The 144,179-nt window shown below is 43.8% G+C and overlaps 1 protein-coding gene across 1 annotated transcript; it reads left to right on the forward strand.

Annotated features, from left to right (window-relative positions):
- The first annotated feature begins 25,134 nt into the window (after positions 1 to 25,134).
- Positions 25,135 to 100,097, forward strand: TRABD2A (TraB domain containing 2A). Its single transcript, XM_059834027.1, has 7 exons — positions 25,135 to 25,239; positions 29,889 to 30,449; positions 73,145 to 73,291; positions 75,437 to 75,611; positions 90,453 to 90,543; positions 96,467 to 96,727; positions 99,917 to 100,097. The coding sequence occupies exons 1-7, from the start codon at positions 25,135 to 25,137 to the stop codon at positions 100,095 to 100,097; spliced, it is 1,521 nt and encodes a 506-aa protein (XP_059690010.1).
- The last annotated feature ends 44,082 nt before the right edge of the window (positions 100,098 to 144,179 follow it).

A 144,179-nucleotide genomic window follows, 5' to 3' on the forward strand; every position in this document is an offset into this window, starting at 1 on the left:
TTAATTAAGGGGTAGAACCAGTAGGCTTAACTAACTTTGTTAATTGCTTTAAATACCTGTCATGATTTTAACCCGGTGTGCATGTTAGGAGGAGAAATCCCCCATGCACCCAGCACTGCAATAAACTAATGTCGGTTTTCTAAACTGCCATTTGGTTTGGAGAGTTTTCTTCGTTACATTTTTTGGTAACAGTACAAGAGGACAGACAGCTGCCCTTTTGTGCTGTTATCTTCTTTATGGCTAAGGTGTTTTAAAAGCTGATGCATGTTCATTCTTTCAAAGGTGCGGTATCACTGTGTTGATCCTGGTTTGCTGTGCTCTCACTCCAGCCTCCAGTAAAGACCAGAGCTGATGGCTTCTAGGACCACTAAGGTCTGTCTCTGCAGGCCCAGCTGTCTGTGAGCTGCTGTCTTGCTAACCACAAAAAAATCAGTGAAACAGGTGGTGCCATGTACTGGGAATCAAGATTTTTACTTCTGTTTGATTCACAGACAAGACCATAGAATCTAATCTAATGCCATCAGTCAGATTCCCTCTGGGCTTAATCTGGTATCTTTGCAGCAAGGTGTTCATTGGCAGGAGGCAAAACCCATTCCCACTGGCACCAGTACAAGTCAGGATCTGAATTCAGTCTGTCTGCGTAGAAATTTCTGTGGAGTTCTGTTGTGGCATCTCCCCACCACAAATTACTGATGCAAGAGCACATGAAAGGGCTTCTGGCTTTTTGACCTGGGGGAAGAAAATATTCATCCTGCTGTAGCAGAGTGGAGATGAAATGCCCTGCAGCTGTGACAGGCAGATGGATGGCTGATAACAGGGGAAAGCACGGAGTTTGCAAAAGAACTTTTGGAGAGATTCTCCGTTGTGTTTTTACGCAAGGTGTTTTCCAAAAAGCTTGCTAGAACACCCTTATAAAAGAGGGTATAATTTTGTCACTAACCTCTGCCTCAGGGCCTAAAGCATCTGAGGAGCAGGGAGCTCTGCAGCCTGGGGAGAGACCTTTTGGAGTCCCCCTACCCAAACACCTGGGATATTGGCTGTGGCCATAGTTTTGGTTATGAAACAGATTGGTTCAGACTGCTCAGCAGCCCCTGTGTCCTTCTGAGCCACAATTTCTCTTTGTTGTTCAATGAGATAGATGATTTCTGGTCCATAAAACACATAGCCAAACATTGAGTCAGGCTTTGCTGCAGCACACTGCCGTTTTGTCAGATCCCTAGGTAGATAGAAGCTTTAACAAACCATTTGCTGCTGGCCTAAGTCTGTCTCCATTTAATTCAGTGGGAGTTTCATCTCTGATTTCTGTAGGAGAATTATGATGAATGCCTTAGAAAAATCCCTTCTGAACCGCAACTTTCTCTCTTTGTAATGCTTGGAGCCTCCCTCCCTGCCTCCATGTATTGCTAGCAGCTTTTGTCTAACAAGCAAGAAAGGAATTAATTCCTAATACTTTAAATGCTGTCTCCAGAAGTTATTTTAGGGGAGCTATTTGCTGTATTAGAGCTGCAGCCCTCTGTTTTGCTCTCTATAAAAAGTCACAAATTAATCAGGTTGGCCTAGACACAGGAATTCATCAGGGTCATATAAATGCTTAAATGCCCTGCCAAATAGACCTGAAACATTTTCAGAATGACAGATTAATATATATGGTTTGGATCCTGACTGGATCTGCGTGGCAGATACAGCACAGAGGTAGGAAGGTGCACTTCAAACCCTAGTCTAGCAAACTTCTGTTTAAGTGAAATGAAGTCCTGTTAGTGGAGCAACTTGAGAACAGCTTTTTCCAAGATGCTTTTCTGTGAGCTGGGATGGGCGACTTTCTTGCCACGTTCAGTGTCCCTTCACCAGAACAGGACCTTGAAGCTGGATTTCCTCATTGATGGGCTCTTGTTTAAAGATGGACCACTCATCCTTCTGCTTGCAGGGTTTGTTAGGCTTTTTTTTTTTAATCCAGCTGTCTATCCTTGCTACTCTTACATGTGCCTGAAATAGGCCTCTGATGTCAAAGAGGCTGTTTTGTGTTTGGGTAGGAAAAAGAAAATTAAAAACCACATTAAATTTCTTTGACTCCAAGTGGATTTTTTTTATTCTCTCTGAGACAAGCATTACATATTCAACAGCCCAGATAAAAACTGAGCAGCCTCCTGGCCTGTAAATCTTTCAGTCTTGTGACTTTTGTATGTATACGTGAGAGAAAAGCCCTTTCAAAATTTCTTACCTCGAAATACCAGCCTGAAATACTACTGTTTCTGGAAGAAGCCAAAAGCATCTGTAGGAAAATTGCTTTTGGATCTCTTTGGCAACTGTTTGATGTGAATGGCTGCTTAATGAGAAGGCGGCAATATTGTCCTGATTCCCATGCTGCCAGGCTGTTCTGAGACCTTTAGGGATTTTTATACCTAAGACTGGTTTTCCTTAAAAATACTGAGTCTTGTAGCGCCCCTCTTAGGAATGCCCAAACACATACTCCAGTGTGCATAAACACCCTTAATGTTCTTCCCGTTCTTAATCCTTGACTTTGAGAGGGTTTAAGTACCCCCTTAAAAGGAAGGGCTGGGAAAAATTCTTGATTTGGAGAAAAAATGTAATGCTCCCAGCCTTAGGAAGCGGAAATATACTGCTCTTCCGAAAATCATGCGTAAGAGGGAGAGGGGATAGGAGCGAGAGGAAGTCAAGGGGGTGAGAAGGCTGGGGAGGCCAAGTGGGGACGTGACACTTACTTAAAATTATTTGCTGCTTAACCATGATGTCAGTCTATGTGTCACAAAGCCTCTTTAGGTAGAATTTTAAGTGAAAACATGTCTGAATAATTTGTTTGCTTTCTTTCAAAAGGACAAGTAGTCTCAGAAAAAAATTCTTTTTTTCTGCCAGAAATGGTTTATTTTCAAACTGTGGGACCTGGTGACATTCTTGTTTAAGTAGCTTTCACATTCATGGAAATAGTTTCACTGGCTCTAACAAAGTTGCTCCTGATTTGCACCAGTATCCATCATGCCACTCAAAAGAGAGGAAGAAGACTTAGAGGGGAGGAGCGGGAGGGAGCCCAGCACCAAACAAGAATGTCCCCACAGGCTTCAGAACTGGAGCTTAAAGCAACATAAAGCATCTGTCATATCCCTTGCCCTGTGAGCCAGTGACCTCAGAAACTCTGGTTTATACACCTTTACCCTTTGTTTGCTAAAAGGAAAGGGAAAAGATTGTCATGGTACATTAACATGAAGGCTGTGCATACAAGTGGCTCCAGGGAGATTTATAACCAATGAGCTTTCTTTACAAATAGCCCTTGAAATAGTGCTTTGAGAGGGGAGAAGTCAAACTCTCCTCTAGTACCAGATGGAATAAGCAGCTGAGATTTTTTTTTTTCTCCTCTTTTTGTGATCTAAGGAGAGTAGAGCTCGACTTGTCTGAGTTGCCTCACAGAGGCAGTGGTAATACTTACGTACCAACGTTGATTTGTTCCTAAGTATCCCTGGAAGGATTTCCTGGGGGTAGAGGGGGATATTGTCTCCTCCTTCCCCTCTGTGAGGAACAACTTTTACTAAATGTTGCTGGAGGGGAGTGGATCAGCTCTGAAAAACATTGTAGACGGCATTAGGAGCAGTGGGGAGACTTCTACTGGTTTCAAGTGTTTTAGGGCCGAGGACTTAATTCAGCCCAACACAGGCTGAATTTTGCATGTGTGCTGAAGTCCTGCCAGTGTGGCAGACAACAGCACTTTTCAGCGGCAGCCTGGTTATAAGCATGTGCTAACAAAGCCCTTGTGCCTTAACTCAAATGAATGATTAACTCTGTGTCTCCCCGGGCCATGTGGACCATATGCTTTTGCTGGCCGGTGCTGCCTGTTCTGGGAGCACAGTATTCACCTCCCTTCCCTCTCCTGATTCAGCCTGAGATGTGACTTATGATGCTGCTTTCATGAAGACTTTTGCTGAAGGTGGCCTCGTTGGAGAGTGAGCTCTGTTCTGCCATGCATGGAGTCACCAGGAACTGCTCCCACATGCACAGGCCAGTTTTTTTCCCACAGAAGCCTCCTCATCTGGTGACACAAGGGGTATCAAGCAGAGAGCTGAGTGAGGGCATGACCCTCTATTTCAACAACATGCTTTGTCATGGCAAATGACCGCACAGGTTGTATACACTCCCTGCTGCTGCTGACTTTGGGTGGCACCTATGCCCTCTCTGACAGGCAAGGCTTCTTTGGAACTGGCTCACTGCTGGCACCACTTTGGGGAAAACGTGATGAAAGTTCAGCAACAACATAAACACTATATTTGAGTCACACAGAAAAGGACATGCCGGACTTGCATGATCAGTACCTTGACAGTAATATGGTACATACCTTGGAAGTGTTCCCCCTTTGGATGGTGAGTAACTCTACATACTGGATATGGTACAGAGGGGAAAAGAGGCTGGTGACATCTATCTGCTGTCTTTCCCCAAGTACACTTTCCTGGAACCAGAAACACCAGCCTACGTGAAGCTGTGTCAGACTAGCAACATTTCCATACTGTACCTGTAAATTATGCTGTGCTTTCTGGTACCTCCGCACAGTAAGTATTTGCACAAGTGAAAGAGAAGTGGGGAGATCCCAGCCTAAAGCCTTCCCTGCCCCTTCTTCTCTGCATGACATCTTTTGGTGGAGTCCCACGCAGTCCTGCCTGTTCCCTAGTTGGCTGTGTTTGGAGCAGCCTGGAGAGCCTGGGATGTGATTTCTGGCAGGACTGGGTGAGCTGGAAATTGAAAATCGTGTTAGCAGCATCACAGGACCCATTTGTAAATATTGTGTTCAAGTGGTAAATAAGCCTTGTTTCAAATGCAGTGGCTTATGGTCTTCTTTGGCTGTGAAGATGTCTGGCTATGAAACTCCACCTTCATGTGAAGCCTCTCTTCTTCCACTGAGTGCTTGTCCTGTCTCCCTGTAGCTCTCCCCAGGCACCAATGCCTCCACCACCTCCCCCATCTTCAGGCCAGCTGGTGGTCCTGCATGTCCTCCAGCATCACTGGGGGCAAGGGGAGCCAGACACAGATGTAAAGATGCAGTAACTCCCTCTCATAACTGCAAAATGACTTCAAGGATCTTTCCCATCCTCCTTCTTCAGTAGTGACTGAAGTGTCACTGCACACCTGGCTGTTGCCAGTGTGCTGATGGCACTACAAAGGGCCCAGGCCCCTGACATGTCCCAGGCTTCCTTCCTGCAGCTGCTACTGCCTGCAGCACTTCCATCTGCTGGGAAGGAGTTTCCCTGTGAACAGTCTGTGTCTTAAACAGGGCAAAACAACTGCTTGCCCTTGTTCCTTTGCCCTCCCTATGTGGGGTTTAGCAGCCTCGGTTGCTTGTAGGAGTCCTGAGGAACCCAGTGATGGGACTGCAGTATCACTGGAGTCAGGCTCCCAGCTCTGCCTCAGCAAAGCATTGTAACCCATGTCTAACTTTTCAGCACATGAAAACCCTGTTGGCTACTCTGCATATTCAAGGATTGCAGCAAACAAGGGCCAAGGCAGGGTAAAGCCAGAGAGTTCTCTGTGCTTTTCAGATCTGACAGTTAAAGAGTGCCCATTTCCCTTCTGGGATGACAGCTCCATGCTTGCAGACTGATCGATGTCATCAACCTGTCTGCTAACAGGTGCAACAATTTGGAAGTGGATCTGTTTTAACTCTTACTCTGGAGGTGACAGCCCCTGAGACACTAAACCCTGCTACGTGGCTTCTGCAGAGGTCTGCAGAAGTGGCACAGGCTGGAAGGAGCTGGTGGGGATCATCCTGCAGGGCTGCATTGTCTTGAGGTTTGTCAAGCTGAGAGCACCACACAGTATGCACATGGCTTTGCTGTTTTCATCTCCTGTTCTGAGATCATAAGTGTGTGTGGAAACCAGGGGGACTAAGGAATCCCCTCATACTTCAAGTCCTTTCCTATTTCACTCTGGTCCCATGTGCCTTTGCTCCCTTATATACTTTTTGTGATCTTTATCTCTGTAGGTACATTGTCACAGGCCAGACTTGAAAAGGGGCCTCTAAATGGAAATCACTAAACAGCAACTGCATGTAAAGGATCAAGAGGTGGAGACATGGTTGCTCACCACCATGCATTGAGTATGTTCCATAAGAAAGGAGTTTGAGTGCTTTAGCTTGTCCTCTGGGACATCTCTGTAATGAACAGGTAAAGTCTGATGGTCAAAAAGTATTCAAATGCTATTGAGAAGTCCAGGAAAAAGAGATCAGATGACTTTGTCCCTGCCAAAAGGAGGTTATCCAACAGTTCTCTGAAATGGTTTAATTTCTGCATGGTAGCATGAATGCAGGTTGTGCAGCGCTGAAGATTAGCTTCACTTCAGTGAGCTGATGGTGGCCTTTTGGCTATGACCAGTTGTGTTAGGAAGGGCAAGTTTGTCTTTGAGAGGTGTCTGTCTGAAATGTATGTACTGCGTGTTTGAAGGAGAAAGGGCAAGATGGATCACTTCTCTGAATGACACACTGCCTATTTCAGTGAGGACCAACGCTGCCTGCTTTTGACCCTTGCAACCCAGGAAGGGCAAGAATTGAATTTACATCTTTCTCAGTATGCAATGTGAGTGTCATGGGTGCAGAAAAAGGCAGCAGCATCTCAGTCGGAGAGCGCAAATAGTGTAGGAAGCATGCAGTTCGAGGCTCCTGAGACAGTCACCATCCCCACAGCTAGTGAGTATCTCTGTTCCCTGCCACAGACAAATATTTTTGATGAGGTTTTCCTGTCTTCAGAAGCTTTTTGGTGCAGGGTTTGATAGCTCCCATGGGGGTAAATAGGACTTTGCATTCTTAGTCTACATATTGTCTTCCCAACCTTAAAGTCACATAGTCCTTGGTAGCAACCACAGTTTTCATAAAGCAGGCACTGATAACAGCTCTGATCACGAAGAAGAATGTGAAAAATAGGTTCATCAAGTACTCAAAAACATACAAAACAAATTCCACCTCTATTTATTTTTCTGATATTTTCAGGCCTGTTTCATGATTTTTCAGGAACTAGAACCGATGGTGCAGATATTGTCAATGCTAAGCTAAAGAGTTTAGTGCTTTTAGTACTGCTGCCAGTCTGGTGGTGTGTGTCACCCCAACTGCAGCCCTGAGTGTAGCTGCCCCTTGACTACACAGCCCCTGGGACATGCTCTCCAATGGGTTGGTTGAATCTCCCCAATGAATGAAGAAACCAGTTTAGCAGCTGTGACTTTGATTTCAAACACAGCCCTCAGTGCTGGTGATAGTCAAAGGTGCCTTTTGAACAGCTAAAACAAAGTTCCCTATGCTTCAGAACTGGTTTCAGGAATTTTTCTTTCAAAGGAACAACACCTACAATGCAGCCAACTGCAAAACCCCACTTTCCTAGCTTTCCCACTTTGCTTTCCATAGGATACTGCTGCTGTGGCAGACCAAGAGTAAAAGGTACAAATTTATTTGCAGTGGATGGAGCAATTTCTTTCTTTTTGCAACATCTGTGAATGATCAGCAACACGATTCTGTCTGATTACTGGATAGCTAGCAAAACCAAGTTGAAACATCTGTGCATCAGATATGCATCACTGCTGATCCATCTGCAAAACACATCAGATCTCAGTTGATTGACTTGCACTTTATTGGGCTGGGTAACCAACCAGTAGGAAAAGTGAAACTACACAGCACAGTGAGAGTTGTTCCTCCTCACCCCTCCTTCTTTTTAGCTCTACATTTTTGTTCCTCTGTTCATGTTTTTGCAGTTGTTTTTCTTACATGGTGCCGTTATGGTGTTGAATATGGATGCGAGAGTGAAAATCCATGTTTCAAAAGGATGGGAACACAGCTGCCCCTGGCAAAAATAGCTGTATCTGTGATTACCATCACCAAAAGCATAAATGAAACATGCCATGAAATCTTCCAGAAACTTCTTTGGGATCTCAGCAGGAATACTGGGGATGGTTTTGGCTGTGTTTCTGTAACAGAGATTTGAACATTTTGGGGTGTCTTCTCCTTTGGCTTTTAAATCACGTTGAATCAAACACAGTTACGATACTAGAGTTTGTTGTTTGAAGCTGAAGTCATGTTTTCTGTCTTGCTAATCCCCGATTGTATTTACGCTGGTCATACCCATTTCTCATTGCTTCCTACTGCCAGCTTTCCTGGGTCACGTGCACGTGCAGTTGCAGTCTTCATCAGAAATACTCTTGCTCTTCTGGCTGCTTCTTTAGTGACCTCTGGAAGTGCAGACATGCATGATGAAGATTAAGAAGACTCTCATTATTAGTTTTTTAATGTGATGTGCAAGGTGACGAGGCCTGGCCTATGACTTTGTATATCTGTCATAACAACCACTATACCGCTCAGTACTGCAAAGCCAGCCTGGACCTAGGGCTTATCTCTGCCTTTCCAGCAATTAGAGAAGGATTCAGCCATTTTCACTTCAGTAGCAGGTCTCCTAACTGCCTGAGAGGACAAAATAAAAATCCGTCTCACTCACTTACCTCTACGTTGTTTCTGCATCACTGTGGGAAGTGATAGCAGCGTATTGCTGTGAGGTCTTCCGGCAGATGTGATCACCAAGACATGGTACAGGCAGCAGGTAGTAAGTTACAAAGTGACAGATTTATACAGACATCTTTCTGACTCTAACTGCTGGTGATGTACCACCTCTGGAAAGCCAGCAACCAAATACTCTGCTGAGATCATATCATGCTCTAGTTCCTTATACTGTTCTGAGAGCAATGGGAACAGAGTCTTTCTGCACAGGCAGTATTGGTAAAACCCCAACATTTCTGAGAGAGAGAGAGATGAAGTCTTGCTTTAACAGCCTTGTGGGACTCTGCCGCTATTATAGCTGACAGAGGGGATCTGCCACACAGTTTAAAATCATAGCCATCACCCCTTTAATGATCTTTCTTCTCCAACTCAAGGATAACTTGTTAGCACAGTAGTTCTAACTGCCCAGTATGACTGTGATGTCTGGGTAAGTGCTTTGCAGACTGCCTTTTAATCCTGGTAGGAGCAGAACAGTCATTCAGCAGCTGGCAGGCCTAGCAGATGAATCCCCTCTTCTGTAGGCATCCCCTGCATGAGATCACAGATGTCTACATGGGAAAGGAAATATTCTCATCAAAGGCTGTGGCTCAGGTAAGTGTGCATGAGCCGTTTTATTTGTATCATGTCAGCTGGAGGAAGAAATCTCCTTTGGTGGAATGGTCTTTCCGCATCAAAAAAAAAACCAAGAGAGAAACACAAATGGGGAGTAAAGCGTGGATTTTGTCAATGTACATAAACACCTGAAGGGAGGGTACAAATAAGTCAGAGCTAGTCTCTTTTCAGAGGTGCTGAGTGACAGGACCAGAGGCAGTGGGCACAAACTAAAACACAGGTGGCTCCCTCTGAACATCAGGAAACACTTTTTCACTGTGAGGGTGACTGAGCACTGGCACAGGTTGCCCAGAGAGGTGGTGAATCTCCATCCTTGGAGATATTCAAAAGCCATCTGGACACAGTCCTGGGCAACTGGCTCTAAGTGGCTTTGCCAGACCAGGGGGGTTGGACCAGATGACCTCCAGAGGTCCCTCCAACCTCAGCCAGTCTGTAATTCTGTGACAGTGAGTGAGGGCATCTCTTCGGACCAGTCTGATGTGAGCATGCTTTCCACCCACGTACTGGGAACAGAGTCCACCAGCTCAGTGGCACATGGCAGTGAAATGCCTTAGCCACAATACTGTGTTAGTAGTGGTGCTTACTCTTGAGCAGCTCTTCTCTGTTAGAGACATGGAAGCACATTAACAACTACCCACATTTAACAAACATGGAAAAATGGGGCACTGGGAAGTTGATATGGGGTCATATAGGTCTAAGACAGCTTCACAGACCAATGCACTAGGCAATACACTTAGTGCATGAGGTGGTTTTGCAATGCTGTCCTTGGGAACAAAGCAGCGATTCATTCCAGCATTCGCTCCAAGGAAAACTCTGAGACATCTTCCTTTTGCTTCTGCCCTTTATGTCTGGGGACCATTTGGCTGATACCTGACAAAGGTGAGATTGCTGAAAGTGTGCCTAGCTCAGATCTAATAAATCACATAAAAGAAGAGGAACAGAACTGGAAATGTCCCTGAACAATCAGCAGTAGTAACAACCTGTTACAATCTATTAAACTTGAAACACAAGCAAAGATTTGGTCAGTTTTGTTTCAGAACTAAGTAATTCTGCAGTATAAAAATGAAAAGCCAGCAAGAACATTTCCCTTTCACTATGTGGGGGAAATGTGCTCCAGATGCTTGTAGTCTGTTGGTAACAAAGACCAGTGCGATGGACCGGATAGATTTTGAAATGATGCATCTAACTGATCTAAACAATAATTAATGATAAAGTGTCCAGCGGCTGGCTAGGTGGAAATAACAAATGGAAGATTGTAATCCAGGCCTCAGAGTTGTCTCTCACAGTGCTTCATTGGGGGGGAATTTTTGGAAGTCAGTCCCAAAACCAGCTCCTAATGTTGAATGATTCATTCTCTAGATGTACTGATAGACACAGGGGCAGTTTTCCAGTGCCTGTCTGGTCTAAATCCTACTCACCTTTTTGAGCATGCAGCACTGGAAATGAAGAGCAACATTACTGCTGACAGAGTTTGCTGCCTGCGGAAGTCAACCTTGGCTCTGCGAGAGCTTTTGGGATCTTCTCCAGCAACAATAATCTAGTCTTGAGGAATAACACAGGCACTGGGAAGAACAGTGCAAAGCATCTAAAGACATGGAGTTTCTGAAGCTGATCCGAAAGTGAATTTGGCCTCAGAGCACATGTTACATGAGATACCAATGAGATTTCAGAGGGATCTTCTCCCTTCTGCTGCCATGGCGGAGCTAGTTTGGGATTCTGGTGCCAGGGTCAATGTAGCCTGCCAGTTGCATAGCAAGGCCCTACCTGAAATCCTATGTTCTCACTGTTGGTATTTACAGACCACCTTTGAGATAATCATGCCCCAGAATTAGCAGAGGATTTATGGCTAGAAGACATGTAAATGTGCACATGGAGCAGTGTGGTGACTTCGGCTGAAGCAAAGTCTTCTTACCGCTGAGCTGAGCACTGCAGAATGGATGTCCCACGTCTCCAGTGGTTTCTGGGGAAATTGAGCTCTCCTGTTCTCACCTGTGTTATTCACGCTTGTGGAGGTGCAGCTATAGTTTTTACCAAGGTGGGAAAGTTTTTAGTAATGTAGTGATCACCTAGTAATTTTGATGTTAAAAAATGTCAGTTCCCCTGGGGGAATGCTGGGAAGACACTGGAATACTTAGCAACATAAGGCAGAGAGTTTGTCTTGCCTAGCTTTTACCAACTGAAAGTCAATCTTCTCATGTGAACTATTGTGAGCCTCTGGGCTTCTTTGTACACTGCACAGACAGAGATAGTGCCAGAAGATGATTCCTCTCAGCCAAAGACTTATTCCTGAAACCAGATGAATTTCTTCTCAGTCCTTGTCCTTGCTAAATGAAGGTGGGCATTACTAGCTCCAGTGAAAACTATGTGAGCTCCAGCAGGACTGCCATCTCCTCTTCCTAGCTAGGTTTCCTTGAAGAACTTCTTAGGTTAGGGCAAAGAGTTTTCTCATGTAGTTGGGAAGGAAATTTCAGGCTGTCTCTGGGGGGAAGAAAAATAATGGTCTAACTTCACTGTAAGTGTATGTTCTCTGAATTGGGACCAGGGATAGTAAAAGGCTCTCTGCTCCATAGTGAAATCCAGCTTCAGAGAAAGTGAGCATGCAAGCTGCAAGCAGCTCTGCACAATGTCTCACCTGAATGAAAAAGCAGCCAGAAATCCACAATCCTTGTTTTGAAGCAGTCATCGCAGAAAGGGAGGTGGTAGGCAGAGAGGAGCAGCCTTCTGTCCTTAAGGATTTTGAAAGCAGCAGTTTTTGTCAGTTCCTTTGGGAAAAGACTCAGGAAAACTGGAGACATGCAGGGATCCACCTGCCTTCCACTAGTCCGGCGCACAATGTGCCATGAACAGCTGAGAAAGTGCAATTGCCATTAGATTTCCAATAGCATTGGCCCATTTTCTGGCAGGGCAGAGGAGGGATGTGCCTTTAGAGGCAGGAACTAATTCACTTGGCAAACTAGGCATAACACAGCCAGAATACTGAATCTTGCAGTGGGAATTTCTGTATGAAGGAACAGAAGGGTGTTCAAGTCAGACTAAATGGATTTGCTTTCCTGGATTTACTCTTGTTTTATTTAAGCCAAGCAAAAACAGCTTTCTAAGACTGAGTTGCCCTCATATCTTTGTGTAATCAGTTTAAGAGGACATCTTAGTGTAAGCTGAAGCTAGTCTGTTTGTGAGAAAGAATTCAATATAGATTTGGATGAGGCAGTAATTCAGCAATGTTGACTTCAAGTGCAATATTTGCAGGGAGAGGTGAACTCTTCTATCACATCTGGTGATGCAGGTATGGTAAAAGGCAAAAGTTTAGGTGCATAGGATTTTGAGCTAGTTAGATGAGTAAACATGGCTTGTTTACTGGAACATATGAGGAAAGTAGTACAGACAGTTTCTGCATATTTCTTACTATCATCTGTAACCAGAACATTGTCTCTCTTGCTAATATTTTAGTGTGTTTACTATAGAAACAGTAAGTTATCATATAAACAGAGACAGGTCTTGTGTCCAATCCTAAAGCTCCAAGGAAATATTCTTATCCTTTCTGTCGGGTTCCCCAGTTTTGAGGGCAGCTTTTCTCTGTTAGGTCTGTAAGGCACCTACTGGCAGAAAGTCTTAGTCCTAAACTTTTGGTTCTGCTTTCACCAACACTGAATAACATTTGTGACAGAGGTGGCTGACATAGATGTATCAGCATGCTTGATTGCAATGCTTTACTTTGGGGGCACTTTTCATTCGCACAGAGCATGGCTCCATGACCCTGGCCACCAAAGCAGAGCATGGATCACAGAGACAGGTCCAGAAGTAGCATAGCTGCTTCAGCACGGTGCCACACGGACACACCACACAACCTGGTCCCTGCATATGCTGCAGTATTGAGCTTTGCAGCCTTACCAGCCTTTGAACTAACTTTGTTATCTCAGCACAGCGCTACAAGTAAATAGCACGTTCGTCCCACTGTATACCAAGGACCCTAAACCCCTGTAGCTTTCAAGAAAACTTGAACATCAACATGTTGAGCTGCATCCCTCAACTTGTCTGAAAACACAAACTGTAAAAATATGATCCGATTTCTTTCACAGCATGTGCTCTGTTGGTTAGAGCAAGGTGACCGATCCCAAAAGCAGGTTGGACTGTTGTGACACATCAGGCAGTTTGCAAATACTCATTGCCTCAGCTTTTCACTATCTGCAACAAGACCTGCCTTCAAAAGCCAGAACAGGTGTGTGAGGACAGACGGTTGGGATAAGTTATTGTGAAAATGCTTCTGGAGACCAGAACCTGCTCTGGGATGTGCAGGCATTGCCTTACTAGTAGCAGACAAGGGGCAAACCCACACTAAGTCTCAATCCCTACATTGCAAATTTTCTTGAAGAGGATCAGAGAGATCAGGCCCATGGAAATCTGCTGGAGTCCAGCAAGAAACTGACCTATGGGTAGGTGCTGGGGAGCAAGAAGGGGGCGTTGAAGCCAGGAGGACTTGACCCCCAGGCAGGAAGTGACAAGATATAATTGTGTCCCCAGGAACGATGGTGAGAATCCCAGGAAGCCGGGTGTAAATTATCCTGTTTCCTCTGCTGGGGTTTGGCCAAGGATTAACAACCCTGTTGGCTTAGGAGAAGTCCTGTGGTGCTTTTAATATCTGCAAGGGCCCATGCACTGCTGTTGTCTCATGCAAATGCACCGAAAAAGCACTTCATGAATCAACACCAGCCCAAGCTCCACAGGAAAAATAAATAGTCAGTCCTCTAGCCTTTACTGAGGGTCTCTCTGTAATTTATGGAGGCCCAGGAGCATGCTTCATGAGGAAGTGCGATCTCCTCCCTGCGTTTACGGTTACAGCCTGCAGGCCATTTTTAGAACCGTCCGGGAACTTGTCCTGTGCCAGCACAGGAAGAACATGTCCTGGCAAAACTGAGCCTCATCGTGGTCTCCACTAAAGGCATATTAGCTGCTCCTGATGAGCAAAGTGGAGGGAGTTTCCTTGCAGGATGATTTTCAGCACAGCCCTGGAATTGTTATCGCTGAGTTAGCCCTTGTGTTTCTGACACCTTGCAGATTAATTCATCATGGGGGATGCAGGGGGCACACAGTCAGTTTTTGCTATTCTGACACACCTAGCACTCACCATCAAAACCAGAGTGGTGGCATCTTCCCTGCTCCCCCCCCCCCCCCCCGCCCCAAGGCACTGGCCTCACCCTCTGTGCCCTACCTGCTACCCCCCATCAGAGGTCTATCCTTTAAGCGATGATGTTTTTTAAAAGTGATTATCTTAGATGGAAAGGTTGATTTGATGTAAGCATATGTTAAGGAAACCCCCTTCCATAAATAACTGATGCTCCAGTATCCACCGCGGTTTAGTAAGTCTGCAGCTAAACCCTACCAGTGAGTAGTGACTTCAGGGGATCCCACATGGTCAGCCAGGAACTAGAAGTGATTGTGCTGTGTGTGCAAGGCACTGAGCCCAAATTCACAAGCCCTGCCAGGCCTGAGTTGGTATTCTGGCAGTGTTGCCAGGCAGGATGAAGGAGCAAGAGGTTGGGAGAAAGAAGTCCTTATGACAGAGCATCTTGGGGCTGTGCTAAATGCAAACAGGCAGAAAGCTTCTCCTTTGCCAGCTAGGTCCAGGAAAGCAGTCATGGATGATGTGAAAGACAACAAGGCAATGCAAAGACTGGAGGTGCAGCAGGTGCAGCAAGGCTGCTGACCAGTGTGCACAGCAGTCAGGGAGTGAAAGAGGTGGTGAACAAAGCCACGTTCTGGCGCCACAGGTTTTGTAACATGCAGAAAAACTTTTGCAACCTAGTCCCAAAATGCAGGATGGGTATGTTGGGCTCTTTCCCCTCTCTTCATCAGGAACTGAAATTCTGCTAGGGTGCATTTGCCTGGATTCTCTACTGGAGTGGTTCCCTACTCCAGCCTGTACATGGCTTTTAGAATCCCAACTTTGCAGGATAGGTAATGAAAATGTTTTTCAGTTTTAATGAATTATTCACAGTCAAACATTTGGAGAAATGATGCAACCTCTTCCTGCCCTCACTTCCTCATCTATCTGGTATTCTGACTTGAGAATGACCAGGATATATCCTACAAGACTTGGTATTCAGCTGAAAATATTTTATTAAATTTTTAGACAGTTAGGAAATGCTGTTGTCTTTGATGCCATTTCTCCCAAAAATCTTGCTATCTTTAGAACACAGTCTCTGTATTTTTGAAATTAAAACATTTTCTGTCCACTTCAGTTGCACGAATGTCACTCCATCTCATTGCTGTATCTGTCCAGAGACAGCCTGACACATCTAGATACTGATCATTCTTGCTCCATTGTCATATTGCTTGACAATGGAAAGATCAACAATCAAGAAGAGAGGAGCAGAATGAAGCATTCTCTAACTGGATTTCAAATACTATCTGCAACTTTTCTTAATGCTCTATACCGAACTGTCTGGCATTGATAAATCAGTCATATAGGACCAGGAGAGTCAGAGTCCAGAAAAACCTAGTACCTCCCTTATTCCTTCTAGTAGATCTGGGCAAGATTGCTTCCTGTGCTGAACCGAGCTTGTTTTATTTGAGCATCTGGTCCTCCTGCCTTCTGTGCAGAGCTGTGAGAGCAGGCTCACCATGGCACCTAATGCTTGGTACCAGTCTGCATGCTTTGTGTGGAGTCTATACATAGCCCCGCTATTGGCCTCTGATATTGGCAGCTATTGAGCAAGAGGACCCAGGAGCAGACGGGTTATAATGTCTACCAGATATTGGGGCACCTGGTGAGGCCTGAAGCCCACTAAAGTGACTTGAATTCCATGATGATGGATAAGGGGGAAGAGACCAGCCTAGGAAAAGTACGGTCCTATCCTTTAAGATGCCCCCACAGAAATCATGATGCCATCTTCTGGTCAGAGTGTCTTTATGGATCAGAAAAGTAGTAGGGGCAAAGACCAATACATCCCAAATCCCTTTATCTGCAGAGAAAGACGACTGGAGTCAAGGTTGAGTGCTCTTTAAAATCTCCCTTGGTATCTTGTGCAGATCTTGCCTTTGCATGGGTACACACTTGGGCTGCAGTCCTGTGCAACCTGAGTCAGGAAAGTAGCTCTGACGTTTTGTGTGCAGTTTCAAGACAGCAGATGAGATAAACCTGTGGGTGGACTTCTGTCACTGATAAAAGCCAACCCCATGGCCTGGGGAGAATAAGGGAGTAGCACCTAGCTCAACTACTTCTCAGCTGTGGAGATAAAGAGGGCTAGGAGATTCATGGAAGTCCTGCTTTGGACCTTCTTGCTTTTTCCAGCTATGGGATAAGTGTCCCTGTCTGGCTGAAGGGAGGCTAGACGAGGTCCACAGGTCCTTCTGTGCCTGCTTCATATGTTAGAATTAGGCTTTTCCATCTAAATCTCACCATGAAGTGTGAAAGCTCATGACTCATCTTAGCAACTGCCTCTGAGGTTTAAAAAATGAGACTTTGGATTAAAACAGTTGCAGATAGATAGTCATGGAAACTACATAGGAGTCCTGTCCGCCATTGCAAGGCAAAGAAACAGGGTGGAGTGGCTTTAGTGCATGGGCCTGGGGTCCAGGGAAGAATGGGCTGGCTTGCTAGTGGTTTGGTACCAGGTCCTGGCTTGCTAATGGTGTGGTACAGATGTCTCGGTACTGGGTCTTTCACCTTCACATGATGGGGAGATATCCTTGAGGAAGAACTGTCTCCCCAGGAACTTCCCTCCTAAATGGTTTTACATGTATTCAGTATTAACCACATAAAGCAATGGAGGGTTCAGCTTCCTTTGATTGTCCTGGTTTGGGTTTATTTTCTGCACAACAGGGTGTTTGACTAGATCTCAACCTCAAAGTGGAGATCTGGTTCAGCTGTGGTACTGATTATCCTCTTCAAGTTAAACACGCATCCAAGAACCCTCCTGGTCTGCAGCTTGAACATGCTCCTGCTGCTTTCATATCCCTGAAAGACACCACAATAATGAAAAAATTTGTTTTATGTCATCATAGTAGGCACAGAGGAGGTAACTGGGCCTCTGTTTGTAGCACATCTTTAACACAGGATTTAGGGAGTAATCCTGTGGTCACTGAAGTCCTGGATAGAGCTCTCAGTGGAGAGAGTGCATATCAGATGCAGACTGGCTAAGAAAGTTACACAGCTTTCCCAGCAGAAATGGTCACCCTACCCGATAAGGGTTGGACATTCTTCCAGCTCCTTGAGATTACCTGTTCTGCAAAGCTAGGTGCAATAGCCATGACTAAAGGGCAGTTATTAGCCCCTCTTCCCACCCCAAAATGCTGTTTCAGCAAATAAATCCAGCATTAAAAATTGCAAGCACTATATGTCAAGCTAGAGTTGTGCCATTTCTTGGAACATTTAGAAAGCACATTTATTGTTGTTTTTTTTTTAATCCTGATGAGAAACTGATGTAACTTTCCTCAATATTTAGTGGGGACAAAGAAAATTCCCAGTTGACTGAAAGCAAAGCAAGTGCTGACTAAAAGAAAATTACAAATGAAAATAGAGCTAGAATAGAAACTTAATTTCAGCTCTGCTGCACTGATGGACTGACAAGAAAGAAGAATCTCTGCAGTCAAGTAGAGGATAATCACTGACAGGCTCATATCTAGCTATGTGGTCTCTTGAGAGAGCTCAAGACTAATCCAAAATTGTATGAAACATTTTCAGTTTGCTGTTTCTTTAATTTTCCTGGGACATTTTATAGTGTGTAAATCAAAATGTCTATGTAAATCCTCACAGGATCTGAACTTTAAACGCCTTGAGGCAGGGACAGTCATTTGCTGTGCACGTCTGTATAGCAAATAACCCAGCAGGATCACCAGTGTCTTACTGCTGCACAAGGACACATTCAAGTGCTTCTCAGAAGTCAGGTCTGAATGGGTTGGCAGATGCACACCAGTTCTGTGGTGCCACAAATGCCTGACCTGAGCTCCACCACCCCAAGGAAGAATCCTGCCCCACTGAAGTCAGTATCAAAACTATGTAGTTTCCCTTGTGCTGGAGCTTCACTTCCATGATGCACTCTATGGGTCTGTTTCTGCCTTAGTAACTGCCAAGAGATGTTCACCACATCTTTATCTGGTTTTACAAAAAAAGGCACCTTACACACTGCTAAGACAATATTTTGTAACAAGTTAGAGTGTTGCCTGCACTGTGTCTTCAACCCTGACAGCTTTGCTAATATTTTTTTAGAGCCAGATAGAAAACCAGGACAAGATAAGTGTTTTCTCTTGGAAAATTCCTCCCCTCTCTGTGGAAATCTTTACTTACAGTTGCTAAAAAATCAGGATAGCTTTTCTCCCCCAAAGATGTCCTGAAAAAAATCATGCTAATTTAATGGATAAGCTGAATTCAATACATTTCTACCCATTTTAGATTTTCTTCAGCTGTTCCACAGCAAAACTGTCCTGATATTTCCCAGGAGACATCAGAAACCTACCTATGTAAACTGAAGGTTTTATAGATTGTGGATCCTTCCTGGGGGGCTCAGAATTTCCAGCTGCTTCACAGATGGACACCTATGTGCACAGGACTAGGATCCACCTGGGTTTCCAGGACTGATTGCTCCTGCATCTTTCCTCCAACCCAGTGAAGGGTTTGAGAAGGAAGTGGGAAGAGAAGAGGGACTGCATCCCTCCTTTCCAATGCTGTTTTGCAGCCAGTGGGGCTGAGGGCCATATATAGGTTAGCGATGGGGCTACAGTTCCCAGGGAGAGGGAACTCCATCATTTATCAACAGTCCTGGTTAACAGGGGAGGTCCCGGACGACTGGAGGCTTGCCAATGTGACGCCCATCTACAAGAAGGGCTAGAAGGAGGATCCGGGGAACTACAGGCCTATCAGCCTGACCTCAGTGCCAGGGAAGATTATAGAGAGGTTCATCTTGAGGGCGCTCGCAGGGCATGTACAGGACAACCAAGGGATCAGGCCCAGCCAGGATGGGTTCATGAAGGGCAGGTCCTGCTTGACCAACCTGAACTCCTTCTATGACCAGGTGACCCGCCCAGTGGATTAGTGAAAGGCTGTGGATGTTGTCTACCTGGACTTCAGTAAAGCCTTCAACACTGTTCCCCACAGTATTCTCCTGCAGAAGCTGGCAAATCGTGGTTCAGACAGGTGCACTCTTCGCTGGATAAAAAACTGACTGGACGGCCGAGCCCAGAGAGTTGTGGTGAATGGAGTGAAATCCAGTTGGTGGCCGGTCACAAGCGGAGTCCCCCAGGGCTCAGTTTTGGGACCGGTCTTGTCTAATATCTTTATCGATGATCTGGATGAGGGGATTGAGTGCTCCCTCAGCAAGTTTGCAGATGACACCAAGTTGGGCGGGAGTGTTGATCTGCTCGAGGGTAGGAAGGCTCTGCAGAGGGATCTGGAGAGGCTGGATCGATGGGCCGAGGCCAGTTGTTTGAGGTTCAACAAGGCCAAGTGCCGGGTCCTGCACTTTGGTCACAACAACCCCATGCAACGCTACAGGCTTGGGGATAAGTGGCTGGAAAGCTGCCCCGCAGAAAAGGACCTGGGGGTGTTGATTGACAGCTGGCTGAAGATGAGCCAGCAGTGTGCCCAGGTGGCCAAGAAGGCCAATGGCATCCTGGCCTGTATCAGAAATAGTGTGGCCAGCAGGAGTAGGGAGGTGATTGTGCCCCTGTACTCGGCTCTGGTGAGGCCGCACCTCGAATACTGTGTTAAGTTTTGGGCCCCTCACTACAAGAAGGACATTGAGGTGCTGGAGTGTGTCCAGAGAAGGGCGATGAAGCTGGTGAGGTGTCTGGAGCACAAGTCTTATGAGGAGCAGCTGAGGGAGCTGGGGTTGTTCAGTCTGGAGAAGAGGAGGCTGAGGGGAGACCTTATCGCTCTCTACAATTACCTGAAAGGAGGTTGCAGAGAGGTGGGTGTTGGTCTCTTCTCCCAAGTGACTAGTGACAGGACAAGAGGAAATGGTCTCAAGTTGTGCCAGGGGCGGTTTAGACTGGATATTAGGAAAAATTTCTTTGCTGAGAGAGTGGTGAAACACTGGAATAAGCTGCCCAGGGAAGCGGTGGAGTCACCATCACTGGAGGTGTTCAAGGAATGTGTGGATGAGGCATTGTGGGACATGGTTTAATGGGCTTGGTGGTGTTGGGGTGTTGGGCTGATGGTTGGACTTGATGATCTTACAGGTCTTTTCCAACCGTAGTGACTCTGTGATTTTGTGAGAGAGACAGACTAGCCTTAAGGGACCTACATTTCCCTTCCAGCCCTGCAGAGCAGGTTTGGCCAACATGCTTACTGTCCAGCATGTGATTTTATGACGCAGTCATGCTCATCACAGAGGAGCACCAAAGCATCAGGTGAGAGGGTTAGCCATGGGCTGATCTAGATGGAACATCCCTTTTGGTGGAGAAAATCCATTAATTTTACTCAGATTACTTGAGCGTCACCATGGAGCTGTGGTCTGTTTCTGCTTCCCTAGTTGCAGTATGATAACAATGCAACTCAGCCACCCCTTTAAAACACCTCAAGATATATGGTACTTCCTATTTGCATAAGATATGGGGTCCCTATTTACTTAATTTAATAAAATAATGCATTAATCATTTATTTTTACAACACTTTGCATTTTTTCCTCCTAATGTTATGAATTAATAGCTGAATAATTCACACTATTTTTACTGTTCTGTTACCACTTTATTCTCCCCTTTTAAACAGTTTGGGTTTTGATTGCACTTTTAGAAAGAATACTTTCAGATTGGGGAAAGGGGTTTGTAAGCTGTCCTTTAACTGTTCCCAGCCTGGCTTCAAATGATCCTCTCCTTTATTTCTAAAGTGCTGGGGCCTAGTGCAATTCAGAACTCCCTGGTCTGGTCATGTACTTTCTCTTCACCTCCTTTCAATGCCTAAGAGATTTATTTTTGTTTAGCTTTCTCTCTCCATTCAAATTGAGATTACTATTATTAGGATGTGTTTAGAGAACAGAATTCCACTCTTTACTCTTTATTTTTGGCTTCTGGCTGACTATGCTTGATAATTACATGTAACCACTTCACTTTGTAATATATTCCCCATATTTCCCTTCCAGCTGACCTAACACTTTCATACAGTAACATACTACAAAGTTCACTAACCCTTTTTATCTAGAGGCATAATTGGGGCTCTGTGTTCCTGAATCTCTGAAGTCCACATCAATCCTTCTAAGCAAACTTCCTTTCAAATGCAGATAAAGTACTTTTTCTCAACTTCATGAAGAAAGCTTCCTTACCTCCATTATTATCTGCTTTATGATATCTGTTTTATAATTTTAAATGGTGAGAAATCCTTATGCTTAATTTTCATGGTGTTTAAAACTATGTTGAATTCAAAACCAGCCGAATCATGTTTGATAGTGGGTGAATCACAGCTGACCTGCCTGTTAATGGACCGTGAATATATTCTGTCCTGAAGTCTGTGCAAATCTCTTTTGTGGCAGCTTCTTTCACTCAAGGCTCACTGCGTTTGGCTGCATGAGGTGGCTTTCTTTCGCATTGCGGGTTAATGTTAGGTAGCAAAGGCACATGCACAAGCTGGAGAGGTCTGTCAGGAGTGCGTGCACTGTAGGTGCACTGTGCTGCACGCACACACAGACACATGCCATCTCAATTAGCAGCTGCAGCAGTTTTGGACTGTAATCCTCTGCAGATCTGTCAGCAGTAACACCCACTTGAGGAGACTTACGGCTCTGACAGCCTCTCAGCCATTTCCATATAACTGCTCCTATGGCCTGGAAAACAGACACAAGTTAAACGTCAGCTCTCAAAATAAGAAGTAGCTAATTTTTACACACAGCCCAGGTCACTACTTGGCCCCACCTGTGGGCACACCTAGAAGTGTGGGATGTGAGTGTGAGCAACCGCCTGTGCACGACAGCTGCTTAAACTAGTTACTTACACTCTGCTGTTCTAAGGATGCAGCTGTGGAGCCTGCCCCTTCAGTTACCTTCCATTAACTACCAACCGGACACCTCAGGTCACAGACTCTCTGTGGTCTAAGGCCCTGATTCAGAAAAGCATTTAAGTGCATGCTTCAGTTTACCCTTTCCGTGCAATGTTCATAAGCACACGCTTAGCCTTAAGCACGTGCTGAAGTCCTATTAAAATCATTTTGCAAGGGACTGGGATAAACAAATCCCAACCACTCTACAGACAGAACTTTATTAAATAAAAATGTTGGGTTTATCTCTTAAGTTTCTGTTAATAGGTCTAGGATGTGGCTTTCTACTGAAATGTTACAGTGAAAGTACAAATTACTTTGAAAGTCTCTATAAAACATTCCCTTTGTCCTTCCTTGTTCCCTATTTTCCATCAGCAATTCACCACAAAGAATGCGTTTCCCGCCAATCCAAAAATAAAGCCAAGCACCATCTTAATCTGTATTGCCTGTATGCCTGCGAGCTGTGTGTTTCAGAAAGTGTTATGTATTTTGCTACTTAGAAGCAAAAGCAACTGAAACTGGTGACACAGAAGGTACCTAATCAGTCTGGCAGCACATCTCTGTGCCATGAAAGATTTATTCTTGTTCTCTATAGCTTGATCTAGGTATTGTATGAATGCTCTCTGGCTTCCATGCCCAGAAATACATACGACCAAATGTGGGTCTGGCTTACTGCATTCCAGGGCAGAAAAATGTTGTTGTTATGTTTTATACCTGGCTGCCAAGAGTGATGTTTGCTTGGAAAAGCTGCTTAACTATCTCTGACTGGTGGGCAAACTCACTATTTGAACCTGCAGTGTCGAATGAGGGATTTTCTTTGAGAGGATGATGAAGAAAGATATCCCATCCTCAATTCATGTTCTGATAGGTATAGGAATATCTGCAGGTAGTATTGTCCCCTGCTACAAAAAAGAAATAATAATTAAAATAGGGATTACAACTACTATATATTGCATAAATGGCACATTCTTTGTCAGATAATGCTTTTTGTTGTAAATGGTTGGCATGACCTAACAAAAGAAGATGCATTTCCTATATTACCAGTATCATTCTGCTCATCAAATTCCACAGTATTCAGAAATGTAGTAATGCACATAACAGAAGGCAAGACGATGAAGAGTTTTGGCTCTGGCTACCTTCTTCTAGAGGCAGTTACTTCACACCACAAAACTAGGCTCTCCTAGCAAAAGTGAAGAATTGCACCTTCGCTTTCTTTGAGTTGGTGGGAAGTTTGCCATTAACTCTGAACCAGAATTTAATATTAGGGACCGAGATTTGAATCTCTGGGATTGAAAAAGATTAGTATAAAAGTAAGAATAAGGTAAAGCTGAAGAAACAATGACTATCTGAGTCTGCAACGAGCCTGAAACAATTGATCTGCAGCTTGCCTGTTGCTTTGCGCATGGTATTTTCACACACACAGCTTCAGAAGGAATGGTCAACATTACAAAGAAATGATAGTATTCTTTTAAGACCATCTTTGTTCGTCCAGCGTACCCAGCCAAAGGGTAGGTCAGGGCCACTAGCTGTTTAAAAAAAAAAAAGCAGAAGCATCCCCATTCATCCTCACAGGACAGTAAGCATAGTGATGACTACTAAAGTAGTAATGGCAAAAATACCATTCCTGAATGCTGAGAAAAAATGGAGAAATTAATTAAGAACAACACCTTATTCTGCTACTTAAACAAGCAGATGCTGGTTCACAGAGTGGCATAACTTTTTCCCCTTCATTTGACCTCTGTTCTCTTTTTATTTAGGGCTTGAACAGATTTTCCTTCTTCTGTGTTTGGAAGTCCTTAACTAAAACAACTGGGGATGGTGCAGGAGGGCAGGTACCGTAAAAGAGCACCATACACGACAGTGGGCAATGGAGGGTTGGTATTCTAACTTCAAAGGTCTTCTTAGCTTAAGCCCTAGAAGTGGGAACAGTTTTGCTATATGTAAATTACACATGCCATATTAAAATTATCAGGAGGATCCTATTATGAATATTTTGAGAGCTATGAAAGTTCCTTTTTTAATTCACACCTGACTAAAAACTGGCATATTTCTGGCTTTGCTCAATATTTTTAAGACTGTCATTAATACCAATGTGAGGCTTTAAATACCAGTCTCCTCAGAAAATACAGCTGAATTTTACCTTTAAAGATGGTGATACTTTCTTCAGTGCATTTTTGATCTGAGCTAGATCACACTGCTTGTGCAAAGCACACTGGACACACAATTTTGGCACAGACATCCTGAAACAAGAAAAAAAGAATGAGTCAAAAGTAACAGCTCCTCAGTCTGAGGCTGATGGACAATAAAAAGACTTGGGAAGAATCACAGTATTCAATTTCATATTCACTTCAGGAGAGCTGCAGGCTGGGCAGAGACCGGCAGGCTGGGCAGGGGGTAGGCAGGAGCAGGGAAGCTGCGGCAGGCAGGGTAGGGCAGGGCAAGGCAGGGCAGGGCCAGGCTGGGAAGGGCCAGGCTGGGAAGGGCAGGGCCCGGCAAGGCAGAGGGCAGGCGGAGCAGGGCGGGGGACGGCCGGGCTGGAAGCGCTGCGGGCCCTGCGGGCCCCGGCAGCGGCGACGTGCGCCGGGGGCTGCCGGGGCGGGGGGCATAGCCGCCGCAGCCCCCCGGGGCCAGGCCGGATTCTCGCCGCTATGCGCGGCGCCCGCCGGCCCCGCCGCCGTCTGCCTCAGCCAGGCGGCGGCGAGGCCCGGGGAGACCCCCCCGCTGCTGCCCTATCGCCCGCCCCCGGTGCGGCGGGCCCCGCGCCCTCCCCTTCCTCCCCCCGCACCCCCCTCCGCCCGGCACGGGACCCTTTAAGAACAGGGGGCAGCGGCTGGAGGGCTTGGCCGGGACACGGGGCCGCTCCCGCGAGGGGTCTAGGGTCGGGTCGATCGGCAAAAAAAAAAAAAAAAGGGGGGGGGGAAGGCAAAAGCGGGGGACATAAAAAAAGGGAGGTGTGGAAGCAGGCGAAGAGGGGAAAAAACCAGAAAAAAAGAAAAGGGAAGCCGTCCCCGACTTGTGCCAGGTCTGGGGGCGAGCAAGGATGGTGCACCCTGGCTGGCTTTGCCTACTGCAGGGCTCCCTCCTCCTGCTGGCCAGGGCGCGGCAGAGCCGCGGCCCCGCCGGCGCCTGCCCGCTCCGCGGAAAGGTAAGCGCCGGCGCGGGGGGGGGCTCTGCCGCCCGCCGCGCCGCACCGCACCGCACCGCACCGCATCTCGCCGGCCGCCGGGGCCAGCAGCGCGGGAGCTGCCGCGGGCCCGCGGGAGTTGCGCGGGGCGGGTGAGGGGCACGGCACGGCAGTCTCTTTCCCTCGGGGGGCGGTGGCGAGAGGGTGGGGTGCGCGGGGCCGCCCCGGCCGCGGCTCAGCCCGGTCTGCGGCGGGCACGGGGTGCGGAGCTCGGGCGGCGGCAAGGGAGCGGGGCGTGGAGGGGAGGGTCGTTTCTCGGGGCTGTGCGCCAGGTGGGACGGCCACCGCTCGGTGCTGACGGAGGAGCGCGTGGAGGAGGAAGACTCCGGCATGAGCCGCAGCAGGACCTTTTACCTGCGCAGTGCGGGACGCCGCTCGCAACCGGACGGGCTCGCCTGGAGTGACTTGCTGCCAGCATCCCTCGCCGGGGGTAGCCCCTTGCCTTATGGCTGAACGCCGAGCGTGGTGGAGCAGGTTCAGACCAGCAAATGGCCGTGCCCCTGAAGTGGAAACACGGTTATAAGTCGTGTTAGGTTCTGCTCGTCAGCCTGATTGTAGTAACCAGGAGCAGCATGGGCTGACCTGGCTCCGGTGGGCGGTAAGCGCTGCTGAGTGTCCCTGTTGCAAGTTAGGGGTGATGTTCTGGCCAATGTGAAGCTTGTGAGCAGGGTGTCATTTCCATTAAAAATCAGACACTGAGAAAAAGCAGTTCTCGCTGAAGTTTCTGAGATCGTTTTGGGCAGTGGAGTTTGTCCCCTGTGCAGCCCTGGTTGGGAAGGGAGGCTTTCCCACTCTCACGGCAGGGAATGGATCCCATAGGTCCCAGTGCGTTGTGACAGTGTCAGCTTGAGCAGCTCCTTTTCTTTCTCCCTCATTCCCCTGCTGGCTTGGGAAAAGCCTTTCTCCTTGTTTGTTCCAAGCAATTTTTTGGCTGGGCTGATACCCTGAATCAGTTCACAGCCAGCTGTCAGGTGAGGCAGGGGAGAAGGCACTGTGCCATGATGCTGAGCATTCAGAAATACCTTGATCTGGGACTATGTAGTGGGAGGTTAAACTTGAGACACAGAGGAGGTGTGGTTTGGCTAGTGTGACGCAGCCTTAGGTCTTCGTGTGGCAGCAAATTGGGAAACCTGTGTTCTCATGCAGCACAGCTGCTTTCTTCCTTAGGCTGCCCATCCATTTTTTCCCCTTGCTTCTCATTTTTCACAACACGGGTAATGCATTGAGCACCACCCGTAAATTGGAGAGTGAAGACAGAAGCAGGCATCTTGATCTATATGTGAACCTGACTTTTGTTGTTGTGCTGCTGAAAGTGAAATTCCTGGAGCTATACAACCCAGCTCTTTTAAGCCTCCAGGATACCACTTTGACTGTAATTTATGCTGGTTTTAAAGCACCCTTTTCTGATGTGACTGCTGTGTAGAAGGATCCTACTGCAGAGAAAAATTGAGTTGTAGCACCTTTATCTACTGCATGCTATCAGAGAAGGGAGGTGAGAGGGAAGCGCTGCCAGTGACGGTGCGTACTGTGATGCTGAACAAGCCTCGGCACTGCTCCTGTGCTATCTCACAGCCACCTAGAGCATTGTTTAATGGCTCCCCTTTTACAGTCCTGGGGAGAGATTATACCCTTGCTTTTCCCACTCTGAAGCTGCAGTGAAACATGAGTGAGCTCATGTGCACAGCGATGTGAGAGTGTTGGAAGGTACAGCAGGGGAAGCACAGACCTGCTTAGGCACACCAAGGACTTTGCCCCATCCCCTCTCACATGAAGCAGTACCAGGCTGTTTGCAGGGGTATGGCATGGAGGCAGAGCAGTGCTGGGACTCTTGTCTCCACCTCCTGAAGGAAAAGAAGATGCCAAAGGAGTATGAGGCACTAGCATGTCCCAAGCAGCTGTAATGCCGCCTTTTGGAGGGGAAGTGAGCTTTGTGAGCTCCTGTTGTAGCATCACCTGGTGATGATACCCAGCTGTTGGTGCCTGGAGACTGGCTCTGCAGTGTCTGGGGAGGTTTCCCATAAATGGTGGGAAACTAAGACCTGTTCTCCGGCCCCTCACACTGGTTCCAAGCAATTCTGAGAAGAGAGGTCTGAATGGCGCTTGGGGTGGGTTGCCAAGTTCATAACTGCTCCTGTTAGTGTAAAAGTGCCAGCAAGAGTGCCCAATCGCTCGGCTTTGTAAGGTCTCACTCTCTAGGACTGTGTGAGAAGTTTTGCTAGGTCTTAGCCTGCTTTCTTCTGCCTGTGCTGCAGGCTCTTTAAAGGAAGACTTTATTTACTCTGTGCCTGACAGCTTGTGTGATTTTCTCAGTGGTACCACTAATAGCTGGCAGTATTACTCTGCTTTCAGTATCTGATTGTGAAAGCTGAGGGGATTTGCACAGCCAAAAATTGAGAGTGCAGTGCCAAACAACTTTCTAGCTAGGCTGTGTACAGTAGTCCGGAGCAGTGCTGGTGACGCGTGTTAAAGCCTGGTACCACCCGCCTGGGCTTGAGCCTTTTGGCTGGGTTTATCCAGGAGCTGAGTTGAAGTTTTAAGCTGGCTGGTGACCGCTTGTTCCTTACGATTCCTTGCAGTCATGGCTGTTCTTGTGCACTGCAATGTACATGATCAGACTTGTGTGAAGTGAAGGAGTGTTGACCTCCCAACCCCATGCCTGTCCCAAGTGCCTCTTTTGTATTTTCACTTGCTTGTAGATAGAAAGCAGCACTTCTGGTCCTTCCTCTTTGCTGGCTGACAACTACTTCCAGTTCATTTCTCACCACAGTGGTGTGTCCCTCCATTTTCCCCTCCTGACTAATGACAGGAGGGAACCCTGTCTCATTTTTCCTCTTGTTTTACTTCTCGTATTAAATTTCCTATGTTCTTCCTGTATTTATGTCAGATTCGTACTCATCTGTTGCCCTGTATTTTCTTTACCTCTTGGTGCTGCATCACGTTTATTCTCCCTTCTTCCCATGGTCTTTGGGAGAGTTTTTATGGTCTGTAATTCAGGACTGCATTCCAGGACTGTCCTATAGGATTTGGAGCTGTAGCATGATGTTACCAAGGTCTGAGGTATCCTTCAGGCTCTTGATGTGCTGCAGAAGTGTCTGAAGAGCTCTTTGGAGTATACTTGGTTTGTTGGTCCATGCTGATAAGCTGGACTCGTGGTAGTGCTTCGCTGAAGTGCTGCCTGATCTGTGGCCTGGGTTTGACGTAGAGAGCTGCTGGAGGAGGTTGTCCAGGATGAGCCATTGCAGAACAGTCTTTAAGATTAACCTTTCTGACCCTGTGTCTTTAGTATCAGAAATTTATAGGCAGTGTGCTTTCAATAAATTCCTCCAAGCAGCCTGTTCTGCATTTGGCAGTCAGGCAGGCTTCTTAGATCAGCACACGTGCACACTTAGCCTCAGAGCTGAGGTCAGAGTTATCTGCTGGCTAAAGGCTGACCAGACGTTTGAGTGCATCTGGAAGACTGTCCTCTTACTTAGACATGCAAAGGCTACCTCTTCCTGTCTGCGCAGACCGATAGAAACTGTTTGTGTCCATTGCTCTAGTAAGGACCATTGCACCAGTGGGGTGCATGCTGTAGGTGATGGAGGTCATGCCTGCTAGTGGTGTAAAGTGACTTGGCAGTATCCAAGCAGGATCCATTTTGCCCCATCTGCTCTCCTGTCTTGCGGGATTGGTTAGGGCTTGAGCAGTCTGGTATTCCTGGGGATGCTGTGAGGTGCATTTTGCAGTGGAACAAACTTAAATTCAGATTCTGACTTCGTGATGGCTGTGGTTTTTGAGAGATTTGAAAAATAATCTGAAGAAAAAAGCTTTTTCTTCCTCTGTGTTTAGAAGATCATGCCCTGGAACCACAGGCCAAGTTTGGCCTGCAGCATTTCTTCCCTTATTTTTCAAGGTATTGCATGCACTTCTCTGCTCCTTAAGAAGGAGAACTGGGCTGTGAGGGGTCTTTACTGTGTGTCTGTCCGCCATGTGCTACATCCCTGTAAAACTGTATTTCCACCTGCTCCAGCAACTCTGCCTGCCAACTGTTTTGTGTTACTCATTTGCTTGGTGTCTCGCTCAGAGCAGAAAGTTCTCCGGAGATGCTGCTGCACCCTCTGAGTATCACGGCAGTTTCTTTGACAAAAGGTGCCTTGCTGTGCTGAAGTGAGAGGCATCAAGGTGAAGGTGATTGAAACCCTGCTGTCCTGCTCTGCTTCAGAAAAGTGATGCCAGCTTTTGACTCGATAAAAGGTGGAAGCTGGATAAGTGTCTTGCCTGGAGAATGACCTGCTTGGTCTGTGCTCTGCTACTGGTTTTGGCAGATATCCGGGTGATGAGCCAGGTGGCATTACTTTTGAGAAGACCCAGTGTTGCCTTTCAGGAGGAGAAAGCCAGGGCCAGTCTTGTGTTTTTAATTTATGAAAATCTAATTTTGACCTCCAGACCTAAAAAAAAAAAGGATGGTCAAAGAGGACTCTGTGTGAACAAAGCTGCTTTAGGAAAAGTCCCTGCTGGCAAGCTGCTGAGCCAGGTGACCTTCTGGCTTGGCACCATGTTTTCTTAAGCCCTGTACTGCAGTGGCCCAGCATGAATGTCTACTTACTGAGCTCTGTCTCTCTCTTCCCCAGCAAAGCGAGCTGAACTCCTTCCTGTGGACCATCAAGAGAGAGCCCCCGTCTTACTTCTTTGGCACCATCCATGTCCCGTACACACGTGTCTGGGATTTCATCCCAGAGAACTCCAAGAAGGCCTTCCAGCAGAGCCACATCGTGTACTTCGAGCTGGACCTCACTGACCCCTACACCATCTCAGCTCTCACCAGCTGCCAGCTCCTGCCGCAGGGGGAGAACCTCCAGGACGTGCTGCCCCGTGACATCTACCGCCGGCTCAAGCAGCACCTGGAGTATGTCAAGCTCATGATGCCGTCCTGGATGACCCCAGACCAGCGGGGCAAAGGGCTGTATGCAGACTACCTCTTCAATGCCATTGCTGGCAACTGGGAGCGGAAGAGGCCGGTGTGGGTGATGCTGATGGTGAACTCTCTGACGGAGGCAGACATCAAGTCTCGAGGCGTGCCTGTCCTGGATCTGTACCTGGCACAGGAAGCAGAGCGGCTGAGGAAGCAAATGGGTGCTGTGGAGAAAGTGGAGGAGCAGTGCCACCCACTCAATGGGCTGAACTTCTCCCAGGTGAGGCAGAGTGGTGTGCAGGGTGTCAGACTGGCTGCTCAGGTGGATATCCCAGCAGCAAGAGCACAGGCTGGAGTGTGGGGTGAGAGCTCTCTACCCAGAGACTCGCATTTGATCCCTGCAGCCTGGACCTCTGCCTGTGCCCTCAGGAGAGTTTGCTAGCTGTAGGAGTCTCTCTCACTTGGGAGAAGAGACCAGCACCCAGGGTTGTCAGGCAGGAACAGGCTGCCCAGGGAGGTGGTAGAGTCACCATCCCTGGAGGTATTTAAGACATGTGGATGAAGCGCTTAGGGACATGGTTTAGTGATGGACTTAGCAGTGTTAGATGAACAGTTGGACTTGATGACCTTCAAGGTCTTTTCCAACCTAAATGATTCTATGATTCTAAATACACCATGGAGCAGAGTCTGTCACTTTCTCTGCCTGCCTGGTGGGATTAAGGTTGCTTTCTGGCCTGGGGTACCTTAGCTGCAGAGAGGTGCTAGTTTGGGGAGAGGAAGTAGCATTTGCTTAGGAATAGGTGAGACCTGCTGTTGCAGCATGCCCTGGTAGTCCAAGGTGGGAGGACCTTTGGTCATGGGGCTGGGGAGTTTTGGCTGATGCCTGACCCTTTCATCTGCATCCTGAAGCTTGTCCCATCCCCAGTACAGTTTCCCGTGCTTGAAGGGAAGGAGCAGAAGGGGAAGTGCAGCCCAGCAAGGGCAAGGACAGCAGTTCAGGGCAGATGTCAGAAGTGCTGCTACCCCAGTCAGTCTTGGAAGGGGGCGATGGTGCAGGGAGTAGCACGGCAGCCCAGGGTGCATTGCTTGAGCAGTCCTTAACTGCTGACAGGGCATCTGCACTCCTCTCTTCACTTGTTTGGAGCTGGGCAGCCTCATTCGCATCTCCAGTCTTTTGCTTAACTGTGCTTTGAATCTTTGTGCTGTTGCTGTTTGCTCCAGCCACCTTAGCAGTGGGCTGGGAAGGCCCATCTCCTCCATCTCTTATCTGGTTGAGGCTTTGTTGTCATTATTGCCTGTGTTTTTCTTTTGCTGACACTGCCTCTCTGGTTTAGCATGATAGAAGGGGGGGGGGGGGGGGGGGCGGGCGGAGAGGAGTGGCATGTGCTTTCTTAGCTGCCTTGTAAGATGGTGGTAGGGAGGCTGAAAAATAAAGGTTGCAAATCATGTCCCCGTTAAGCTCATGCAACTGTTGACACTTACTTTAGGCCTTCAAGCAGCTGTCTTCAAAGAGTGGCTGTTGCTGTGCTGTTTTGCAGATGGAATAAATACCAAATGAGCTGGGAAGCTGCATAAGGTGGGAACACAGAGCTGCAACATCCAGAGTTGACATTTATTGTGAGAGCCCAGCTGAGGGGTCAGGGTAACCAGAACTGCAGAAGAAACTTAGCTCTAGTCAGGAAAATCACAGCCTGCGATTACCCCATGGTGGGTGGAGATGTGCATGTGCATCATGCGAGCTGCTGCTCCTCCCACGCCTGCTCACTTCCAGGGGCAAGGAGCATGCTGTCCCTCGTGGGAGCAGGTCTGGAGCAGCTACTGCACCGCAAATTCACACTCGTTTCTGCCCACTACTAGATTTCCAGCTCAGACAGCTCAAGGAAAAGCATAACCAGAGGCAGATGTTTTTTATGTTTATGTTTCTAAGCCAATTTCATGGTTGTTTCAGAACCTGACTTGTGAACTCTCATGGTTGGCAATCCTGTAAATCTTTGATTTCAGAGCTTTCTTCTCAGTTTGTTCAGGCAGTTGAGTTAATTATGTGTTTAATAAAACTGAACAAAGACTTTGAAATAGGCTCTTCGAAAATTATTTCCTTTGGTATTGTGCTGCTGTCTGGGAACCCCCAGCATCAGACCACTTCTATGTCTGCCTTTCAAGTGAGTGAATACACAGGGACAACTTACAAACTTCTGCTGGGGAAAATGGGGACACAAACCCATAAGGAATGGTCTAATCCTGTGGAAGAAATGCTTTTTATTGCAGCAGAATCGCAGAGAGATGATTTAGTTGGCAGAGAAACAAGTTCAGTGCTCTCAGTTCATGTTTCTGCAAAGGATTTACTCTTTCTTTCGCTTACGACATGGTTGTACTACCTGGTGAGAAGGACTCCCAGGCCACTTAAAAGCAATACATTGTTATTAGCTAGGTCCCTCTTTTGATCCATACTATCAGACAAGGCCGGATTGGTGTGGGTATGTTATTGCAGGTGAAGATCTGGAAGAGTTTATCATTGATTGTCTCCATGGGATTGCACAATGCTCAGTAACTGCAAAGGGCAGACAAATGCAAGCTAAAGACTTCCTTCTCCTTGTGAGGAGAGAGAGGAAAAAAATAAAATAAACAAAAAAACCCACACATACAACAGCTAACACTGCCTGTCATGGGACTCTTTTTCTTTGGCTATATTTGTTCCAGTTTCCTCTTTAGCTCTTATTTTATGACTCTTATTTTACCTGCCAAATCTTTCGGTTCTTGCTCAACTCAGGCTGGCTGCCCACATAACCAGGCCATAAAAGTATCATTTCTATATGGTACACAATGATGTGTACACAATCCATGAAATAGTTTACTGCCTCCTCAATCCATCTCTCTTGTTCCAAGATCTATGCAGCTTCAGGGAGTATGGAAAGATTAGTCTGTCTCCGTGCCAGGGCCACGGTGTTTATTTTCCTGTTTCATGCTGTTTCTATCCTAGTTTGTCTTAAAGACTTTTTTCTCCCACCCCACCTTCTTTCAAGGGTAGTGCCTCTCTTGTTGCAATACCCTATAAGGATGCAGGTTTCATTCCTAGCAGCATCTGGGCTTATAGAAGATAAAAGGCTTTGTAGCTATACACAGTCTGCCGCTGCTGATTTCCAGCACTGGAGTCAGTCCCTCAGACCTCCCAACTGTTCGTTTCAAGTTATGCATGTGCTTACATGTTTGCTGGATTGGAGGCGTTAGTCCTCCAGCCTAAAGCCCGGGCAGCTTTGCTGTTGGCTCCAGCTGTAGTGTCATGAACATCAGTTTGGTATCGGCTCAGAAAATGAGCTGGCCTTGGCCTGTACCGAGCCATGCACTTGTAAACAGGCTGTGCTTTGGCACACTCAGGTGGTGTCCAGGCTATGTTTCTCACAGACTGGTTTGAGCTTGAACACAGGAAATTTGGACTTGTGTCTACCCTCTGCGTGCAACTGAGGCTTAAGCGTATAAACACTGTCTAGCCATCACGACTTCCTAGCCAAGACCCTGGCCAGTTTGGCTTCTCCAAGCTTGGGACACTTGCTAGAAGACCCTACCTGTTAGCTGTTCTTGATTTGAACATTGTGTTCCCCATGTGGCTTTCCTGTGTCCAGACCTTGCCGCAACATTCTGTTCCTACCTGAGCACCTGAAGCTACATCTTGAAAAGCAGTCTTCAAAGCTACTTGAGTGGCAATAGAAAGTTGTCTTTTGCATCTTTCAGCCGCTGCCTCGTACAGTTAGTTGCAGATAGAAAATGAAGCAAAAGCTTCTAGGATTAATCATTTTGTATTAATTAGGACATTAATTGTTCACATCTCTCCTCAAAGAGCAACTTCTGCAAGCAACAAAGTGCTGAGAGATTCCTGCTTTTCTCTAAACAGTTCCCAGCTCTTCCAAGTTCTGGACCACTAACAAGACTCTGTGAGAGCTGTAGACTCCTGCTTAGCAAATACACGCCTCCTGACATAACAGCAACATCATTTTTCTTGCTTAATCTATGTACCTGCTTGGGTGAAAGGGCAACCCTTGAGAGCCCCTGGTGTAAAACTATCATTTAGGAGCAGTCCACATCTGTGGGAGAAGTAGGAAGCCGAGACATCACTGCCTTGTTACATGTAGAGGCAGGAGTTGCTTGGTTTGGTTTTTTTCCTTTCTAAGGAAGTTAGAGAAACAGCAGTGATGGCTTGAAATTAGTCCCAACAGATATGAAATTGGAGAGAATTGTGCTAGTCTCCTCATTTCAAAAAAAGGGCTTTTTTTCTACATTGAGTTGATCAACTATAATGTTTGTCTTTAACTTCTGGAGCGATGAGGTCAGTGTTTCTAGTCACAAGACCCTGGTTCAGGTTCACCTTTGACAACAGCAGTAACAGAGAACCTCAGAGAAAGGAAGAGCAAGGAGAGGTTCATGGTATGAGCTCTGCAAGGGCAGTTCAGATCCAAACTTGGAGCAAAGCGAAGAGCAGTTGCTTGATGAAAGAGCTAACAGAGGAGCAGCGCACTCACTGCTGAACAAGTTGGACGGGACACTACTTGCCATAACCTGATTGTATCTTCTGCCCCGACGGTGTAACTTCAAGGTGTATGTGTGAGGAACAGCCCTCCCTCCTCAGGTGATGGGAACATCAGGGTTTTCTGCACAGGAACTGGGCCTGAGACAACTGAATTGATCCTGTTTACATCTTTGGCTGCTGGAGTCTGTGACCTAGATTTGTTTTTGTTTTCAGTTTGTGTCTAGACACACCTGCAGTCTCCATGTCTAGACATCAGGGATGGGGAACAGGCTGGCTGGTGGGAACCAAAATAGCTAAGGCTTCGGATTTCTATTGTCATAACTGGAGTTGAATTACGATCTTACTAACTACCTGGAGAGTTCAGGGTTCTTCTCTCTGTGAGAGTAAAAGGGGAATTCAGTTGCTGATCTGCTGTCTCTCCATTCAAAAGGATGGAGCCTTTGTTTTAAACAGCCTGGACTCTGCCTAGACTCTGTGGTAGGGCTTTGAAATCCCAAGCTGGATTTTGCTGTGGCACTGGTTTGCACTGGTCACATGTGCCATTATAAGCTCCTTGCATTTGCATTCTGTGTGCCTATCAACTAGCTGGATTTTCCCATTAAAAATGCCCTTTGCTCAGCATATTACATAGCAGAAACAGAAGACGTCAGGTGGTAAATGCAGCTTCGTCTCTTCTCGTGGCTCCCACGGATGGCCCCTTGCGTGTGTCTGGCTCCCAATGTTACCATGTGAGCGTGCCAATACACTTTCATCTTTTCCCAGTTAGCAAGGGCTGGTCAATGAGTTGTGTACACTGCTCTGAGAGTGCTCGTGACTGGGTTATCCCGCTTTCCTCTGACAAGTCAGCTCTAGGCTGCTGAGCAGGTTGGCAGGCACACTCTGTGACACTTGAGATCCTCTAGCTTTGGGTGAGAGTACTGTTGCTGCAGAGAAGCATAGCCCTATCAGCAGGCTGAGAGGGGTCCCGGGCATCGGAGGCCGCTGGAGGGAGCGCACAGAAGGACTGGGCTGGATGGTTTTTGGAGCAGCCTCAACCAACAGTGAGGAGTGTGGAGCAGGGAGGGGATGTGGGCTTGGCTTCTTCAGCTGATCAGGCAGTCGTGTGCCTCCGTGCTAAACTTTGGTCTACATGTTCTCAGGTCTTGGTGCAGACTTATGATGATCAGTCACAGTGGCCTGATGCTGTGGCTACGTTTGACACCTGATCCTGAGGGCTCACTACGTATTGCCCATTACTAAACCTGAAGTGTGGGACTGTAGCTGCCAGCTTTTCCCTTGGACAGCAAGGTTGCAACTGGTCTGGACAACCCAAAGGCACATGCCTGCAGAGTTGTAGAAGACACCTTCCTTTCTGATCTAAGAACTGGACTGCACTGCTGTACCTTCCAATCCAGCAGCTGTAGGACGGTTTCTTTTTGGCCCAGACTGGATTGCCAGGTCCATGGGAATCCCACTTGGCTCCTGCATCCCTGTGACAGTGTTTCTGTCCCATGGCAGTGGTTCCAAGACTAATTTTTGGTTTGCTTCAACAAACCTGGACACATTCAGACTGAGAATACAGCCCAGCTTCAGCTTTCAGCTGTTTGATTTTGTGAGGATTTGTATTCCACCAAAGGGCCTCTGCTATCAACTTTCTCTACCTTGTGCAGGTACTGTAACTGTAATCAGTTTGTCCTTTAATGTTCTTTTTGTTAAATGAAGCAAAGGAACCTGTTAAGCCTTTCCCAGTGGGGCATGTTTTCTACATGTTAACTGTTCCCTCAGCTCTTCCCAGGCCTAGCAGCATCTGTCTTATGTTGTGGCAGTCATGCATGTACTTGGTGCAGTGGTATTGTCACTATCCTCATTTTTCCTTGTTTATGCATCTGAGTTTGTCTGTGGCTTATTCAGGAGCAGTGGTTTTCTGAGAGCTCATGCTTGGGGGATTCAAACTCCTTTTTACTTTCCCTGCTTCCCAGGAAAGAGAGAGTGTTATCTTTGTTGTTGTGGTCCAGTCCCTGTCTGCTCCACGGCCAAGACGAACTGCAAGTCAGCAGACCATCTTTGTTTTAAAAAGAGATCCAGATTACACAGTACCTCTGCTCCTTTCCCCTAATTAGTTTGCTCCCCTGACCTTTGTTTTATCTGTAATATCCGTTAATGATAGAGTTGAGGTTTGTTGGGGGTTTTTTTGCCCTCTGGGTTGTTGACATGTGTGTTGAACACTGTACGGCAAAGAACTTCCCCTGCAGAGGTCTTTAATAGCTTACACAGTTGCTTCTCATCTGCATTTACATTTTCAGGTCTACTGACTACCATTTTTGTTTTCCCTGTCTTCAGTATGTGGTGTGTTGGTTTTGTATTTCTCTAAATTTCTACTGCCATACACTCTATTCAGAAGTCTGTTCACTGATGCTATTGCCTTTACCAAGTAGACCTGAAAGCTCACGAAAAGCTGCCAGGATTTTTGGAAACAGTATGGTTTCCATTACCCTTGTGGACTTGCAATTTTCTATAATCCTGTAATTATTTCCTATAATCTTCCTGAAGGCTTTTATTAGGCAGTTAGAAAGGTTGATTGCAAGTAGGATTTAAGATGTCTATTTCTTTATCTGGCCTAATGCAGAAAAGGAGCAGCAGGAACAGTTCTTCACTGTTTTTGGTAACAGAGGAAAGATTGGGTCCCTCAGTAAAATTATTATCAGGCAGCAGGCTTAGCAGGTAGATGCACGTCCACACAAGACAACATTCATTTCCAGTGTGCCTGGATGAAGGATACTCAGACACCAACATGCGTGAACAGTTTCAAAGGGTTTAGACAGATTGATGAAGGACAGTCACACCAGGGAGTCTCATACATGTCCCAGGTGCCATCTCTGGCTCAGATTGTCCCTCAGCCCCTGACAGCTTGAATTGAGGGCAGGTGCCAGGGGAAGAACTGCTCTGTAGGTGCTCTGGCCGCGTTGGAGATAGGGTGCTGGGCTTCTGCCTCACTGGGCAGGTGTGGGAAGGTCGTTCCCAAAATGTAACTGAGGCTGCATTTCCCAGAGGAGTGGCCAAAGCGAGCAGCTGAAACAAAGGGCATGACTTCTCTCTGGAGATGCTGAGCTATGCCGGCAGTGTCAGTGGGGACAGAGCGTGTACATCCACCTGGGCCTGGCTAGGTGTCCTGTATGAGACTTGCCTGGTGCTAGGTCCTGCTGGGAGTGCTGGTAGCTGGCTGCCCCCTCTCCTTCCTCCTGGTCGTGCTGCTTGCCTTTGGAAAAGAGATACCAGGGCAGACTGGGCTTCTGGGATAGTGTTGCCATCACCCCTGTGTGTGCTGTGCCCTCAGAAAGCCGCAGCTCTTCCTGCCGGTTTGCCAGGTGAGATGGTGCTCCCGGGGGTGCAACAGCCCTTTTGCTTCCAAAGCCTGACCCTGGCATGCATGATGGTGCTGCACACAGTGCCTGCAGTCTAGGTTACGCTCCAGGTCATGGTGCTTCTGTCCAGTCTCCTGGAGCATGCAGTCTGTATGGGCAGGTGCTTGGAGACTCAACCTGAGACAAGTGACACCAGAAGTTGGTGCTCAGGCACAACAGCTCTAAAGCTCCTTTGGATTGCTGGGAACAGGAGGTGGGCTTAGAAGTCAATAAGGAACAGGTCAGCTGACCTAAGCTTGGCAGTGTCCCTGCTGGAGCACTCAGACATCCACATTTCCTTCCTTTTCATGAGGCTTATCTTTTTTGAGCATGCAGAGGTCAAATGTGAGCAGACAAGCCTGTAGGAAGCAGTTGGCTGTGTAGTCTGAAACCAGGGAGAGGTTTATGAAGGGATCCATCCATGCAACTTAAGAACAGTGCTGTCAATTAAAACCAAATGCAGAACAGTGTTGAGTCTGCAATTTACTGTGATCACAATCCTGTCATACAACTGTGAAAGGGAAGATTTAGGTAGCTGGCCTTGTGCATTTCTCAGTCTCTTTGCTGTAACAAGATTAGCAGGATTGCTAGCTTTGGCCAGAACTCAAATTAAACTTTGGCAAAAAAAGATACACCGTTTCAGACTTGACTTACATGAGTCTGGTAAATGCACTACAGGAAGGCACTAGCAAATAATTTTTTTTTTTTTTAATGGTAGCTTTTATGTGGTTTTGTGTTGACCTATTTTCTTTCTGAGCATGGTTCTTTTTGCGCAGAGGCTGCATCATCAGTGGACTCAGTGCTAGAGTCTGATTTTCATTTTATTTACTCAAATGCTTAATTTCTGTGTGGATTACTTACAATTTACTAGTGTGTCCCACTCCCCTCATGTCCCCCGAACAGTACCCTGTGAGAAAAATACATCTCTATGGACCATCAGGCGGTCAAAGCTCAAATCAGTTGGGTTTACAATTGTGCATCAAAACTGGCTGATTTTGCTGTAAATAAATCGGTGCTACCAGGTGCTACTTGATCCAGACAACAAGCATCATCCCATGGATGTTCCTCTCTCCCAAAAGTAAAAGCTGAGGTGCCGGCTGCCTTTGCTGGGTATGTCTGGTGTTGAGATATCTTCACACTGGCCACTTGCAATAGCTGTAGTGAGAAACCCCACTGAGATGTGTGGCTCATGGCGAGAGTGTCGTGCCTTGTCACTGTCTTGAGAGTGCCCCAAATATGGTGAGTCCCCGCCACCTTTTAGAAGTGGCACTTCTTGGCTTACTGGGATGTCACACAGGATGAGCCATCCTACCCCTACCAAGGAGATGGGTTTCATGGTGTGCTCCACTCGGCTGAGCAAGAAGCCCGCTCCGAGCATAGCTCAAGCCTATTTTCACTCATGCTAGAGGCAGGGCAGCATGGGACTGCATCACTACAGCTCCCTGGCTTTGCTTTTCTGGCACCTTGTGGCATTTTGAAGAGCTTCCTGCAAGCTCAGAGGAAGTGTTTGGACTTGTGGGAACCAATTATATAAATAACACCAGAAGCTCTGAACTAGCAGGAGAGCTGCAGCCCTGCAGTGATGTGCTGCTGGATGTGTCCCAGTGCAGGGTGTTGTTGAGGACCCTGCTACTGACGCTACAGCCCTGGATTCCTCTGATTCAGTGTGGACCAAATTTTCGGTTGTTTCAAGTAAAAGCTTTACCTTTGCTAGGGGTTCTGGATTAACTGCTTAAAGATTTTAATGGCTGAGAAAATATGAACTTTCATCTGGACATTGACCTAAGCATCTCTCTGCCTCTCCAGCTGTAAATGTTTCATCAGACCATTGAGTCCTGGCTCCCTGGTACATCTGAATAAACAGGGTGAAAAGCAGGTTTTGTTACTGCTTTGGCTAAATCACTCAGGTGCTCAAAATCCACTGGTCTCTTACCACAGTCCTACCTCTCTGCCATGCACCCAGAAGAACAGGTAAGTTAATGTCAGAATCCAATGGTAAAAAAGACAAAAGCAGCTTAGCTTTTCACAGTTGCACAGGATCAGCACAAAACTAACTCTCCCAGGCCTTTCATCCGGCATCTCAGGGCTGTGCAACTTTGGAAAGGCTTGACACTGTGGCTGCTAGCACTCTTGACCAGGGTCATCTCAGCAGGGAAGACATGCCCTTAGCTAGCGCTAGACAGACAGAGGTTTGCTGCTGATGTTCTGAGCTTAGTTTTGAAGCTCTTACCTTATTCTGGCCAAAGCAACCCATTCTGCTGGAAATATGCATCAGTTTGACCACCTGTGTGTATTGATTAACCCCAGCTTTGTGATATCCCACGCCTATAATCATGCAAAGAGCTCCCCCTGACTACCATGTATGCCTGGGGAAATTCCTGCTCCCAGAGTTTCAGGGTATCCCCCAAAGTACAAACATACCAAATTCCTCTGTAGCTCTTTGAGAGAGAAACTGAAGTCCTGTCACTGTTGGTATGTCTGGTAAAATGGTCTCTGGGGATTTTTAGGGCTGAGATTTCTGTACTCAAGCAGTTGCAGACATCCTGAGGTGGGTACCTGGTAGACAGGTAGTGTACCTTTCAGTCTTGCATTGGTGAGAGGTGACTAAGCAGACCCATTCCTCCCAGTCTGGCTGCTTGCTCCCAGCCTCTCACCAGTCCATGGCCTGTGACAGCTTGAGTGTTTCAACAAATTGCACTGGGCACTGCATTTCCAGTTCCCCAAGTGCCTGCACAAAGGCTTGATGCTGCAAAATGCAGGCATGTAAGGAGTGATTGGGAACTGCTGATGGAGGCATTATTGCTGAAACAATTCATACAGTACAGCCTATATCTGGGACCCTGGACAGTCTCTGCTGCTCAGCCAGTGTACAATAACTTGTTAGGCTAGGGTAATTTGATCACAAGTTTCATCCCTGTGTGAATTTATAAGGCCTGTTTATTAAGATAAATGGACTATTGTTACAGCTGGAGTCCAGTGGGATGAGTTGCATGTTTGGAATGTTTAAAGTAGCTGCAGCCATGCTTTCTAGAAAGGATGAAATGGAGAAAGAAGAGAGGGTGACACCGCATGTCTTTTTATTTGCTGTGAAGCTGTTGGTAAGTCAAAAGAAGACTTGGAAAGCTCAAAGTTGTAGCTAATCAGCAACAACACAGGGGGTGGAAGTACCTGTTATCAGTATTGCACAGTGCCTGGGTGAGAAGCTCCTTGAAAATCTGCCAGAGAAGAAGAAAGAGAAAAATTACACTTCCATTTAGGTATTTCAGGAATGTTTTTGCAGCACTGGAAGAAACCTATCCACTTAAAACACATAGGTGAATAACACTCTATCCAGAAGGTATCACAGCTGGCTTGGAGTAATGCAATTTCAGACCTCATCCAGGTTAATAAAAATGAATTAATCACTGAACTGAAAAGGATATTTGCTTAGGTACAAGTAATTGTGACTGAACTTAATATGCTATGTGAAAAGGGAATATATAGTCCCAACCAGTAATATGTATGATTGGTGCTTTAAGGGGGCCCAATTTCCCCAAGCTGAAAATAATTATAGACCAAATAAAGTGGGAGGAAAAACTTAAGCATAAAAATGTGAATGATAATTGGGAGTTGTTCAAGAATCCTGTATTAGGTCCCTGAGAAACCACAGTTCTGCATTTGCAAAGATGAATTTCTTAGTTAAAAAAAGCTGTTTTGGTTAGCGGAGGAGATGAAAGCAGCAATAAAAACCCCAAAATACAATGAATGGAAAAATAGAGGAAGCGACATGGACAAGTAATCTACAAGGAAATACAGACAATTGATGGGAGAACTGAAGGGTACCAATGAAGCGCCTTTGGGCAGTGGGTTTGGAACAATAAGAAGGGATTCTTTGACTGTATCAAGGACTCGTGAAATCCTAGCAGTGGTACAGGCTCCATACTGAACAGGGTTGCAAAATTATTGCTTATGAAATAGAAAAGGCAGAAATAACCAGTAACTATTTCTTGGTGTTTGGAAAGGAGAAGACTGTATTCATAGCTTGATCATAAGGGACTATTTTCTGCTCCAGTAAGAAATGACTTCCAGTAATTAGGAAAAATGTTAAACGTCAGTGTTTTTAAATGTACAAAACATTAACAATGGTTAACTGACGGTCCAGAATATTTAGAGACTAAGCCAAGGAGATTTTTGAGTCATTAATATAGGTACTCGAAAAACTTCAGGGGAGTAGAACAAACTTACTGTATCAGCATTATTCTGGGACAATGAGTGGGTAGCTTGCCAGGCTACCCAAACTTCAGTTTGCTCAAGGCATAAAAAGGCTGATAGGCTCTGCAGCTGGTAAAGAGCTGAGAGAAGGCGGGATGATGCTAGTCAATTTGCCTTGAATGGGACATGGCCTTTTTCAGACAAACATGATCCCACTTGGTAAGAGTATGATTTTTCGTGATAAAAGTCATCGTGTTGACATAATTATACATAGTTTTGAATGCTTCAGACTTTTTTCCTGGTGATACTCTGATACAGAAGTACACACGAGAAAAAATTGAACTGGCTTATTGTAAACAGCCCATGGGAAGTGATCATTCTCATAAAATGGCAGCAGATAGGGTCATCCTCCACCAGCGAGGAGGGAAACTGGAGGATGCTAGTAGAGAAGTACTGAAGGCATCTGTTTGTGGCCCTGCATTACCTGGTGGCTTTGTCAGTGATGTAAATACCAAATAGTTGTTTGCACAAACGTGAAGATCCTGCAGATGGAGGGCAGGTTAACAATGGGTCAGTTGTGGGAGCAGAGCTGAGTCAGAGTCACCTGGAAAACTGGGCTCCTCTAGTGCTGTTAAATGCAAGGCTGTACATCTAGGAGCAAAGCATGGAGGTCAAGCTACTAAGGCTGGAGGCCTTACCTGGGCTACATTGATGGTACAAAGGGCTTGGAAGATAGCTAGCGAACATGACTGCCAAGCCCAGTACTGCAGCTGAGAGGGAGATTGTAGTCATCAGGCGAGTGGTAGGAGCAGGGGAGAAATGTGCTGGGGAGCCCAGTCCAGGAACACTGCTTAGTCCTCGTGTCAGCTCTTCATAGAGCATTGAAGAATTGGAGCAGGGTCAGAAAAGAGCGATGCTTGTACAACAAGAGAGTAAAGAAACCTCATCTACAAAGTCGTTTGTAAAGAAATTGACAAGTCATGTCATGAGCATGCTCGGGTATCTGTCTGAGGAAGAGGGACAATGCAGCAAAAGCCCCAAGTCCAGTGGCCTAGCTGCTGAGGATACACACTATCAGAATCAATATAAATGGTTTCTAGTGAAGGCAATTAGCCAGTTGAACAAATTTCCTTAGGACCTGGTGGAATTGCCATCATTCAGGCTTTGAATCACCACCAAGTAGCTCTGAAACAAAAAAGATTGCTAGGTAGTGTTCAAGGGCTGCTGGAATGGTGCATGGAATCAATGTACATTTTGTTCTGTCTTACACCAATTTGGGGCATTTAGACATCTGCAATTAAGGCTAGACAAGCAGTTTCAAGCAGCTTCCAGATTCTTGGTTTTTTGTAGATCTTGTCTGTAGATCAGGTTGAAGCTCTATAAGTTTGTTGCTAGTGCCAGTGTGACTTTCTTTATGCTAATCTGAAACCAGACTTTTTTTTTTTTTTTGACAATGAGACATAGGACAAGAAATTATTATAAAACAGAGGTACTGTGACTTTAGCACGGGGGCAGGCGGGGGGCGGGCAGCTGCAGGTCAAAGCTGTCATCTTTCTGCTGCACATCCTTTGCAAATGGGCTGAGCTTTTAGGAGTACTGAAACACCACCACCAAGCAGAGGGGTTTGTGGTGTGCTTGAGTTACTGAAGGCCTTTTCTAGCCAGTTCCAAATGCCCTCAGGCATCAGCCAGATATGTGTGTGTGTGTGAGAGGGACCAAAAGACTTGGAGGGCTGCATTCAGTGCTGCAATACCTGCAGAGGAAGATCCCTAAGGAGCAGGCGCCAGGTCTTCTGGGCTCTGTTTACCTGCTTAACAAGGAATAAAGTGGGACCATAAAGCCATGATGCTGCCTGGAAGCCACATTCCTGCTCAGGCTAGTCAGGGGTGAGTCTCACTAAGCCCCCGCCTTAACCTCTGTGGTTTACATCTGTTCCGGGAGACTGTAAAGGGCAAGGACTGCTGTCCCTGCCTGGCGCAGGGCCTGGGATGGTCCGCAGGGCGTGGCTGCTGCGGGGATGCATGGCAGGCAGGCACTGAGCGCCCCGCCCTACAAGCATACAGTATGGCACTGCTCCTCTCATGTTCACAAAAGCCCTTGCCATACCCTATGCTGTCAAGTGGATGACTGGGATTTTGGTAAGTAACAACAGCCCTTGCTCTTGGCTATGTCAACTTGCCATTGCTTTGTGGTGCTGAGCGCAGGGAGCACCAGGCGGATGAAGAACAATTTAAAAAGCACTTGTGTTGCCAGGTCCCTTTAGTCCAAGGCTATCCTGGAACGCAAGATGCTTTCCTGGGTGCTTCTGTGAAGATGGCTTGAGTCGGTCCCCAGAGCAGTGTTATGTGATAGTTACTGGGACAGCAACAGTGGCAGGGAGCCTGTGATGCATACAGGTGGGAAATTGAGGCATCAGTGATGCTGGTAAGTAGCAGAAATCGTTCCTCTTGTTCATACAGTCTGGGAAAGCTACAGCATGTCTGCATAGTAACATTGTAATGAAACCTCTGGGAGTAAACCTAAAAAAATCCTAAAAACCTGGCCAAATGCATTGCCGTGCTCAGGCAATTTTTGGGCTGGTAGCATTTCAAGGCCATTGCAGTGTTTTGATGACCTGTCATGAACATACCTGTTCCCTGTTGCGGTGGATTAGGGAAGCCAGGTCACTTGCACAGCAGCCCATTGTCTGTGGCTGCTGGAGTATAATGTTTTCGTAACTTCCAGAAGATGTGAGCTCTCAGGGGAAAGTCCTTGAGAGAAGGCACTGTTTTCTTTTTCCAGTGCCATCATGTGTGATTGTGCATATGCAGTAGCTAAGCAGAGATCTAAAATATAGAGAAATTGCATCTTTTGGCAGCTCAGGAACTTAAGTGCATCAGACGCTGTGTGACTGTGAGGCAGGAGAAACGGAGGTGTTTCCAGACATTGTTATCTTTAAGAGATGTGTGCTGGTCCCTAATTGATGCTCCTTCTGCCAGTGATGTCTCTCTGGAAGGAGCCACCCACCAGACTCTTTGCTAAGCTCAGTGCTGGTGGCTGTGATTTGGAAGGGCGTGTGCAGAACTGTATGCTGGCATCAAGTAAGTTCCCAGGCAATGCAGTGGAGTGATGGTGGTGAGTCGATGGTAGCTACCTAGCCTACGCAGTTGTGATCCCGTGTGCTGCACACTTTTCTATTCTTGCTTTTAAGATAGGTGCTGGAAATCTCTTGAGAGGCTGTTTTTCCATGTCTGTAGAAAATGACCAAGTGGCTGTAGAGCTGCTCTATGGTGCTAGATGGCTAGATTGCCATGTGATGCAGAGCCGGAGTGGCGGATCCACAATGTGTCCCTGAAACCAGAATAGGCTTGGCTTAGGAAAGACTGTGAAAAAGGACTCCTGCAGCTCTCAGGCAGTCCTTAAGAGGGTCCCGTTTGCCAGAGAGAAGGTAAGCTGCTTCAGATATATTCTAAATTTTGCAGGAAAGCTGCCCTAGCCTGTAGTGCCATTTTCCTTTTCCTTCTCTGTGACTAGCCTTGGTGAAGCTCAGAGCCTGACAAAGAGCTCCCTCTGTGTGTGGACCCCATTGGCCAAGGGTGAAGCAGGTAGACCATGGAAATCGGAAACATACCAATCAATAGTCTTGTCTTAATGGATTTTGTGAAAAGTCAGCGGCTGTTTCTTGATGCAAAGCTTGTGTAAGTCAGGAAATGATCTCCTGCAGACATCGGTGGATTTCTGCTTCAGTCCCCTTAGAAGAAATGGGAAAAGTCCTAGGAATAAAGTCTGATGTCAGATCTCTTCATACTTTCTATTGGCCTCATAGAGAGTACTTCTCTCTGGAAAACACAGCGGGTATACACTGAGTTTACAGCTGCTTCTCTGTGCAGGTGGTAGAGCTGACCTTCACTTTTTATCCCTCCTTGCACACTGCTTTCCTGAGATGTGTCCCAGCCAGGGAAAGCACCAATTCCCTATATCAAGCATGTTGTACACATTTCTGCAGTGTAAAATTGCAGGGTACTAGTTCTGCAGTCACATGCCTTAGTCACACTGGCTTACATCCTGAAAACTGCTTACTTGTTCAAATGCTGGGTGGTTGCAAATCAGCATTGATTCATTGATTTTATTAGAAATACACAAGTTTTTCACACTCAACTCTCTCTTTTTACTCTTTATATGGGTACCGAAGCATACAGTGCCTGGGTTTTGAATAGGAACTGAATGACTGGGCTAGAACCCAGTCTCTGCCTCGGGCTGTAATTCTGCACTTCGTCCCACATCCAGGGCTTGGTTTTCTAGAAACTCTCAGTCAGGTCTGGCTTGCCTGGCACCCTGGTATTGTGGCACCATGTACAGTCCTGCTGCTGTCACTTTCCCTTCTGCCTCTGAACTTCACAGGCATTGGGAAATTCAGTCCTGTTCCCCTTCACGGTGAGCAGACTTTTTTTTTTTTTCCCCTCCCAAATACCAGGCTCATGCCCTTTTTTGGAGTAAGCACAAAGGGGCAGAGCTAGAACTGAGTTTTAATTGCATTCCTGCCTGGCTCCTTTTTCCAGTTTGATATCAACACTTGGCCAGAGTTTGGGGTTTTTTTCCCTTTTATTTCTTTTTTCCTGGAATATACAGACACATTTATTCCCAAGACAGTGACACAGGTCTAATGTGAACTGGTGGAGGGTGTGAGGATTGACTCTAAGCAAGACTCTTTGGCCTCCGCCAGGATTCATGTTTAAAACCAAAGGCAACAGTTAAGCAAACTTTCCTGGACTGGTGGGTGGCAGGCATCAGCTCTGCAAGAGCATCTCTGCTTACGCCAAGGTGCTTCATCTCTGTGCTGAAGTGCCACAGACCTGCTGGGAGTTGGTGTCTTTTGGAGGTTTCCTCCTCCAGCATCTGGTGCAAGTGCGTGTGACGTCCCGGCAGAGGTGCAGAGCTTGGGGCAGCAGGTCTCCCCACTGTGCTCCTGTCCACAGCGTGCCTGCACCAGCTGGTGGTCCTACCTGCCGGGAGGTGGCCTTGTTACACACTACATGGAAAACGCCTTCCACGGAGGACTGCGGTCCTGGCTGCATTCATACAACTGCATGCTCTGCAGGTTGCACAGCCAGAACTGCAGGGAGGCATCAAGAGGATGCGGGGAGGGCGGGGATAAGGCTTAGGTTTCCACTCACTGACGGCCCCTTGTGAGGTAAAAAGGAATACTCTTTCCTACAGCTGGGAAGCAGAGGACAGAGCATGAGCAGGTGAAACGGTTCACCAGGGCATGTCCTGTACATAGACAGTGCCATCCCAGAGAGGATCAAAGAGCTTCCAGGGTCTGCAGTGGTGGGAGCTGCACAGACATCTATCAACATCTGCCTGGCAGAGGGAGCAAAAATGTAACTTGTTGCAAGGCTGGGAACAAGGCAATTGCTCTGGTGCTGCTGCATTTCCTCCCCAGCTGAGGTTTCTGGTTTCTTTGCTCACCTGCCTTTCTCAAGGACTTCCACAACGAGCCAGAGGTTGTCCACATTGCTTTTTTGTCCCTGGGGACAATGCAGTGCTTCTGTTCAGAGCCTGCCTGTAGGCTTTTGATAAAGAGCACTTTCCTTCCTTCCTTCTCATGTCACCCATGCCAGGCAGAGGTGAATTAGGAAGAACAGCTTTGAAGCTGGGATCTCACACCTGATTGAGCAAGATCCTCTTCAGCCCCAGCATCTCTGCTTGCAAATGCCTGCCGCTACACTGCCAGAGCGTGACTGTGTGCTTTGGCACTGCTGGTCTGCTTGAACTCCAGTTTGTTTTCTGTTCCCACTGCTTCTTAATCCAGCCTGGTTCCCCTAGAAACTAGACAATTCATCATCCAGGGTCTAGCCACAGGTCATGTAATGGAAACCTGGAGACCCACCCAGACTCATAGTCTTTACCTTAGGTATTGTAAGTATTAGGCGGGGCTTTCAAACATCCTGTAGATAACTTACTCTAATTGCATTTGCCCTCGCCAAGATGTTTTCCTCCATCCACTTCAGTCCCTAGAAGACAGTAATTGCAGATTCATTAGCTGATAACAAGAACTTTATCTTGGCCACAGAAGGTACCAACAGAGGATTTTATTGATGGGCTTTCATAGCTGAGATTTAATGCTCTTGGGAAAGCATCCTTCTGAAAGTTGTGCTGCATTTACTTTTAACGAGAGTAGAAACTGTACTTGCCTCAGATTGATTTGAGTAGAAGCAGTTGTGCCTTATCTTTGCTATGATTTCTAATAAGAGTGGCAGGGGAAAATTAAGGTACTATCTTGTTGCTAAAACTCACAGGAATGAAAATCAGGTAAAGCCTCTAGGTCTCAGATAGTGGTGCCTGAAGCCAATCCATTTCTCAGCCTTAGCTCCTATCGGGAAGATGATGTTATTTTCAGTCACATGCCATCTTATTTATTGAGCAGAACAGTGGTAGGAAACAGCTCTGGCCCAGCAGGAGTCAAGCAGCAAAGGAATTGCTGGCTTAGGCTTCAAAACTGCACAGCATGAGTAGCCATGGGAAGGTGGGTTGTGAAATGGTTGGTGCAGGAGTGGAGAAGGCTAAAGTAAAATTTCTCAAGGACAGAGACTAGTAAGCCTCAGAGGTATTGCAGAGTCATCGAGTAAGGCAGAGAGTATGCAGGGAAAATAGCACAAAAGGCCAGCTCCTACTTTTGGCATCATTGCTTTCCCCTCTACCTCTCCTGGCTATGCCAGTGACAGTCTCTTAGCCTGTCCTGTAGAGGCCTGGTTGCTCTTAAGTGTTTACACTCGTGCATATCGGCTCATACTGATTTTATCTGATTTTCAAGCAATATGTAACCTTGCAGAATTTGGCTCCAAGGCTTTTCAAGGTGGCTGGTATTGGCTTACACCAGGCTCTGCCACTGAAATGTTGTAAAGGTGAGTTACTTAGTTGTGCTGTACCTCATCTGGCAAATGGAGCGGCATCTAGAGAAAGCAATACTTAACTGCAGAATTAAAGACACAGGGTATGGCTTATGAGATAGGTGCTTGATGTTCTCCATCACTCTTCATATATCCCTTAAGGCTTCAGATGTGCACGTCTTTTGAGGGCCCGCATGGAGAGCCTCACAACTTGTCCTAGTGAGACAGTGAGGACACCACGTGGCTTTGCTAGCCAATGGCTCCCTGTGCTATTTTGTAGCTAGGCAAGGTTTTGTAGATTCAGTGCATCAAGAGAGGCGTGTGTTGGGAAGAAGCAGTCAGGTTGTAGTGTTCAGAGACAGGGATGGGGCATACAGCAGAAACAGACACAGGGGAGCCCGTTATGGTTTGTATTTGAGTGCAAGCTTGTCCTGCTGTACAGCAAGCTGGCTGGAGAAGTGTGCCAGAGGTTGCCTAGCATTGCATCAATAATTATTAGCGGTGTAGCCTATGGCAGCAGAGAGTCCTCTTACTGTGTAGCTGGCAAAAGTCTTTCTCACCTTTTCATTCTCTTGTTTTGTGCTGAAACAACCTGTCTGGCTGTCTCTGATTTACAGCCTGCTACTCTCTGAACTCTGCTGAATTTAATGTGCAGTTCTGCGCACCATCTAATCAGACATGGCAAGGAACGCTCCTGTTCTGCTTTGCAGATCAATTCCCCTCTCCTGGGCTAGGAGTGTTTACAACTGCAGATTGTGCAACGAGACAAACTTTATTGACTCATGTTCTTTCCAGTGAGCAGTGAAACATGAAATTCCTGGACAGAGAGTGAACATAGCAGTTCCCACTGTCCCAGCTCAGCTTGACTCTTTAATGACAGCTTTGCATTTGCTGCTTAACTATAAGAATTAGGAGTCATGCTTCCAGCTAGATTTCACCCACTGGGTACTTAAGGAATGAGCATAAGAAACACAACATGCATAAATTTACTTCTGCCTGCATGATCACCCAGTTTCTGGTTATTAGAGGCATATGGACTTCCTGAGCTAGAGGTATATTATTGCTGAGGGATGGTGAATGCGTTACAGCTATTCTGCTGAACTTGGCTAGCACAAAGAAGATGGTGACCAGGCAGGCACAGAGATAGAATCATTTAGGTTGGAAAAGACCTTGAAGATCATCAAGTCCAACCATAAACCTGCACAGCCAAGTCCACCACTAAACCATGTCCCTAAGCGCCTCATCCACACATCTTTTAAATACCTTCAGGGATGGTGACTCAACCACATCCCTGGGCAGCCTGTTCCAAGGCATGACAACCCTTTCAGTGAAGAAATTTTTCCTAACATCCAATAAAAACCTCCCATGGTGTGACTTGAGGCCTTTTCCTCTTGTCCTATCACTTGTCACTTGGGAGGAGAGACCAGCATCCATCTCTCTACAACATCCTTTCAGCCTCCTCTTCTCCAGGCTAAACAACCCCAGCTCTCTCAACTGCTCCTCATAAGACTTGTGCTCCAGACCCCCAGCTTTTTTGCCCTTCTCTGGACACACTCCAGCACTTCAGTGTCTTTCTTGTGGTGAGGGGCCCAAAACTGAACACAGTATTTGAGGTGCAGCCTCACCAGTGCCGAGTACAGGGGGACAACCATTTCCCTAGTCCTGCTGGCCACACTGCTGCTGATACAAGGCAGGATGCCATTGGCCGCCTTGGCCACCTGGGCACACTGATGGCTCATATTCAGCTGGCTGTTGATCAACACCCCCAGGTCCTTTTCTGCGGGGGAAGCTTTGCAGCCACTCTTCCCCAAGCCTGTAGCGTTGCAGGGGGTTGTTGTGGCCCAAGTGTAGGACTTGGCCCTTGGCCTTACTGAACCTCATATAATTGGCCTCGGCCCATCGATCCAGCCTGTCCAGATCCCCCTGCAGAGCCTTCCTACCCTCAAGCAGATCAACCCTCCTGCCCAACTTGGTGTCATCTGCAAACTTGCTGAGGGTGCACTCAATCCCCTCATCCAGATCATTAATGAAGATATTAAACAGAACTGGCTCCAATACAGAGCCCTGGGGAACACCACTTGTGACCTGCCACCAACTGGATTTCACTCCATTCACCACAACTCTTGGGCCCAGCCATCTAGACAGTTTTTTACCCAGTGAAAAGTATGCCCATCCAAGCCATGAGCAGCCAGTTTCTCCAGGAGAATGCTGTGGGAAACGGCATCAAAGCCTTTACTAAAATCTAGGTAGACTATATCCACAGCCTTTCCCTCATCCACCAAGCAGTTCACTTTGTCATAGAAGGAGATCAGGTTAGTCTAGCAGGACTTGCCTTTCATAAACCCATGCTGACTGGGCCTGATTGCCTGGTTATCCCATACATGTTGTGTGATGGTACTGAAGATGATCTGCTCCATAAAAGATGAGGCAATTGCTTTGTTTCACTGCCATGTAATAAGAATTAGAGGAAGCTAGCCTACATTAGCAAGGAATAGATAACCTTTCGGAGCCACGTATCAAAAGCACTCTGGGTTTGGAGGTACAAAACATGTACTGGATTTTTTAGCCAGAGGAGAACTCCTGAGAGGAAGTCATAGGCAGAAGACAGTATGTGGGCGTAGCGAACAACTGTGGGATGCAGCATACCACTGGGTTGCAGGGTAGTCTAGCAGTTATGGCCTTGAAGTCCTTGCTGGCTTGTCATTCCCAAATCTAGGGGTTGGATTACTCAGAAAACCCTGCAACCATCTATCCCTGTTGCTGCTCTTGGAAAGAGCTACACTTCAGTGACTTACAAACCAGACAAGGGCCCAGTGGTGACAGAGACACATGGTGGAAAATGCATGCAGGAAAATGCAGTCAGGAGGAAGGAAGGAAGAAGGGATGAGAGGAAGAGCTGGGTATACTCTTATCAGTGGTGTACTGTTAAAATAGATCATCATATCTTCTACAGGAGAACTAGGTGTGTAACGGACTGAGCCCTTCATCTGTTACGTCCATTAATCTTTCAGACTGGAAATGGAAGACTTCACAAGAAATGAGAAACCAGCCCAGGAAAAGGGGGTGGTTGGGACTGCATCTACAAGAGAATAGTTTGCATTCAACCATCATCCTTGTAATGTGATTTTTGTGGCTGCTGGTCTGGACCTGCTGATAACCAGTGTTACCTGTTCAAACAGGTCAGAGCATGTGAATCAGGTCTGCTGAATTAAATAATGTTGGCCTCTTCTTAAATGTCTTCCAGGTTTAGTATCTTCTCAGGTCACTGTTCTCTAGCTTTTACTTTGTCCGCTGCAGGCAAGCAGTGTAGCATTTCACTAAACAGCTGGGACGCAATGTGGTTGCACAAGAGCAGCAAGTAGTCTTTGAACTCTCAGAAGCAGGCAAGTTGGTAGCACAGCTGGTGCATCTAGCCAAGGCCTGGCTAGCATCTTGTTCTGGTTTAGACAGGAGAGAAAGTTGAATAAGATGCAGTCCCGTAAAGGAGTGAATTAGAGTGTAACAATTATTAAGTTCAATTATTAAGTTCAACAATTAATAAGTTCAGAGGAACAGCATGCTGACATATCCAGCTTAACATATGTTCACATATAATCTAGGCTGGCCTGAGCCCCACACTGCAGTGTAGCATGTTTTGCAAGTGCCATACCTCTGCAAAATACATCTTCCCTTGAAAAGAGAAGAGCATAGAGCACCTATGCTGTTGTAGGACTGGGGTATGCAAAGTGCGAGAGGAGAGATCAGGTGCTCTAAATGCATACTGTAGGTATCAGGACACACGGCTGCATGGTCTCTTCTCCCTTATCTATCTCTGTGTTTGTCTCCTCAGAGTGATTATTTCTGACACGTACCAGAGAGTTGCCACCAGATAAAAATGAAAGGAGGTTGATCCCAGGGTGTGTGTACAAGGACACCAAGCAGAGCTTGCAAGACAAGCTCTAGAGTAGGGGCAGGCTTTCGTAATCAAGAGAAGGAGGTGGAAAGCCTTACTTGCAAGTGGTGGCTGCAGGCAAGTTTCTGCAAACAGGTCCTGTGGGCTAGAGGGGAAGCAGATGGTCTCATGCTCCTGTGGACTTCCATATATCTTGTTCAGGATGACAACGTGGTGTAGTGCCCGCCATGTCTCACCCATGCCTGTTTTCTGGCCCAGCTCTGTGGCAGCACTGTAATTCCTTGCTGGCAGTTCTGTAGAGGGCTTTGATTAGGTTTGCTCTGAGGATTTGAGGGGTACTCCTTTCTACCAAAAATTCTGTCAAAAGGTTGGGGAGTCCTCAGCCTGAAAAAAACCCCTGTCAAATGTAGTCTTGATAATAGTTTGAAAGAGACAATTTCTAGGACTGTTATTTGCATTTTTTTGGCAAAAGAATTCTTTTTCTTCAAAGAATGCCATGGCATGGTATGTGATGGAAAAAGAGCCTGGTGTCTCCACGCTGAAACCTTGTAATAGGAAGACCTGGCTTTAATTCCCAGCCCTGCCACTGCCTTCCTGCCTCTTCTGTGCCTTCTGTTCCTTGTATAACATCAGGATTAACAGTGCTCTGCAGAACTTTATGGAGATGTTGCAATGAATACACTGATCCAGTACTTGGAAATAGCAGTAGCAAAAGAGTTCACAGGAACAGTGGGGGTGGTAGCATGCTGCTTCTGCTATTGGCTTTCAAAAAAAAATACAGCCTATCCATATGCTTTAGTCACACTATAGGTTCAGTTTTTTAAGGACTTCTGAGAAGCTGATCCTTTCCTAGATTGAGAATCCATTTTTCTGAGTTGTAACAAGCCATTCCTGTAGCCTTTTTAGAGGTGGAAGTGGGGTTGTTACTGCAAAGCAAGCTGAGGAGACATGTGAGGTAGGCCGACTGCTTTGAAGGAAGGTGGATTTAGTGCTCCAATAAGTCTAGATTTTTCACACACACTGGAGCTATGTTAATAAAATAGATTTCAAATGTTTTCTTTCAGGAGCTAAGAATGCTTTTTTGTACTGGCAAAAAGTAGAAAACATTGTTCAGGATTACAACAGATGTGCTTTTGTGGATAGGTACGAAATCTGTTCTGTAAGCAACAACTGAATAATTGCCTAGGATAAATGTTAATGTGTCTGTTAACCTCAGGTGATGCAGTTCTTGTTGTGATCTTTTCTAATTTAAAAAATATTTTCTTGTTAAATGATTTAGTGAAGATGGGTTTTGTTCATTTATGTTGGCTTAATTTTAGCACAGATTTTATTAGGATTCACAGTGGCCTAGCAATTGCAGAGACCCAGCTGTGGCATGTATTTATTGTGTTTTGCCTCTTAATAGAGCTCTGTTCCTCTAGCAGGAATGAGATTATCACATTTGAGAAGATTATCTTCTAAAACATAATTACTTTAGAGCATGGTGCTGCACCAGAGTGACTGTCTACATGCTTCTGTGGGGGAGGGTAGGGGATGTCTCAGTATTTTTCTATTTTCAGGGCTCTGATCAGGGTAAATTGAGTTATTTTGGAGACTGGAACAGTATTTCAGACTTCTGTCACCAGTGGGCATGCTGAAAAATAGTAAAACGCTAAATCCCTTCAGATTACAAAAGTTAGGAGGGGTTCTGGCAGATGCTCTTATATGGCCTGAACCTAATGTTCCTGAGTGCTTTGTCTCCCATGGTTAAATGAGTGATGCTGAGTCATGGTACTTTTAGTTCAACCCTATGGGTCATGTTGGTGGGTTTGTGCTTAGCGCAGGGAGTGATGCCGAGTGACTGCTGGTCCTGTAGCAGATGCAAAACTGAAGAGAGGAGCATTTGACAATGTGTGCTGAACACCAGCTAGCAAATCAGTGCAGAAGTCATCTGAGAAGTAACTTGAAAGTGCTTCCGAAATTCCTGTACATTTTCCTGTAGGCTTCTTGCAGTGTGAAGGCAGAACACACCCTTTGCTCTTGGATGTAATGTTTGCCAGATAAGTAAATATGTGTTGGCTGAAGCGGATTTTGGAAAGTGCTAGGTGGATTAGAAGAACAAGTCCTGTTAGTCTCAATGGGATTTGGACTCCTACATCCTCTGTCTGCATCTGAAAATCTTTGCTCATTAGGGTTGTCTGGGATACAAAATCTGTATAGTACTGGATTTTGAAGGAGCTGTTTAAAGCGCCCTGACACAGTTTGTACGAGGATGTTAGGTTTGAATATCCTCACAGTTACCTGGCCTGTGTTGTAACAGCCCCATCGTCAGTGTCACTGCAGAAGGAGCTGTGAACAAGTGATTTTTCCAGCTGTTGGGAAAGTGCGATTTATCTGCTTAGATTTCTGGGGTGAGAAGACTCTTTGCTTCTTATTGGTTTGGCTTAGCTCCCAGCTATGTTGCTATGTATCAAGGACGCAAAGGAAAAGCGTCAGCACACTTTTAGGCCTAAAGCAGGGGTGAAGGTTGTGGCTTGCTTTACAAGTGCTTTGCTGAGTTTATTTTCCATGGATTATACTTAAGCAGAGACAGTGGAATAGGCAAAGGCAGATGCAAACAAACATGTTCCAGTGATACTGAGGGCGGGGGGGTGGGGTGTTGGCATTTTGAAAACGTGGCCTTGGTGTAACTCAGGTCAAGGGAAATTTGGACCTTTTGCACGTACAGATTATGCTTTTTGTTAGGACGTAGCTTTGTCCTTACAAGAAATAAAACAGGAGGGAGCCTGAATTGGAGAAGACAAGCCACATCCTTGAGTTCTGCAGCTTAAATGGTCCTTCAGCACAGTCCTGGTAGCTGACGCTTGTTCTCTCTCCCCACTGGATTGTTCATAGCCCCAGTACAAGGAATCATATTTTCTCAGCTATGGCTTTTAATGTTACACATAAAAGTGGGTGATAAAGTGTTTCTTTTCTGTTAGAACTTTCCAGGCTATGGAAAGATCTCTCTGTTTTGAATTGCAGTGTATGGCTGTAACCTCAATTTTATGAGAACTGGAGATCTAGAAAGACTTTGACTTAGCTGAAAATCCTTTTGGTAGCTCCAAAATCACTTATTTTTAAATTGTTACCACATTATGTTTGTTTGTAAAAGTTAAATGATGTTTTAGAGATCCTGACTCCCAGTGATTTGAATTGGGCTGAAAGAGGCAGAGGATTTTTGAAATGCAGTCTCTTTCTTTATATACAGAAATGTAAACATAGGTTGACTTTGGAGAACCAGTTTTGAAAAATCTCATTATGACTTTCAGAAAGCTGGCTGAATATGCCCTGTGCTGACTTCCTGGGCTTCTTCTGCAACTCTAATAACTTTGATTTCTTTCTGCCCAACATTTCCCAGCACACCTGTTTGCTTGCTGTCTTGGCAGCCATTAAAAGATCAAGCTGTTGTATGCAAATTTCTTGTGGGCTTTCAAGTCATTGGTTATGTAAGGCAGTAGGGAAAGGCTGGAAGTGTCTACCTGTGGATTGCTCTGAAAGTCAGTATTGAGGAAGGTGATGTGATGTTTATTGTCTATACTGAAAGAAAACTTTTGGATGTATTTGGAAGTTGCAAGCAATTTTGTGGAGAATTTGAGGTCTGTGTAAATGCTATGGCACAGAATCCTTTTCTATCTGCTTTTCTCTCCCAATTATGTGAACTTTCAAGATTCAGGCAGAGGTAAGAGTGGCTGGTGTCATTCCAGTCAAGGGAAACATGCACACGTGGTGAGGGTAGGCATGCTGCAACACCTTGGCAGCAAGTCCCACCTGCTACCAGGATTTAAACTTGGCGTTTTCTTCCACTCTGTAGCCTCTCCTGCCAGTGCTCTCCAGCAGGAGCCTTTCCTCCTGCAGCCTGCTGATTGCTGCTGACAGTGTCAAGCTTCTGGCTGCTGAGCTTCTTGTGTGTGGGAGCTGGCTTTGTGGCAGCATGGCAAACTATGGCCAAACTGCTGGTTACCGTTATTCCTTCTGCTGTTCAGCCCGCTACCCAGGTTTCATGCTGCGTGGCAACACTAGCATCCAGGCACTTGCATGGTGCACACATTCTCGTCCTGCTTTTCAGCTGTCTCCAAGTAAAAACCTCAGTCAGCCTGTACTAGGGATGCAGCTTCAGGTGCTGCTGATGCTGCTGCAGTTGTGGTTTTTTTGTGCGTGTGCACGTAAGTGTAAGCTTGCTAGCATGGGTGAAGTCTTGCAGCTGCTGTTCTGCCTCAGCAGCATTAGGACTGGCCATCAGTGTTCGGTGTGTTGCCTACCATCTCTGAGTCGCAGAGGGAAGGTGAATGCTTTATATCTGTCTCTGTTGGAGCTGTCCTGTTCTGGGGAGCAGCCTCAGCTGCTCCATAATACTGCTCTGAAATTGCAGTCAGACTTCCCTTGGTGGTACACGTGTGTGCAAGTGGAGCGTGTGTGTGCATGTGAGCATGCTAAGGGAAAGCAGCAGTATGATGGGAGGTCAGATGTGTGAAGAGGATCTGAGGAAGACACACAGTTGAGGGGCAGGGTTTGGCAGAGATGATTTATTGGGAAGGATTGGAGTACTGAGAAACTATAACTTTTCTTGTGAGACTTGTTTTCCTGGTTCTTTTTTCCTTTGCCATAAAGACTTGTGGATGGGACCCATGCGTGGCAGAGACCGATGCAGTCCCTTGGCTGCAGTCAAACTTTCAGCAACCTTTTCTTGTTGCTAGAAATATGTTGTGAAACTGTCTCTGCTATAGGAACAAGTCGGGTGGCCTCTGAGCTCTGTGGATGTGCATGAATGGTTTCTGTTCAGTAACTAAATTAACAGCTAATTTAACAACAACACTTAGTATGTTAAGTAGGTTTATAAACAAACTCATTTATTTAATTAATTTAATAAAATTGAAATTGAAGGACCAATTAGCTGCCTGCAGTTGACAGTTATTAAAATTCCTGACTGTGCTGGTTTGCAGACCATTTCTGTGGGTACTGAGCTCATATGATGTGGATGATTTTTTTGTCATCACGTGTCATGATCCAGAGAAAATGCTAACCACCACTATGTAGACAACCTGCAAGATGAAATTACTCTGTCATGTAACAAACAGAAACATTTCAGATCTTGTGGGTTTACTGAGTTTAGCGATTTTACCAGGAAATGCGTGCTTTTCCATAGCCTGTCTTCTCAGAAATTAGTATTTGGTAAGATTATCTTATTATTTTGGACACTGACTTTCTATCTGCATACATTTATTTCCCCGTACTAGATGGCTCTTAACTAATTATTGTGCATACAATGTTCTGTTCTTTAGCCAATTTCAGTTTCATATTACAACAGCATTTGGAACTTTTTAAATAAGGAGACATAAATATACAAAAAAGACTAGATTTTGGAGCAACCTGTCAGTCAATATGACTGTTGGCTTCATTTCAGTGCTCAATTTTCCAGTGCTGGAAAGATCCAATATTCTGGTATCACTTGAAATAAGAAAGTTCTGGGCATAGTAGCTAGGCCTAGAAGATGGGGAATGTTGCAGAGATAACTGGGAAAATAAGGCAACAAACATTTTAAAAAGATAAAATCCTCAAGTATTATGTCAGTTCAAAATGGAGATGGACTTCAACAATTCAATTGATACTGCTATAGTAGGAAATGCCAATTTGAGGCACCTTGCTAGTTTTTGTCCGTGCTTTCTAATGCAGTTTATAAAGACAAATCTTACTTCCGTTTTGCCTTTGATTGGCTTGACATAGGTAGTACCTAATATTTAACTTACTTTACTGTCTGAAATGAACCATTTTTTGAGTGTCCTTTCCTTAAGAATAGCCTGAGGAGGATGGTAAGCAGATGATGGTTTAGGTGTCAAAGGCTGAAAAACTATCACATGTGCATTACAACACAGAAATACACAGTAGAAAATATTAGCAGGCCACATCAAGGCATCCCCTATGACTGGGTCCTAAAGACAGGAGACAGCCAGGAGCTTTAACCTTGTGGATATCAGGGAATCCATTCATGTGATTCACAGGGAGTTACAAGGTATGATGGGAACTCGGTGGCAGGATGACCAGGTGTGCTCTGCATCCAGGCTCTGCTGAGCACACTCAGCCTTTCCTGACATCATTCTGTCTTTCTGCCTCCAGTTATTGTCTTCCTATATGAAGAAGATAATACTTACCCTTGTAGCATGTAAGCATTTGGGTACGACAGCTAAAAAGACTTGCTGAAGCTCTGGAAACCTAATTCATCTTCTTGTCCCAAGGCAGAAGTACACCAAAATGATGCCTAGGAAATGAAGCTAATGGTGTCTTTTTGAACTTCCATGGAGAACAAGTGAGATCCAAGAAAACTAGACTAGGCAAATGTAGTAACAGCCTTGAACAAGATAAAAGCATGTCCTTGGAAAACCATTTTGAAATGTAACAAAAGGTCAAACATGGCAGCACTTATATCAAACAGTGTTTTTCAGCTATTTTAAATTGAAATTGAATTAGCCCTTTCTGGTGGTGGAGAATTGCAGGCCGTCTTGTGCAATGCCATTGCAATGATTCCATCAGCAGAGAAATTTTTTTTTTTTTTCATGATTGCTTGGTTCTGCTTTTTGATGATGGCTTTTAAAATGTGCAGTCATTTCATGGACCATCATCTGATGTCCTTGGATGACTGGTCTGCCTGACCACAATTTAAATAAACACTGAGCTGCAGCAAATACAACCTTGACACAATGTACTGAGGGTTGGCCCAGTGGCTTTTGAGTGTCAGGAGGTCATTCAAGATAAAAGATTGTGCTAACAAAACTTTGACGGCCTCTGGAGCAGAATTATGGGATCACTGAGTAAACTGAAAACATGGGGCTGGACCGTAAGTAAAATTGACTGTATGTTCCTTCCTGGATGCACAATAAAGGTGCTAATAATATTTTTTAAGGGCCTCTGCAGAGGGGTGATATAGTCCCAGCAGATGCTGGATATTTGTAGGACACAGATTCAGAAGGGAATTATAATGATTTGGATTTACATTTATTTGATTATCTTTCTTGCAAAAAGAGAACTTGGGAGAAGTCCCATGTCCCAGAGCTGGGATGGCTTGTCAGTTTCCATAGCCAAGGGTAGGGAATGCGGGAGTTATTTGCCAGGGTGTACATCCTTCAAGTTTTGTTTTACTTGGTTTGAAATGTTTAGGAACGTCTATGCGATTGGACATGCCAGCTGTGAGCCTGGTGTATGACTCAGGTTCGCACCTCTTAACCAGTGGCGCTGCTATTTTTATGTTTGTAAACACACACTTTCCTGGTGTGCCCATTAGTCAAGCAGGACACTTGCCTGGTAGCAGTGGTGTTCACTTCATCTGAAAGGTCTCCTGGAAGGATTGCATAAGGGGCTGCTAAGGATTGGGTTTCTGGGTTTGGTACTAAGCTTTGATGCTGACCAGAGGACATACCAAGGGAGTGAGTTGTCTCCCTTGGATCTCACTCACACCATTTAAGGATGGGTGTGGAAGCTTCTTGTCACCTGGCAGAGAATCAATACTGTTGTGTTAGAAGAATCTGATACATCAGCGTTGCAACTCATACTTGAATTTGATCCTGAAACATTGACACCTATTGCCATTGAGTTTGGGAGGTATGGACAGCCTGATTATAAAAAGCAAATGTGATGGCAGTTAGCATATGAGGTCGAGCACTGAGCATGTGACCATCAGGAATGGACCCTACCCTTCTCCTCCCCACCTTTGGAGCAGCAAAAACCGGGGAGCATTCTGACTGAGCTTGTCAGGTCTCCAGCTCACCAAGGGTACTTCCACTGACTCTGGGGCTGATTTGGATAGTCATGCAATCGAGTTAAATGCCAGCAGATCACAAACACACACACAAACAAGCAGAATGGGAAGACTAAGTCTGGAAGAGGGGGTTTGGAATGGTAAAGATAGGGAATTTATGTAGAGATCAGGTTTGTGCAGTAGGAAGAGGGGCTTCAGCCAATGTATCAGAAACAGCTCAATGTGCTCCTGTACTGTGAAATCCTATTTCTGAGTGCAAGAATGAGAGTAGAAACAGTGAAGTGAGACACTAGCAAGACTGTTACACTTAATTTGCAGCACTGCTCAGTTGGAAGACTGTAGCTGGTTAGGACTGAATATTTTGGACAGCAGTGGGCATGCACATGACAAAAAGCTTTAATGTCCTCTATCCTTGGAATTCACATGCGTAGTTTACAGATTTCCAGCAGGCTCACAGATATCACAGTGGGGTTGATGTGCAAAACTTCCAGAGGTTTCTGAAACCTCTTGGGAAACTTAAATTTCCTTTTTCCATTAATTCCAAATTGCTCAGCAGGTTCTGGAGGTTTGACCCCATTTCAGGTTTTTTTGATTTATACAAGAGTTTGAAATGCTGTTCTGAGGGATGGTGATTTCACTCCTTATCTGTCACAAATGGATGTTCTTCTATGTAAGGTTCCCTAATGAAATGTTTGTTTGATGTGAATTTACTTTTCAACACCAAGTGTGTTTAACAACATAATAACTATGACAACAGGAAATCTCTGTTGCCCTGGTAGGTCTGTGTTTAGTTGTATTTAATAATGAATGGTGCAGAGCCTGAAAAACTGGCATCATTGAGAGCAACTCATGTCTGGTGTTGATTGGTGAATGGTTTTGGATGAGTGTTATTAGGACAGTGTCTGGGAAGATTCCTACACCAGCAGGGCTCTTGTGGGCTTTTCTTCCAAGCTGAAATATTGCTATGTCTGGAAAAATTAGGAAAGAGGTAATATTGACATTTATCTGCCTTCAGTGAGTTCCCTGTCCTGCTCATGTGCAAGGAGGCAAACAAACCCAAAGATAAGCTCGAGTAAAAAAGCAAACTAATGCCATTGGGAAAAGATTAGCTACTGGAAAGGAAGGGGAGGTTTGGAGCTAGGGTTGCTTTCACCAGCGAATGAGCACAGATTTGGAAACAGAATCCTGATGGGGTGTGGTGGAAAAACACACCAGCATAAGGATGCATTGTATATTGTGGCGTACCAGTGTGTGTAGTCTTTGAGAAGGGCTGGGTTGAGCTGCCCTTGGGCTGCAACACAGCTAGTCCAGTTGAGTCCCTCACTGTTGAGGGCTGTGGTAAGAGTGTTGCTTCCGCCCTATTTGGGGATCACACATGCCAGGGTAGCAAATACCAGATGACCTGTTCTAAGGAGGCAACTTTGTCTCAAGCATTGTTTCTAGTTAGAAAGGTTAAAGATGAAGACTGATCAGAAATACCAGCAGGGTAGCATTTTTTCCAAGGTGGTAAAATGAGGAATTTGTAGTGGTTCATGAATTATAAGAGATTGTTTCTTCTGTCTGTTAGATTTTGACACAAGTTTCTCAATGCCAGCTTTATAGTCTTTGTATATGAGTTTGGGGGTAGCATTTTAATCCTTTCACATATATGAATGTTTAAAAAAAAACCTGTAGGAGCTTTATGGTGGAGGATATATAGTATATTTGAAGGGATGGATAGCTTCTTTTTGTTCCCTATTCTGTGTCAAATCCAGAGTGAGGCAATCTCTGAACTCTTTTATCCTTAATCCATTGTGACAACACTGCATAGAAACATGGCTTGTGGACCTGCATCTCAGAGTTTAACTGAAGAGACACGAGGATAGGGAGTTCCAGTAGATGTTGCCTGACATAGAGAAGATGCATATTAGTAACGATGTGTAAATGTGTAATGATGCAGCAGGGAGGCAACCTTCTGCAGATATTTGGGGTGGATAGTAGTAATGAAGCTTAACCCAAGACTTTGTATATGGTGTGTTCTCATTCAAACTTAAGTTTTCAGACTATACTTTCTGGAGTGCAAGCCTCATGCCTGTGTTGTGCAGGCCTTCTTGAGGGGTGTTGTCCAAAAAAAAGGGAATTAAATCACTTAGGATTCCCTGGGAAAGATTCCATTATTCTAAAAGTACAGCTTATCAGAATTCACCCCGCTCAGGGAGGATGAACAGTTCATGCACTTGAATTTTATTGCCCTGATTACCTGCCTATTGTTTTGTTTGTGTCACAGTTTTAGCAGATATTCATCAAGCAACTGCTGTTGTACAATATTGTTTGTCTGTTATTTCCAAAACTGGATTTGGAGAATGATGATTTACATCCCATTATGCCTTTAAAATCCTTTGCACAATTCTGAGTGCATCAGAGCTTTTTGCTTTGGTGCTGAAAGTTATAGACCTTAAGCCAATATATTCTTGCATTTTTCCATACATGGAGTTGCTGGTTGAGTTGCTACCAGTTTCATTGCAGCTTTTCCACATAACTTCTGAAAAAACATTGCCCAGGAAAACTACCCAGGTATTCCCTTCCAAGGCCAAAGTGCGACGTGTCCGTGAGATAAATCTTTCCATGCTTTGTTCTTGTTTTACCACCACATTTCATCACACCCCAGAGCCATCACACCCCACCCTTATCTTAGGCCATCTTAATCTTAACAGTCAGACTTTTGTAATCCTGGTGACTTTGTGAAAATGACGAGCCCTTGGCAGATACCTCCGCTTTTCTGAGGGGTCCTTGAGCAAATGTTTATCCAGGACACTTACCCTGACAGTGAGTGTATGTGACCATGTGGTGGAACTGCTGTGGGGAAGGTGACCTGCCCTGGCCTTTAACAAAATGATTTGACTATTTAGGGCTCAAAAGGGCTAAAGAAGACTGGGTTAGCTCATTGTTGGGACTGCTGTCTACCCTGTTCACTGAGGCGATTCAGAAATCTCTGTTATGTTAGTCTGAAGGGTGTGAGTTCAGAGATACTCCATGGCTTTCTTGCCTGACAAAATCTTCAGATAATTTTTCTGTGATGCTTTTTGTTTCGATCCATTCCAAGTGACAGTGTTGGTAGATGCCTATTACAAAGCTGCAATCCAATTTGAGCTAACATTCTTTTGACTTCATATTTTGATGGACTGCAGTTACTTTTTGGTGATTTAACATCTTTTTTTAAAATGTAGTCATCAGGGGAAGGAAAATAATAAAGGCCTGTTGTACAGCGGGTAAAACTTGGGGTTAGCAGGGGAAATAATTATCCTTTCTTCTGGCTTTCGATGCATTGAAACTGGCACAGAAGTCCACAGGTTAAAATCTTCCATACTTTGAGAGCAATAGCTTACCTGATCTGTGAGATTTCTTGCAAATCAGTGGAACATAGACGATCACTTAAAATTCCTGAAATGTCCTTGTTGGCATGCAGCCATCCCTTTCAAGAACAAAACTGAAAAAGAAAAAGAAAAAAAAATGAACAAAAAACTCAGATACTTTTTAACAATAAACAGTCTATCTTTCAGAAGTGGCAAATGCCCATCAGGTCCCTGAATGCATTGGCAGCAGGTGGGTTTCCTTGGGTCTGAAAATCAGAGTATTTTAGATTTTGCCACAAAGACAGCTTGGTGTATTGGCTAAAGTGGGACTGCTGGTCATGTCCTAATATGGACAGCCAAAGAGGTGAGAGGAGATGCTGCCTGGCAGTGGACTGAGCTGTCTCATTCCAAGAACATCCTCTCAGGGGATTTGCACAGCACAGCTGGTGGCTTGTAAATTCCCACCCTGCCTTGGGATACACTAATTTTTCTATGTGGCTGAGCTCACAGTTGCTATGAAGAGCATAGCCTTAGGCCTGTGTTTCACTATGTGAAAAATTTGTCAGCTATTCCTCTTGGAAAGCTTTTGCACTGAGAACTTCTAGCCTCCAATCTGCCTGAAACCAGCTAGGGACCATTTCAGCAGTTCTTGTTTGAGGTTTGTCTTGGCACGTCTACCACTAATATAAACGCTCCCTTTCACCCCTGTACCTTGAAAAGGTCATCTTGCTCTGCTGTGCTCCATTTGGAAGCCAGAAGCTTCTCTTAAAGATGCTTTGAATTGCTTTTGACATAAACACTGGTTCAAAGTTGTTTTTCTGTTTGGAACAGCAGCCAGAGTCATGGCCTAATTGTTCTGTTGAGTGGAAAAATGTTTTGTCAATGCTGAGTGTTTTATGTGGAGCATGCTTTCCCAGCTGGCAGAACTCCAAGAAAATCCAAAGTATCTCGTTGCATGGTTACCAGAAAGCATACGATAACTGTCTGAGCTTGTTCATCAATTGCAAGGCTAGATTGTTTACTCTATTAACTTTATAGTCTTGATTTGCTCATGCTTACATGAATTATGCAAATAATGTACATCAATTTTACAGAAAGAGGGGGAAGCACTCAAGCCGATGAAAAGTTTATTTTCTGAATTATTCCATTCCACCAAAAAAGGTGCACAAGAACTGGTGAGGATTGTTTCAAACTTCAGTATTCTGCATTTCTAAGACATGCTACTTCTAGCAATCTTACAAACTGCTGTCAAGTTTAGTCCTAAGCTATGCATGGCCTGTGCTAGAGACGACAAGTGAAAAAATAATCAATGTAGGCAGGAGGAGACCTGTAAGACTTTTTCTTTCATCTAGCAGCACTCCAAAGAGCATCTGTGGTTGAGTGAAAGAAAATTGCTTTGTTAACCTCAGTACTGAGGTTTGCTTCCACTAAATAAGTATATCTAGTGCAAAAGAAGGAAGAGGAGGTGGACTAAAGCAACTCCTATCTTAGTTGAGGTTTTTTTTAAAAAAAAATAAAATGAACAAACAAAACATTAATTGCAGGTGTTGAATTTTAAAAGTATAGCCAGTTTCAGCCCAAGGAACTCTAGTTTCGGATTTTTCACTTTGCACCTCTGATATTCTTTTAATACAATTTTGAGATGGCTATGTTAAGTGTCTTGTAAAATAAATAATTATGCAAAAGAAGGAAACCCTTACTATTAGCATACTGGTTTGACTGTCCTGTAAATTGGAAAGTGGTCATACCCTAAGAAAAATCTGGATTGCTAGTAATTCTTTTTCATTTGGTGAATTGTTCCCAAGTCTGATCTTGACCTGAGTTTAGGAGCTACGTGGCAATGCTAATCCAAAACAAGCTGGACATTACTAACTGAAGAAATACTGAGTAGGTGACAGGCAGGAGTTCTAAATGTAGTGTGTTGAAAGTCCATTTTTTTACTTTGAACTTTGGTTCGGGACTGTAGAAACCTGAAAGTTATACAAAGGGCTGGTCCCTAGTTCTGTTTAATGAGGTAAAAATGTATCTGATGAAGGTTTGATTTGTGAAGGTTTTAAAAACAAACTTTGCTAATGTTTACAAAATCCTTAACAAAGATGGAATTAAAAAAAAAGTTTAATCCTTCTCTAGTAACATGCAAACATGCATCACCAGTTTATTTCCCCAACAAACCAAAGATTTGCTGCACAAGGATGAACTTCACCAAAGCTTGAGGCATTCCTGCAGCAGGAGGAGGAACCCCAGTGAGCACTTAGATGGAGAGCCCTCAGGGCCGAGGTACAGCAGCAGGTTCATAGCCACACTATTAGCCCTACAGAAAGACGGGAGCAAGTCCCAGCAATGTCATGGAGGTGTCCTGCTGTGAACTGCAAGTTGACCTGTGAAATGGGAACAATCTATTCCACTGCTGATCTTATTACACATTCAGCACATGGTGAGGTCTTTATTTCTCCTGCTCTGACTTGAAATGTAAAAGCCTGTAAATCAGTGTAAAGACTATGTATTAATGCAGTCTGTTACAAGTAAATGAGTTGAACTTCTTCCAGCAAGGTTGTAAGCAGTACTCCTCTGATTCAGCATTATCTACCATCCTCCTGCATCAAGAGAAGGATGATAAATTCATTTAGTGCTTCAAAAGTGCCTGATAAAGTCCCTTGTTTTTATAGCTCCCAGCTGGAGAAGGGTTCGCTTGTGTATTCCCATATAAATCTCAGATAACAACCAAAACCTTCAGAGCATCTTTTTATTCAGTTCTGGAAAAACACACTGCAAGAATCTGGCACCAGATGTGCCAGGGTGAGTTTGTTGTCAGCAGAACAAAGACCAAATTCTTCACTGCCATTACCTCTGCCAGCATCTGTATGTCTGATTTGAGGCAAATGGAGTGTCATCTAAGTGCCTTAGATGATCGTGCTAGAGAAGAGGTGCTCCCTCTGCTTGCCGTGCTGGCTTTTGAGAACAAAAGCTGTAAATAAAGCCAAGCCCATGGGAAACTTGTAGCTCTTAGGTAACCTAGAATAGTTTCTATTTCCTTTTGTTTCAGTGACTTGTACTGTTCGTTTCTTGTCCTCTGGATAAGTCCCTTGGATAACCTGTCTCTCCTACTCCACTGAATGCAATCTTTCTCACAAAAGTGGTCCAGGTTTGGGAAGTTCCTTCCTTTTTTTCACTTCTTTACAAAAGCTTGTTGCAGGGGCCACAAGGAGCATCTCATATGGTGCAACAGCCCTGAAAATTGCTTATGAACCTCTGAAGGCTGCAGATGGTGGGTTAAATCTCCTATTGGTATTGTCAGCCCCTGCCACATCAGAATTCTTCTATCTGTGTGTGCAGGCTGGTATTTGCAGGGCTCCTTATGGCAGTTGGGTTCAGGTTTGCAGGCTCTGAGGCCAGTCCCAACTTTCTGCCTCGAAGGCAGCTGGGGCATGGGCACCAGACATCTAAGGAGCTGCAACACATTGGAGTGAGGAATCCTACTTTCTTCTCAGCACTTGGTCTGCTGGACCATTACCATGACAAAGGAGGAATATTGACTTTCATAGCCATGATGCCTTTGATTTGAGGCTTACTTTAATTTGGGGCAGTAGTGTTCACTGGCCCAGAGAAGCAATGGTCTCCTCCAGGTGAAGAGCAAGGAGAGAAACATGCCTTTGAGAAGGAGGAAGAATGAAAGAATTGGCTGACAAGGCTGAATGGAAGCCTTAATGGATGCAGTTAGTTGCTGGGAAGGACCCAAAAGCAGCCCATGATTCCTTAAGACAATTAAAAGCAAATTGTCCAGCTGAGCGATCCCAGAGCAAGGAAGATGCTCCCCCAGACTATAATTCAAGGGGCTTAATGGCCCTCAAAAAAAAAAACAGAAAAAAACCCCCAGAAGATGAGGCAAATGATGGAACAGATGTGAGCGCTTTTGATGGGAGGACTTGGAGGCTAGCGGGATGGTGATAGGCTAATTTGAGGCGTATAATGCCATGTTCCTTTCATATGCAGAATAGCACTTTGATCCAGTGTGGATGAAAGTGCTGAAAAGTGGAGAGGATGGCAGGGGGTCTTTTGTCTTTGACAAAAAAGGCATCTGCTGGGCTCTAACCCCTTTTTCCCCACCCCCTTAGCCTAGCAGGCCACTCCAACAATGCTGGCAAAGGGGACAAGTGTCTCCTGACAGCTGAAGAAATCTCCAGGAGGAGAATGAGGCTTGCAGCAATATGTATATCAGAGAGCTTAATCGATTTTTTCCACAGTACAAAAAGGGAGAGGGTTGGGGGAAGACAGAGAGATCACAGTGGAAATGGGAGGTGGGAGGAAAAAAATCCCTTTCTAATAAACTTGTTACTTTTGTTCTCTGAATACGTCTTTTCAGGAGATGCTTTGATGCTAATATGAATACACTTAATGGAGCAGAGTAGGGTAGAGTTGCTTGGGGGGGAGGTGTGAAGTAAGGAAGAATAGTTTTGCAAGGAGGATGAATGTGGAGTGATTTCTGTGGATTCCAACACAGGAAAGATTTTGGAATTAGTAAAACACAATGCAATGCAAGAGATACCTGCAAGATAGGTGCATACTTTCTGTACCACTTGTTGGAGGAGCTCAGCTTCGCACAAATTCTTGGTTTTGATTTCCAAGCAAAATTGAAAATTTCTCTTCAACCTTTTCTTCTTTTCTGTTGTCTTCTTAACTCCTTGGACATATTGGAAATGAAAGGAGTGCAGGATTGAATAGGAAGGCGAGCAGTATTTGTGCTAAGCAAATATAGCAGTTGCAGATCTGGTCTCTGTTTCTCATGCTCTGTTGACTTTCTTCAGCTTTTCACATCTGGTAAACAAGGCTGGGGTCAGATCTGCAGAGTTTGATGGCTGTGGTCTTCCTTAAGTATCACTTTGCACCGTCTGTTTTCTTTGAGAAATAATGACAGATAAGAGTTCTCAACCTCTGAGCAAGACCCACCTCAGCAAAGTAAATCCTTTAAGAAGAGTAGACTCAGGAATCTTCCTTCTCTTGAGGTCCTGACAATGTTTATGCATTACTATTTACCAGAGATAACTTTCTCACCAGGGCACAGCTGTAAGCAACACCTGGTACTGCAAACAGCTCCTCCCTCTTTACCCCCACATCCCTTCTTTTTCTACTGGGGAGTTACACTTCCCCTAAGAAGGTGCAAGTGATACACATTTCTTTGAGAGGCTCTACACACACTGATGCCCAGTCGTAATCCTGTGTAGTTGTTCAGTAGGTGTGCAACGATCCCCCTCCAGCAGATACCACCACTCTTTTCAGACCAGCTGATGTGGAGAGTGTTTTTGGCCATAGCATCTCCTGCCCTTCAGCTGTGCAAAGCCTGATGACATCAGTTACCGTAACTCATTAGGGAGGGCTAATTGTCAAGGACATGGATGCTTTTTTGATTTCTGCCCATTTATTGTGTATTGTCTCTTCTTGCTCCCAGTGCTTGGGCTGTGGTTGAGAATGGTGCAGAGGGATTTGGGCTGCTGCTGCTGTTATCAAAGGAGCTGAGACCACCTCTGTCCCTCACAACACCAGGATGAAAGTCCCCTCTCTGGGTGGGCTTCAGGTGGTTCTTGTGTGACTTCTCTCTCAGGTGCTATGCATAGTGATAGGATGCAGGTCTAGATCCAAATGGGGAAAGACGTTGCTCATGGGGAAGTCTGACCTGGCAGGGAACAGCCCTCTGTAGTCCTCCGTGCCAAAGAAAAACAGCCCATGCAGTGCCACGCAAACCCACCAACTGGGCTTTGGAATCCATGGCAGCCTGCTGGATGCTCTATCCCCAGGCAGTCGTGGTTGGGATAAGGTGTAGGAGTCTTGGGCAGTGAGCTTGGACACTTTGTTTGTTCTTTGAGGTGAAACATGAACCACCACATCATGAAAGGTCTTTTGAGCTTCCCCAGCTAGGCAGGCAAGCCCTTCTGCTGCTGCCATCCTGGGATCTTCACGTGTCCAGTACCAACTCTCCCACCTTCACACCAGAAAGATGTACTCTTAGCAAAGACCAGAGAGCTACCAAAGCTGCCTCACCAGGACAGCTTTGTGTCATGCCAGCAGTAAGTTTAGAAATATGGGCGGGGGGGGGGGGGGGGGCGGTGTGTGAGTTGCCTCTATTCCTGTGTAAATGTGTGCAGTAATTCTCCATAACTGCAGGTAGTCATTGAGGTTTTAAACTGTGCTCTTGAGACAGATTTATTTAGCTGTTTGCAGTTTACTGTGTGCCAGTTTCTTACGGCCAGTGGGTGGGCATGAGGAAGGAAGATGCCTGTGTGGCTCGACCTGGCTGCTAGCCAGGCCAGGTCTGTTTGGAGGAGAGATTGAATCTATTTCACCTGAAGCACACTGCAAGGGAGGAGGGAAGAGTTGTGCATGGAGCAGAGGGTAGCATGCAGAGCAAGTGACAGCGGGAGTGCAGGCAGTGGGAGAACAGAGGAGAGAGGAAGGTTTGCTTTGTTCTCATGTCTCGCCCAGCAGGCTGGTGTTTTCTCCACAGAAGCTGGTTACCCTCCGCTGCTTTGTGTTTGGATGAAAATCAAACAGTAAAGATTGCAAAACCTCTTTGATGTGCTTACTCTACATTGAGGCAGAGCTACGTGACCAGCTCAGGAGACCGTCACAGGTCTTATTCCTGCTCTGTGGACAGCGACTGTCAGGTCATTGTTTCAGGGGTTGCAGAGTCTAGAAAGGGCCGTATTGCTTTAATTGTAAATTGTCCAAGCGGATGCTGCTATGGTGGTTGAATAAATTACAAAAGAAGCCATTCCCATGGAAGTGCTTTTGGCTGGACTGATTGTACATATGAGATTTTCCTGGCATGACCTAGCAGTCCTGGCTGTAGAAACCCCACATTTTCAGCATGGATTTGGCTTGTCTCTCACTGAATCTCTTCTGGTCATTAACATCCATTAGGGCTTCTCTGTGTGGGAAGTGAAGCCAAACAAATGGAAAACGATGGCTTTGGAGTGCAATAAACCCCAGTCTGCATGCAAACTTTTGTTCCGACATAAAGTGGTTTCAATTTGTTTTTGTTTAATTTACTTCCAAATTAAACAGAGGTCCTTTGCAAGATGGCCACTAGTTAGTTTGATGTAACTTTCCTGAGTATACCTGCAGGTATTCTTTTAATCAGGTGCAGTTTGTAACAACAAAGTGAATTCTTGCCCTTTTTAAAAACATGATAATGGGAGTGGATGTTGCTATTCATGAAGACCCTTCCAGAACAAATGCTAAGTTACGTGCTTTCATATTTGGTTAAATACACAGTGGTTTGGATCCAGATGGGCAGCTCTAGATGTAGTGAGGACAGTGTGATTTCAAGTTCGGTGGGACCTGCACTTTTATGTAGCAGACGGATTGTTGTGCTGAGGGAGGGCAAACTGCACCTGTTTGTTCCCACATCTGCCCTGTCCTGTAATCCCAATAATTGGTTCACATAACCTCAGTACATGAGGAGTATGGTTATTCCTGTGTGAGTTTCATTGTGTTGGTTAATACCTGCAGTTCTGGAGTGCCTTTGATGGTCTTTGAGACAAATACCCAGGAGGATAGCCCTCATCAGGCTTCAGAGAGTCACCAGAGCTTGGAAAATAACCCTCCCAAGAGTAACTTTTGAAATGTATTTCAAGACCTCATCAATATCTCTCAGCTTATGTCCTTCAGAATAAAAAAACAAGCCAGTAGGTAGTAGAAAGGTTTGTTACAGTTGTCTAGCCTCAGTGTGCAAACCAGCGGTAGCTTGAGTAAGTGCTGTGTTCAGGAGAGTTGGCAGTGTTTTACTTGCCACATGCTGATGGAGAGCTGCTGTCTGCATGGGTGAGTAACCAGCTCTGCGCCCCACCAGTGTGCCCACTGGCATCCCATACTCAGCCTGGGGAGTTTCTGCCCCAAGTCTTTCCTCGGCTCCCTGCCTTTCTGAGGCTTGGTGGCTGCCTGCTGCTGTGGCTGGAGCAGCGAGGTAGAGCTACAGAGGTACCACATCCAGGGAGAGGTACAGAGGTGCTGCATCGTCTGTTTGGCTCCAGAAGCTCCTGTCAAGTGTTGCTCCAAACTGCTCTCTTGTGCCTTTTAAGGGTCAGTCATCCTCATGGAGTGTACATTGCCCCAGGTGGGAGGCAGCTGGAGCGGCAGAGCAGCTCTCTCTGTGTCAGGCCCTGAGGCCACGGCCCTGGGAAAGCCACGCTGTGCTGGAGGTGGGGAAGCAGCAACACCTGGAGGAGACCTCTGCTGATCTTCTCCCTTTCTGGTCCAGGGAGAGGCTCCCTGGGAGCAGGAGTTGTGGCAGCCATGCTGTTCAGCTTGAGGCGAAGGGAATGAGTGTGTGCATTCCCAGGTGAATGCCAAGGAGGAGGAGAAGAAGGGAGCGTGGGCAGCGACAGCCCCCGTGCCTGCAGAGACAGTCAGTCAGGCGAGAGTGTTGGGCCACTGTGGGGCCACTGCCCTCAGACTTTGCCTGCGGGGAGGGTAGCCACCTGTGTCCCCCTGCAGCTGCCATCCTTCCCTGGCCTGCTCTTGAGAGCCATTCCTGCCTGAAATGAAGGGGAGTGTGGGAGGAGGAGTCACAAGACAGGAAATGACAGCGTTAATGTTCCTTGCGGATGGGGAAGAAAGAGCGAACAAGGAGAAAACATGCTTAATTTAGGTAGGTGGCTGAGGACCCATGGGGATAAGAGCCCGTCAGGCCGTAGCGCCCTATGGTGGTCAGGCAAACTGTCCTCTAGGGGAGCGATTGCCTCTCTTTCAGTCTGTCCCTGTGTGTCTTCTGTATTAATCTTGCAATGGGCAAAACCTCCTGGAGTTACGTGTGGTGAGTCAGTTCCCTATGAGCAGGCCCGTGGGACCTGAGGTGTGAGTATCTGCAGACCTGGAGGAGGCGCGGGTTGGTGACGTGTGGACTGGCGCTCTTTGAGCGGGAACAGTTTCAGAGAGCCCTCAGTGGGCGGCTGTATGTCTGTGACCTTCTCAAGGGGCGAGACGAGAACTCACCAGGAACTCTGTCTTTTCCTCCTTCTCCCCCTCCCTCAGGTGGTCTTTGCTTTGAATCAGACTCTCTTGCAGCAGGAGAGCCTCCGAGCAGGCAGTTTCCAGATCCCTTATACGACAGAAGACCTTATCAAGCATTACAACTGTGGGGACCTCAGCACCATCATCTTCAACCATGACACTTCTCAAGTGAGTCTTGCCACTGCAGCCCTTGTTCTATGCACATGTCCCTGTAGCGCTAACCCCTGTCTTACTCACAGTCATCTCTCCTCAGGCAGGCCCTTTGCAGGCGAGGGCCAAGGGCTCATTGCTAGCTCCCTGGTGTGCCCACTTTCCTGCGCCTTCTGTCGCAGGAGTCTGCACCACCTCACTCCTGTCTTGCTGCATGCAAGCAGCGAAGGTGCACCTGGCTTTCCCTTTTGGGCGAGTGCCGTGTTTGCTTTAGTGTCAAAGCTCTATGACTTAATCCTTTATTTTCTTAAGGATCCTGTGGAATTATGCTAGCTTAGGTATGAGCAAACTTAGCGCCAACAGAGAGCAGCAGCAGGCTCTTTTGTGCAAATAGCGACAGAGAAATGCACTCGTGACTTGGACGCCTGTGTAAGGCTGGGCAAGCTGCAAGCTTTTTAACGTCCCCTTTCAGTATGATTGTGTACTGTGGGCAAGGCCCAAAGAAGAGAAATGGAGTGAAACAAAGAAAAGATGGATTTAGTCTGAATGTTAAGGAAAAGAAAACGTTCTGAGGCCTCACAGACTTGGTTTATGGAGGCGGTTTCCTAAGCAGCACAGTGGAATGCAATGCTCTGATCTTTAAACCACAAGAAAATACCCAGCAGGGACCAATTTGGCCTGTTTGGGCTGTTAGATTAGCTAACCTCAGACTGAGATATCAGGCCTCTCTATTCTTGTCCGTGAGGCACTGCCTGGCAATTTGTGCACATCAATGAAAACATAGGCTCTAGCCTTGCATTGCTGAACAAGTGGGTGTTGGTACCTGGGCTTTCCCTGCTGAATAACCATTTTCCTATGGCCTTTTGATATATACAGTGCAGTGCTGCAGAGCTGGAAATACTGTCATGCTAACCCTTGCTTCTCCAGCACTCAGCTTTCCGCATATGTTGTTACCTTCCTGTCCTGCACACCCTTCAGCCTGCAGGTGCAGGTAACCTGGTCATTAATACTGCTTAGCTCTTACACAGTGCACTTCATTCATAGATTTCAAAGGGCTTCTTAAAGGAGGTCAGCACTGTAAGAGCGTACAGATGCTGCATCACTATTCTGCTCAGGTGTTACAGACTGCAGACAGCTGGCGTTGCCTTGAGGTCCTTGGAGAGAACAGTTCTTGCCAAGACATGCATGTCTCTCAGGGACCAAGTGCCCTTTACTTACACGAGGAGCTCCACTCCAGGGCACTCACCCTCACAATGGAGCTGAGTACTAATAGCCTGCAACACTATCAGCTTATGTTTTTAAGCAAAACTCCTCTATAAATTGTATTTGACTGCATGCTTGCCCAGTAGATGACTCACTGTGGGCTAAGAACCTTTTGGAAACAGTTAGTAATAGTCTCTTGAGTGGCTCCAGAACTGCAGCCTTGCAAGGAAAAGTACCTGGCTTAGTTGCTCTGCTCCCCAGAAACCACCGCTTGCAGGCCCTTTCCTTAGCAGTTCCCATAGCTGCAATGCCCAAAGCTACTTGTCAAGAAGCCAGACCCACGTTTTTCTCCACTAGCGAGAGGTCAGGGTAGTGTGCAGCTACATCTGTCCTGGTGGCCCCAGGGGAGGAAGCCAGTATTTTAAAGGTTGTAATATTTTCTTTCCTGACAAAATCTGGCCCTCTTTCTTTTTGAAAGTTTGGGGATGTTTTTGTTAATTAGTTCAAATTGTGCAGTTATTCTTTGACAGCCTGAGGGGTCTGATACTAGTCAAACTCTCTTAGAAGAATGTAATTATCATTATAGTTATGTCATACCTATGGCAATTTAAGGAAGAGGTATGTAGCTAAAGATAGCCAAGGGCAAATATTTACTTTCTTCAGCCGAGCAATCAGTATTTGGGATCTGCAGTGTGGCAAACTGAGAGTATTTGTTGACTTTGCACCAAGAAAAATTCAGCTGGCTGGCTTATGAAATGATATGTTGAGAGAAATGAGGCACTAAGCATTATTAGAAGTTCTCTGAGTAATTTTTTAGCTTTCTTTGAGTTTTGTCCTACTGGATGTGCCTTGAGGGACAATGAGATGGCCACATTCAGTGCTGGGGCAAAATGCCTGTGCATGATGGCTGCCTGTGAAATAAATGCCCCTTTCATGAAGACATTTTTTTTCCTACCTTAGGTCCCAAATTTCATTAATGCTACACTTCCAGCCCATGAACGCATTACTGCCCAAGAGATAGACAGCTACTTCCGTCAGGAGCTCATCTACAAGCGAAATGAGCGAATGGGCAGGAGGGTGAAGGACCTGCTGGAAGAGTACCCAGACAAGAGTTTCTTCTTTGCATTTGGAGCTGGTATGTGATTAAGGTGCCCTTCAACCTGAACGTATTCTTCCCACATCCACTAGAAGCTTTTTACAAATGCTTGCCTCAGTTTAAAGAAGGGTCAGTACTTTTACCATGGTGGACACAGAACACAGCTTTGCCCTGATAGTTGTACCCTAGTAGGAAAAATTTTTCAGTGTAGGAGGGTGTTTTTCTTCAGTATGCAAAGATCTCACAGTGTAGTCATTAATTGCAATATTTATTAGTTACAGACTTATTTGTTGTACGCATAGTCAAAGATACTGAATCAACTACAGAGGACACACAAAAGGAACAGCTCTTAAACATATGTGTTTATGCTCTGACCAACCAAGGCAGAAGAGTAGGAGAAAAAGGGAGCTGAGATGAAAGGTAGCAAGTCACAGGTTGCACCAGTGCTGGCATAAACCTTTCAAAAGAACACATCCAAAAGAACAACATACCAAATTGTGTGAATCTATGGGGCTCAATAAGTGTGAGCAGAGAGGCAAGGCACACTTTGATCTTTCTCTTCCTGCTGCAGCTTCTTCTGTCTTTCACTGTGCTTCCAGAACTACAAGGAAGTTTTTTCTGCCGCTGTTTTGGAGCAAAGCATAGGGCCCAGATGGGGAAAACCTACTTCATTTTTTGCCTCTTAGCAGCCAGCATAAATCCATAGGTACATCCAGCAGCACATCCAATTCAGTGAGGTTAACACCCACACTTCAGACTAGGGCTGGTTGGAGGGTGTAAACAGGATTGGTTTGCCGTGACTCCCGTCTTTTGTTCTAGCTCCAGGGAAGGGAAGTGAGAATCCATGTTTGAAAAGACAGGTGCTAATTCCCAGAGAAGTATTGCATCCCCTCCACCATGGACCATATGGGCCTTGGGAAAGGGGGAGGACTGAAACCAGTGTCAGGATCCATGTGATGTTTTCCAGTCTCAGTGGCTACTGCTTTAGTGAGGATGTAAGATCTAGACAAGGCAAGGAAAATATTTACTTAAACACTAAAAGCATTTGAAGATATTCGAAGTCTGTGAGAATCTCCTCACTTGCAGCAGGGAGTTGTGGTTACAAACTTGTCATAACAAGGGTCCTGTGTGTGAAGGCAGGGAGGTAATGAAAGGTGGCTGATAATGGCTGTTCAGGCATGCATGAAGATTATAACGTGCTATCTTCCTGCAGTATCATGGCTCTGTGCAACTCCCTGTCATGAAGGATGGTGAAGCAAGGGCAGGTTATGTAGATTTTGGTCATGTCTGTCTGTAAGCTAAGACCAGGGCTTTGCTGTACTCCACTGCTAATGTTGTTCTTATCACACTTGTCCCTGCTGGACTGATGTTCCTGACCAGTGCATGTGTCAGCCCTGAGTGCCAGTTTCACCAGTTGAAGGTAGCTAGTCTTCTGTCAGGAGCTAATCACAGATGTTGGGGCTCCAGTAACTGGGTCACAACTGAGCGATGAGCAGCCCATGCAAATGGATGGATGTGGATGCAAGTGTCACTCTGAGTCTCCCCTGTCCCAGTAGCAGGATCCTTTGATTGAAGAGAGCCTCTCACCCTCTGTGCACACCCCCCCTGCATTCTAGCAGCTGCACTGGACAAATCACATGTCTTTAAGATGCTTTTGTGTCATTTGTCTCCCCTCCGATCAGTTTCCTTCTCTTCCCACTCTTCTGCCCCAGACTGTCTTCATTGTCGCTACCATGCACAGCTCTGCCCCAGAGCCTAGAAGTACTGCAGGAGCAGTACAGAGCCCTGTCCTTCCCAATCTCTCTTCATCACAGCCCTAAAACCCTTCCCAGGCTTTCTGGAATCTTGCTTTCCTCCTTCCTCTTATTTTCCTTTTCCCAGTTGCCCCCTTCTTTGTCCCCTGATTGCCTCTTCCAGTAGAGGAGAATTAGGATTCACCCAACACTGCTGTACTGTAGCGCTGCCTGGAGCCTTGGGCCTATATGAACACTTGATGCATGGCTTATGTGCACATGGCTTGATCTCCAAGCACCAGGCGTGCTCTTCTCATGCTTTTCCATCATACTTTTGAATCCAGACATGTTCCCTGTCTTCTCTGGGGACTCTAGATCGACTTTGAAATTGTCTCTAATTACACTCTGGCTTTGATACAAGTCTGACCTCTGTTCTCATCTGCTCTTTCAAATAGCTCTGCTCAAAGGACAGTGCTAACCTCCCACTTTTAGCAGCACAATTCCTCATTATCCCCTTGTTTGACTGCATGGTTTGTGGGTTTTTTGGTTTGTTTTTTTTTCATATTAATTGTCTAAATGAGACAAGCAACATAACAGGATATAATGCAGAAAACAGATCAATTTCTACACAGTTCTGAGGTTTTCTGAGTGCACATTATAAATATGAGTTCAGGCTTTTATTGTTTTCCAGAAAGCTAATTTAGCCTTTTGCTTATCCAGATTGCTGTATGTGCTAGATAATTATGTGGAAGATTTATTTTTATGCCAGCAAGCAGTGCAGATGAACAAATGTCTTGTGTTCTGTTTTGAGCATTGCTTGAGTATTGTACTGTTGTTAGTTACTGGAAAAGGGTTCCAGGAAAGTGCTCGCACAAGGCAGGTTAGAATGAGCCGCAGCAGAAGGTAGAAGAAGAGGAGAAAAAGAAAGGCTATAGGAATGGAAATAAATCACCACTGCATCACACTGGCCACCAGTGAAAAAAGTATCTAATAGCAGTGGCTGATAAACTGCAGGACGAGGTTGCGTTAAAATGTTAGTAGGATACCAAAGGGTCTCCAGGTTAGAAGAGGGAGAAGACTTTTAATTGTTCTTTTCCAGATTTTTTCACCCTGTGCTTTTTATTTTTAAAAGGGCCAGGCTTTTTGTAAGGAAAGTTCCATTTTTTCCAGTAACCAAACACCATTGAAAAAAACACTTTTATCCTCAAGTATATCCCAAGAAGGTCATGGTCTGTGGGCAAATGTGGTATTACAAATACCCCCTCTTCTTATTTAAACTACTCTTTGTATTTTTATTTTAAATGGGGGAAAATCAGAAAAGATTGATGATTTATTTTATATTCCAAGTGAATTGATGTGGTTTAGAGATGTGTAATGCATTGTGCAAAAAAAGCTTATATCTCTTTCCAGGTTTTAATACAGCTGCATGTCTATAGAAGTTGATTTCTTACATGGAATGATATGTGGTAATTTGGAGTGTAATCGATTTGATCATTAAATCCAGTGTATTTTATGCTTTTACTACATTTTAACAGATCAGACCAACTATCCCTATATTCTGTTGGAAATGTTTCACATTCAGAGCTCATTTCTGGAACTATTTTTGGTTGGAAGTAATTTAAGCTTGCATGAAAGCGGAGAGGAAAAAAATAACAGATTTTGCTGAAACTGTCCAAAAAGCTTTGCTTCTGGGCAAAGTGCAAACATGGAAAGTTTCAAGATGGAAACTTTCAGGCCAAAATAAGTCTGCTTGAGGGATTTAGAGGAAAGTATGGTAAGAGAGAGATGGTAATGCCAGGGGCATTCCACTAGGTTCAGTAGGGATTTTATCTTAATTGTGGACTTTTTGTATGGCAGCACTGGAGTTACAAACCAGACCTACTTCCTGTTACCAGTGGAAGAACTTGTGAAGCAAAGCCAGCTATAATCGATCACAAGCAGTCTTCCTTCTATATGCATTTTTAATTTCTCTGAACTGTAAGTGGAGCATTCAGGATCTGAATGCTAAGCCAAAGTAAGTGATGGTGCATGTGATTCCATAGACAGCCAGCTAGATAACACTATAGGTTTCTGTTTTGTCCAAGAGGTGCATGTTGACATAGAGATGGCTGCATTGTCCTACTGTGCTGTGGAGAGTTTTACCACTTATACAGGTCTTACAAGGGTGCTGCCTACTGACTAAACCTTCACAGAATCACAGGATAGTTGAGGCTCTGGATACCAGAATCACTACTAGATACTAGATCAATACTAGAATCAATACTAGATACTGAATCACAGGATAGTTGAGGCAGCTCTGGAGATCGTCTGGTCCACCCCCCTACTCAGAGCAGGATCATATAGAGCATTTGTCTAGGACTGAGTCTGGTCAGGTTCTGAGTATCTGCAGGGATGGAGACTCCAGAACGTCTCTAGGCAACCTATTCTAGTGTTTAACCACTCTCACAGTAAAGAAGCTTTTTCTTATGTTTAAGTGGGATTTCCTGTATAATCAATTTGTGTTCATTGTCTCTTGTCCTTTCATGGGGCACTACTGAGAAAATTTCTGCTCCATCTATTTTACAACCTCCTATCAGGTATTTATACATCGATTATAACCCCCCTGAGCCTTCTCTTCTCCAGGCTGAACAGTCCCAGCTCTGTCAGCCTCTCCTTGTATGACAGATGCTCTAATTGTTCATCATCTTTGCGGCCCTTTGCTGGACTCTCTCCAGTATGTCCACGTCTCTTTTGAACTGGGGAGCCCAGAGCTAGACACTAGACACAGATGTATGTCACCAGGGCTGAGGAGCAGGGAGGGATCACCTTCCTCAATCTGCTGGCAACACTCCTCCTAACGCCGCCCAGGAGGCCATTGGCCTTCTTAACTACAAGGGCACATTGCTGGCTCAAGGTCACCTTGATGTCCACCAGGACACCACATCCTTTTCTGCTAAGCTGCTCTTCAGCCAGTTGGTGCCCAGCCTATCCTGGTGCCTGGACCTATTCCTGCTCAGCTGCAGGACTTGGTTTGCTGAACTTCATGAGCCAAGATTCCCTCATCATAAATCCATACTGACCAGTCCCAATCGTCTGCATATCCCTTACACATTTGGAAATGGTTTGCAGCACAATTTGCTCCATCACATTCCTCAGGAATAGGGTTGTGGCTCACCATTTTGTAGTTCCCCAGATCCTTCTTGTTGCCCTTCTTGAAGATGGGAGTGATACTTGCTTTCTTCCAGTCCTTGGGGACCTTCCCCAATTGCCATGACCTTTTGAAGATAATCAAGATTGGCCTTGCAGTGACATTGGCAAGCTCCCGCAGTTCCTGTGGGTGTATCCTATTGGAACATGTATATGTCTGATCTGTTTGAATGTTCCTTAACCTGATCCTTCTCAACCCAGAGTGAACCTTCTTTGCCCTGGACTTTCCCTCTAGTCATAGGAACCTGACATTCCTGAAGAGTGGTTTTACCAGTAAAGAAGGTGACAATGGCACTGACTACCTTGGCCTTTTCCATATTCTTTGTCACCAGGTCTCCTGCCCCCTTCAGCACTGGGCTGACATTTATTGGCTCTGCATTTTACTGCTGAGGTATCAGTAGAAGTATTCCTTGTTTCCCTTGAGATTTCTCACCAGATTCAACTCTAGATGGACTTTCCTTCTGTATGGTCACTTGTATTCTAGGATGAGCATGGCTTATTTGCTTTATCTTACTTATGGTTTCTATTGAAGGGGGTAAAGAATAAGAGAGAAAATAGAAAAAGAGTGGTGGGATTTTTATGCAGGAGTAAGCATACTTAGTAGCATGAGATCCTGACTTTATTATGACAAGCAAGGCCTCAGGTGAAGCTGGAGTTTCTAGGAGCAAGTTTAAATTCCTTCCAGTCTCTCCTGCCTCTTTGAACAGCTGAGAAACTCCAGACATGCAAGCTCGTGAATAAGAAGTATAGAGGGATCTAAGATGCCTTATATCCCTGTGGACAAAACAACTGACTTCACTGAGAGATGCTGGCTGATGTGACAACTTCAGAAGTTGGTCCTCTTAATCTTGTAAACACTGGCAAATTCCTTTTTCTCTCAGAGCTCTTTTTTCTTTGCTGCTCCTGAAAAAAACATCATTCTGAGGCTTTAAAGTATAGTGGATGTTGACAAGCCACCATTAACATTAAGAAAATAAGGATGATGGTGAAAACTTCTTCAGCTCCCATTTCTTCTAATTACTAAAGGAAATAATGAATGTGTTTATTTAGCATTACTCAGACTGTATGGATTCAAACCTTCAGGGACTGGCTGTTTTTTTTCCCTGTCTTTGCCCTTCTGCCCCCCACAAGACCTCCCAGAAAGAAGAATTGTTATGAGCAGACCGATGAACCAATATCCAAATTAGCAGTTCAGCTGAGAGCTCCAGATCTTAGTTGTCTTCCTCCCAGCAGCTGAGTCAACTGATAGTCGCAAAACTAAAATTAACTCTGCGATGGCTGACGATCCAACAACACACAGAAGAAGGATTTGGATGTCATTGTAGAAGCATAATTGACCCTGTTTGAGCTGAAGATGGGTGTGTAACCTATCGTCTTAGCCACCTGGACAAGGAAAAGAGAGAACATGCTACCACCTATGGTTACCCCAGAGTCTGCCATAGTCCACCAAACAGCTTCCTCCAACTTCTCTAGGCTTTGAGGCAGTCCTTGGGATGTGGGAGGCTGGTCAGTTATGTGTCAGCCTCAGGTGCCAAGTGCATTGGATCCACAGGCATGTCTGATGCCTTTTCCTTGCCCCTTACATCATAAAAAGCAAAAACGAAAGAACAGATTTCCAGGGGAAACTTGAATTGTGCTGAGTCTCTGTTCTGAATGCTGTGTTAGGTACTGTTGTTTAAATGTAGAGCTGTTCACTGTTACATCTTGAAATTTGCTGTTCCATCTGGCATTTTTGGATGGGAAATTTTGCAAGAGGAACAAGATTTATTGTTTCTGGAAAGTAAAAGATTGGAGAAAGGACCTGTCACCAGTGTTTGTAAAAATAATTAACCATGCTAAGCCCAGGGTGTCTCTGTCCGTCTTGTCTATGTATTTATACCTGTAAAACAAAACCAAACAAAAACCTGCCATGGGAATATGAAAGTTGCCTAGGTAAATTGGATATCAATTTACCCTTGAAATTTGGTGGGAATTCAGAACCCAGCATGTAAACTTTGAACCTGGCATCAGCACATTTGGGACTGGATATGTGGGTGTGCACAGGGATGTAAATTCATCTACGTCTTCTATAAAGGATTTGAAATGTGTAATGAGGAAGTTCACAAAAAATCCACAAGAAGCTGAATCTTGGCACATCCTGGAAGAGGAGAAAAATGATGGCGGCGGGGTGGGGGGGTGGGGGGGTGGGGGGGGAGGCGGGCAGGAAGATAACGTAATGATAAAACAGATTAAATGAGTCTTGTGGGGCCACCTCACTTCTCCCTAGGCACAAAGGGCTTGCTGATTGCCTACTTGCTTCTTCTGTCTCTGGAATGCAGCATCATTTTAACCTCTTTGGGTGGGAGGAAAGACTGAGTCCCTGAAGGTGTGCCTGTAGCTCTGTAATCTGAGAATGCCACGTACAACCCAGCAGCTTTGAGACTGTTTTCCTTAGTAGCCTCTTTGAGTCTGCAGAATGCTAATGACAGGGTTTATTAGAAAAACAACCCCCGAAGGGGATAGATAATGTTGTGTGGAGGCAGGAACCACATCCAAAGCCCCAGGGTTCACATGAAGGGCACTCCTCCTGACATCTCTGACACATGAAATGAGGAAAGCTTTGCATTTCTGCATTAGACGTAGAAACCTCTCTTCCAATATATTTGTGCAACTGTCAAAATCAGTCAGGTCAAACAACTGTGTCCTGTTTCTTCTCAAGTACTGACAGGCTGGTGACCATCAGCTTCTTACCTGTGCTGGGGTTTACCCATTGCTACATTTATTGGGCAACTACAGTAGGAAAACTTTCGTTTTGTAATGTATGTTTTAAGCTAGTGGGATTTCAAGTCCTTAACACCTTTTTTCTGGAGAGGAAGCAGTGGTGTGGAATGGGAGTAGGTCCAGCAGCAGAGGTGGCTGTGAGTATTGCAGTTCAGACATAGCACTCATATTTCCTTCCCTTACTGGTAGCATAACGCTGGCTGCTAGATAGTCACATGAGGGTCTCCTTGCCTAATGAGCCTAGGGCTTCAACAGTGGAAAACTCTCAGTAAATGCCAGTGCAGATGGAGTCCCAGTGGCTAAGGCTGCCTGAACAGAAGCTGTTTCTTTTAACTCAGTTTTTACATATAAGTGATACGAGGTTGTAAACTTTTTCCTTATGTTACCTTTGCTATAAATTTGGCCTTATAATCAGTGGAAAACTTTTTTCTAGCTTCAATTTGTGTAGTTATCAGGAGGTTTGACTTTGCCCAAAAGTAAAAATGGGAATTCCTAGGACCAAAAAATACTCATGTCATACATTTAAGAGATCTAGTTTTTGACCGAACCTGGTAGATAAGAGTGTCTCATTGTCTTTCACAAGAAAAATGCCTTCATTTTGGCTCCTGCAATTTGTAACTTCATATGGTTCTTTTCCATGGTATTAGGCAATTTTTCCCATGTTGTGCAAGGCCTTCATCATCAACTGTTTTGAGAAGGATTTCATGTTTACATGATTCTGTTAGAAACAAATGTGGACAATTAATCCTAGTAATTCCATATAGGTGAGTTAATTAGCAAAGCACATCACTTTTAAAGAAATGGAAGGTTATTTTTTATTTCCTGCTGAGTGAATGCAGGTTTGAGGCACCAAGTTTAGTGAAAATATTTTCTTGAGCATAGAGAATACTACTGTTCCACAGTCCTGCCCACCACATTTTGCCCTTTGGTTTGAGAGTGGTAAAGTATGATCCACTAAGATCTTATACTAAAAAAAAGATTTGAAGGAAATCATGTTTTTTGAAGACAAATACTTGTCCTGGCCTCAGTGGAGTAAAACCTCAAGTTCAATGCTTATGGAGCAATATTTCATCTTACAGGTAATCTTAGGAAGGAGTACGTTTGGAAGTCTGCAGTCTCAAAAAGATTGGAGGGCATGGGAGGGCTGCTTGCAGGGGATTTGACCTACATGTATGCAGAAGTATTGTAATGCAACATCCTTATACTCCTGCACTTAATGTGAATTCAGGGAATCTTTAAGTTGACTTACAATACCCCTAGGGCCACCCCGATCCCCTTAAATTTTTGTCATTTCCTTCTCCCGGCAGCATTAAATTTGTGAAAGTATCATGCTCTTGGACCTTTGGTGTGTGTTCTTGTACCTGAGCTTTTACTGACTTGGAAATACTGTTAGAAGCAATGTTTTATTAGATTTAGTGTAACATGTTTTCTGTTTAAGAAACTGTTTTAACTTAGGTGGCAAATCAGGAATCCCAGCTACTTTATCAATATGACCCCTATTCTCGGTATGTTGTTTGGATTATTTAGTGTAACTGCACAGGACTTCCTCCCTCTGTTTCTGGGAGAAGTGAAGTGCAAGCTCACCTCACCTGTGTGCACGGTGCTCCTGCTTGAAAGCAGTGTTTTCCTCTTGAACAGTGTGTACAGAACGCATGAATCTAAAGGAAACTAATCTGTCGCTTAGCTGATCACATCACCCACTTTCCTTCTTTTGCTTTGGATCATATTTTGTGTAGCTTTTTTTTCCTCCATAATTTTACTAACTATGTTAAAATGACTCCACGTTCTGCATCTCAACCTGTACTTAAAAAGTATAACCGTTGGTATGTGTGAGGCAAAGTCATGAAATTTGCCATTGGGTTTCTGAGCATCAAGAACAGATTTCTTCAAGGGTGCTCAGCTGGGAATGGTTGCCACTGCTGGTCTTGTCAGCCCATACAGGAAGTCCCCTGCAGTTTTGCACAGGATCTTTTGCAAAGAAAGTTTGGTAGTAACTTGGTTACTTGGGACTCTCTCTATGCTTACTATGGTATGACTGCAAACCAATATGGTTTGCCAAACTCTGCCAGTAAGACGTGGTTAGGCTTATCTTTCTCCTCTCACTTAGTGCTGTATGGGAGTAAAGTGAGGTCATTTTGTGATATGTGTGAAAAATGGACTTTGCCTGTCACTCACAGAGCATGAACTGTCCCTTGTCCTTGTGCCAAAAGGTTAAACGAAGTGGAGATTTGGGGATAGCGAGGAGCATCCTTTTCTTTCCACAGGCTTGCTTCTGTTTTACTCATTTCAGCTCCTTTCAGGGAATAACAGACTATGGAGTGGGATGAATAAAATTCCTCTGTAAGAGTTCTTGGCTGTGGGGACACTGTGGGTGGGGGTACCACATGAGTACTTTCTGTGTCTTCGTTCTTAGTCATTGTGACCTAAGAGCTATGTCTTCAAGGAACTCATTTTAGCTTTGGCAATAACTCATTTTAGCTTCATTTTACTTGATGTCAATAAGGATCACTTTGTTCACTTCATGGGCTGATGAATGCTAAAGTGATCTGGACCTGTAGGAGGTGTAGGATGTCTGTTTTGCAGTTTGGGTTCCATACAATGAAATGATTTAAGACAGTACTCTGCATTCTCTAGGTCATTGGCTGGATCTGCCACACGCTGAACTTTCAGCTCTTCACTGCGGATATCTGTGGGACTGACTTGGGCCATGCATCTCCCTGCTCTCCAGGCCATCAGAAAGTCTCCTTTGCTTGCGTTTGCATCCTCTGAGGGAGCACTGGCAGTTTTGAACCCTTCTCCATGTGTTTATTGGCTTACAGACTACTATTGGAGGATACTTGAATTACTGAAAGAAAAGGAGAAGACCCCTGCCATGGGAGGCATGTAGAGAGGGATGAGCTGTCATTTGTGCCTCACAATTAAGTGATAGTTTTTGCTGAAGGGTCTCCTTTTTTGTTTGTGGGTAGCATGGTCAGCAGCCTCATGTCATGCCTTTTTGTAGGCCAGTAACTCTAATCCAGTCACCTACAGGTGTCTTGTTCACCCTTCTGGGGCATGTTATATGAATTTACCTATATAATTCTTGGAAGCAGTCTGAGAAGAATGATAGCAGATGATCATTGCCATGGGCATTTCCAGGAAGTTTCTAAAATAATTGTAAGATCTGTACTTCTGAAACATACCTCTAAAAAATATTTGTTTCAGTGACCATAGAGTCTCTGGCATCAAAAGCCCATCTGAGCACTCGCAGCACCGTCAGAGATAAACATCCTGCTTTATGATGTCCCCAGTGGCTAGAATTGTTTGTGCCATTTTGTGGTTGTACTGTTATGATCAAGTGCTGTAGCTGTTCCCACCACTTCTTGGAGGTCAACACTCCAGATCAGGTTTTCCTAACAAACATTTTTGTTTCTTTACATGCATGTCCAGTGATTCATCAGTCTTGGGATATTTGTAGATGGTGAGGTCATGGCATGTTTCTAGGGCAGATGGGAAGTGCCATGTTTCTAGTAAGGAAAACACCACAGACATAAAGAATTATGTGGAGTTGGGGGTTTCCTTTTACATGACTCTAAGAGAAGGTCAAGGAAATTTGTGTATCCGCTTGGAATAGTGGATTTTCTTGAAATTCAGGGAGGAACATAGTTTTCTTCAGTCTTACAGTCTTGCTTTATATGAAAAATAAAAATTCAGAAACACAACTTCTGTTGTGCAGTATTTCCTTGTTCATTTCACTAGAAAATTTTCAGCCTAGCGACGGCTCAAATTTGCGTTCAGGAGCCTCTGCTGAAATCCATGGTCCTAGCACAGATGAAAACACCTCTGCCTGCACTGGCAGTAAAAGCTGCAAGCAGGAGACATGGATTTCATGGCAATAGTAGTAGCCTACGTTCTGCAAGATTGGGTATTGCTTCTGAGGAAGGTCAGGAGTGCTCAATGCATATCCGAGTGGGTGGACTAGTCTGCAAGTGCATGTTAGTCAAACAGCATTGTTGTTTGAGCATATTGCCTGTTGCTGTCCCTGCATGTCATCTCCTTTCAGTACAGATTAAAGGCTGGTGTCTTATTTACTCTCCAATAGAGTGCATGGCTGAGCTGGTGCACACAACAGCTTCTTAGTTTCTCTTTGAGCTTGAACACAGAAGAACAGAGATTCATGGCTCCTCACCCCCTGCCCGAGTAAATTGACCTCTCAGAGGCATCTCTTCACCTAGTGGTGTGAGGATAATGCCAGGCTGTGTACAGAAAGAAAAGAGCAGGCTTTCTGATGGGACAGGGCCCAGGGCTTTTCTTTTGGGGAGCATTCAATTGTGTTAGGCTAAAACAGAAAACAGGTGAAAGAGGCCTACTGCCTGCCATGTGACTTTGGGCTAAGTCTCCCTTGCAACACAGCTGCTTGAACTTAAACCTTGCAGAGTGAATCTTTCTCATGTTTCTTACAGTTGCTTTTATCAGATCTCTAACACACCACCAAGCCCTTTCTGTGATGGTTCCCAGAAAAGAGGCAAAAGTGCTGGCAGTGCTGACTCTAGAGAGCCTCCTGGTGGGGTCCTGTACCTCAAACCTTCACCCTTCTGTCTTTTCATTTTTCAGCTAGCTCAGGTTGAGCCTGTAGGTCCTCTGGGCCCCAGACCTGCTCTGTCTCATGGAGCACACATGGCCCACCTTTTGGGTAGCAAACACTGACATCTCCTAATCCTTTTATTTACCTAACCTGAGTGGCTCCTGATTGATCACATCCTGTGAACAATCTAGTATCACATGCCGGTTTGTATTTGTATGCATCTGTTTTACACGTATCTATTCATTTGGTCTGTTCTCTTTTGCACAATATTAGCATACTGTTTTTCTTTCACATGCAGACATAACTCATTGCATTGGCAACAGTGAGCAAAGGCTCCCTGTGAAGGCCTGTACATGTGGCTGTGATAGAAAAGATATTCTTATCACTCCATCAAATTAAAAAGAAGATTAAGGCCCAGCTTCAGGAAATCACTCAAGCAGGTTGACTGATTGAAATGGGAATCATCCATGTGCTACAGTAATTTCCTACATACCAGTCTAAATCACTGCTCTGAGCGAGGGTAACTGAAGATCGATGGGGGGTAGTGCATTTGATGGTGTGATGTGAACAGCTAACCAGTAGCTCACTCTTGAAATGCGTGAGACTGTTCTTAAACTGGCACAAGGAAAATTGTTTTAACACTATAGATTGCCCTATAGATTGCTTATCTTTATGTCTTGTCCCTTTCCTCCTGAAGGACTTGGATTAGGAAAATACAAGTTCAGAGCCTTGGCACTGCTTTTCACCACTGAGGATGGGACTCAGCTCATCCAGCATTGCCCGCGTGAGATGGATACCTGGTCTGAACCTGGTATATGTACTGCCCCTATCCTCATCAATAGAGAGGCACTTCTTTAAAAGTCTGAGTTGTCCTACCTCACTCTCACTTACAAGGAGTGAAGCACCCTTTGGAAGCATCCCATTCTCTGGTCTCTGAAGGCAGAGGAGTGAATCCCCTTTCCCCTTTGCACATACCTCTCCTCTATGTTAAAGGTGAGAGATAACAACTAGGTCTGGTGCCTTATATACTTAGTGTTGGCTTCTCAGTGGCTAATTTTACTCAGTTACAATGTTTAATTACAGTCATCCCTGTTCCCTGCTGCATCTGGTCTTTTCGCTGACATGAGGAAATTCTCAGTTAACTGCACCTGGGGCTGAACCATTGGCAAGCAACAGATACCAACAGTATTAGGTTAAGTCCACATAATGGTCAAGCTTTACTCTTTCTGAAGGCAAAAGTTAGGCTGAGGAGCTAGGGAAAAGTCCAGTTACTAGGTGAGAAAATATGGTACCCAATGGGTGTGCATTTAAAACGTTTCATTTGAGCTAGATCTGTTTGCATTCTTAGACTCTTGGGGAAACTTCATCTTGATAACTGTGTATGCTCAAATGATACCATCCAACTGCCATGCCTCAAGCTGGTAGTTCATGAGCTCTTTGCTGTTGTGGCATGAGAAAATGGAATTTTGTGCTCCAATTCATTGAATCCATTTTGGAGTGAAAAACCATAAATCCCTTGGGTTTAGTCCCCTGTTAATCTTGTCACCTGTTGGACTTCCCTTTCTATCATCTCCTTGATTTTCCTGGCTACTAAAATCATTCTGGTGGTTTAATTCCCATGTATTTATGAAGAATATTAGCAGAAAACAGTTTTTCTGAAGTTATTTATCAGTTTTAGCACTGCTTACATCTACAGAGACAAGGGAGGACTCTAGTAAGTCATTTGCTCAAGCCTAATTTTAATTAATGTAGGCTGTTAAATGAACAAATGTTTTCAAGAAAGCTAGATCTATGAGAGACTGTGCAAAGTCTCTGTTGTCCATCTGCTTCTCAGCAGCCTTGTCTGATGGGGTGTTAGAGTGATGGTGGAAGTCAGCATGCAGAGCATACAGTCCTTCAGGAATAACTCCTGCACCCTTTGAGTACTCTTTTATTCACTATGATGCCAAATTATGGGCTGACCAGCCACCACATCTGTCTTAAAATGAAGTGGAGACATAAATCACAGAATTAGGACAGGACTAGCTAAGTCCTTCCGAAACTTTTGTCAACACGACTGAAGTAGAGTGGAGTTTCTGTCCCCGGTGGCTTATACTGAAGGAATGAAAGGGGTTGATCTCAGTCATTGGCTTTCAAAGCTATTTTCTATTCTCTGCAGTTTGATGATTCTTAATCATTTACAAATTGTTAATGATGTTGACCGACATCTCAGACAGTGCCTTTATAATGCCAGAGGATGTTAAAATAATGCATAAACTACGGCTGGACTCTGATCTGGTTTGCAGCACCACCAGTTGTAGACGAGGTGCTGCTCCTGACCAGGTGTCTCCCAACTTCGTCCCTTATTGCCCCAAGAAATCCACAGTGGCCTGATAATGCAATAACCTGCAGGACCAGAGTAATTTCAATCACATCCGCATTTTAAAAAGGCAGAATGTGGTAATTGAAGTGACCTTGAGAAAGTTCAGCAATCATTTGTTAGAGAGCCTGTGTTTCTGGTGCATGCTGGTGGGGAGTGATAAAGCACTGCCTGCCCTGAGTGCGGCATGACTCCTGTGTTGCAGAAGGACTTTGTTGTTCTTTTCTCTCTTTCCCTGTGCTCCTTGAGTTCTGATGTCATTTTTCTTTTAACTGCAGGTCACTTCATGGGCAACAACACAGTGATTGATGTTTTGAGGAGAGAAGGGTACGAGGTAGAACACACTCCAGCTGGACAAGCCATCAACAAGTAATGCATGCTTTTATCTAGCTGAGCAGCCACTGGGAGGGTGGGTTTGTAAACAGTCATGAAGAGTTAGTGGCAGCTGGAGCTATACCTAATAGTGAGCTGGGCTCCCTCCCTCCTTCCCAGCAGTTTGCTTTTCTCTTCCATGAGCCAGTTTGGAAACAGGATTTTATTTGGTTTGGGTTTGGTTTTTTGATGTTTTGTTTGGGGGATTTTTTGGTTGGTTGGTTTTTTGTTTTGTTTTTTTAGTAAAAAAAAATATTTTCACCCCTGTAAATTTTTAACTCTTAAACTAACAGCCATAGAGTATGCATGCTCGGTTCATCAGATCTGGATGCTGTCTCATACCACATAGGCTTCCAGGCTCCTCCTTCCTCCCTTTTAAGTGTTTGATTTTCCTGTCTTTTAACACTCTCCTTCTTTTACACTGCCATTTTTGATTCTTTCTGATTACTCTCTCTCAGCCTGGAATCTAACTGCCCAGAGTCCACCCAGCCTCTTTGCAAGCTGTCCCCATGACTAATCAGCTCTCATGTCCCCTGCTCTCTTCCGCATTTTTAAGGCAAGGTACTGGCTGTTCTGGTTCATCTTGCAGCTGTCCTTCGGGATATACACTTACTGCCTCTTTTTATCTCTCACTGGGTGCCCTTATACATCTCCATGGTTTCAGTAACTACAGAATGCCAAATAATCTCCTCCTATACACTCTGCTGAGAATTACATGTGCTCTTGACTCACCTCTTCCTAGACTTCTTGACACCAGCTTAGGCTCTGCAACCCTTGTCTCCCCCTTCTCCAGACTCTTGTCAAACATGTGCTCTTGTGTGTCTCAGATATCTCCACTCTTCCTTATAATCCCTGTTAAAAGACCACTGTGGAAAAAAGGTTCAATCCCAGTTATGGTATTGTTTCCCTTTTATCCTCTGTGCCAGGTATGCTGTCCCTCACTGCTTACATCTGTGTTCCTCCTCCCCCACATTTCTGATATGGGGCTCTCAGGCAGGACAATCACCTTTCGTGCAGGGGGCACAGGCAGAGTCTTGGTCTGTGTCAGGGTCTCCACAGATGTGTGGTGAAAAATAATGTTTTTCTCATACTCTGGTTTCTTCACCTTTCTCTTCCCATCACTCTTGCTGCCTTTTTCAGACCATGAGATTCAAACTCTGGCAGGTTGTGGTTTTGCTATGATTCTTGACACAGACATACATCATTAACTCTACTTGCACTGAAACAAACTGAGCGAAGACTCATCCCCATGAGTATATGAATGCAACCCCTAACACTGTTGCCACCAATGGGCAGGTAGTCTGACATGGAGAAGCCCCCTGTGCTTAAGCACAAGACTTAATGATCCTGTAACACTTAAGTCATGCTAGGCAATCCAGTGTATCAGTGTTTATGGGGACAATCAGAAACATGCTTGCACTGATATTTTTTTTCTTAACTTAGGTATTCCTAAAAACAGCCATAGCAGCTTCTTAAAGCTTAAAGAAAGAGAGCTTAGTATGTACTTGAGAAGAAACAAAATCCAATACTGCTCTGTAAAGATGTCGCTGTAAGGAAATCAAGGGCAGACAACTATGGAAAGGAGGGCTAGATTTTCACTTATCAGGAAGGTAGGTATCAATGATATTCAGGGTAGCTGGGCACCCAGTTCTCTAACCACATCATGGGAGTTCATTGTCCAGCTGGTGACTCTTGTGCCTTTGAAAGCCCTCAGTTCGGCATTGGTTGCATCTCAAACATTTCATTAGGACTACTGGACAGAACATTTTTTCTGGATTCTTGATTTTAAAGCTGAGTGAAGAAGCTAAAGAAGATGGTACTTTAGTGTTTTCTTTGAGTAGAGGTGTTAACATTTCTGGAGGACTTGGGAACAGATTAAAAATATGAAACGAGTTTCAAGAAAAATGTGAGTTCTGCAGGAGAAGAGCATTTGACATGAGGGAAAGACCTGTGGCAAGAGTATGTCAGAGTCCTGGAAGAAAGGTGGTGGAGGGTTTCACTTGAGTGCTATCCTGGGTTTGTTCTAGGAGCAAATACCAGGGCAGTCTGTGTCACTAAACCCAGTCCAGCCCACGTAAATGTGGAATCATATCCAGCTACTGTCCTGTGCTGCAGTGCTGCACACAGTCCAGTCAGTACCCATGAACTATTTCACAGCACAAAACTGAGAGAGGAAAAAACTGGCAAGTGGTTGAACTGAGACAGAGCATTCAAATAGCTGTTCTACTGTTGGATACAGTAGGGAATATCAAGTAAGCGGTCCTAAAACAAGAGGGTGAGGAAGTCTGCAATTGTTTCCCTTCCCTGCAACATGACATTGTACGGTAGCAGCACAGTCTGCTGCTTCCCGTGCTCTGGCTAAACAGAAAGTCTGTTCTGAGGTATCTTGTAGATACCTGTGTGTAGGAACACAGGAAGATATGGGATCATTATGCATGTTTTCCTGTGACCGGCAAAATGTTGGGTGCAGTCACACAACTTCACCTGCAGACAGCACTGCCTGAGGTGTCCTTCCCATCTGCAGGGGGAAGGGGATGAATGCCTGTAGTGGAGTGTGGAGGCAGGAGGGTGTTGCAAAAGAAGAGTCAGAGATCACTCAGATCACTCAGATCTGATCTAGTAGTTAGTTTATTGAGTTCTAATCAGTAAATTTAGGTATGTAAAATATTTAATAAGTACAGATGGATCGGCGGTCAATACTCTACTTAAAGTTAGTATGGGATACAAAGATTATCGCTTAAGCTTACTATACATATCTTAAATGTTACATGCATGCAAAAAATGTCACTTACCAACCCATTGATGTCTGATGTCAGGTAAGGGATCTCTCAGCCTCAAGGGGTAAACCTGAGAGGCGTCCCTACTCAAGGGGAGATTCCTGCCACGCAGCCAGCTGCTATGGAGGGAGAGCTCAATGGGCCCTGATGGCTGCAGATATTTATAGCATAAAGCGGTTGGTTTGTAGTCGGATTTTCTGCTGTGTTAATGCAATTTCAGCTGCTTATCAGCCCAGTCTCCAGCCAAACAGGTTTTTTTTTGGTTTGGTGCTGAGTTCTCACTGATAGCCTCACACAATAGAATTAACTTTGGTTAGGCTTACTTGCAGAACATCTGCCTGGACCAAAGTTCAGTTAGTTCAAACAGGATGAGTGCATCCATCACAGAGGGCTCTTTTTTCATGGTGTCACCAAAGCAAGAAAGGCAAAAGAGGTGCTCCAACCATGTAGCAGTGCAAAGGACAGTTTATAAATAGTGCCACAAGTTCAATCAAGCTCCTACTGTCTTATTTTGGGCTTTAGCTGTTGTTCCTGATTTTAGAATGCATACATATATTGTAAAATATTCATCACGTGATCACAGCTGTAATTAAGGTGCTTCCTGACTCCTCCCTTAGCTGCTCTGCTGGGAGAGGGAACTGGCCTTGAGGAAGAAGGATGTGCTTTTTCGTTTGTGTGCCCTTTCCTGTGATTGCTCACTCGGTCCCTGGAAGAATTACCTGCAGGAAGTGTTGCAAAGGAGGTTATGTGTATGAGTGTCTGTTGTTAATAGAGGTCTGAGGCTGCAGGTATCAGAATAAATGGCTGACCATGCAGGATGGAGGTCATCCTGGCTGTGCCTGCAGCAGTGCTGAGCTCCATCATGGTATGGCCATGAGTTCGGTAGGGAAGGCTGCAGGCAGCAAGGCACTCTAATCTACAGGCGAGGGCTGGTGCCCATTCTGTGACTTTCACAATTAAGAAACAGACACAGTGAAGAGAATTTGGGGAAAAGGGAACCATAAGCAGAGGACCTTTAGAGAGACCAAATCAGGTCACTGGAGACAACTGGGGTGGGGTCACACTGTAAGGCGGAGTTGGGTGATGTGAAGGTGTTGTGGAGGAGAACCGAAGGGTCCTGACACTTCAGAGGTGATAAAGTGAGTGTGACAATCACAAGGATTTTGAAAGAGATCGATAGCCCAAGACCCATTCTGCGCCAGTCTCTGTCACATAAAGTTTGCCATATGATGAATCTGTGATTTTCCTTGCAGGAAATAAGATCAAATTCTCGTCATTTTCTATCTACTCTCTCCCTCATGTTCCAGTCCACAACTTTGTTTCTCCTTCTCCAGGGTGGACCCTCTTTATTCTTCGTCAGAGAGATGTGCCCACAGTGATGAGCTAGCTTGAAAAACTGCAGCCACGCTGAAACACGTCTCCTTCTGCACATCCTCCTTTTGATGCCATTGCAAGGCAGAAAGGAAACCCGATATAGTTCTGGGAAAGTTTCACTGATTAGAGCCAGGTTTCTGCACAGTGGTCTATGGTCTTCCGTTACCTTTCTGAATTTCAGACCAAGCCAGTCGCCAATTTTGTCTTGTTACAGAAGAGTGCTGCATCTCTTATCTTTATGAAGCAGCCATAAACATCAGTCAGATATTTGTGTTGTTCTCTGTATATCCACAGAGTAGACTGAGTTTGTGAGTTTGCCCAAGATGTTCATGAACCAGTAAAGAGGGGGAATTGCTTTGTTCCAAACAATGAGGAAAAGTGTGGGCCAGCAAAGCCATGAGTGAGTAAGAGACTGCAGACTGCCTGCCTTGCAGTATAGATGACGAGACGGTGCTTGCTCTAAGTATAATGAAACAGCTTGGGTATTCAGGGTGGAGCTGATTGTTTGTTTCTTCAATGTATCACCTTCACATGAAGCTTAGCAAATGTAGCCCTTGGAGCTTTTTCTGGCGGCTCGACTGAGTGGTCCTTTGGGCTTCCAAGATTTGCCTTGTGAGAGAGTTTGTGCACGCACGTAGTCTCACTGCAGTATCTCAATTGCTGGAGCCGCTTTGAAATTCCAGATAATGCTGCCAGCCTAATACAGGATCTGTGCAGCCAGAAAGCTGAAGGCCTGACTCCTACTCCCTCATTACTTGCTATAAATGTGTGCAAAGCTCACTTCAGCATTGTGGGAGAGCTGTTATTGCTCAGCCTCCTCCCCTCCATTTGGACCTCCATACTTGTCTGATACAACCTTTTAAAACGACCATTTCATGCTCCTTGGTGTGCTTATCTGAGTGGCAGAACAGCGTTACCTCCTTTTGCAGATCAGCATGGAGACAGTAAAGGCTTACCCTATAAGTCAATACCACAATAGTGTGTTGAGCTCTCATCTTTTTTGTGTCAGGTATGTCCCCTGACCTGATGTTTTATGAAGGCTATCCATTCACTGCTCTGTACCGTCTGGCTTCGTGAAAGAGAAAATGAGATGATGGGGAACTTGGCACTGCCACAGTTAGTCTGCTTCCAGTTGCTGCAGACTAGATGGCCCAAAGTATTCCTGAATGGTATATTGAGCCATTCCTTTGTAAGATGATAATTTGCAATATGCATTTCTGCAGCCAGGACCACAGTCACTCCTGAGTGACTAGCTTATTACTTAGCTTCTCCACCAGTGACAGTTGTTGATCTAGGACTGGCTCCATCAGCTGGTATGCCTTAGTCATCCTGTCCCTGCCCCTTCCCCCTGGTCCCCAAGTTAGTTGGCTCTGTGCAGGAATTCCTGAAAGGAGTAATCTGGTCTGTGTTCTGCAGTACGTCAGACTAGCGAAATGTGGTTTGATCTTCTCTGACTTTGAGGGTGATTCCTTTTTTGCCTCTTTCTAGATACACAAAGTTATTCCCAAGAGTTATTCCACCCTAAGCCAAACTGCAGTCTTTCCTCAGTTCCAGATTACCTCTTTTCCAAAGCTTTTTTCAGTAAAGAGAACTATTTTGATCAGATATTGACTTAAGGAAGAGGGGGCAGGAATACAAGGCAGAGAAATAAGCATCCAGCCAGTATGTCAGGGAGAAACACCTGTTTTCTGTGTGCCTTGTTGGTATCTGTACCAGAATTCTGCCTCAAAGCCCTTTCAAATATTATCTGTGTTCCCTCCTTCCTCCAGTAGAAAACCCCCCAAAACCTTGTTAGCCTTTTCATCGTCATCACCAGCACACAGCCCCTATGTCACATCCCAGGAACTCCCACTGCCGTTGCATCCCCGGAAGGAGGAGGAGGAAGAAGAGCTCCTCCCTCACCTGCTGCTCCCTGATGACATCGATGTGGTGGAGAAGTTAGACAGGAAGTACAAAAAGAAGAAGAAAAAGCAGCAGAAGAAGCAAAGACTGCGACAGTTTAATGACCTCTGGGTTCGTCTTGAAGAAAGGTAGCTAACGGCTGGGGAGGGAGGGGGGTTTGTCATGCAGGCTGGTCTTTAACTTAGATTGATTAATCCAGTATGCCAAACTTCTGCAGGGGCTAGATACATGCTGAGGGCAGGGTCTGACCTTCTCCCTCACTGTGATGCTTGCTGAAACATTTACTCAAGGCGACTTGTGCTTTTAGTGACAAAATAACTTTTTCTGCATGGTTAGGTTTGTGGAAAATTAGGCATAATACAAGTGGAAGCCTTGTCTCTAGACCATTTGCATTTGGGCTTAAGGGATTGTGAGCATATGGTAGTCTTCTTCATCACAGAAGGCTGGGTCCAGTGGTAGATGGTAAGGATCAAAGCCTTGGCCCTTTATCCAAGAGCTGCTGCATACATGGAAACTGTCATATCTTGCATATGTGCTCCTTGCATTTAGACAATATTTATGCAGTATTTCCAGTCTCTGCATTCTTCCAATCTTAAAAGGCATGTGAGCCCAATGGCATTACTGGAGATCTGGAAAGGGGGATGACAACCTAATGGATGATGGAGTTAATATAAAAAATGGAGTGTGTTGTGTCCCAGCTGTACCACTGCTTTGAGTAATACATTGCTCAGGCTGCCTGCAAGCGGGTACAGAAGCTGTTGTCCTGTTCCAAGCATTCAGCCATTGTCAGACTTTTTAGACCAGACTCCTTTTCCTCTTTTCTGGAGTAGTTTTGTGCTCTCTCTCTGCTCCTGCTTCCAACTAAGTGTGAGCAGTTTGGAGAGAAAGGGAGACAAATGCATATGGAGGTTTGCATGCCCACTGAGAGACCTACACACAATCCAAGATTCACCCGTACAACAAACCCTTATATTGATCCCATTTGATTTTGTATTTTATTGTATCGTTTATTTTCTATTAATGTAGTTGATACCAGCTGTTTGTGAATGGATTTTTGGAGCTTCTGTTAACAGTCTGTTTAGTTGAAACGCTAAGGAATGATTTAGAGTCTTTATGGTCTCAAGCTCCCACCCTGCCTGCACACTGACATGTTCAGTTTTTCACATGCAGTTGATCCCATGAAGCTCAGGGGAGTCAATGGGCGCCCTGATGTGAGATACGCATGCACTTGCAGCATCAGTGCCTTCAGAAGAAGAGGCAAGATGGGAGGATGTGCTACTGTGGCTAAATTGAAGGTACATTAGGGCAACATACTGGATTGCAAGCACTGCCAGGCAATAGTGAGATAAAAGCAAAGTTAATGATGACAGCTCAGGAAACTACTGCATAAATATGGGAGCAACAAATGCCTCCTTTCCTTTTTTTCTTTTGTAATGTTTCCTTTCTTCCCCTAGTAATTAAGTGCTAAAAACTTACCCAGGTACTAGGTGACGGGTGAGTCCTTAGTAGCGGAGAGCTTGAACGTCTGGAGAGGAGCTATTGCATGACAGTACTGGGAAAGACAAGGGATGCTTATTGCTACCTGGAAGATTGCGGCGAGTGTCAGAGAGGCAGCTGTCATTCACGCACAGCCCCCTCGCGTGCTCTGGGTTTAGTTTCTGTAAAGCAGGGGGAATCACCCCGCTCTCTGCCCCGACACCCCCGTGCCGCTGTGGGCTAGCTGGGCAGGCGTGGGCTGAGCTGACAGCCCCACCTCGTGGCAGAGCTGCGATGTGTCCCCACGGAAATCCAACCCCTCTGGGCTCAAGGTCACACGTGTGCAGGGCACGTCTTGCTGGGAGTCTCAGTCCTTGCTATAAGCATGCCCCGGGGTGTCCAGGCACAGGTAAAGCTGTCAGGTTTCTTATGTGTGGGTCATTCACAGCTTTCTTCCTGTAAGCCTGGAAATGTGAAAGGGCAGCTCATGTGATTTAATAGATGCTTGTAGTGGGCTTGGCAGAATTGCTTTGGTTCATGCTCCTGTATGCATCAGCTGTCAGCTGTATTTCTTTGATGTGCTGCCAGCTGGCTTCTCTCCAGTTACTGTTCAAACCTTCTGTGGCGGGCCTTTGGGTATGGAAGAGCAAGTGTTGTTAAAAAGGATACTAATTGCCTTCAGTTTCCCAAAGCGTTTTTGCTTAATGCAGCTGGCCAAAATAAGGCGAGAATGCTGCACAGCAGCTGGGGATTGGGTGCACGTGAAATTACTCTGCTTTTGTATTTGGCAGGTAGACTTGCTGTTAATTTAATCTGAATTTATCTTCTGAATCCACACAGCACCAGGAGGCCCTGGGGTGTATGTCAGCCTTACAGTTGTGGGGTCAAGCATGGCTTTCAATCCATTGCTGAAGAGAACCACACCTGTGTAGTATCTGACCCTTCTGACTCTTGACCTGCCATGCTGTGGGAGGCCCCCCAGTTCAGGGTGGTTGGAGTTAGCAGCATGGAGCATACAAATTTCTCTCCTCCATCACGTGTTGCCATAATGGCAGTTCAGCATTATGTAGGCTCTGACTCAGTTCTTTTGAGAGTCCACCTCAGAGTCCTCACTACCATTGGGAGATACTCTGGGATGTGGTGATCTTTTCCCAGTGACTCTAGGATGCATTTCTGGAAGTGGCTTTTCCTCTCCTTAAAGCATGTCATGTAAACCCTTTGTAATTCCTGACCTGTGGAAGGGAACGTGCAGTATAGGAACAAGCTCGGTCCATGCTAAAATGCATGTACAGAAGCATGGCTGGGGAAGATGGATTCAGCTGAAAGCAGGTGCCTCACTCCTGCTGTGCTCAGCAAGTGTCGCTGCAGTGAAACTGGTGTGCAGCAAAGCTTGTTTTGTTCTTTTTACATATTTTCCGCTTAGCTGAAAGGCTGGCTGGAGGGTGCTAGGAATACAGTCATCTTACCCACCTGACTGATTGTGTGGGAGCAATGGGCAGGCTGCCTGGGTAGACCTGAGTACAGGACAGGTGTCTTGGTGCTGTCTCCACCCTTCTCAGTCTCCTCCCTGTTCCCCCTCAAGCCTGCTTTGCAGTTCAGCTGAGCAGTGCCCTCGTCTACGTGGGGTGGCATGGCAGCTCCCACACCTGTGGGGAAGGGATAAGGCAGCACTCTGCCATTAGGAGACATAGTCCTTTGGTAGGCATGGAACCAGTACGAAAGACCACTCCCAGGAGCCCAGAAGACTGACAGTGGGGCACAGAGGCTCACCACCTCCTGCTCTGTGGGCATCAGGCAGTTCTGGGCTGGGTCTGGACTGACATTCTTCTCTTGCCTTGCAGTGCTACCGACCCTCCTCCCCGGATTCGCATCATTAACGGCTACATCACGGTTGAACCCCAGCCCCGGGGCCATGGACGGTCTACTCACGCTCATGCAGATACCAGCAGTGCTCACCAGCTTTGCCATTCTCTCTTCCTCTTGCTGCTGACTTTGACTTTGCATATGATAAGGCTACAGTGAAATATGGGGGGAGCCAAGCTGCAGGGCTCTCACCTTAAAAAGCAAAAAAGAAACTTATGTGAAAAATCACAAATAGAAGACTTTGAGTGGGACACCTGTCCTCTGGGGTGTTCTTAAACTGCTTCCTTTTCCTGAATCTGGATCATTAACACTATTAACTGGTTTGACCTGCCCAATACAGGAGAAGATATTTTAATGAGAGTGTTATTTATCCTTCTCTTGCAGAAGAATGATTTCATGTTATCCCAGAATGCTTTGGGGAAATTATAATGTTGCTATAACATAGCTGTTGTTTAGCTGTATGAGCCCGACTAAATTACATTTTTTTCACCTTCAGTGCCTTGTAAGAAGATTTATGCACCACTAACTTGTTTATTAGAACAGAATATTTTGGTCATATGAGCACGGCTGGGAAAGAGAGGTTGGTATTTTATGTCTCTACTGGTAATGCTTTTAATTCTTGCTTGTTAGGGCTCCAGGTTACATATAAAGGTTCATGACAACACCTTCTACAATAGAATAAAACAGTAAAGACTTGTGAACAGAATGTTTCTGCCGTCTGTTTGGTGCTGTTGTAAGACGGGTACACCTGAACCTCCAATGGCCAGACAAGTCTCGTAAGCATGAACTAATGTATATTTAAGAAAAAAAAATTGCCAATCATGCTATTGGATGCTTCCAAAAAAAGAAGTTCTCAAGAGGTGATTTGAGAAGCCTAGATGCAGGTTTTCCCTCTCCGTCTAAATCACAAATATATTGTTATTTTATAGCTGGATTCACTTTTGGGGACAAAGGGCTTTCTTTTCATTTTCTGCACAGTTAAACTTTGTTCTAGAAAATCCTTGCAAGTTTTCTACCTATTTCAGTGGAAATTCTCGGACTTTCCAAATTGTTTTAAGTCCTTCACTGTCTACTTAAAAGGGACTGTTGGATATATGAACCTTGGAAGTGGTGATGTATGGTATTCTGTGTTTGTACAGGACATGCTTTTGTGATCATACTGACTCATTTTGTGAGCAACATATACCTCCCTCCTCTTAGGAGGGTTTCATTGCTGGGAAGGTCTCCTAAGGTTCATCCATGGGAGGGTTTGGAGCCAATGTGCTGAGCCTGGTACCTTGGAAACACAGCAGTCACCTGCCCCAGTGACACAACAAACCCTCAGGTTTCCCTTCCTGTGCATGTACATGTGCTTCGCTGCTTTTTCATTGCCTATAAAAAGTACCTCTTTTTCTCATCCTTCTACTGCATATTGGAGGACAAACGGTTCCAGCTTTCCTAACAGGCTTTTCATGTCTTGATCTCAAATTTCAATCCCCCTTCAGAAGGACTGAACCTGAACAAAGCCTCAGTTTGCTGAGGAAAACAGAGAAAGGAGAGGCTAAATATTGCAGTTTGCAGCAGCACTGTGGGGAACTAAATATATCTGGGCTGGTGTAGAAGACGGCACCATCTCATTGTGTATTCCTTCTTACAGGGAATTCTACAAGACCTCAAGGTCCCAAATGCATTCTGGCTTCCTTGGCTTTACACAGCAGCAAGGCTGGTGATGTGCTCTCCCCTGTCTCTCTCTCTGGTTGATCTTTCACTGGTGTAAACTGTCATAGACCTGGTGGGTCCAGAGCTGTTTTCCTGGCCTGAATATGACCTGAGGGGAGCAGATCAGATGGCGGATAGTTTAGTTACAAAGATGCACTGCAGGCCTCACAAACTGAGCATATGCTTGTCTATTCACCAGGGCGTCTGAGGGGGGCCACCAAAAACATTAAAATCAGAGCGTGTTCTGCCACTTGCTAGCCTATGCATTGGTATTGCTTCTCCTCCTCCTGTCCTCTGTCCTTCAGAAGTGCATAAGGAGGTGTGGCACAGGTCCAAATGGCTCCAGAAGCACTGGGAGAACGGGCTGAGGTAGAGCTTCCATTTCTTTTCTCCATTACAAGACAAAGGCTGCTGTGTAAAATAGTCCCAGCCTGAATTTTCCTTTTGTTCCCTCCCCCATGGTTGCTCCCGACCTTTGCCTCTGTGAGGGGAGCTGAGTTGAGTGGAACAGCCACCAATGTTTTTCTTAGGTTGGCGTGAGGGAAGAGTAATTATAAAACACTCTGGAATAACAGAGACCTGAAGTAGCCCTATGGATAATTCAGTTCTGGTGGTGTAACTAATTTTGTAGCCTGTTTCCAAGTGCCTGATTGTGTCAGGAAAATAGAGATGTCCTTAAACTGTGATGGCTTGTGTGCCTATGGAGGCTGCATCCTGGGAGTTTTTTCTGCAAAGTAATCAAATTCTTTCAAGGTATTTTTGAGGGTCTCATGGGCTTGGCTTAATACCTGGGAACTAAACTGGTGGTTCCTACCCCTAACTTTTTCTTCCAGACCAGTCGTTGGTGACCAGCCATGGGACACCAAAGTCTTGAAACTGTGACTGGTATGGAGAGCAGAGCCTTACTCCAGCTGCACATCTACACAGCTGTTTACAGTGACCACTGGGGGGTGCTAGGTTTGGGTCCAATTGTTTCTCCCTAGTTCCAGAACAAGAAAAGTTTGCCTGAATTGGAACAGCCCGAGGAGCCATCCTAATGGCCAAGGTCTGCTCAGGTACCACCCTTCTCTGAGCTACAGAGCATCAGGAAAGCAAGCGTTCCCATCATGTGCCTGGAAGACTTCACTGTCTCTCTGTCCCTCCCAAGCAGCTGAGGTAGCTTTTGTTGCCTTGCAATTGAGATTCAGTCAGGCTTGTGATGAGTAGGAGACTTGATTCAGAAATCACTGTGAAGGTGCAGGTACTTCTTTCTTCAGTGCAGGGGCTGAAATCTCCTGTTGTGTCCTGAGCTAGGTGCCTCCATGTCCTCTGAGTGCTATAACAAAGCGTTCTTTATTCTATCTGAACAACCTGGTCTCCCTTTTCCATTCTCTTTCCTTTGTACTTACTAATTAGCCTGTGCACTTTGCTGTTCCTCTCCCTGCTTAAATTGTTTTCATAAATCATCTCTCCAGTGTTCTCTGTGAACAGATCTGTTTTGAGATTATTTGGACTCTTGCCATGGGTTCCTTGTGGTCAAGATTTCTCTTTCTCTGTTGGGAGGCTGATATTTGCAAAGTTATTAGCAGAAATTAAAAACCTACCCACTTCAGAATATTATGGTTTGATAATACAATTCCACACACCCCCTGGATTAAATTGTAATGTTGGAGAAATTAGGTTAAACCATCACTGTTGTTCAGCAGTGTATTGTGAATTCTTGTGAATATTTGTTGCTTGACTAAGCTTCGCTAATGGATTATTGTGTTATGACATATATGCTTTTTAATTATTATAAAACTTCATATTTATGTATATAGCTAGGAAAAAAAGACAAACATCCTCCTTGGGAAAAGGGCTTGCTCATAAATTCCTGTTTACTGAGGTAGTCAGCACTCGCACTTTATTTCTACCTGCTGATGAAATGGACCAGGCGTTAGACACCATTTATTTTGAACTTCGTTGACTTTCCAAGAGCTATCTCCTGCAATTTCACAGCGTTTCCTCTCTGCTGCTCATTGCTTTTAATGCATTGAAACTTCATTTTCTGATATCATATTTGGTTAGCAACTGGGATTTCTTGTGAAGCATTGCAGGAGGCATGACTTCACTCAGTGTGCTTTCATACACAGTGATACGCTCTTTTCTGACACAGCTTTTCTGTTAACTGTGAATGCCCCTTAGCAAGCTGGGTATCCAGTGCTGGTTTACTTTCAAACCCTTTCAGATTATTATGTGAAAAATAAAATTACTGAAAGAAAAAAAAAAACTTCAGATAGGGTCTAAAAATGTACATATCCCTCCTAAGTGATAATTATAACAATGTGAGAGGGAATGCATATGCTGTGCAGTTTGCCTCAGTGTAACCTCTGACACACCTTAAGGACCTTCCATGGTTTTGTTATTTTGAAGGTGCAGTAGCATAAAACAACACAGAGTAATGCAAAAAACCTTGCTCAGTGATTCACATTTCTTTCCTTTCACTTTGAAACTTTGGAAGGAGTGTGGTTTTTCTGTTTTTAAGCATTCGTATAAGCAATATTACACTTCTAAAACAGGTAAGAGGGAAGAAGTGCCAGAGTTACAGAAATGAAGAAACCTAAGCATTTTGTTTCTTTTTTTCTCTGTGCTCCTTTTGTACCCTCTGCAACAAGGCTTCAGGGGAAATTACGGTGCTCTTCAACTGGGTAAAAAAGAGCCAAGCACTGAAAGAGCAGAGCCCTCTCTTCAAACACCAGGGTAGTCTTGTGGCTGGTATGTTCTCTTCCTGGTAGAGCTGAAGCTGCAATTACTTCATAAGTAAGATAACAAGCTGGTATAGTATAGTTCAGTGGGTTGTTAAGGTCCCTTTTGATCAGCTATTTAAAACACTGTGACACAGTCAGCATGTAGAAATCAGGCTGAAATCTCTTAGATAACCAAGATAACCAAGGAGTGTGCTTTAGAAGATGTATTTCTCCAGTAGCTTGTTGTCTAGAAAATGTGAGCAAAACATGTAATTTACCCTTTATCACAAAAAAGAAAATCTAAGCCATGAAAATTAATAAAAGAAAAGGTGATCTTGGTGAAAAGTGATCATGGTGAAACTGATCACCATTTTCTACCCTTCTACTCTGCTTCACCTGGACTGCTATCATGTAACCACCAACAAATGCACATGAAGTTTAGACAGACCAGGTCTCATCCTGAAATTACTTTACCTTTCAAGATCACAGTCCTGTTATGGTGCACATTTGTCTTTATCGAGAAGACTGTATGTATCAGTAAAGGCTGGAAAAAGTCTCTACCAGCAGAAGGTCGGGGACTTGCTTTCTACATCTAGACACCCAGCGTGGGAACTGCCTCTGCGGTCCCCACAAAACAAGGAGCAGAGCTAATGCCTTTTTGCTGTCAGGTAGCTCTGGAGTTTAAAATATTGTGTAAGACCTGTTTTCAGCTCTCTCTACTGGAGGGGATTTGAAGCCATAGCTCCTTCAGGTGCAGTCTAGCACCCACTGAGAAGTTAAGTGGGGGGAGAGAGTTCCTTTCTATTTAGGGTGCATGGAATATATAAATGTTTCTTAAGCAATGGCTGAGCATGATTTCAGCTTAAGAGCTATTACCAGCATCTGCCAGGGGTAGCTGTGATCTATCGCTGGAAGGCCATCTTCCTGCAGCCATTTCTGTACTGTGTATTTGATAGTCATTAGTTTCAAAATGTAGAGAGGTTATCAAGTCATGGCAGAGTATCTCAAAAGGTGCACACAACACTGATGATCAGCCCTCCGAATGATTCAAACCTTGCATACTCGCAGTAGGTATCATTCAGGGTTAGTGCACATGACACAATGTACCCTGGGAAAATCAATCCTGTCCAAAATGGTTTTGCCTCTTGTATGTCTTAGTAGCACACAGTGGGTCATCTTAAGGCTCGTCTGATTATCTTCTGGTGGATCCAGAGTCCTTGAGGACTGAGAGCTAGTGCTCCCTTCATGGAGTTGCACCATGTGGTATAGACATACTTGGAGAGGCAAAGCAGCTTTGACCCTGTGATTAATAGGGAAATACAGCTCGAACAAAGCTGCACTGAATACTTCAGGTCAAAAAACCCATAGAGTGTACAGCTCCTTCTTCCTCCTTCTAGAAACCGAAGTTTTGAGTTTTGTAAAGCCCCGCGTATTGATTTAATGAGTATTCACTACAATCTTACGAACATTTGTATAGAGTTCAGTGGAAGGGGGTGGCCCCTTCTAAAGAAATGGTAGAAATCAGATATTTTGATTATATTCAAATTAGCAATAGAAGAAAATAAGCTCCTGTCTTTTCAAGTTGCATGCTGCTGCATGCAGTCACACCTTATGCTATTGTGATGATGTGCCAAGTTCATCTGATACGTAGCTTTTGAAAACATCCCAGAAAATGCATTTCATATGTCTGATTGGAACACAGTGGAATGTAATAAGTATGAACTCACCAGCCTGCCCCAGAGTTTGCTAGCAGGCAAGGCAATTTTCTGAGACTTTCCGATGGTGGGTGCCAGGCCTCAGTTCCATGTGGAAGGCATGTGAAGTTTTGTGCTGCACTTTTGTAACATACTGGGTAATTATTTGCCAATATAGCTTCAAGGATATAAACTCACAGCTAAAAGCGGGTCAAATGGACAAAGGCTATTAAAAGAATTGGAGCAGAAATCCTAGAAGCAACAAGAATCTTGAATATCAGGCTCCTACCCTGTCATGTAAGGTAAAAAGGTGTGTAATGTAACTACAGCAGTTATGCATCTGTACTTAGCAGGCCACATAAAACAGCCATCTGTCTTGGGGCTTTAACGTTTCCAAGACCTTTGCTACTGTGCAAACACCCCACCCATTCAGAAGAACTTAGGCATTTCCATTAATAAGCAGACAACCCATATGCAGGCTCCTGTGAGATGTGCATGTACACAGGCTGTTTTCCGTGCATTAGACTTCCGCTGTGAAATGTTAGCTTCTTAAATGCCATGCACCACTATTTCTTTTCTGCAACGTTGTGTATTTCCTCTGTAGTTTACATTGCTCACCAGTAAATTTGTGCTGCCTATGGCATTAGAATATAGTCATCAAAACAGTGCTTTGCAAAGGAATGTGTTCTCTAGAAGACGACTTAGGACCAGTGTCACTCTGGTGAAGCTTCTTCATATTCACAATGATACAAGAAAATATAAAGTCTTTGCCACCAGAAATCACCAAAGGTGGCCGGGGATCCATTCATATTTTGCTGAGGGGTCATGGGCTAGCAGGAGAGCCTCTTCAAGCTTGCTCAAGCTTCTTCAAGCTTGATGCTTGAATTGCCTGGATGTGTGGAAGTTTAAACAGAATAAAAGTACTCCACTCAGCTGAATTCAAAGCTTTGTTTATTTATTGATTATTATGGGTGCAGTTGTCCATCATCTGCTTGGGAGGTAAAGCCATAATGCTGGAGTTGTCTTACATAGTAAAACTCAGATTTGAGGAAAATCAATTGAGTTAAGAATTCTGAAAACATCACTTGTGGTTAGCCCAAGAACTCAATAGCTAGAAAGGAAATTAGGCAAATAAAGCAGTTACAGAAGAGCTGACAACCTCTGTCTCAACAGTTCAGCACTTAGATAGCAGGAACGGAAACTGATAATCCAGGAAACATTTAGGTGTACCACCATGAATAAACACACAATAATTTGCCCAGGAAGCCAGGTGTCAATGATGAACTACAGTACAGAGATTGTTTTACAGCCTGAAAAATTACAAAAATATACCCAGTGGTGGCTGATAATAACAAGCTGAATATTCTTCAAATACCCAATTCTTTACTGAATATGTTATCTGTTTAGTCTCAGTGACTTCCTCTGGTAATGTGTTCAAGGTCTGACTTGGAATTTCCTACACCTGAATTTCATTAAAACTCAAATATATTTTGGAATTTCTTCATGCTTGCAATTTGGGGACTGCAATTCTTGATGCATTAGTTCTGTTTTTTTTTAATTCAGAGTAAGTGTGCTGTAGAACCAGAGATGTTTAAAGCCAGTCTGTTCTTTATGTGGAAAAATATAATGCATTAGAGGTTTCTGTAGCACCTGTCTTGATGCATGTATCCTGCCAGACCTCTCTGGCGAATCTGGTACTTCATGACGCCTTGTATCCAAAAGAATTAGAGTTCAATCCAGACTGACTGGTAGACTAGAAAATTAAAGATGAGGAATGTTTCACTGAATTTTATATCCTCTGATACGATGAGGCCAGTCTTCAAATTGGGAGATCAAGATGTGAGTTAGAATTTAGGCTTGAAATGCACAGACACATGTTAAGCAGTATTATAAGCAACCACCACCTCTAGCAACTCCAGGCTCTGGGTATTCCTCCTGCCTAGCAGCTGGAGCCTGGTCCAGGGACCCAGGGGTCTCTGTCCCAGACTGGTGGATATGGCTGCCGCTTTCCCATTTGCAGGTTCAACCAGTAGCAAAGCTGAGCACGTATCCCAGAGACAGACAGACAGACACACACACAGAGAGACACAGACAGTGGACACTGACACAGCAGGTCACACGCACTGCCACAGACAAGGCACTGCCTTCAACAGCACCCACATACAGGACTCATGTAAAACATGGGCACAGACAGCCAAGTCCCTTCCTCATGGTGAAGCTGGAAGTTCACTACTGAAAGTGTGTGCACTCCCCCCACCTCAATTCATAAGCACACACACAGTTGTGGTTTGTACTGGCATAGCCCACCCCTCTGTCCATCTAACACCCCATCCAGATTCTGAACCCTTTTATGCACTTCACAGGTCTCCTACTCACCATCTTCTCCAGCTAACAGATCCAGAAACCACACACACATATCACAGGTACCCCACACTCATGGGTCCTCCCAGTTACTAGCACAGAGCCTCTGTCTACTTGGTACACCTTCCCAGCCCCAGCCCCTCCTGTTTGCTGGCTGGTGCAGCTTGAGGTTTGCCACTGAAATACACCCCACCCCTGCACATGGCAGGTTCGCAGAAGATACAGACCGTCTTCTGCCCCACAGCAACTGGTGCCAGGCAGATGTGACTGTGACTTGAGGTCCCACTCCAGCCACTGGAGCTGAGCCCCTCACCTGCTTCGGTCTCCCCAGTCCCTCCCAGTTACCGGTTTTCAGGACACACACTGTTCCCGTCCCAGTGGCTGGTGGCCAAGACCCCAACCTGCTGTAGTTAAGAACAGATTTAATAAGGAGTTAGGACCAACCGAAGTGATCAGGCACAGGGTGTGGTCAGACAAGCGTACTGACCAGCTATGTTTTACATGCAACTGGCCCCTTTTATACCACTTTCTGTCTATTCCCCCACTTTATTCCTCCACAATCCACTTCCACTAAACATTCCTTTGTAAATTTTGCATAGTCCCTTAGACGCCCCTTGAGTATCTCAAATCCTCACATTCCTCTTCTTTCCCCTTTCTTATCGGTTACTAAGTCCAGGTGGCCATCTCCAAAGCTGTGCCTGGGAGTTTTTCTCAATCATCCATCAATTTGTAACTAGAGACTTTTAATCCTTGGCATCGTCCCTTTTATCTGTTGTCTACTATGTTAGTGTCTTTCTGTGTTCTTGCTTATCACTTCCCCTTTTACTTATTATCCCCTTTGCACTGGAAAGGTCCTTGATCAGATGATAACCTTAATAAAGCAGAGGCTTCCACATGCCCTTACAATACCTACTGCACAGTACATTCTCTAAACAGAATGACAGAAAGACAAGTGATTTTTTTTGTTGGCAACTTGTATTTGTGTCACAGCAAGAGCACAGTCCAGGGCACAAAACGTATCAAACTCACATTTTAAAGCTTCTTTTGCTTAAACCAAGTCCATGGTGCTAAAACCAAGAAACAAAACTGTATCCTTGTCTTTGGAAATGCAGCATGGAAGGACAAACTGCAGGTGATACTGTAAAGACGGCTAGCATGACACTTGAAGCTATTAGCTCATCTGACTTCCTGATGCAGCTGTAGCCACCAGCACCTTGTGCTGAGACAAATGGGCTGCATCAAGGTGGTGTGGAACAGGAAACTGATGACAGCATCTCAGGATCTCTGTAGCTTACTCATAGCTTGTGAACCATCTATGGCTTGCTGGAGTGTGGCTGCTAGCTGGCTCCCAGAGAAGAACAGGGCTAAGTCTCTCCAGGGACAGGGAGCGAGTTCTCATCCTGTTAAAAAAGCTGAGTGATTTTCCCTGGCAACTCATACAGCTATGATCTGCCACACAATCAATTGCTGGTTTGGTCTGCAGGCACCACATGAGCAGCAAATGGCAAGGTAAGGATCATGTTCTTCTCCTAATTGTGTACAGAGCTGTGATGTAAAACTAGTGAACATAGTGTTTGGCCTGACCAGGTTGTTGGGGTTCAGCGGTCAAGCACTGTCAGTATAATGTGCTGCTGAGAGAACAGATTCTAGTCTAATATTGAGGCCTGGATAGAAGTTTTGGGGTCCCAAATATCTCCCCAAGTACTTCGTCCCCAGACAGAGCAAGGGAAAGATTCTCACCAGCTTAGACAACTGATTACTCTGGAGCACCAGGGGAAGGCTGAACCCACACAGTAAAAGAAAGAAACATCCCTTACAGCCACAGCTTGACTGTGATCTGGCCAGTGCTGACCCTCTTCAGAAAGTTTGTAGGCATTTGCTGGTCCTAGGGCCTTGCTGTCACACTATGGAAGAAAGATGGTCATTAGAGAAGCTGGGTCACAGATGACAAGGGAGGAAAGGGCAAGAAAATGAGCTGACTGTTATGTCACGAAATGGGGTAAAGGATGCTGGGCTGGCAGGAAGGTCTGAGTTGTGCTGACCTCTGCATGCCAGTGTCAGCTGACTTTGGAATGATCTCCTCTGCAACACAGCCTCCTCCCATTCCCCATCATCCTCAAGAGCATGTCTGGAGCATGCACATCATCCCCTATGATCTCTTCATTCCCTGCTTGAAGCTCTGAGCACATTATGCAAGCCCTCCTTTCTCATATTCCTCCTGCTTAATCAAGCCATCCATCCATTCCTATTCAGTAATAGCCTTGTTCTGCAGGGCAGTAATTCTCCTCTCTGGCAGGACCAGCATATTTCTGGCTTCTTGGACTGTGGCCATCACCCTAGACTGATATTGGAGAAAGACACTCCGCATGCCTCCACATAGACTTTGTAGGATTTGCAGATTAAATAATAGTGGGACCTTTGCTATTCATTTCAGCTAGTCCAACATAGCACTACTCATGCAGATAAGAAAGTTGTTCATCTAAAACACAACACTTTTGAGTTGAGACGGTTCCTTTGATCTGCTTTCCCAAGGCTCCTGATTGTTTATTTATTACTAAGTCTAAACAGGATGCCAAGAGAACTGACCATTAACAGCATTCAGGCATTGAGAAAAAGCAAATAAATACATGATGTGAGCCTTTTGTGGTAATGCCTGCCTGATCTTTGGGATACTTCATCTTGACCTAAAGAAAGAAGACCTGGTTTTCATAGTAAGTCTTTTGTAGTCATTGTTTATGAGTGATTCAGATGTTTAGCCATTCACGAAGATGCCCGAATATACAGCATCCCTCAGCTAATATGTTGCCCATGTGCTTTAGAAGCTGATATTCATCATGCAAAAGGGAGCAAAGCTTGCTTGAGGGCTTTGGAACAGCTAACCTGGGTACAAGCTATGGGCACCTTATTCCAGAATTATTTCAGTCAGCAGTACAAATATATCTCTGCCTCACTTTATCTGACAGTTATTTCTTCTTACTTTTCTCACCACTCTTCAGGTGTGGCTAGTCCCATCTGAATGGTGATTTGGAAGGAAATTCTTAACTGTCTTAAAATATTCACTCTGGTTTTTGTTACTTCTGTAGGAAGCAGTGCTACCCAGAGTGGAAATATGTGCACTTCAGATGAATATGCCAAAGTTGTTACTAAGCATCCAAAATATCCTCCCCATTTTCTATACCATACAGAGCACCTTTGTGCTATGTCTGTTGTGCTGTTTGTCATGTTGTTGTCTCTGGGACAAGAAAATGTATATGGTTAAAGCACTGAAAGGGCAATTGGAGTACTTTGTTCAGATCCTTGCTTGGGCACAGGTCTTATAACTGTTTTAGATAAGTAGTTTTGCTCTTATTTGTGCCTTGCTGTCCCTTTTCTTAAGAAGGGACCTAAGGGTGTTTCCTTCCCACATGCGGGTATTACATTCTTAAATAGATGTCTAAGTGCTTGGATGGCAGTGATAAAATCATGTGGGAAAAAAGTACACTTAAGAGACTAAAACCATTAGAAGCATAATCTGTACTAAGGATGGGAAGTCTATCTCAGAATATTCAGCTCTCCAAAGTATCATGTATTTGGGGGAATTAATGGCCAGTGTACAGTCTTGGCAGCCAATTGCCCTGAATCCTGGCCAGACCACTGCTCTTTCTCTCATGAGGGATACCCTGAAGTGAAGTCTTACGCATCTGCAAATCCTTCCAAGAGCTTTTGTCATCACTCTTTCAGAGAAAATCAAACCACATGTGCTCTGAATTCTATCCTGACCATAAGGACGCATCAGGCTGGCTGTATACTCATCACCCTACTTTAGGAGACCCCAGGCTACTCCCTCCTCTCCCCCTGTGAGAGAAAGCCACTTCCACTCCCAACCCTACTGCCTTCCTTGAAGATAAATCACTTTCTTCCTGATGTGCTGACAAAACCTGTCAGCTGTGTTTCTTTGATTTTACTGCTCTTCCTGGGTTTTATATCCGGGGTTTGAATTAGGTATTCACCCAGTGGAATCATACGCTGCATCTTGATTCTGTATGTCATGCAGCATTTCGAATACAGCCTGTCTGGGTGATAAACCTACGCACACTGTCAGAAATGCTTAAGGCCTGAACAGCTGGCAATTAACAGGCAAAACATACATATGCAGTGCATGTCCTCCTCTCCAATGATGTCTTCTTGATTGGTGTGCCTTCTTCAAGTCCTTTGAGTTTCAAAGCTCTGGGGCCCAGAGAGGTTCTGCCTTCCAGATGTGGGCTTAAACATTTCCCTCCATCTCAAAGCAAAAGGCAATGCTGCAGTATTTGGTCACACAAATGTCATCTTCAGCACACTTCTGATAGGTCCACATTAGCTACACTGAAGCCTGTCAAGATGAAAGAAAACAGGTTAAGCTTTTTTCAGAAACCTGAAAGTATAGCTGTTCTTGAAAAATAGCCTCCACAAGTAATTTTATGGAGTTAGGTTTTGTTGGATTATTGCATTAATTTAATTCTCATCCTAAACACTGGTATTCTGTCACAGGCAAGTGGTCTCCACAAGCAGGTTCCTAGATCTGTGTTTAGTCCTAGGTCCTCAAAGCTACACAGTGCCTCACCTGCCAAGGGAAGGCAGGCCTGCCTGTAACCAAGGGAGCGAGGAGCTGGGCCCTGCCCAGAACCCCTCTGCTCTCCAGAGTCTCTGTGCTCAACCGGCATGGGCAGATACAGCTCTGCCCCCTCTGGCGGTACCCAACAGCCACTTCTTTACCAGCCCTCGCACGCAGCCCCTCACTGCAGACATCCACGGCGAACGCCTCAGCCCAACTCCGCTGTGCTCGTAGCTTCCAGGTGCCGCCGCCGTGCCAGGCTGCCGTCGGGTACCACCCGCAGTTCAGGCGCCAGCACCGCCGCGCCGCTAGGGGGCGCTGTGCCCGTGGGGCGGGGCTAGTTGCCAGGCAGCTCGAGACGCGCGCCTCTGATTGGTTGAAGGCGGCACATGGGTGATGACGGGGCGAGAATGTCGTTTACCGTTGCCGTAGGATACCGGATCCTCTGCCAAGGCTGTCGGGAAGCGCTGGGCGCTGTTGCCTGGCAACGGACGGACTCGATTGCGCCCGGGGACCCTGTTCCCGCCGTATGGGAGTGAAACAGCGTGGGGACCCCCGCCCCGGGACGCCACTCCCACTCGCACCTCGGGCCTTCGGGCCCAGCCGCTGCGGAAAGGAGATGGCCGGTGTTCCTGCCGGGAGAGACCCCTGCCGATATCCTCAGGGGAGTGCCCCCGGGAACTGTAGGCCTCCTTCTCCTGTACAAATAGCCAGCAGGCTCAGCCTCCCCGCCACCGGAGGCAAGTGGGGGCACCCACATTCCGGTTACAGACATGGTCAAGGTGATGAGGGTGATTAGTCTGGTGCTTTCACCTCCTGTGCCTCTCATATGTAGGCAGCTGGGCTCTCCACCCCCACCCCCAACTCCTCCTGCCCCAGTTTTTGGGTGCTCCCTCTTTCTCTAATTTTCAAGCAGTACCTGCTGACTATTTTGATTCATCTCACCCACAGAAAGAGGTCCTTAACAAGGTAAAATCGATGACCCATCAATCAAGCCTCTCTGACTTTGCAGACATCTTCCCAGGTCATTCTGTTTTCTCTGGACTGGTCTGTGAGGGGCTCCTCTGTAGTTGAAAAGACAGAACTGGAAAATCTACAGTCGTAGATTTCATCTGCTTGAAGAGAGAAGAAAGAAGATTTGACATATAACTGCTGCAAAATTAAACAGCAAAAGTGTTTGAACTATTGGTTAAGCCTGGCAGGCAGTTGAGCTACACAGCCGCTTGCTTGGTCCCCCACACTGGGATAGGTGTGGTTGGAAGGGTAAAAGTGAGAAAACTCGTGGGTTGAGATAAAGACAGTTTAACAGGGAAAGCAAAAGCTGCATATGCAAGCAAAGCAAAATAAGGCATTCATTCACTGCTTCCCATCGGCAGGCAGGTGTTCAGCAAGAAACAGGAAAGCAGGGCTTCATCCCATGTGATGGTTACTTGGGAAGAAAAACACAGTAACTCCAAATGCCTGCCCCCCCATCTCCTTCTTTTCCCCAGCTTTTATTGCTGAGTATGGTGCTATATGGTATGGGATATCCCTTTGGTCAGCTAGGATCAGCTGTCCCAGCTGTCTTCCCTCCCAAACTCTTGTGCACTTCCCAACCTGCTCGTTGGTGAAGCAGCATGACAAACAGAGAAGGCCTGGACGATGTGCAAGTACTGTTTAGCAATATCTAAAACATCTCTATGTTAGCAACACCATTTTCAGCACAAATCCAAAACATAGCACCATACAAGCTACCATGAAGAAAATTAACTCTATCCAGCCAAAACCTTCCTATGGAGGAAGACAGTATCTAGGCATTTGAAGTCATACAGATTAGATTTGAAGTTGCCAAACCTTCATTATTTTTTCTTTAACAGATAATGTATGTTTGATTTGTAGGTAATAATGTCTAAGAAGCTGTCCCTGCCATCCTTCTCCCCCTAGTCATCCATGAGTGAGAACAGCAGGAGTGACAAATATTCAAATGAGGAGCTACTTTGTACTGTCAATAATGCCAGCAAGCTAAGGGAAAGGCTGGTTTGTATGACTCCCAAACATACAGCAATGAACCCAAGTGCTTTGAGGTTTATGCGTTACACAGAACTACAAGATATAACAAGGAAGAGGCAGAAAGCTGGAAGTGTGGAACCCTTGGTATGTTAAAGTCTTTGATATTGTTTAAATGGTCTGCAGTGGGACCTGCTGCATTTATAGTCTAAAAGTTTAGGTCAAATGTCAGAAAGGTTCCTTTAAAACTGATGGTAACTCACTGGACTACTGAGGAATATTCCCTGCCGAGGTCTGCGTGAGGATGACCTGGTGCTACCTACTGGGAGCTTTTCGGTAGTTGCTAACAAGGGTCAGTAGAAAGGTCAGTAGAACTAATGATTTTTTTGTATGTATAATATTCAGCAACGTGATGTCTTCTTTAGTATTTCTTAACAGAATGCCTGTAATGAATTTATAAGACAAATGTGTGTTAGCCAAGGAATTTTTTAAAGGAATTTTCAGTTGGACCCAGCACGCTCAGATGAAAAAAGTGTTTGTATTTCAATTTAAATGGTTTCTGATCTTATCTGCCACAAAAGAATATTCTTTACAGGATGCTAAGAGTTTATTTTCCATACATGCATATACTCAACAATAATGTATTGCACATACTACACTTCAATTGCAGTGTATTACTAACATATATAATGACTGAAATGTTGCCACCCAGTCTCAAGGGTCATAATAGTTTATATGAATTGAAAACTCTATGTTTCTATTTCATATAGGCTAAAACACCATTATTGTGTCTGATAAAGGGACAGTGCACCAATAACCTTTACATCACAGCACAAATATTTTCTGCTTGTGCTAAGAAATACTTGTAAACAAGAAACAGCTATTGCCCTCTATGCGCTGGCAGTAGAGGAGGAGACAGTCTCTTTGCATACTGCCTTATACAATTGTTTGTAAGTACAGTGTTCAGAACTGGAAATCTTGGCTCCTGAATCAGTGCTCTCTGGATGTTTAGGAGATCAGATTTGCACAATAATTGAGCATGTTATTTGTATTCTGAAAGTGATTATGACTCACTAAATGCATCTCAAGTCTGCAATATCATAGACCTCTGCTAGGGTCTGTTTCTTGTTACTGACACGCTAAGCTGTTTTGTCTGTGTTGATGGGTTGAGAAGTGGCTGGAGCAGTCGGCACAGGATTTTGCAGCACCTGGCTGTGAATAGCATAATGAAGGGAAAACATCATCAATGGGCTGTGTAAGAAGTAGAAAGGACAGTGAATAGACTGTTCTGCTCTTGGTAGCCCTGTGTGGTGCAGAAACCTGTCAGACTTCTGCAACTAGTCTCAAAAGCTGCTCGTATGGAAAGGACATTGAATACGCAGAAGCATAGGGCAGACCTGCGTTTTTATACTCTCCCTGCTGCCAACAGTTCTTGGCTTCAGCACTTTTTCCCTGAACCAGATGTCGTTTCTGTGTACTTAGTAACCTCTTACAGATTTCTCTTCCATAAACTTGTTCAGCCTCCCCTTGAACCCATGTAAACTCAGCATCTGCAATATGTTTTGGCAAACATTTCCACAGATCTACTTCTTCCTATGTGAAGAACCGTATCTCTCATTAATTTTTAACCACGGTCTTCCTAGCTACATCCTTGGAAATAGCTGAACTGTTTACAAATGAAAATTTCCACAAGTCGTTTCACCTTGGGCAAAGAGATAACACAGGATATGCTCTGACAGCAGTGTACTGATTTAGCTTTGGAAACATTACTGCACTTGCTAGTACAGTCTAATGGAGTGGCATTAGAAATTCAACTATAGTAGTTCAGAGGTTAGCAAAGGTTAACTGTCAAAGTGTTTACCCTAACTCTTATTTTTCATTGTAAACTTGGATCTGTGCTGCTGCTAGTGTCTGACTTTTAAATCACTTTCACAGCAGTGCTCATACAGTGCGACCACAGCTCAGATATCTCCAAGGGAAAGTTTTTGTCAAACACTGGTAATGGTAAAGTTACAAGTTAACTGAAAACAAAAGTTTATAATGGAATTGTTAAACAGTACCAATTCCAGTTACTTTTGTTTCCTCCGCATATACTGTTTCCTTGGTTATATGTTTTTGTAAACAAATATTCGTCTTCTGTTACTAATATGAATTAACCAAAATTCTGTACCTCATTCCTGTGTATTGAACCACTTTTCTGTTTCTTGTGTTTCTCTGCAAGTTAATGCATTTTGCTTTATTTTTAATGCACAACTGCTAAGAACGAATAGGATAAGACCTCCAACACCTCATCAGGTGGATGAGACTACCTGAACAACAGCATCCTTCTTTAAAGCCAAATGTTTGTAAAACTTCTTCCTCTCTCTCTGCTCATGTGTTTGAAGATGTGGAATATGTAATTAAAGCTAATATTACTAATCCTCTGGAAATTGTTCAAGTTACACATGAAAATAAAAAACTTGTCTTTCTTTATATGACTGATCCAGTCCATAATTGTCAATTCAATATAATACAGTAATCTGAAGTGAGTTATTTTTCAAAACATATGTTCAGTTTATACATCCCAACTTGTGTTTCCCTCTTGTGGTTCTTAATGGTAAGCACTACTATCCATCCTGTAGCTAACTGCCTTGCTACAAGAGGCATAAATCTTTATGTATGTTTTAGTGCTCAGTTAGTTCTTTCATATGTTATTTTAGTTCTTTAAAGTTAGGTAATATTATGAAAATGCTATTTATTGGGAAAGATTTTTTTTAATACATATAGCAACATATGAAGTGAAAAAGAAAACTGCAGTCTTCATAGATAATACAACACAAAGTTTGTTATTGCTTGAAAAAATGCATACCTCTCAGGACTTAAGCAGCACAGGGCCCCGTAAAACTGTACTTTAATTAACCTGGCCACAAACTGATAAACTATTGGTCTGCACATCCCCAGATGTATGGTGCTATGTAAGTTACAGCCCTGCTGAAGATCTAGATATGTTTGAACAGTGTTTGGCAAATCCAGAGAAGCAAATGTAAAGTATACATACGCCTTCAATTCATTTAGCTTCTCCTTAAAAAAATGATTAATGCAAGAAGAGGATAAATGTCACTTTATAAGTCTAAAGGCAGAAAGATTAAAGGAAGCCTGGAAACAAAGAGAATAGATAAAAACAGAGAGGAGGAAGTCAGGCCTGTCTATATTATCCTCATAGCAATAGATACATTCAAAGTCTTTTTTCCTTTCATCCATTAAACTGTAGTGCTACACATTTCAAACACTGAACTTTTTGTATGATACGGAGGCTTTCTCTCTCCAGAAAATTCCAGAGGTGGGCTAATATTTTTAAAAATATAGTGAGATTCCTTTCAGCTGTTGTTGGCGTCACTGTGATATTGTACTTTCAGAGCTTTTTTTGTGCGTGTGTTTCCCCACTTTGTCAGAAGTCAGGTGAAAAATGCTTCTTTCTCTCCCCTCCACCTTACATGACTACTAAAAGAAAATTAACCACAAAATCTATCTTCAGGTTTGTGATCTGGGAGATGAGTGCTGCAGTAAGCAAACATCCTTCTGGGGTAAGCCTGGCATCTATGCTCCAACTGAGATTCTGGACACTAAAGTCATCATCATCTGCGCTAATATTCAGACAGAGGCTCAACTCTGTAGAGTGTTTACAAACATCTGAGAATATTATTGCTATTCTGTCACCTAGATTGCCACATTTGGCAGGTCCACGCTTATTCCAGTCCACAGAGACTGCATCCTAGTTCCTCTCTCATATTGTCCCTAGGAAAGTTACAATTTTTGTGGTGGCCTAGTGGATTGGAAAGCCTGCTTGAAATCTTGAAATATATTAAATAGACTTATTTGATATTTTTCCTTTTTCATATGAATGGTATGTATATAATTTTTATATACAGCTTATATAACTTCTATTGCATGCACTTTAATGAGTGCTATTGTATTGGGTTTATGTGTCTTCAGGGGTTGGTAGCAGGGTGTGGATGCAGGGGGACCTCCATGAGGAGAGGCCAGGGCTGCCATGTGCTGAACACCACTGGTTCCAGCTGGCTCTAATGGACCCACCACAGGGCACAGCTGAGTCCTTCAGCCAAGATGGTGGTGCCTCGGGGAAAGTGTATTTAAGAAGAGTAAAAAATGTCACAAAAGCAGAGGAGGAAAAGAAAAGAAAGTGTGAGAGGCAGCAGTGTGAACAGCAAGGTCGAGATAGGAGGACAGGAAGGAGGTGCTCGAGGCATCCAAGCAGAGATTCCCCTGCAGCCCATGGAGGAACATGGTGGAGCAGATATCCACAATACAGCCTGTGGAGGACCCCATACTGCAGCAGGTGGACATGCCCTGAAGGAAGCTGCAGCCTGTGGAGAGCCCACACCAGAGCAGGTGTATCCTGAAGGATTGCAGCCTGTGGAGAGGATCTAGTACTGGAGCAGTCTGTTTCTGAAGGACTGTACCCCATGGAGAGAATCCACACTGGAGCAGTTCTTGACAAACTGTATCCCATAGGAGGGAGTCCATGCTGGAGAAGGGGAAAAGTGTGAGGTGGAAGGAGTGGCAGAGAGGAGCTGTTACAGCCTGACCACAACCCCCATTCCCCATCCTCCTCTGCCACTCATGGGGGGGAGGTACAGGAGTTGGGAACCAAGGTATGAAGGGGAGGAGGTAGAGGAACTGGGAACGAAGGACTGAAGTTGAGCCTGTGGAAAGGGTAGTGGGTTGCTTTAATTTTTTTGCCTTTGTTTCTCAATACCCAAATCTATTTTAATTGGCAATAAATTAAATGAATTTTCGCCAGGTCAAGTCTGTTTTGCCCTTGGTGGTAACCGGTAAGCAACCTCACTGTCTTTGTCTCAACTCACAATCTATCTAATTTTCAAGCTGCTCAGCACTGTGTGATCCCAAATAGTGCTGTGAAGGACTTAGCTCTCATCTTGTCCCTACTGGTCTTCAGAGGCTACACATTTTTCTGTCTGTGTTTGTTAGCAGTACCCATTTGGATGAACACTTCAGAGAGTGCCGGAGAGCTTATGTCTCCCATGGAAGCGGGTAGAGGGTAATGAAACTGTCTGTCCCATTGTTATTGTAGATTTAAGTCTTCCAGTGTTTGAAGAACTCTTGAAAACATCACTGCATGATAGTGACGGTCCATTACAGATTCAATTTCTTCCTCATTCTGCGGGGTTCAAGTACCCATTAACAGTCAAGAGGCAAGAGTATGACTGCTCACCTGAATAGTTAGAGGATTTTCCTGTGAAGTGTGGGGACCTGCATGGATGAGAACCTATGGATCGAAGTAGGACAAGGCTCTTCAATGCAGTTTCACAAATAGCTTAATCTAATGTAAGTCCAGGCTTGGGCTGAAATGAATGAGTGTCCTGCTTATAACTGTTCTGTCCCATTGTTCCCCTTACAGACTTGTGGCACCAAATAGACCAGGCCAGAGGCATGAGTAGGTAAAAATTAGTTTACAGCTATTGTGATTAATTACAGAGGCTAAAATAGAAATTCATAGTAGACATTACTTTAGCCTCAACCAAACAGTATAATTGTCTCTTTTTATAGTAAGACGTAGAAAATGGAGTGTTCCAAAGCTGAATGAAAAGACATGAAGAGTTTGATGTTCAAAGGCTGCTTTTTTGGGTTATAGAGTCTTTTTGAATGGAAAGAATGGGTATATATGTGAAAGAATTTTGCAAGACAGGTAACTGAGTGTGGTTAATGGCATTTACAGATGCCATTAATTCTACATTCCTTAGATTCTAGATACTCACTGTGTCCTTACTGAAGCTAAAATCCCTTTAGTACAGAGCAATATTTTGCTGTATGAAGATGTGAATGAGTATTTCAACATCACCCCATTAGAAATATAATATATAGCTTTCTACCAGCTGCTGACATTGTAGCATGGAACACTGAAGAAAAAAATAGATGTTTAGGGGAAAAAAAGGTAACTTAATTCCTGCAGAATTGAAGGTCAAAGTTTTGAAATATGAGCATTTAAATTTAGTCACCTAGTTCTATAATGAGGCATCTTAAAGAGAACGTGACTTTCAAAAGTGCTGAATCTCACCAGAAGTGTACGTCTCACCAAACCTAGTCTAGACAAGGTAGGACATGTTCATCTCTTCACACTGCCAGTTTCAAAATTTAATATGAAGGTTAATCTTTGCTAAGGAAATTTGCCTCCCAGAAACTTGCTAAGAAGTAGGCTGTATTGATTAATATTCTTGTAAAGAAAAATTTTGCTAGTGTGGTTGCTGAAATATTACTGTTAACAGCTGTTGTTCAATTCCACGAGTATTTGCTCTAGTGCTGACATCAAAGTAAATGAATAGGGTTGGTTAGCCTGTGTACAGCCTTGAGACTTAACTAATTCTCATTTGAAATCTTACTTTCTCTCCCTATTTTGCTGTCACATCTGAAGGCAATATGTTCCAAATAGAGCTTTGCTAAAAGATGTGTACTTAAGCTCCTAGAACGGGAACATTTCCCGTGTTCCTGGATTGAAATGCCATTTTTTTCCAAGAAATTTCTCTTCTAAACCTTTTGCTTTGTGCCCTGTCATAACTTTTTCTAGACAACCCTTGGTATGGCACCAAGGAGCAAGAAGGCTCACTTGTACTTGCTTGTGAGAAACAAGTCTCTGGATGGCAGCAAAGCATAGCAATATTGCGGCTGTGTCACATGAAGAATCTCCTGAAGCTGATTTTGAGCTGATTTAGCACATTAGTAAACATATGTAATTATTTGGGCCACAATGGAGCTGCTCTTTATTTCTTCCTTTTTAACAGACATCTGATGCACATCTCCTAAAGTTTGTCCACAGAAACAAACTCAGAAACAGGTGGAAGTTTTGCTGCTGACTTCTGTGGGATTGTACCATCAGAATTTAGTTTGCACTAGGCTTTTATTCCTTTGTTTACACTTTAAAAATATGCTCAAAACTGTATATAGAAAGTGATTTTTCATAGAGGTTTAACTACATATTTATCATTTAACATCTTCCCTTTTTCGATCTTACAGCCATTTTTCAAGTGTGACTTTTACTTCCCGCTTCTGGACCTGTGGACAACTGCTTCCTAGTCAGCAACGGAGGAATCCACATAAGCACTGTCGAAGAGCTCTTCTTTACGAGGTGGTGGATGTGCTTCCTTGAGATGTGTAATCTTAATAGGTCCGCTGATGTGCTCTTCTTCCCTGTTACCAGAGTTTGAGAAGGATGTGGAGGCCTGATGGGGCAGCTACTCTCTTTACCCTGTTGAAGGGGAAGAAGAAGTAATGCTTGCTGGAGTTCAGCCCAGGTGTGTTCCCCTGGTGAGCCTGCCTGGCTGGAAGGCAGTGGCAGAGCATCAGAAGAACTCGCGTAATTCCGTCATTGGGGAGTTGGTGAGAGATTTCCATTTACGTTGACACTCTCCTGGACTTGGGGGCTTATACTTTCAGTAACAACCTTTTCAGATGAATTCTGGTTTTATATTATTCTTTTTCTGTAAAGATTTTGTGTATACTTGTTAGAAATTCTTTATATTTGATACTTTAAATGAGCAATGAAATTGACACATCCCCAGTCTAAAATTTACTTGTCCATCTAAATTCATCTTGTTAGTAGACAGTTACTGGTAGTTGTTTACAAATACACTACCTCGGTCTCCAGATTTTTAGTATGGTTTTCTTATTTAAAATTTTTTATTTTTTTGATTTCATAAATATATAACAGTAAAAAAACCCTCAAAAGAAAGAGATCTACTATCACGCTTTTAGATATCAACCGATCAGTAATTTCCTCAGGTAACGCTGAAGCTTACTTTAGGAGTAGGTTACTCCAGAGTATATTTTCAATGTTACTTTCCTCTTCTTTTCAAATATGGGATAAAGATCAGTGCTGCAGAAATAAGGGTATTAGAAATGAGTCCCTAATCTGAAATAGTAAAACAGGCTCATATGTGCTATTGCTAATATGATAAAACCAATATGAGACCAGATTGTGTCCAGAATTGCTCTCTTCAGAACAGCTGTGCCTACATAATATAGTTGGTTTTTACTTCATGCATTTTATATTGCATGATAAAAATTCACTCAGTAGCTACTCTTCAGTCACCCAGTGGGAAATCAGCTTCCAAACAGCCTATCACATATGGAAGGCCCATAGCAGATCTGTTCATAATAGGATACATTTTCTCATTAAATTAATACATTACTAGCGTAACAATTACATAATGGAACATCCCATAACTCCTTTTTTTTGTATTATTTTTCTGTATTCAGCTTTACCTTGCTTAGAACTTGGGAACTGAGACGATCTTTTTGGTGTGCTTGCTTGTTTGCATGCTGCAAGGGAATACCAGGCTAAATGAATCATGAGCACTGCAAGAAGCATAAAATTACTTTTGCCAAACTGAACACCAGTGCTGTATAACAAACAATAAAACTGAAACCTGACATTTCACCAGCATTTATTATATAAACAACTTCTAATAATAAAAAAGAACTACAAAAAGTGTAACTGAGCTCAGCTTTCCTTATGCTTTTATAGCTGCTCTTGAACTCTTTGCTCTCCTATTCTTACCATTCTAATGCATTATCACAAAAGGATGTTTTTGATGCTGATTCATGCAGTACCCTGCCATGCCTCTTTCTTCTGGGGAAAAAAGCACCACTGCAATAATGCCATTGTGAAGGACAAAAAAGACAGAGTGAACTTTTTTTTCCTTTTCCTGTAATTATCAATATAATCTTCTTCAAGACTACAAAAGCTGACAGACATTCCTTCTATCAGCTTTCCCATATTGAGAGGATGGTGAGAGATGATTCTTTGCATTGCTGAGGAAAAGGTAAGAAGAAATCAGATTAATTAACAAAAAGGAAGTGTTAGTTGGAATACTAGAAAAAAAGTCTTCTTTATGGAAAGGGTGATGAAATTCCACCCAGAAAAGTGTGGAATTTTCCTTCTTCTAAGTTTTTTGTTAGTTTTGTTGTTGTCATTGTTATTAATTATTGATGATAATAATAATAATGACTAAATGTAGTTATTGTTATTAATAACAATAATTAATATAAACAATAATAACTTATTAGACAAATGCCTGTTCGGAATGTCTAGCTTTTCTTAGCTTTCTTCAGAGCATGTTTGGTTGCTTGATTTCCATAGCCCTGTGTTTCTGTTTCTAACTACATAGAAAGTGTTTGTCAGAAGTTTCTGCCTGCACGTGGGCTCAAGTTCTCCAGCTACATGAAGTTTCTGAAGAGTTTTAACATGAATCCTGTGCCAGTGCTGAGTGGTTGTGAAGTAATACAAGTCCCTGCCTGCATAAAGAAATGGCCATTTGCCACTGAGGCTGCCCTGCGGCTGGAGTCTGTTGCGTTTGTTGTGAAGATTTTGGTATGCTGCTTACAGAGACAGGAAAGCTGGACATCTCTGTTGTATGAATGTGCTACTGGGCAGAATGTAGCTTATATTCTAAACCAAAGGGTGCGATAACTGTGGCTTTCTAAGCTTATGTGATTTCCTTCCACATTTTTCCACAGCTCAAAGCTTCTTAAATTTTTCAGACTGTTGTTTCTATTTGTTCATTTTTTAGTAAGTCACAATACCCTGTTATATGATTTATCATTAACTACTTGTGTCTGTTTTCTACTGTAATTCCAGGTTGATGTGATTCTTCACTTGGGAATAAAAATAAAATGAAAGTTAAGAAAATGAAATAAATAATTAATGTCTGTACCTCTGTGACATGTTCAGTAGCACACAATTCTTTTGAGCATACCTCAAAAGGGTTGACCTGCCCAAATTGCTGTTACTTCATATTGTGTCTTGATTCAAGAGGTAATGGGATGCATTAGAAAAAGCATGTGCAGAGCTGAAACTGAAACAGCTGCTTTTGCATTAAATACACTGATTCTTGAGTGAAATACTATACAACAATATATAATGAAGTCAGTATTAAGAAATCATGTTCTATTATACACATAACATTGAAAATAAAATTGAATATCATTAAAGGTTTTACATCACTGAGCCAAATAGAGGTTACCTTTTGAGATAATGCTGCTTAGATCTCTCCGAGCTAACTGATGTTCCTAAAGCATCATTAGTACCATAGAATAATTTAGGCCTGAGTAAGGGAGGTTACTCTGTGGGGGTCCAACCCCTCACTCCAAGTGGGACCAACTTTGAAGGTAGATAAGGTTGCTTAGGGATTTCTCAAAGTTTTAAATATTTTGAGAGGTCCACAACCTCTCTGGTGCACTATTGCAATGTTTGTCCATGCTGGCCGTGAAAGATCTTTTTCCTAATATCTAATTACAATTTGCTTTTTTGCAGTTGTGCCTCTTATCCTTGTCCTTTTGCTGGGCCCCTCTACAATGAGACTCTATACTTTCTTATTAGGCAGCTGAAGGAGGTCAGAAGATCTCCCCTTTGCCTCTCCTCTCCAGGCTGAACAAACCCAGTTCTCTCAGCCTTTCCTCATGTGTCGTGAGTCCTCCAGCCCCATCATGCTGTTGGCCTCCACTGGGCTATCTCCAATATGTAAAATTTGTCTTGTATTGAGGAACCTCAAACTGGAAACAGTTATCCAGATGTGGTCTCACAAGCATTAATGAAGCAGAAGAATCGCTTCCCTTGCACAGCTGCCTGCACCCTTGCTAACACAGCCCAGTATGCAGTTAATTTTTACTGTTGAAAGGGTACATTACTGACTCATGCACAATTTGTTGCCCACCAAGAACCCTTAATTCTTTTCTGCAGATATTCTTTTTAACAATTCAGTGTACAGCTGTCCTTTTGTATGAGGTATTCTGTCCCACATGCAGGATTTATCATTTGCATTTATTGAACTTCAGAGGTTGCTCGTCAGTTCATCTGTCCAGCCTGTCAGGATCCCTCTAAAATGCAGCTATGCCTTCCAGTGTATCAGCTACTTACCCTTACAACCCTTACAATTAGCTGCCATCCACAAACTGGGTGCACTTTCCCCTCATCCTAGTCATTAATAAAGACATTAAACTGTATTCATCCCCATAGAAAACTTTGAGATGCACACATAGATTGCTGTAAATTGAGTGTTATAGAGAAGTAATATTTATTCCATCTGCTTAGATCATAAATTCAGCCTATCAGACCAGCATTTCTTGATACTTCACTGCTTCATACTCACAGGGAATGGAGGGGGTGAATGCAAGAAACCTGTAGGGTTTGTTTCACTTTCATAACAGTACCTTTCTTTTTCTTGTATTCCAAACTAAAGAGTGGTTCCATTTACAATACCTTCTGGCTCGCTTTTGTCCCATTGTCTATTTTGACAGACCAATCTTCTGCAGCAGTGAGTTTTGCCGATAGATTACACAGGTTTCTAAAGAAGCACTATTCCCTATCTTCTAAATTAACCCAAATAATATTATCCATTTTGCAGTTACTATGCTTGTTTTACTCTGCAATGGCATTTCTGGCCACTTTCAAATGCTATTAGTGTCTGTTTGGTCAGTACCTTGTATTGATCACATGAATATACAGCACTCTACCACAATAAGGCCCTTCTTTTCAAGTAAGATTTCTGGTACTATTACAGCACAGCTTGTGAAGTCTCAGTAGTTGTAATAATTCTTCATTTTTGTGTTGAAATTCCTTCTTCCTAAAAATTAGGAACTGCCTTCACTTTATAGTTTTGGGACAGATCACTCCATCTCCCAGCATATGGGATGTTCTCGTCTAGCTGCAGTGTAGAGAAGCCCATGGTCCTTCAGCTCCCAGCCCCTTTTTCACTAATGACTGTGAGAAAAGTTCCCCCTCACTTTCTGCAGCTGCATCCACCTGGAATACCCAGCATTTTATCTGCTTTAAGATATTTATTACAAGTTTTTCCTCAGAATTTGCAGTAGTTTATGTAATTATCTTTGATTATTCTGCCTGTGGAAACAGCTGATACAAAAGGCAGGAAGGTAATTATTTTTCTGACTCATGTCCCTTACACATCTCCTAAAATAGTGTGCTATTGCATCAGTTTCCACATTGCTGTTTGTCTCTCCAGCTTTCTGACATCAAATATCAGAAAGATGATGCATTCTTCACTATCCTATGTGGTGAATTGGATTTCTAATGGTATAGTGAACCTTCCTCACAATGAACTGTCTTCCAGATCTCAGAGATATTAAATATCTGTGTAATCTAAGATCATTGTAATCCAGTTGTATGGGATAGCTGATGTAATTGTGTGTTTAGTTGTAGTTATGAATTTCCAACTAGACTTGTCCTGTATGGTACATAAAGTTCTCAGCTAAGCATGCACCTAGTAGATGAAAAAGGTAGACCTGCAATTTGGATTTTTTGGAAACCTCTCCTTATCTGTGGTTTCTTGTAGACATAAAAGCTATGTTTCCATGAATTGTGACTACAGAAACAAAAGAAAGAGGCTTTGCCTATAATGTCTCAGAAGTTTTATTTGTTTATGAAATTCAGCAGTTGAGGAATGTCTTTCCTTTTCTAGTTTTCTACTGTAGGGTGTTGTTGAACCACTTGTAGTTTTCAATTTTTAATATATAATAAAATAATTATTTACTTCAGCATGCACTGTTTCTGACGCTCCTGAAAAAATGCATAGTTTAATTTGAATATATTGTTGTTACACACAATATTCAAACAAAACTGTTTGAATGCACAGGAATTACAGGCTCTGGCTCTGAACTGTAAATGTCATATTCACTTTACTTCAACTTTTAGTACTCTTGCTCAGGTCAATCATACATTACTTTGTGAATAATCACATTGATTTCTATTGTTTCCTGGTGAATAAAGTTTCCATTCAAGTGGATTAAGGTGGAAAATTCTTATTCCGTGATCATTAATGAATACATTTCTGTATGTGTTTAATTTTCTAGAGTGCAAATTTGAAATCTGGGATGCAGAACAACCTAAATTCCCCAGTTTCCAAACATGCCAGATTTGTGAATCAGCTGGATTCACACCACCTAATAGGGCGCCAAGTAAAGTTGCCACCTAGTAGAATCATAGAATCATAGAAAAGAGCCTTAAGATCATCAAGTCCAGCTGTAAACCTGACACTTCCAAGTCCATCACTGAACTATGTCCCTAAGCACCACATCCACACATCTTTTAAATACCTCCATGGTTGGTGACTCCAGCACTTCTCTGGGCAGTCTGTAGCAATGTTTGACAACTCTTTCATTGAAGAAGTTTTTCCTAATATTCAACATAAACCTCCCCTGGTGCAAGCTGAGGCCATTTGCTCTTGTCCTATTGCTTGTCACTTGGGAGAAGAGACCAACACCCACCTTGCTACAGCCTCCTTTCAGGTAATTGTAGAGAGCGATAAGGTCTCCCCTCAGCCTCCTCTTCTCCAGACTGAACAACCCCAGCTCCCTCAGCCGCTCCTCATAAGACTTGTGCTCCAGACACCTCACCAGCTTCATCGCCCTTCTCTGGACACACTCCAGCACCTCAATGTCCTTCTTGTAGTGAGGGGCCCAGAACTGAACACAGTACTCGAGGTGCGGCCTCACCAGCGCCGAGTACAGGGGCACGATCACCTCCCTGGTGCTGCTGGCCACACCATTTCTGATACAGGCCAGGATGCCGTTGGCCTTCTTGGCCATCTGGGCACACTGATGGCTCATCTTCAGCCGGCTGTCGACCAACATCCCCAGTTCTTTTTCCACCAGGCAGCTTTCCAGCCACTCGTCCCCAAGCCTGTAGCATTGCATGGGGTTGTTGTGACCAAAGTGCAGGGCTCGGCACGTGGCCTTGTTGAACCTCATACAATTGGCCTCGGCCCATCAATCCAGCCTGTCCAGATCCCTCTGCAGAGCCTTCCTCCCTCAAGCAGATCAACACACCTGCCCAACGGGGTGTCATCTGCAAACTTACTGAGGGTGCACTCGATTCCCGTGTCCAGATCATTGATAAGGATATTAAACAGAAGTGGCCCCAATACTTAGCCCTGGGGAATACCACTTGTGACTGGCCACCACCAACTGGTTTTAACTGCATTCACCACAACTCTTCGGGCCCAGCCATCCAGCCAGTTTTTTACCCAGCAAAGAATACTCCCATCCAAGCCATAAGCAGTCATTTTCTCCAGGAGAATGCTGGGGAAAATGGTGTCAAAGGCTTTACTGAAGTCCAGGTAAACAACATCCACAGCCTTTCCTTCATTCACTAAGTGGGTCACTTTGTCATAGAAGGAGATCAGGTTAATCAAGCAGGACCTGCCTTTCATAAACCCGTGCTGACTGGCCCTGATCACTTTGTTGCCCTGTACATGCTGTGTGATGGCACTCAGGAGGATCTGCTCCATAACTTTCCCCAGCATGGAGGTCAGACTGACAGGCCTGTATAATACCATAATACCACAGCTCAAAGCAAGGGTAGAAAAGATGCAAGAAAAGTAAAATGAAAATAATTGTGGAGAGCAGAGAACTTGCCAACTTGTCACATTCTGAAAGCCAAGTTTTTTCTAATTCTGCTCCAAAATGTAAAAAAAAAACCCAAACAAAACCCCCAAATCCATCTACCCATAACAAAAAAACCCCAAAACCAAAACAAAACCAAACACAAAAAGACCTCTAACAACACGACCCCTGCTCAGTTTCCCCACAAACCATGGTCTTTTAAAATCAGAACTACTCTCAGTTCTCAATGCCTTTTTAAAGGCCTGAGTTTTCTAGGCGGTCAAGGCTGTAAGCAAAGCTGTATTACATCTGTTGTTTTACTCTTCCAGGTGCCAGTTACTACAGACATGACAAAGCCCTTTTCGGAAGCTGAGACATGCAGCTTTTGGACAAATAGTTCATGCCGCTTTGACTGATGTGAAAAAATTCACTATCCTTAGCTCGACTTGTTGAGCTCAATGCTTTCAAATTTTCTTAGTAAATTCAGGATGTTTCTGGGGAAGCGTCCGGCAAAACTTCTCTTGAGTCAGTTCTCTAAAGGTAGTTTTAGCAGAGAGATCTTTGGTTTGATCTTTGTGGTTTTCACAGTTCTGGATCATAAAATATTAATACTACATTGATATTGTGATTTTTATAGCTGAACAAATAGAAAACAAAAATCCACTTTCTGTTATTGTACATGAAGCTGTTATGAGGGAAATTTACAGAAAGCGCTATTACAGTTCAGATTTAGTCTGTAGTTGCACAGTGTTATTCTAATTAGCAGTTACTAATTAAAGCAATTTTTTGCAGTTGCTAGAGCAGCAAAACACCTGTAATACCTCTAAGTCTAAGTCACACTTCTGTTTTGTACTGGGAAGTTCCTATGTGAATTGCCATTATTGCAAGTGGACAAATGCAAGACACATGCAATTTCTTTGCTTTTCAAATGAGAAAACAATATAGTGCTAGAGAACAGAAGTAGCTGTAATTTTCCACTGTGTGTTCTGACAAAAGAAAATGGAAAAAATAGCAATCTTTTAGTGTCAGTTTAGATAAAAAGGGAGTGTTTTGGTCATCAAAAGATTTTGTTACTTATATATAATTTGTAAAACCTAAACATTTCAAGATTATAACAAGACTTAGAAATCCTGTAATTTTCTCAACTAAGTGGAACATTCTCTTGGCAAGCAACTGAATTTATTTTTCATCCTCACCATCATTCTGGAGATGTACTTACCTTTGGTGCCACAGACAATATTCAAGTATGTAAATGCTTTTACTTATAAATGTCATTCAGAGTAGGACAGAAGAAAGTAACAGCAGTAATTATAAAATGGTAGCATAATCCAGTAACAACACATGTTAGAAAAAAATTTCTTATATGAAAAATGTCGCATACAAAATTTAAATGCATGGGGTTCCTCATAAACATATGATGGCAAAATATTTTCTTAAGGCAAAACTTATTTTCACAGTTTCATTAACAGTTGTAGTGCGTATCACAATATGACATTTTTCTCAGTTAAACAGAAACACAGTGACTGGTATGGAATATTTGCACTAAGAGAAAGAAGCAGCACTTTGCTGGCTCAGATCCCTCTCTAAGCAGGCTGAGTTCCATCCTGTGCAGACTGACCCTGACACAGGCCACCTGTAGGCACTTCCTTCCATCTGGGCAGAGTCATTCAAAGGCCTGGAAGCTGATCTGCTATTTCTCCTTCTTGTTGATTCCTGATAAAGATTGAGGATCTTGGAATAAAATTGAGAACTGTTTACTGCTTCCTTAAGGTTACTCTTGATAATAGCATTATTAAAATAGCAACTGTAGCCTTTTCAAGATATATGGGTACTCTTAAAACACATGTAGATGAATGGCAGAAACAACTCTTCTTATTTTTCAATCACTGGTGAGTAGCAAATTCTCAGCTAGGATCTATGCCATAAGAAACCTGTTCATCCAGGGGAAGTAAATCATCATTTAAAGCATGTCGTTGGCTTTATATGAAATAATGTTGGGATTATTCATGCTTAAATTTTTTCTTAAGAAAGTTCCTTACCTGGCAAACAAATGGCTCTGGAAACTTACCATATGCGCTGCTGGTAGAGGCAAGGAAATATTGTGCCGTTGTCTTTTTAGATACTGGAATTGATAGGTAGGTTTGCCTCCTTAGTTAGATACAGTATGTAAGTATTGTAAGTATACAGTGTTTTAATGCACAAATGGTTGAGATCTGGATTGCATGAAATACTTCATATTACGAAGACCTAAGTACTTCTTGGTACAGAAGCTTCTCAAATGTAGGATTCCTGGAAACTAAGTGTTTTGAATGCATGGCATTTACAGGAGAGCAGTGAAGTGAGACATCTGGAGGTAGAAAAATGTTCTGCTCTGCAAGAAAATTCCTCAAACAGGACAGCATACCAAGACTTTGTGTTCAGAATAATAAAACAATTTTTTGAATCTGAATTTGGCAACACCTTTTGTAACAATTGAAAATGTAGTGCATTGCACCTCTTTCTGTGATTCAGTGTAACACAGTATTTGCAGTTTGTAAGTAAGTACTTTGTAAGTATACTACTTAATACAATTATATTTTGAAATTTACTCCAAACGTGGTATTTTTAAATAATATGAGAATGTTTTATCTTACTATACTTTTTATCTGAATTTTATTATATATTATTGTCACCAACCAGTTTTACCATTTTTAATTGAATTATGAACTCCTGGAAATTTTGGCTGAAAATCCTAATCCCCAAGCAGTCCAGATTCAATTGCAAGACTGGTATTTGCCCTACAAATTGTAGGAAAACAGGATAAAGTTTTCGTGAACAATATTTTAGAAATGGTGTCACCTGAGGTTAAAAAAAATATTAAAAAAGTAAATGGTTTCCTTTTTAGTATGTAAATTTGTTACCACTAACAAAATAAAACCTATGTTCATATATTGTAGGACAAACTATTAGAAATGCATAAAATACAAACTTCCAGATCATCACTGAATTACTCTGTCTTTAAGCCAGTATGACACTCTTGGAAAAAATTTTTTTTTATTAGTGAAGTCCATTGTATTTGACTTTGTTGTTAATACTCTTTATTTTTAGTGAATAAACAAGGCACAACATTCACAAGGTATTAAGTAGGCATAGTAGAAATATGTCTCTTGATAACTAACTTGGAAATTAACCTTAAGTTAGCTTCGGCAAAGGACTAGGGGCCTGAGGAAATGTAGAAGACTGGGTCATTGAAGTGGAAGAAGTGATGCACACTTCTGCGTGCCTGACAAACAGTGCTGTTGCTGATGATCAGAACAGAACAAGAAGGGAATGAATGATTTGTTCATGGACACCCACCTCAGGTTAAAAACCTGACTTTTTTTTTCTATGCAACCTTTTCTTTTAAATTGTGATCTTTGTCTTTGCTCCTTCGAGAACTTACACAAATGTTTTAAGCGTACCAGCAATCAAATTTAAAGATGTGCATTGCTTGCAACATAATAACCTTATGTTTTTGTATGGCACCCTCCGTATATGGCATTATAACGGTTGCTCTGTTTACATACCTGGAATCAGGCTCTTGCACTAGGAACAAACAGCTCAAAAAAAAAAAAAAAAAAAAAAAAAAAAAAAAAAAAAGGCAAGGAAACAAGAGGGAGAGATTAGGTAGGGGCAGGATTCCTTGAATAGGAAAATATGTGAGAGAAGCTGCACAGCAGAGTCAGAGTGTGTAGTTTGATGGATGTTGTTTTCAGCAGGTGGTTTGTAGCAGTTTAATGCAGAACTGGACTGAGCCATACAAATAGCCCGGTATCAAACCTTTCTTAGATGTATCAGTGATTCTTTTTGTACTTCTTTCATATCACTTATACTGTCTGTCTCACATTGCTTGTGGTGTTGTGATTTTACTCAGTGTTCAGATGATGAACATGGTCATTTACAGGATTTGATAGAATTTGAAAAATTAAAGTAAAAAAAAATAATTTTTTATGTATTCATGTTCATAAGCTTTTTCTAGCTTCTACAATGTTTAATGTGTTCTTTTGTTGTGCTTTAGCTCTCGATTAATTTTTAAAATGTAAGCAGTCATATGTCCATTTAAGTGGATTAGAATATAGATCTGGTTTGTTGTGAGCCTGCTGATACTCACAGGTCTGAGTATCTCCGGGTTTACTCCACTATGGAAATTCTTAGTTGCACCATTTTGTGAAAGTTGTTGAGCTGCTTTGATTCCAGGAGATGGCAAGAGTTGATATAGATTTTGGAAAGGCAGGGTTACAGCAAGTCTTCAGGTATTTGATCTCCTTGTTCAGGAAAATTAGAACTAGATAATCTTTTGTCTTGAATGTGACAGAAATGCTTTAAAAATAAACTTTTTCTCTAGTTGTGTTTACTCCACTGAAACCCACAGATTTTTCCTACTTCAGCTGGTGTTCAAAGAAGAGCTAAAAACAATGGGTCTTGACAATGCCAAGCCTGAGGTTGTGGTTAATGCCACTAATGGCCAGCATTGCTCAAAACCAGGAGTGCAGGCTTCATTTAGGCCACAGCTATGAAGGTGTAACTATGTACAAGCTGTTTTAGGGAAGGGCTAGTAAAATTAAGCGTGTGAGCATCAGAAAAAAGTGCTCAGATGTTCCGTGTTAATTGTTCTCCTATAGTACTGGATAATGTTTGCTTTCTAATAAGGAATGTATTAAAGAATTATCCTCTGCATAGTAATAGCCTATTTGTTTTTTTCTTATTTCTTACAGTGATTATATACTTTATAACGTCTATATTTAAATGTGTAATTTTTACTTTTCTGTACTTAGAACCAATTCAAATATATGTAAAAATTGCAAGCAGCTTTATTTTACTAGTCTCTGTAAGTTTTACTGATATCATAAGAAATGTGTCAGTTTTATTTTTCAGTCATGAACTAAGCAAATGTTTCTTGCTGATTGTATCTGTTGAAGCTTGGATAACCTTAAGAAAGCTGTATTATACGCTCTGTAAGAAGACCTTATAATGTGTTTCTTCATTTCCAAAGAGGTACTGGCTGGATTGTTTGACAATCATGCCAGAGGCATTGTTACCAGGCTTTTGACAGAAAAGGTACAGTGTTTCTTCTTGTACAAACCTGCACAAGATAATAGTGTGTTTCATTTCTGTAGGTGGACTGGGCCGATGGTTTTGAATGGCAAAAATAACCACATTTCTACTGGGACTTGGGTCTGGATGACCATGCCATTAGAATGGGTTTATCCCAGTACACATATAGTTATGATTACCTGGGGCCATGCCCAGGTTTGGTTAAAAACCCAGATACTGCATGGATTTAGTTAAAATTTTTGTTATTATTCAGTTAATGCAGTGCTGGATTTTTATTGGATGCAGCTGTAGATAGTTTGTAGTTATAGTTTGTAACCACTTGCATACCTTTAGTTTGATAGTTTGGACCCATTAGTATGACATTGACTTGCAGCATGAACAAAGCGGGATAACTGTGTAGGGTAATCAAAGATCGTGAGCTTGCAGCTGCTAACTTTTGCTAGCTGTACCTTTAAATAAATAATTTTAAATGTCCTAAGCTTACATAGAGGTGTGTAATCCGTCCAGTCTTTAATACCTACATTATTGTCATATTAGATGAACAATTTATCAATAGCTTCATCTTAAGTTTACAATTTCATTCAGACTAAACTGGTTAAACCTGCATTTCTAAGATCTAGCCTCACGTATAGTAAGAAATGTCATGCTTGTACATATGGGCATTTAAACATAAAAGATGTTTCTGAGTATATAACTATTGTCAGGTGTGCATATGCTCTATACCTCTGTGAATCCCTGTGCATGCCATTCCTGTGGCTTGGCATATATAACTGCTGGACCAGCTCAACACTTCAGTTCCCTTCTTAACTGAAGAAATTCTCAATGATGACAAGATCATTGCCATTCTTAACTTCTTGAACAACACAGAAGAAATGAAATATGGATTGCAAACTCAACTTATTAGGCATCCCTTATCTGACAGATTGGGACCTAGTTGAGTGTAGTGGATTTTTTTATTTCAGTTTTTCCCGGAAAATGACAGTACTGTGTAGACTGCGAATACACACACCTGTCCATAGGTTTCACAAGTTTGCCATTCTTTGGGAAAGTTAGTCTGTTCTTTAATTGTAGAATTCTGTAACATTGGAAATAGTGGAATTCACTCAGTGGAATAACCTCGTTCTGCATATAGGCAGTTTGATATATTACTTGTGACAATAAAGTACCTATCTGTAAAAACTTCCCCTCCTTGCTACCCCATGTAGGGTAATAGTTCTCAAGTGCAGTCTCTATGGCTGGATCTCCAATTTTAAATCTCAGATTTTAATTGCATGTCAATATTCTATGTTTTGTCACAAGATATCCACCCTAGCAATGCATGGCTGCTACATTGTTAGAAGTCTGTAGAAACCAGACTTTCAGTTTGGGCTTACTGGGGGAGGAAAGAGATCTGTCATATCTCCCAGGTTTCTTCTGCTTTCTTTTTCTGAAGCTGAATGATTTGCTACTCTAAACCAGTTGAAAAATCTAACACTAAGTTCCTAAATAAGCCCTGAAAGTGTTTCCTCTCAGATAATGGGATGTTTCTTCAGTGGCTTGGCTCAATCTGTGACATAGTGCTGCTTTAATGAATTTAATTGCATTGATATTGAAGTTATTTCTGTGATTGTGCAGCAGCTGATTACCTTCAGGAATGCTAAAGTTACAAAGGTGGACTCTTCTTCTACTTCATATTAAAGCAAATAGGTATTTATGTACATCATAAATGTATTTAATACTTTGAAGACCATCAGGATTGCTGATACCAATGTAAACTGATTATTATTTTTATTTAGTCAAACAGTAAATATCACATGGGGAGCATCAGGGAAATGTTCTCATCCGTAACCAAGCCACAGCCCTGAGGGCCTGAATCTCCAGTCTCTGTATTCATTCAGTCCTTACCTTTTTAATATAAGTATCTCAATTTAAGCATTAATTGTCTGTAATTAAGGATCTTATTCATTGAACTTCATAGACCTTCTCTTTTATCCCTTCTTACAGGCCTGAAGAAACCTATAGGATTGTGCACAGAACCAGGAGTATCTGAGCCTAGTTTCATTGGGGATCATCACAGCAGAAACTTCTGGTTTACTGTGGGTTGTACACAAGTGAGGACAAGGCATGAATTCAAGTTCATGCCCTTTTCTCATCTGGAGATTGTTACTGTGATAGGAAGCAATCTGTTCAAGAAACAACTATTTGGCTGTTTCAGCAGCATTTAGTCCTTGAACAGTTATTTCCTCAAGCAATAGGAGAGTCATCTTTTTCCTTATTTTGACATACTATTTGGAAGTAGGAGTCATGCTATTACTGATGCACATACTGCAGTCAAGAATGCCTGGACTGGAAAAAAAGAGAGAGTGGCTGCTGTTTCTAGAATTGCACCTGTCATGGCATCTTTCTTGGTCCTGAATTGAAATCAGCCATGTTTTATGGCAAGGCAAGTAACTTCATGTCATCAGTTTCAGATAATAGTGAAAATTAAGGGTTTATTTGAAATTCTTAAGTGGCTTTTTTTTTTTTTTTTTTTTAGTTAAGCACTAAAAATGGTTTATATTTATTAAAGCACAGCACTGTTCAAAGATTATTCCCATACCAGCTCTGAACATATTACTTAGTTCAGGCATCTAATGCATATGCTTTTTTCAGTAAATGTGAGCTTGTGCAAGAGACCTCTCCATTCATTTAATTTTAGAACTAAGACAAGTGTACCTAATGTTTCCTTAATTTAGTCCATGTTGCTTTGTTTGTAGATCATGCAGTCTCACAGTTTCCTACTTTTGAAGCCATTTTCCAGAAAGTCTGATAAATTACTCCCTAATCTTACTTTTACCCCTAAACATCCTTGTCATATTAAGCTACAACCTGTCTACGTATCACTGAACTGTGCAGTGCAAGTTGTCATGGGGAGTGTTTGCATATACATCACATATACATGAACATACAGTGTACTTGTGTGAGTGATGATGCCCCAGTGTGCGTGACTTTGGCCACCACTGCCTGAGAAGTGTCTTTGTGGCTGCCAGACAGCTTGCATCTGGTTAAGGATGCTCTTACCCAGCAGTTCCGTCAATACAGGTTGTTCATTTCCTATGGCTAAGTCAAAGGACAGGCTTAGTGGATGCAGCTTCACATTTCAAAGATTACCAGATACTTTGCTGTAATCTATCTTCATTCTACATGTTCCATGGCAGAGTATTAGGTTGCCACTCTGCAGGAAAAAGAAAGGAAACAAGATTTTTAGTATTAATGAATTACAAGACGTTTTGAAACTAGTCCCCACTTCCCCATGTATAATTTTATACATTTACTGTCAATGAATTTACAAATTTACACATTGCTGTCAATGAATTTACAAATATGGCTAAATATATTTTTAAACTATTTTCTTGAAAGTTGAAACTACTTATTAAAATAAACTGATTTAATTCTTCAGAGGATTCATTTTTCTGTGGACACAAAAGGTAATCAATATCAATTAGATATACAAACCCAGAAGTCTAAATCTTGTTTCCCATGTTGACTTTTTTTAATTGTATTTTTTCTAGGCTGTCTTCTACAGCTGCACTTTAAAACATTTACTTCTATTTTTGAAAATTCAGACACCCAGGTTTTTTAGTTATGATAACCTTAAATGCGCATGTAACTTCTTATCCTGACTTGCAGCTTTTTTTGCAGGCAATATTAAATATATTTTCTTTTTTGACCCTGGTATTTATACATGTGAGAATATATAATAGTTACAAGTGCCAACAGAATGAATAACTGCAAAATCTCTACTATTTGAATGTACATCTGTCTCTTGTGAGATTTTTTACTCTCATGTGAGAGTAAATTCTGTTAAAAGCACAAAGTCTATATCTACAAAATCTATCAAATGTAAAGAGAATTATACATGCCTGCCTTCCCCCACCCCACCCACACACCTTCCCTGGAGAAGAAGAATTTGAATCTAGCAAACCTCTTGCAAGGAAGATGACTCAAATGTGCAAACCCTGCAGTTAACTACTCTTTTAGCAAGATCACTGTGCCTTTGGAATGAGAATAGCTAAGTCTGTATTAACAATAGCCAAGTAAGTTTCTCCACATACTGCAGGTTACAATAACCTTATGAAAATCTCAGAAAATGTTTCAATTCAGTCACTGATCATTTTTTTTAAAAGCTACAACTTTCTGCAATGCAAAAGAAGTGAACATTTAGACGCCAAGGGAAAGATGAATACTGTTTACCTTAATGGATCTCTCAGAACTCTGTCAGGTAGCATGGATTTATTTTGGTGACATGGTTAGCTAACTTTGTTTCCTTGTTCAGTACTATTAGGAAATAAAAAATAGATAAACACCAGCCAGTCAAAAATGGGAATTTGGAAAAAATAGGTGGTTTTCTAGCTGTTTACAGCATTGTTATAGGTAGATGTGAATAGAATCATATCACATCAAATCAAATCCAAATAAAGAGTAATTTTGACATTTAATCCATGCGCTAGGTATGTAAGTAACCATTAAATATTTATAAATAATAGTGTCTGTAAATCTAAATAATTAAGTAAAATTAAGTCATCCTTGCACATTATTTTTTGTTCTATTTCTCTACATCACTAAAAAGAGAAAACTCAGATCTGAATGAAGACATGATTTTAGTAAGGGCTTTAAGAGAGTCTAATTTTAAAAAGTTTCTTGCAGATGACTCACTATTGTTTAGGCATTCTTTTTAATGTAATACTTTGTTTCTTATTGTATAATCATGCTGTAAATGTTACCATAGTAAAACACTACTATACCTGTTACTCTAAGTTTAAATTAAAGTGCGGCATAGTTTAGCTTAACTTGTTTGATAGGAAGAGAGTTACATTTTTGTCTCACACTACCCTGTCTGGCACTGCTTTCTGTTCACAGTAACTTTGAGAAAATCCATTCAATCCTTTTGGTCTTTACTTTTTCAAGTTTGGATTTTGGTATCTTTTTCATTATTTTAGCAACTTCAAATAAAAAAATTATTTTGTCAACAGTAAGTACTTTTAGGAAGATTGTATAGTTTTCCAGCTTTTTTTTCAGCACCAGGTTTGGATCAGAATTTTGAAATTCAGTGTAGATCTAGTTCTGCGTCAGGGAAGTGTCATTTTGCTGCCTATTAAAAAAAAATATAGCTCAAATTGTTCACATTGCAATTTTCTAAAAATTGCTTATGCATATGAGGCAGCTCTCACTCCTTTTTTTTGAACCCAACACCTTTTTATTTACAAGAAAGTGCAGTAGGGGGCAAGTTGACTTTTTATATCTTCTATTGATTGGATATTAAGAATTGAATGCCATTCACTGCTTTTATTGTTAATGTTTGTGACATCCCTGGGTTATTAAGGGAAGAAATACCTGTCCTTCTCCCTCTTTCAGCCTCATTTAGGAACTGATTGAGGGCTTAGGTCTTTCCTAACATGGTAGGAAGGAGCTTTCATTCTGATGTATATCTGCTTTGAGTCTCAGTATTGTAATAAATTTGCGGCATCTGTCTGTGTGCTTGACAGTGTTGTCCACAAAGTTGAACTCCTGTGTAAGCAATTTGTAGCTTCATAGTCATGCATATGTTGGCTGCCTCACAAGTCTAAACATATTACTGCAGCTCATTAGCATGCTGTCTAAAGCGACAGAAATTTCACAATCACATCTGATTTTTTTTTCCATTTTATTTTAAAAACACACACAAAAAACCCTCTTGGAGTGCAAAAACATGGAAAAGAGATTGAGAGGACTAACTTAAACTCTGAAAAGATAGTTTTGTTACTTAATTTTGACCACATTTGCTTGTATATTTCATTGGTTTTTCATGGAATCATGATTATGCACAACTTCACAAAAACCTTCACTGACTTAATCTGATTTGAAGGTCTGCAGTGTTCATAAAAGCATCAGGATTATTTTGTAAACAAAACAGTTGCTTGGAAGGGTTATACCTAATTCAGTTTAGTACTTGAAAGGCATGTAGCAGGTATAAAAAACACTGATGCAGAAACATGATTAAACCTCTTGTCTGTGCCTGAGGAGATTCAATTCTGTTCTTAGCTTGCTGCCTAAATCTGCTAGCCAAATCCCATTTAACAGCAATATCAATAATTTCTCATTTTCTGAGGACCTAACTTTATATAATGTGAGATTAGTTTCAGACAGATCAAAAATTTCAAAAAACTGTCACATGGAGAGGCACTAGTTTTGTCTCTTTAAGTCAGATCTGATTTCAGATTTTGCACTCACCAGGCCTCCCTCCACAATGAGTTCACTCAGGTTTGGAAATAGCTGTCTTAAATAGCACTTTCCATGTACTCTTTTAGTGCCAGAAGAAATTAGTCAAACGTGCTTGAAACTTTAGTTCTTGCACTTCCCTAAATGTTCCTGCAAAGGAAATTGTCATACAGGAATGATTGCACTACCAGGTGGTGTTTTCTTGGTGTCCTTTCACGTCAGCAGAGGCAAAACCATCTCAGTATGTTGGAGAAGAGGACCTAACAGAAACTTCCACTTCTTTGAAACCTATAGTGGAAAAGCTGTTTCCTTTGCCTGCTGTGTTTATGTTTTCATTTCAGAGAAACCTTTCCCTGTTGATTTTAGCATTTGAGGGTAGACTATAATTATAATTACTGTCCTTCAATCACAAGAAAGAGGGTTATAGCACAAGTAAAGGCATTTGTCAATTTTAAACTGTTGATTTCTGTAGCTTTTAAAACATCACTCCAGGCAGGCTCTTGGTCCTGTGTGATCCCCTCCAAGGCATCAGGGAAATCAAGCATACCTTGCTGAGCAAATCTATATGCCAACTTGTGGAATTTTACTGAAAATACTCAGGGGAACTCTTAAGTGGTTTATTTTTTGCTTTTGATTTCATTAGCCCTGGGCTTTGATGATTTACTTAACGTACTTGCCTCGTAGTTAATAGAAAGTAGTTCACCTCATTCATGACAGCTGGACCTTTTTCAAATGGTACTCTGCAGAAAAATACTGTACAAAATACTTTTTAACCAATATTTATTCCTCACTGGGGCACTCAAAATTACATACCGTTATCTGCCTGACTTTTGCTTTCTGCTTTTCATGGTCAGTGAGTGGAAATTAAACTGAAAACTGCTGGGATGATTTTGATATATTTGTGACACAACTGTTTGAGGAAAACCCTGAGGCCAAAGTAAAGAAACTGCTGACTCAGTGGAGAAGAAATCTAGGAGGTCAAAGTAGCAATTTTCAATGGAGAAATAACAAGAGGAAGATTATTTTCTTACTGAAATACCATGTCTGGGGTACCTATAGTCATTAGAGTTCCTATGTTAGTTTTTAAGCCTCACAGCCTGGTTCTTTATTGGCCATATGCTGTATAGTCACTTTCACCTATACATCTATCAATTTATTAAGGCATAGTTTATTTCAACATTTGTAACTTCACATTTCAGGTGTTGAGTGATGAATCAAAATGCAGAGCAGTAACATATCAGGATACTGCTGTGTTCATCATGGGTTTTTTCTTTTTGAGAACATTCACCTGCTGTTCAATCACTTTATAATTATCCTTAATTCACTCTATACTTGTAGATCCTTGTATTACTAGACAGCTGCCATAATGTGACAATGGTGATTCCACCCATTAGTAAAATACATGGTGTTTTTCTGGATCCTTATGCCTCTCTGGGATGTATCTCTTCCCTAGGACATACTGCTTTCTTTGGTTTCAAAACCCTGCTCAGATTATCTCATAGTTGTAGGAAGGTCTTCTGATATGTGTTGGTATTTTTGAGCACTGAAACAGCTGCTGCCCAAGTCCTAAGAGTACAGAAGTGTTCATCTTTTGTTCCACACTCACACTCAGGAGTCTCTGACTAATCTTCACGTTACCTCTCTAATTGGCAGAGCCCAACAGTACTAGTCTCAGCAATGATGGTAATTGGGAAATAGGTGAAAAAAACAAGTAATGGTGGCACTGCAGCTTGTGGGGGACACCTTCAAGAGCCACCAGTGAATCCTGCACAGAAATCTTTATTCTGCCGAAGGGAAGTGACTTGATATTCAGGGGAGCCGGGTGCCAGCTTTACATTCCTCATGCTGTCTGAGACTTCCCAGGAATACATGCATAGCAGTGAGCCTTCTTCACTCCCTGTAGTCCAGCAGACTGGTTTTCTAGTGGCCAGATTTCTTCCTGGCACAGTGACTTCCAGCTGATGTTCATTCCAGGGCCGTTTATCTGTTAAGTGATATATGAATACATCCGTGTTTGGTGGAAACTGGCTGTGAGACTAAAAAAGTATAGCAAAGAGTGTTTATTTAACAGTGGAGTCCTTAAAAATTCTCAGGCTCCAATCCTTAGTACTTTAATGTGCGATCTTAAAAGTTGAACGGAAGAGAGTTGTCTGGATTTCTGGATAGTAAAATTAAGGAGGACAGAATAAGAAAAGTATGTCAGAGAGTTGTAATCATGCATTCACAGCTGTTTACAACTCCTAGGAAAGTGTAACATCATGGCAGAGGAAATTCAATGTTGGCACATGCAAAGCAGTAGTCTCATGGACAATGATTTTCTCTGTTGATGCATCTTACTCTGTTAGTCTGACTGTTCAAGATACAGGCCTGGGCATCATGTGGCCCAACACGATTTTAGGCTACATCAAGAAGAAAAAACGGTAAAGTAAAAGTAGCAACCAAAGTCTATTTAGTTTTAAGAAGAAAATACATCTAGAGCAAGTTATTCTATAGATCTTTCTCAGCTTTATTTCCTCTGGAATATGTGGTTTTGGTAGAAAATGTTGCTGAGTTTATATGTAATTCATTGTTCCTAAGCAACAGGCATTGCAGGTGCAACGTGAAATATTCTGAGTACATTGGTTCATGCTGCTATGTCTCTCTGGAAGTGGAGAGGAGTAGCATAACAGCCTGTTGCAAAGTGAACTGGAGAGCAGAAAGAAGTGTTGGCATCTGTTTCACTTCTTCTGTTCCTTTGCATTATTTCATTGAACTGTGTACACTATTGCATAATGAAGCATAAAACACATGCATGTAACTATACACAGCTGGAAACATGCTATAGTTGTTACTAATAATTTTACATTTCTTTCTGATGTCTGTAGTTGCAAAGGGACTGCTAAACCAAATTCAAGATAAACAGCCTATGTGCCAATTTAAATTTCTCTGCTCAGACATCGTCACCAACACAAGAGATTATTAAATCCAAATTAGAGAAGGAAAAAAATATTTGAGGTAATTATTTTCCTAATTATTTCTTTATGGCAACATTTTGAAATACTTTCTGCCACAGATTTTCACATACTAGAGTTAGGTCCAGTGGAAGGCCACCAAGATAATCAGGGGGCTGAAACACTTGACATATTAACAGGGTTTGTTTAGCCTGGAGAAGAGAAGACTCAGGGGATATAAAGATTAATTTTATTTCTTTTTTCTTTACCATGTGGGTGAGCAAATACTGGAATAGTTTGCTCACAGAGATTGTGAAGTGTCCATCCTTGGAGGTGCTCAACACTCTACAGGACAAGTAGAGTGCTCTACCGGACAAGAAACCTAATTTGATTATTCCTTCTTTGAGCAGGAGGTTGGAATACAAGATCTCTGGGGGTCCCTTCTGGCCTAAATTACTTTATGATTCTATGGTTCACTGATTCTAATGACATGTTATGGAGCATGGTGACTTTGAAAATTAGCTTCACGGTCAAGTTACTATTAAGTTGAAACATAGCATAGTTACTATTAAGTTGTAACATAGCAAACAAAACTT

The sequence above is a fragment of the Gavia stellata genome, chromosome Z (genome assembly GCF_030936135.1).
Source record: "Gavia stellata isolate bGavSte3 chromosome Z, bGavSte3.hap2, whole genome shotgun sequence".
In the NCBI taxonomy this organism is placed as follows: Eukaryota; Metazoa; Chordata; class Aves; order Gaviiformes; family Gaviidae; genus Gavia; species Gavia stellata.

What these genes read in the sequence shown, in the direction of transcription:
- TRABD2A (XM_059834027.1), top strand. Translation starts at nt 25,135, where the DNA reads ATGGTGCACCCTGGCTGGCTTTGCCTACTGCAGGGCTCCCTCCTCCTG. An exon ending in CTTCTTTGCATTTGGAGCTG is followed by an intron (nt 75,612 to 90,452) that starts GTATGTGATTAA and finishes TTTTAACTGCAG; the next exon opens with GTCACTTCATGGGCAACAAC. An exon ending in TGGGTTCGTCTTGAAGAAAG is followed by an intron (nt 96,728 to 99,916) that starts GTAGCTAACGGC and finishes CTTGCCTTGCAG; the next exon opens with TGCTACCGACCCTCCTCCCC.